The following is a 139,640-nucleotide window of genomic DNA, read 5'->3' as shown; positions in this document are numbered from 1 at the left end:
TACAGTAGTTGGCATTTTTTTCTTGCTCTGTGGGCTTAATTTAGGTCCTGTTTAAAGCTGGCGGTTGCTCTGCAGGCATCTGGCTTCACTGTTCTAAAATTGAACCATATTTTTTTAATGTTCAGTCTTTCTAGTAACTTTGTGTCAGCTCAGGCTTATAAATAGTCATTTGCAAGGTTGCCTGTGTCAAAAAGTCACCCAAAGGAGATTCTGAAGCATGGAAGTTGGTTTACAAAGGTCCCCACCCCTGTTTGGGGGGCTACAGATGGCTTCGTGTGTGCATGAGTCAATCTGGATTTCTTTCATAGAGATGGGACCATCAATCTGACAAACATTAGAGGTATGCTATTCAAACACTGAAGCCTGCAGTGAAGCTGCTTATTTCTAAGCCTAGTAGAAGAACACTAGGGTATGCGGGTGGCGCTGTGGGTTAAACCACTGAGCCTAGGGCTTGCTGATCAGAAGGTCGGCGGTTCGAATCCCTGTGACGGGATGAGCTCCCGTTGCTCGGTCCCAGCTCCTGCCAACCTAGCAGTTCAAAAGCACATCAAAGTGCAAGTAGATAAATAGGGACCACTACAGCGGGCAGGTAAACGGCGTTTCCATGTGCTGCTCTGGTTTGCCAGAAGCGGCTTTGTCATGCTGGCCACATGACCTGGAAGCTGTACGCCGGCTCCCTCGGCCAATAATGCAAGATGAGCGCGCAACCCCAGAGTCGGTCACGACTAGACCTAATGGTCAGGGGTCCCTTTACCTTTAGAAGAACACTATCTCTGTAGCAGTCATACATACAGTGGCAACTTTTCTGCAAGGTACACGGCTGGATTATCAAACATTACTCAGCTAAAAGTTTGTGCAGCTTGCCACTGTCTGCCTGCCAGTAGGTAAATCCAGGACACTTTCCTCCACCACCCCATACTTTGGTTCCTTCAGGCTTTGTGTGATGGCTCTTAAACAAGTCTTGACAGATTTGTTCATTCCCAGGTTGAGCAAAATTCAGAACAGGCTTACCCTATTCAGCAATGGCTGAGTTCCTACGCTTTCTAGTTTATTGATCTTGCACAATGAATAAGATGCATTTCTACTTCTGGGCAACGTTGGATCTTCAAAAATAAGGGCATGGTGCTTTTGGCAGTGTCGTGGCACACCTTTTAGCTTGCCAATAATTTAGGACACTTTGTTATTTTTAGTTGTGGTCCAGCTTCTATTTGAAAAGTAAATTGCTGAGGGGAGGGCAGATGACTTCAGTACCCTAGCTAGGAATACTATAAATAGCCTCCAGTGTGAAAATCCCCAAGTCATCATAACCTCCCTGAATAGAGCAGAGCATTTGTCTTCAAAGGCAAGATGTGACATTTAAAGTTATCCAAGAAAGCTCTATTGCACTACATGCTGAATAATGCTCTGAGTAGTGCTTATGTATTTGTGTGTTGATTGCAGCATTTGGTTTACCAATGTTGGAGAGAGCTCCTAAGAATCCTCTCTTCCCAGTCTGCTCCAACTGTCATGGGTTTAATTTGATTGGCAGGTGCCTGTTTAAAAGTGCAGGTGATGCTTTCGTGGAGCACTTCTGGGGTTCATTTGCCATGGGACATGCACATGGTCCTGGAACGTTTAGGGGTAGATATTAAGTTCCTATTTGCTTAACATGGTGCAAGTGCTCCTTGTTGGCAGCTGGTAAAACACACCAGATCTGTCACTTGACTACTAGCTTGCCATTCAAAAATTATTTCAGCTGGCCTGTGACACAGATCTCCTGCGTTGGCTGAACTACGTGGGGCTTCTGCGCATTACTACTCCTTGCTGGTATCCTGCTGGCTTTGTAGGTGCACATGATATGGAGCTGTATCTCTGCCTCTCTCTCTTTCTCTCTCTCTCTCTCTCTCACCAGCAATTTTGAGAGAGTCTGCCTGTGTGTATAAAAATCGTCCCAAGAGAGAATGTGATGAAATAGGATAGCTGTGCAGCCAAGAAGGAGCCATATCCATATCCTTAATGTCCAGAGCACCTGGCTGGAAAGAGCAGTTCTTTCAACAGCAGCAGTGCTCAGAGTTAACCAGCAGGCAAACTGAATATCTGTGGGAGTTTGTGCTACTAAATTAAAGATACAGTGGTGCCTCGCTTAACGAATGCCCTGCTTAACGAAATTTCCGCTTAACGAAAGGTTTTTTCTAGCGGTGGTTGCCTCGCTAGATGAATGCGTTTTACGAAAAATTCGTCTAGCGAATCGCGGTTTCCCATAGGAATGCATTGAAATTCAATTAATGCGTTCCTATGGGCAAAAAAAAATTCAATGCATTCCTATGGGATTCGCTAGACGAATTTTTCGTTATAAGAAAAGACCTGTGGAACGAATTAAATTCGTCTAGCGAGGCACCACTGTACTGTGTGGTTGGATGTGATACGTTTAAGGTCTTAAACTTAAGAAAGACGCTGTAGTCTTTTTTTCAACTTTGGGCATCCTGTATGGTCAAGGATGGATGTCTCCAAAATGCTCAAATCTGAATGTGCACTTCCCGGCTCAGTGGGCCAGTTCAGACAGTTTCCTAAGCCTAATGTGGTTTATTATCCTGGTTTGTTTGAGCTAACTTGGATTGGTTGGAGCAAACCGCAGTCCTTAAGAGTTGGCACTGCTTGGTGGGTGCTTTCACTTTCCTTGTATGCAAAGGAGGAAGAGTGGGAAGTGGGATTGCACAACCTGGGACTTTTTGCGACTCATACCCTGATCTTTCAGGAGTTTGGTCTGAATCAGACCAAAGTCTCAACAGCTGCAGCTCAACATCTGTCGGTATTCTTATTTTTCCTCTCTTGGTTTTCTTGCTCATATGACACTTTGTTCTGTAAGGGCCAGTGGTTTTTTCCAAGAAAAATAGGTAGGTGCTTGAACTTACGATGATGTTGATGTAGTAAATCGCTAGGTGACTCGGGGTAGCCCTGAACAGATGCCAGTTTGACAGCAACTGCGTTCACTGCCTGCAGAGGTGCTAAAAACTATGGCAATCTGTCTCCTTAGCTGATTTGGGGGGTCGTCCCTAGTTCTTGTGCAGGTCAAATGAATGCGCCCCCGCCTCCTTAGATTCAGACGGATGGCTAGGGCCTGGCACAAACACGCATGTGTGCAATAGTAGAGACCTGGCTGGAAAGCTTAAGGAAAAGTGTACACCCACACACACTTGCCAGCTTCCGTTTTTACTTGAAATGTCCATTTTGGGCATAAAGGCAAGAAATGGGCAAGGGGAGATGACGGCCCACCATGGCACCCGTCAGAGAGGAGCCAGAACTGCACTCTGGCTGAAAAAAAAGCCCCAATAAGGTCAGATTGGGAAATGTGTGATCGCAGGCATCCTTGCTACTGCCCTCCGTCTTGGATGGGTGCAGCTCTGTTTCATCCTGGTCCCGAATTGCTGCCAGCTCCAGCAATTCTGTGTGTGGTAGGAGGTAGAGGACACAGAATTTGCCACGAACACCCTTCTCACTGTTCCATTTTCCTTTGCACTCCCTGCTACTCCCTGGTTAGATGTGAAGCTCAGCAAGGCACCAGATCTGCTACAGCAGCCAGTAAGTGGGAAATGGTCCTGGTGACACCAGAGTGGTTCAAACTCCTTGCCAAAGTACCAAAAGGTTTGTTCAAACCTGCCCTTGTCCTCTATTCATTCTGTTCAAAACAACTCTTGACACTTTTCTCTGGCCTCCCAAAATAGCTGCTCATTTACAGGAAAAGGAATGATGATATTCAGAGATTGTGATTCCTTTAAAAATGTATAAATCACACTTTATATCAGGCAGGCAGTGACCCCTTGAAGTATTGTACACTATTTTGTTTTTTACAGTGAATTCATCTTTTTAACCGTCAATAAATACCAGCTGCCTTCTCTTCCATCTCAAATCCTTACAGGCATGGACAGTTGAGTTCCCTTTGGTGTCTTGAAAGGAAATTTCGGGACCAACCATCAAAATGGCTCAAAGAATGATAGGCCTTTGCAGCATACATTTTGTGAAATGTTGAAAGAGACTGTGAAAACCAAGAAATTGCTGTTAGCTCTTTTGGAGTGGAAGAATGGGAATACAAAAGGTAGAATTGTTGAAGAGGCCACAGTGAAACTTGCATTTCAGTGCTTGCATTTACTTATCTTATAAGATCTGATTAAACCCTCTTGTTAAATTTAATGGGCTATATGGTGTATTCTGAGTTTTGGGGGTATGTTAAATTATTCTCTGGATGACAAATTGCAGGATTTCTCATCCTCTGCTAGAATGCAGAATAAACCAGCATTTAAATTTGGTTTTTGGGTTCATCAATAGAGCCCCTTGAATATTTTTTATTAAGTGGCATAAAAATTATAAATATAAAACAACTGAAAGTTCTTGTCATGAAGAAAGTCACAGCATAAATCTAAATAAGATTTGTGTTGCTATATTTGACTGTCAGATACTATTTAGAAGTTACCTTGATATGTTTGAGCATTTTACCGTTCACTGCAAACTTGAACATTGATGTGGCAATATAGAAAACATGACCAAGTCCTTGGTTTCCCTTTCCAGATCTCTTAGTATTTAAGGGGGGAAGAGTTGTACGGTTTTGATGGAAACTAACCATTGAGAAAACAACCCACCAGAGTAGTGAGAGTCACAGCCAAGCCATTGCAGTAAACCTCTGGTCATCCTCGCACCCGAAACCCCCCACCAAGGTTTATTCTGTTTTATAGGAACGACCAGGGCTTAGTGGAAGGGCACATGCCTTGCATGTAAAAGGTCTCGGGTACAATCCCTGGCTGCTCCAGGTAGGCCTGGGAGAGACCCCTGCCTGAAGCCCTGGAGAGCCACTGCGAGTCAACATAGACAATACTGAGTTTTGTAGATCCCAGATCATAGAATAGTAGAGTTGAGGGTCATTTAGCCCAGCGTTTCCCAAACTTGGATCTCTGGCTCATTATGGGCTACAGTTTCCATGATCCCTGACCACTAGTCCTGCTAGCTAGGGATGATGGAAGTGGTAGTCCAAAAACAGCTGGAGACCCAAGTTTGGGAAACACTGATCTAGTCCAACCCCCCCCCCCCACAATGCAGGAATCTTTTGCCCAACGTGGGGCTCCAACCCATGGCCCTGAGATTTAAGAGTCTCATCATGCTCTACCGATTGATTGGTCATACCTGGGAGAGTTGGGTGGACTCTTTGTCCCCAGTGTAAATATCGAAGCTGAATTGTTGCTAGAGGCATAGAACAAGCCTTTAGTGACTGTGTTGGGAGAGGAAGGAGTCTGTTTTCCAGTTTTCATAATCTGAATTAATAGTGATTTTTACGAGATCCCTATCCATTTACTTGCAAAGTTAGATGTTGGCAAGGGTGCTACTTCATCGGCTGCTGCTGAGACCAATGCCAAGTGTGTTCAAGCTGTGATAGCATTGCAGTTTTTGTGGCAAACTGTTAACTTTTCTAGCTCTTCACGCTCCGGTGACCTTGGCGCCTTTTGCTTTGCTTGGATGTTCTCGGGCCCTCCCTCTCTTGACCATGGGAACTGATGCACAGTTGTCTGTGAGTGGTGTCCTTGGGCCCTGTGCAAAGCTTCTCCCTTTCTGGAACGGCTCGTTGCAACTGTGCTTTTTGTTAAGACCTCTGCAAAAAGTGGTATATTGCAGCAGTAGGTCACGATAAAAAAGTTTATCGAGGCATCACCTGCTTATGTGGGGGGGGGGGTTACATTCTGGCCCCTGCATGCTTAAGTGAAATCACACAAAGTGGAGAGCACCCTCTTAAAAGCCTCTAAATGCCTATGTGTCCCTGATCTCCAGGTTCCTGGGAGGGTCTCTTTGTGAGCCACGAAGGCTCTCCAACTCTCTCCTCCCATTTCCTGTTAGGATTTTATTTATTTATTTCCTGCCCATATATGCAGTTGTGCGCGAGTAGAATGCCTAGAAGTGGGGTGTGTGTGTGTGTGTGTCTGCATTTGCCACAGTAGAACAGTGAGGTGCTGAGGATCTGCAAAGTTTCAGGAAGAACTTGATGGGCTGTTCGGGACTACCAAATGCCTCAGTTGTTTGAGCATAAAAAATGTGAGAAATGTCTTTGCGGATAAAATCTAAGGGCCCTCTCGTCCAGCAGTCTGTTCCCAGCAGTGGTCACCTAAGAAAGAGACCCTGAGGAGGGGGAGACAGTGGCCTCCTGCTTGCCTCTGGTTATCAGGTGCTGGAGACAAACTGCTCCTGAAGATGGAAGCTCTACTCACAGATATTGGGGAAGTACCGTAACTGCGATCTTGAAAACTACCTCTGCCAGAGGTAACCTCACCCTTTGGATAATGAGTTCAGTAAGTAATGCATCACTTGTGAAGAACTAGGTGTTGTTTCTTCTAGAGTGTGGTGTTTAATCCCGCTGTGCCATAATCTTGATTTATTTCCATATTTTAAAAAAGTGGTGTACATCTTTCCCATTGTTGACGTTCATACAATTTTCAGAGTAGTTTTTACAGTTATATCAAAAATTTCTGATTTAGAATCATAGAATCATAGAGTTGGAAGAGACCACAAGGGCCATCCAGTCCAACCCCCTGCCGATGGAAACACCATCAAAGCATTCCTGACATATGCCCGTCAAGCCTCTGCTTAAAGATCTCCAAAGAAGGAGACTCCACCACACTCCTTGGGAGCAAATTGTTTATCCTCCATTTGGATTGACTCGCTAACGTTGAGGGTTCTGTTATGGAGTTCAAACTACAAGAAAGAAGATTCCACATAAGCATTAGGAAGAACTTCCTGACAGTAAGAGCTGTTCGGCAGTGGAATTTGCTGCCAAGGAGTGTGGTGGAGTCTCCTTCTCTGGAGGTCTTCAAGCAGAGGCTTGACAGCCATCTGTCAAGAATGCTTTGATGGTGTTTCCTGCTTGGCAGGGGGTTGGACTGGATGGCCCTTGTGGTCTCTTCCAACTCTATGATTCTTCTGGGACGACGTGGGGAAGTATCTTCCTCTTGGCATATTCTGTAAACGGACATAGATGGGAGAATTCCAGTTTGAATCAGTTCTTCAAGTTGGGTGTCATCTGAATCGGGCATTGAGGCAGCTTCTCCTTGAGGCAAATCTTGTTGCAGTTATTCTAGATGGGTGCTGTTTACTATGTTAGACCTGAAGTGAATTATAAGCGGGGCATTGTTTCAGCTGTGAATATTCTGTGTGGCTCGCAGTGTGTTTGGATTCATGTTGAGGTTTTGTTTTTTAGAGCTTGTTTCTGGAATGTTGTGATTATGGGTGGACTAGATGACCCTAGGAGTCCCTTCCAACTCTACAATTCCAATTTTATTTCCTTGATCCTTCCCCCCCCCCCCCCGCCGCCCCATTATTCACTGAAGTGGGTAGAATAAAGCTAGACCAGCTTCCCCACTCATCCAGCTTTTGTACATGAGTGTGTAAATTGCCCCTTTTAAATTAGCCAGATCAAAAGTTGTCAAAGGGTTTTAAATTATTTGGATACTTTTTAAAATCCCAAATGACTGTGGGCCCTGGAGAAAGGAGTTGGATCCAGGCTTTGGGTCAGCCACCCCTGCCTTAGGTTAGTAATTTTTGACCTTGGTGTGGAAGGCCATGCTTTGTCTATGATTCATTTTTCAGAATACTTCCTTTTTAATAGCACATATTTTTGTTTTGCTGACACCTATATGAGGGTGGGACCCAGGTGGCGCTGTGGTTAAACCACTGAGCCTAGGGCTTGCCAATCAGAAGGTCGGCGGTTCGAATCCCTGTGACGGGGTGAGCTTCCGTTGCTCCGTCCCAGCTCCTGCCAACCTAGCAGTTCGAAAGCACGTCAAAATACAAGTAGATAAATAGGTACCGCTCTGGCGGGAAGGTAAACGGCGTTTCCATGTGCTGCTCTGGTTTGCTAGAAGCGGCTTTGTCATGCTGGCCACATGACCTGGAAGCTATACGCTGGCTCCCTCGGCCAATAATGTGAGATGAGCGCGCAACCCCAGAGTCGGTCACGACTGGACCTAATGGTCAGCAAGAGTACAAGTCCCGTTAGGAGAACTGAAATGCTGAGCCCGAACGTAGCCAGTGGTCTCATGGCAGGACACATTCTGTCTCCTGCCACACTTGGCCTAAACTGCCTCTTCAACATAGTTTGGAGCAACTGCACAGAACATTGGCTGTATGTCCAAACACGAGAACGATTCTGTTCTGTTCAGAGTAAAGAATGAGTAAATGCCTTCCTGAGAAGACGTCCTTGCATCTGTTAGGCGTGGTTTGCAATGTTCAAATAAACTTGTGCATTGCCCCAGAGCAGTGCTATAATTTGTGCTGTTTCAGTGGTGCCATGGAACAGTTCTGAAGATGGCATCTCAGTGGAGCTGATCTGCGTCTCTCTCTTAGGTTAGAGCTGACCGGTTCTGCTCCTCCCCCCCCCCCCAGGCCAGAATGCTTGGATCAGGGCTGCCATCTGGCCTTCTTTGCAGTCCTGAGAGTCAGAGGCAGAAGAGGGAATTAAAACTATTGGTAGGAACAGCCAGTTCCCTCTTGAACCATGCTTGAGAAACTGAAGGTGGGAGAAGAGTTTTAGGTCTGCTAAATACTTGCCAGCTTTCATGCTACTGGTGTTGTAAGTATATTTTAGTTTCCACATTTCATCGGGCAGGAGAAACAATAGCTATTGGGTCAGTTGGACAGCACTGGAATCCCTTGTTGCCTTGCATCCAGCCCTGCAAATCTCTCTGCTATATCTTTCTTGTGAATGCATAGTGGCCCTGCTCTTTCTGCTAGGATCTTGGATCAGGCCAGTGCCCCATCTAGTCCAGCATCCTGTTCTCACAGTGGCCAGCCAGGTGCCTCTTCTGGGAAACCCCCAAGAGCACACCAGCAAGCACTGCCCACTGGCGATTCCCAGCCATTGGTTTTCAGTAGGGTTCAGCCAGCCTTCTGGGCTTGGGTGCGGTTCAGAACAGATATGCTAGGTGTGGCATATGCAACTAAATACACATTGGATGACTCCGATTAACTCATGCTGTACTTGTAGTAGACCTGTTGAAATCAACAAGTTTAACTTCCCAAATACATTGATTTTGTTGGGGTCTATTCTGAGTATCACTGATGTTGGATCACTCAATAACTTCCCTCGCTATAATGTGATGTTTTGACGCAACACATAATATGAGTGGTGTTTTATTGTTTATTGTTTATGTTTACTTGTTTAGTACACCGTTTGCTTAATTGTTCCATATCATTTGTTCAAAACCATTGGTTTTTCATGTAAATTATCAACATGTTTTATCTTAAATAAATAAATATTGCAGAAAATAATAGTATGCAACTATTATTTCTCTACATAAAATCTAAAATTTATGTTTATTAGTTCACAATTTAACATACTGAGAATGAGTCAAATTCCTATGTTTTCATCACTCGTAGTGAGGCAAAATTTCAATCTATAGGAGCAGGGTCTAAATATTAACCAATTTGTCCCAAATTTGAAATTTGACTATGTTTATACCATACGCCTGATATAATATCAAGGGAGGAAACATTTTCCAAAAAATGTTTTTTATGACCCACCCTAATGGGTACTCCCCAGCACAAAAAAAAATTCACCTCTGTGTTTGCTAGCAAAACTAGTGAAGGTCGGTTGTGGCACCGTTGCTGCTGTGTTTGTAGAAACCAAAAGAGAAACGAGGTTCACGTGAGGTGGTGCTCGAGGCCTTGGAGACATTCATTTAGGCTGGAACTGGAAGGAACTTATAGGCGTCCTTTATTCTATAGGTGTGCTTTGAGGAAGAGCAATAAGTTGTTGTTGTTCTACAGAGATTACTGGCAACTAAGGGGTGTCGCTCCTGTTCAGGGTTCCAGCAGCCAGAGGGTCCCTTTCAGGGAACTGCACCCCTTCCTTTAGTTTCCTTCCTGCCTTCTCTACCACCTCTCAGGCAGGCCGTCAGCAGGCTCTGAATATTTGTCTTTGTTGTGCTGTAAGCCTCAGGTCTCCTGGTGCCCCCCTCTTGTGCACAAGGATCAGCACTCATGTTGCGAGGCATCCTTACTTCCTAGCCTGGCTGCCTCATTGGCACACATGGTGTGCGCGTGAGCACTTCCTGCTCTCCTCACCACAGTGCAGAATCCCTCATATTTTGCATAAGCTGCTCCTGAACGTCCTGCAGTGATTCATATATTTTCTGAAACCCTGTAAGTTTGATTGACACTTGAGACAAAGTTGGTCTTGGTTTGGAGCGGGGGGGGGGAGGCGTGAGTGAGCGTATTGGAATGGCAGTTCAGCTTGTGACTGCTAGCTTGGGATTTCCATAGTGTAGCTCATAGAATCTTAGTTGGAAGGGACCCAGAGGGTCCTCTAGTCCAACCCCCTACAATCCAGGAATCTCAACTCAAGCATCCATGACAGGTGGCCATCCAACCTCCGTCCCAGTGATGCTGTTTCACTTCCAGTGTTCAGTTTGTTGCTTGCAGTAGAGGTGGAGGAACTCCCATCTTGCTCCAAGAAAGGAGAAAAACCCACCCCTGGTTCCTCCTTCCACCAGCAGTTGCTTGGCTGCAACAGCAGCTGCTTCATCAAGTTGTAGCAGAGGAAAGATGGGAAGCTCAACAACTTTCCACTCCTCCTCCTCCTCCTCTCCTTGAACTCTGCTCTGGTTATTGCAAGGACTCTGTAGACACAGGGCCCGAGCTGCCCTTTTCCTCCAGCCTTCCCAACCCCCTGTTCTTTTGCCATCATGCCCTTTAGGTTGCAAGGCTGAAGGCAGGGACTGTCTTATCTGATCTTTGTAAGCCACTTGGGGGAGCTTACACTTTCTCCCCATATGTAAAAGGTATCTTCACATGCTGGACTTCCCATATCGAGAAGGCCCTGGGCTTGTTTTCCATAGTTTGAAAGTTTGTTCGCCTTTACGCTGCCACTTGGTGTTAACTACTGCTGCTGCTCCAAGATCATGTTACAGCTCATTAAGATTTCACAATATTTTATCTATTCCCAGTAACCGCTATGCTCATATGCATGTAGCTTTGACATTTGCTCGTATTGCACTCAGATTCTGAGAAGGTTCAGGTTTTGGTTTGAGACCAATGTGGGCATTTTTCTAACAGGAAGCTTTTGCAAAATCTTGTGTTGGCTGTAATTCTGGATTGTAGGAAGGGTACTGTGGGAGAGCTGAAGCTGATAACAATAGTGCTCCTGATTTAGGTTCGTTTCTCATGATGCTACATGTTGAATGATGAATGCCAGGCCCTTAATCCTGGTACCTGACTATGATGTAGCCGCTGCATCCTGCACCCTTGTGAGCGGAACATATACATTCCTTTTGAACACATATAATTATTGACTGTTATCATTATTAAACTACCCTTTTATAGAAGTTCTCAAACAGCATATGCGCAAATATTTTTGTGGGTGCTTTGTGAGTCTACAGTATTTGGACAGCAGAGAGATTGTCAGTGCTTAAATGCATCTGTGCTTAAATGCAAATATGAATTGCATGAGAAATTGATGACTTCCTTTATTTATCATTTTAAAAAATTCACGTTGATGAAACTTTAAGATAATCCTGAAGAGGCAGAGGACCAGGATGAATGAGATTGACCTCAAATTGAAAATACTAAAATAGGACAAACTTTTTGTTTCCACTTCCCCTTTCCAACCTTTTGTTCTGAACCTGCAAAGCAGCTTCCAATAAATTAAACACACCCACCTATAATGAGCATAATAACCGAAGCAGAAACTGTGAAAACTTTCAGATTAACTCTCAGCAAATGATACAGAAGAAAGTCAGCATAATCAAAAAATTAGGAAAAGTCAGCCATGAATCAGAACCCCAAACACTCTAAAAAGAAGAGCATTTTGCTACCTCAAAAGGGCTACAGTTCAAGAGAGGCCGTGTGCATAGGCCTTAGCTCTGGACCCTCGTGTTACCTGGGCTGCCTGTGGCCCTGTTTTCACATGCTCAGAAACTCACGTGTTACAGAAGTATTCACAGAGAGAGACTCTGCCTTTATGTCCTGTATTAAATTTTTCTCCCGGCCCCAGGGTGGGTCCCATAATAAATCAAAAACGCATATGTAACTGTCAGGTCGCATAAACTAACATTCGCAACAGAGCACCTTAACTGTCTGTATGACAGCACAGCAAACAATAAAAATAAAAAATACAGACCACACCTCCTCATGTGCCTTATGAAAAGCCTGGGTGAAGAGACTTGACCTACTCTTTAACCTGGAAGTTGCTGTGTGCTATAGCTGTTATTGAACTGCACTTATGCACAGCTTAAGGACTTGGAGGAATCTGCAAAAAGACAACTCAATTTCAGTCTCAATTTCACTCAATCTGCAAAAAGACAACTCAAGTTGGAATAAACTATAGGCACTAGTCAAATGGCTTTGTAGCCTGAAGCACCAAATGCCATGTTAACAGGAATGGCCAGGAGATTGGCTAAAATGTAAGATTATTTGCAGGTTGTATGGACTGGTGATTTGTGGCAGGTATAGAAGCAAGGTGTCAAGATTTCCCATAGTTTGGGGGGGGGGTCTTTATGATGGATTTGCCATAATTGCACTTTTCAGTATAGCTTTTTTCTGGGCGTGACATGACTTCTGTTGTTTCTTTTAATTTTTTAGGGATAGATTTCAAGATCAAAACAGTTGAATTGCAAGGAAAGAAGATCAAACTGCAGATATGGTAAAGTGGCACTTCAGAATTTGGGGGGGGGGGTAATGATGATGCGAAAAGGGAGGGTGAGATGCTTTTCTTACTCTATCTGGCAATGTCAAGAAGTGCTCTGTGACTCTCATAGCTACAGTGAAAAGGGTTGATTAGCTAGACAGTATGCAACATAAATAACATTCAGTGTGTGCCCTGTGACTAAATTGAGGAAGACAAGGCAATGAGAAGAGATCAGCCACAGCAGGGAGAGAGAGATCTTGCAACTCAGGCATTTGCAGGCAGTTCTTCTGCAGCCCCAAAGTCTCCCTTTGACCTAAACAGACAAGCATTTGGTGCAGCTTGCTTGCACTCTGTTCTTCCTCCACGCCTGGCCTAAAAATGCCTTGGGTTGCTCTGGGAGAGCCGGCACAGGTGGGCACAGCTGACCTGCCGTTAGGAATTCCCATGGCTGTGCTTGCTAGGTTTCCTATGGGCGATGAGATTCTGCCGTGGTGAGGGGGGGGGGGGCTTTATTGTCATGCTGTCTGGTGAAGGCATCTATTGGGCAGAGGGTGGGGGGGGAAGTATCTTGTGGGGGCTCAAATGGTAATGAGGGCTAGAGCTGGTTTTCATTCTCACAATATATCACCAGCTAAACATTGCAATATACTGATATATGAACAGTGCCTGAAATAAAGGATGGAGCTATGTGGAGGCATGGGCCGGTTTCACAGTTTCCCCCACATTGTGATTTTTGCATAGCGCGTGTACACACACCATGATTTGTGGTACATTGCCAGGTCAAAAATCATGAAACCGGTATCATGAAACCAATATTGCTTCTCCAAAGGGGAGCCACCAGGTGTCTTCGAGGGCAGTAGAGCATTGAGTGCTGAAGGCCCTTTGCGGCCGCATTTCTGTGCTTCCCCCTTGAAGTTTGGCTGCTGCATAATAATAATAATAATAATAATAATAATAATAATAATAATATTTATACCCCGCCCATCTGGCTGGGTTTCCCCAGCCACTCTGGGCGGCTTCCAACAGAAAATTAAAACACAATAATCTATTAAACATTAAAAGCCTCCCTGAACAGGGCTGCCTTCAGATGTCTTCTAAAAGTCTGGTAGTTGTTTTCCTCTTTGACATCTGTTGGGAGGGCGTTCCACAGGGCAGGCGCCACCACCGAGAAGGCCCTCTGCCTAGTTCACTGCAACTTGGCATCTCACAACGAGGGAACCGCCAGAAGGCCCTCGGTGCTGGACCTCAGTGTCCGGGCAGAATGATGGAGGTGGAGACGCTCCTTCAGGTATACTGGACTGAGGCCATTTAGGGCTTTAAAGGTCAGCACCAACACTTTGAATTGTGCTCGGAAACGTACTGGGAGCCAATGTAGATCTTTCAAGACCGGTGTTATGTGGTCTCGGCGGCCGCTCCCAGTCACCAGTCTAGCTGCCGCATTCTGAATTAGTTGTAGTTTCCGAGTCACCTTCAAGGGTAGCCCCACGTAGAGCGCACTGCAGTAGTCCAAGCGGGAGATAACTAGAGCATGTACCACTCTGCCTAGGCAGTCCGCGTGCAGGTAGGGTCTCAGCCTGCGTACCAGATGGAGCTGATAAACAGCAGCCCTGGACACAGAATTGACCTGCATCTCCATGGACAACTTTTGAGTCCAAAATGACTCCCAGGCTGCGCACCTGGTCCTTCAGGGGCACAGTTACCCCGTTCAGAACCAGGGAATCCTCCACACCTGCCCGCCTCCTGTCCCCCACGAACAGTACTTCTGTCTTGTACTTCTGCAGTGCTAGAAGTTTCTCTGCTTCTCTCCACAGGGACACAGCAGGACAGGAACGGTTTCACACCATCACCACCTCCTACTACCGAGGTGCCATGGGAATCATGCTAGTGTATGACATCACCAATGCCAAAAGCTTTGAAAACATCAGCAAATGGCTCAGAAACATAGATGAGGTGAGTTGTGGGGGGTGGGGACCTTAATGCTGCCCATTTCGGGAGCTGTGTGTGTGTGTGTGTGTGTGTGTGGCAAAAAGTCCCCCTTGGGGGAGAGCAGGGCAGGGTAGGTTTGCCTCAACAGAAAGTGCTTATGTTAAGAACACAAGGAAAGCCTGCTGGAAGTGGAGCAGGGCCCTCCTGCCTAGTAGCCTCCGATAGCCACCTCCTCCATGAAATTGTCTAACCCTCCTTTGAAGTACCATGTAGCTCTCCCTCAAATCTACTGCAGCCCAGGCAGGGCTGGCTTGTTACCTGATACACAAAATCAGTCCAGTGAGGCACGATTTGGACCTAGTGGCTGATGCTTAGGTGCCTTCACTTGGCCCCGCTCTCTGGAAGCTTCCTCCCATTCAGAGCTGGGAGTTGGCACCTGGAGGCCTCCTTCCCCTTCATTGGATAACTGGGCACATCAGAGCCATACTTGCCTCCCTGCATGAACTTGGGAGGTGGGGCAGAGGGGGTCGTGGAAATGGACTAGCATTGTAACAAATAAACTCTTTTTTAATGCTGTTTTGATAAAGTGAACCACCTTGAGTAGACTGTCCTCAAAAAGGTAGCAGGGAAATTATTTTAGAGACAAAGCACTAAATGGAGCAAATTGACGTAAAATAGTTTTTTCTCTCCCTATTTTCAAGACATTGGCCTTCTTAAATAATACATTTATTCTTATTACTATTCATAATTATAAATGTATTGCCCACTCTCCATTATTGCTGCATTGCAGGGGGTTGGACTGCAGCTCTGCAGTTCTATTATTCTGTGTTAACCGTTTGAAACAGATTATGTTCACAGGAGAAGGGTGGGTCCCAGAAACACACCTCAGGGGTCAAGGGTCAGGGGGTAGAGGTGCATCTTCAGCATTCACCAAAAGCTCCCCTGGGAAGGTGCCAGAGGTGCCACCAAGAAGACACTTTGCCAAGCCACCAAACCCCCAGCTTCTGAGGGTTAGGTAACTGCTTAACCTTAACACCCAAGAGGGTCTATGGGAATGGATGCAGTCTCCCAGATATTTGGGGTGTCAGTATTTGGGGGCTTTGGACACTAATGGTAGCACCTTGAATTGGGCAAGCTGTTTTAGAACAGGCTATGAGTTCTAAAGGCGACCCCAGCCAGTACTCTGACCACTGCACTTTGGACCTGTTGAAGTTTCTGATCCGTCTTCAAGGGCAGCCCCACGTAGAGCGCACTGCAGTAATCTAATACGGAAGCCGAATCGCACAACAATCCACCATTTATGATTGCATGGTTCTCCCAGATGCTGTTCTATGTGACAGGCCACTCAGCCTTGCTTTCTGGAGGGAGTAGGAGCCATGCAGTGAGGAAGAACTTACTGTGCTCTTCTCTGGTTCCGCCCTCTAGCATGCCAACGAAGATGTGGAGAGGATGCTGCTAGGTAACAAGTGCGACATGGATGACAAGAGGGTGGTGCCCAAAGCAAAAGGCGAACAGGTGAGTGGCAGCTCTGCTGGACTCTGCAGGTGGGGAGACCCCTGGGCTTGGAGTCACCTGTGGGCACCTGTCACCAGGTGGTCTGCCTTCAGGTTGGAGGTCTGTGGCTAATCTGCATTTGACACAGATTCCCACAGGCCCAGGCCGCTGTCTTAACTCACGTTTCAAAACCTGTTAACATTTGTTACGCTGAGTTGTCCTTTCGTTCTGCCCAAACACATAGGCCAGTCTTTGAAAAGTTTTGTGAATGTTCCTGTCTGTCTCCTCTTCCCCACCCCTTCAAAGCAGAGTATCCCCGGCTTCCGGAGGGAGCTCAGGGTTACCCTAAGTGGTTATGAGTTGCCTGCGGAACCTCTCTTTTGTCACCTTAAGTAAGCTAGCCCAGTCTTATAAGAAGAGCCGGCTGGATCAGGCGAGAGCCTCATCTAGTTGAGCATCCTGTTCTCACAGGGGCCCCCTGAATGTCCTCTCTGCACATCCTCATGGTGGTTCAATATCGGCTCCTTTGCTGGATTAGTTTTGTGTCTTTCTCAATTTTAGCAAGCAAAATAACCCAAGCTGGAAAAGGCCTCTGCTCACCCCACTGCGCTCACTTGAGCATCTAGCAGACACGCCACATATATCAAATGTTTGATGTTCTTGCATGCAAACTTCTTTGGGAACATTTCTATACTGCCTTGTCATTTTCTGTTGCTGAGGTTGAAGGATCTCCTCTCGCTGCTGTGAGGTGTGTTTGGGCCGCAGGCAGAGGCAGCCGGCCATTTCTGATATGCAGCATTTGCCATCCTCACAGGTTTGTCTGTTTGTTTTCCCTTTTTCCCCTAGATCGCAAGGGAGCACGGTATTAGGTTTTTTGAAACTAGCGCAAAAGCAAATATTAACATTGAGAAGGCATTCCTCACGTTAGCAGAAGACATTCTTCGAAAGGTAACTGCGGGCTTGGTTGCTCGGGGGAAGGTGGGGCAGGAGCTGAACAGGACAATGGGAACTGGACTGAGAGCCATTGAGGCTCAGGAGCACAAATGGGCCCCCAGTGGGTGCTTCTCCTTCCCTCCCCCCCCCCGACTTTTGCCTGTAGATGCAATATCGGCCTCCTGAGCCTGGATAGCTCATTGGATTAAAATGTGGTGCTGAGAGTGCCAAGATTGCAAGTTCAGTCTCCGTAAGGGACAGCTGCATATTCCTGCATTGCAGGGGGAGGACTAGATGCTCCTCAGAGTCCCTTCCAATTCTATTATTCCTTTCCCCAAGTATAATAGCCTGCACGGTTGCTATAGAAATCAGTGTGTGGCTAAATACCATGGATGTTGGTGCAGGAAAGCAAGGAAGAACTGCTTTATTTCAAGTTAGGCTACTGGTCCATTGCGATCAGTACTGTCTGCCCTGACTGGCAGCAGTGGCTCTCCAGGGTTTCAGGTGTGGCCCGTGATAGGCTTAGCTGGAGATGCTGCTGGCTGCACCTGGGACCTTCTGCTCTGCCAGGCCCAGCATCCCCTGAGAAACAAGCTCTTTGCCCATTAAGTACTTTCCTTCAGGGTTTCCCTAAATTTGGGGTCCCCCTGCGGCTTTTGGACTACACTTCCCATCATCCCTGGAAGTTGTAGTCCAAAAATAGCTGGAGACCCAAGTTTGGGAAGCCCTGCATTTGAACCCCAGTCACGGTGGTGTTGATGTTCACTGACTGAAGGAGCATTGCAATGTTGACTTAACCCCTGTCTTGCTGCTTTGTTGCAGACCCCTGTAAAAGAGCCCAACAGTGAAAATGTAGATATCAGCAGTGGAGGTGGCGTGACGGGATGGAAGAGCAAGTGCTGCTGAACGTGCTCCCCTCCTCGCCAAGCGCCATCTTCTTCTTCCTCCTCCTCCTCCTCCTCCTCTTGCTGTGGAATAAACCACTTTGCCCATTTTTAACCTTATAAAAAAATTTTTTTTTTGTTTTTTTTTTTGTTCCTCATCTTAACATGGCTCCACTCTTCCTTTGTTCTTCTGTTTCGGGAGAACTCGCTGACGATAATTTTCTGGAAACTGTATTAAAATCATGTCTGACTCTTTTCTTTTAATGTACCAGCTCAACTTGGCGTCACATCCTGGTTGTATTATAGCCCAATCTTAACATTAAAACTTAGAGCAAATCATTTCAGCTCCAGTCTGCAAATTGTACAAGAATAAAACTTAGCATCAACTGTTTGTTTTGTACAGCAGAGGGGTTTTGTTAATGAATACTGTGCTTAAGTCACCATGTTTGCATTGGCAAAAAAAAAAATCCATTCGCCTTGAGTATGTAAATGGGGTTTTATTATTTTGTCCTGTGCCTTATGTGGAAAGGAACTTTGGTTCCCCCCCTCCCCTTTTTCTTCTTCTTCTTCCCCTCTTCCTGCTCTGATGGAAGCAGGACGGGAGAGTTGCCACCCACACTTGACTACGCCACATTTAAACTATCAAACTCTCCTGTGATGACTTTACTGTGATCGATGTAGTGAATTGAGGGCAAGGGGGGTTAGAGCAAGAGATTCCAGTCTGCTTGGTGCCTCCTTCCCTGGGGAGGGGAAGGGGGGGGGGGCTTTAAATGCTGACCAGTTCCTGCTGCCATTTTCTTTCTCTCTAGCAATTTCCTCCTTATTTCCTCCCTCTCTTTCTCTCTCTCTCTCTCGCTTGCATGCCGGTTTTATTTTATTTTTTTATTTTATGGTGTGATGTGTTAAGAGGTGGCAATACAGTACGTTTGCCAAATTTAATTCGAAGCACTGATCACGGATTCTAGCTTTCGGAGGTAAAACGTGAACTATCTACTAACCTTTGTCTAGCAAACGTCAGGCCCGCTACTATTCCCCCCCTCCCTCCCTCCCTCCTGCGTAGTTATTGGGGTTTATGGTAATAATGGAAGAATTAATTGCATGCACTAGTTTTCTATGGAGGATGATGATGATGATGTGGCTGTTGTTGACCTTTATGTATGACTGTGCCAGGCGGTTCACAAATCTACAGCCCTTGACACAGAATTGGTTCTCTTTGCTGCTGCTCCAGGCAGGTGACTCGGTAGCCTAGTACATATTTAAGACGGGTGGGGGTGGGGGTGGGGGAAAGAGGGCAGGTGAGTCGAATGGTCACACCCCTAGAATGCTCTCCTTCTGTGTTTTGAGTTCTTCACAATAAAAAACATCCCTTGTTTACAACCCTGGGCAATTGTAACTTCTTTCAACGGGTGCGGAAGAACGGCTGCGAGCAAACGCAGCACCTCGTCTTTTCCCTTTTCCTGTGGCACGAGCAAACGGGCACACGCTCTGCTCTTGGGGGGGCCCTTGGGGCCAGGACTTGCTTTTCCAGTTTGCTGCCTTGCCTCTCGCTCCGGCTCTGCTGCGACAGGGCAGCCGCCTGGAAAGCGCGGAGAGGAGGGGTGGCCTTTGCTTCGGACAGAGCCGGAGTCAGGACAAGAGCTGGTTTCTCTAGAGGCACGTGCTGAGCGGGGTGCCTTACTGGGACTGCCTTCTTCCCACCGCCAAGCCTGCCTGCAAACCCACCGCGGGAGGGGGCTCTTGCAGCACAGTCTCTCCTGCGGCCCCCTCCTCCGCCTCCTCTCCCCCCACCCCATGGGTGCTCCAGAGGTTGGCTTGAGGGTGAACTTTTTTGCCCTTGTTTTTAGGAAACTTCCTCTACTAATTAAATCAGCTGGTGATGCTGATTTTAATTTTAATTAAAACCACACACACACACACACACACACACACGAAAGTGTTTGGAACTCTTGCCTTGCTCTGGTGTCACCTGCGTAGTAACTGTCCTTTCTCCTTCTCTCTCTCGCTTTCTCTCCTGTGTTGAGCAGTCTGTTTCTTCCCGTGCTTGTTAACCTCTCCCAGCTGAGTGGCTGTTGAAGCAAAGGCAAAATAACTGGGTGACTTGAGGGGACAAAACAAAAAAACAGTGCAGTTTTTTGTTCCTTGCGTAATGGTGTTATTGATTAGTGTTGTAAATAGAAAATGGCTGGCTACCTTCTCAGAGCTGCACTTTCTGACGTTATCAAGAGAGAGAGAAAAGGGAATGCGGAGTCTGCGTCGAAATCCTTTTTGTATAACCTTTGTTTAAAAACGTGCGCTTTTTTTATTTGCTTCCTGGGCCTGGCCCTCCTGTATGAGTCTCTTTGAGATCCTTTGTAAAAGCTGTGTTCATTAAGCACCAAGCAGTTAAAAAACAAAACAGTCCACTCTCTGGTACTACTAGCTAAAAATTCATATTCTACTTAACAAGTTAAATAAACTGAAATATTTCTAGCTGGTCTATTTCTGTTCATAATGACAAATGTGATGTGTGGGTTTTGTATGTTTCAGAGTATTTCCTGCAACAGCAGAAGGCCTCCCTCCTAGCTGGGAGTGTGGAACCCCTCTTGGCTGCCCCTTTTGGCCAGGGCATCTCTCCGCCTCTCACTGCCCAGCCGTGCTTCGGAAGAGTGCAGCTTCTTCCCACGATCCAGTTGAAGCAGCCTTTCCCCAACCTTGCGCCCTCCAGCCCCCCCCCTCAGCCACAGCCAGCAGCTTGCTCTTAGGGTGGTGCTTTGCCGTGTCTTCTCCAAGCCAAGCACTCCCCTTAGTGATGGCAAGACCTGGTTGTACTTCAGCCATGGAGCCCCCTTCATTCCAGAAGCTGAATCCAGTCCACAGAGCCAGCCAAATCTGGGCTTTGCGGGGAGATCGCCCACCTTTCCTCAAAGTGGCACTGCAGAGTTCTCTTCCTCCCCATTTTATCCTCACAACAACCCTGTGGAGTAGGTTAGCCTGGCAGGCTGCCTGGCTCAAGGTCACCCAGCAAGCTTCATGGCTGAGCAGATCCTTGAACCCTGTCCTCTCAGGCCCCAGGCCAAGACTAACCACTACAGTGTACTGACCTCTTGGTTCTCTCTGCCTTGCAGCTGGTGGGTCATTTCCCCTTCCTCCTTTTGCTGGTGTAACTCTTGGGACTTGACCCTCGATGGGCAGGATCAGCAGGTCTACTGATGGAATATGGACCACAAGGCCTGGCTTGTGAGGCTCCATCAAGGCCATGCTAGCATCTTAACGCCCTCCTCCTGCTTCCTGGCATCTTGCTTGCCTTGCCTCCCTGGCTTATGGGAATCTCTCCCCCCGGCCCTCTCCTGTTTAGTCACTTTTACAGACCTGCCCCAGAGCCCCCAGTGCAGGACAAGAACAGGAGATGACAGCTGGCGCTCCTGCATCTGGCAAATAACAGGATCTCCCAGTAGGACCTCCCTCTGTTGTACCACAATCCCCTGCTTGGCTGGGGAACGCGGCTGCTGGCACTACTTTCTTTGATAAATGCACAAATAAGCTATGCGCTTGACCCTTCATACAAATGAAATGGGGGGGAAATCATACTGCTTACATCTGTGGTTTCCAAACTTTGGGCAGCTGCTCCTTTGCTTCCATAAACTCATCCCCAGTGCCCCCTGCAGTAACAACGGATTGCACATTTATTCAAAATTCAGTTAAAACTATTTAGTTGAATTCAGCCAAATGGACGGACTTGATCCAGTGATGGCAGCTTTTTTAAAATCCAAGAGTCACTGGCACCTCCAGCGCCCCCCTGCCCCCTGCTTTCCTCTTCGAGCCCCCTAGGTCATCCCTCTGCCCCCCAGGGAGCGCTGCCACCCACTTTTGAGAACCCCTGGCCTACACAGCAAAACTTTCTGACTTTTAAACTGGTCTCCATACACCACATGCTTCCTTGAAGCTTCCAAATAGGCTTTGGATAAATTCAATTGAGCAGTCTACTTTGTCACCCACTCTGTTTTAGAGGCTGATTTCCAATATCTCCCATTCACAGCAGGAAGGTATTTGTACCTGGGGGTGAGGTTTTCAATGTAAAATCAGTGACTGGTTCTAATTGAAGCAGCTGGAATGTTTCAGGGTTTTTGCAGCTTCTCTCCAGGTACAGTAGCAGCCCTGCGGGGAATGCCAGCAAGATAAAATCCATTTACCTTCCTGTTGTGCTTGATCCCATTTTCTCATCTCCAGCACGCACCTGTCCCCTTCCGTACAACAGCATTTGCAACATTGCTCATATCTGCACTACTGACATTTCCATGGAAAAGTTGGAAGAGGCACCTCCATGTGAGACTTCCAGTTGGCAAATGGTTTTTGACCTATTGAGGCATTCTGGATTAGTTGTAGTTTCCGAGTCACCTTCAAAGGTAGCCCCACGTAGAGCGCATTGCAGTAGTCCAAGCGGGAGATAACCAGAGCATGCACCACTGGTGAGACAGTCTGCAGGCAGGTAGGGTCTCAGCCTGCGTACCAGATGGAGCTGGTAGATGGCTGCCCTGGACACAGAATTGACCTGCACCTTCATGAACAGCTGTGAGTCCAAAATGACTCCCAGGCTGCGCACCTGGGTCCTTCAGGGGCAACAGTTACCCTGTTCAGGACCAGGGAGTCCTCCACACCTGGCCGCTCCTTGTCTCCCTAAAACAGTTCTGTCCTGTCAGGATTCAACCTCAATCCATTAACTGTCCTCTATCCTCCATCTCCAGACATTCACACAGGACGTTCACCACCCTCGCTGGTTCCGATTCAAACGAGAGGTTTAAACCACGAAGGTGCCTGTCTGATATCAATAGGCAGGGAGTTCCAAAGTGTAGGTGCTGCCGCAATAAACGACCGATCTTTCAAATGTGGGATGAGTATTACGTGGCGCCCGTAGTTGTGCCACTGATCAAAGCGGTTGAGTGGGCACATTTGGGGGTAAGGGGATCTCATAAGTAAACTGGTCCTAAGTTGTAAAGGGCTTTATATCCGAACAGCAACACCTTGAACCTGGCCTGGTTGCAAATCGGCTACCAGTGCAGGTGTTCTATCCTGACAAGGCCTCTCACAGCAATGCTGCTACATTCCGAACTAACTGCAGCTTCTGCATCTGCCTTGTGCCCCATGACTTCCAGCTTGGCTGTGCTGCTGGATTCCTTCCGCTACCTCTAATGGTCTAGCCCTTATAGGCTCTGGTCATTCCTGACGCCGCTGATTGACCACTGTCGACAGCAATTCAGGGGTGAAGAATTGTCCTTGCTTTCTGCAGAATCTCAGTCCCACAGTAGAGGGCGCTCCTCTGCCATTGATCACAAGGCAAATGTTTGCAAAGGTACCGGTACTTCGGCTTCACATGGCTCATGTTGGGCTTCTGCTGAAAAGTGAATGGCTTGCAGTTCTGTTGCCCAGCCACACACCAACTACCTGCTGGAAATGTCCCCAGCCCGCCACTCAGGTCTGCAGATTGGCTAATGCACAGCGTACATGCTCAGAGGCACCCTTGTGCTGCTCTAGGGTGACCCAGTTCTGTGGCAACATCTTTCTTTATAACCTGTTCCAGCCCTGTTCGGTGGCAATTTTGCTTTGAAGAATGCAATAATTCATCCTCCAACAGAGAATTGCTTTTCTTGACATAACGGAGGGGAGGGGCCACTGGGGGGGGGAACATGTCAAAATATAAACAGAAAGAAGACCTATCTAATGAAGAACAGCAGAGATAATAAATAATAATAATAATAATAATAATAATAATAATAATAATAATAATAATAATAATTTATTTATACCCCCGCCCATCTGGCTGGGTTTCCCCAGCCACTCTGGGCGGCTTACAACAGAAGAATAAAACACAGTAATCTATTAAACATTCAAAGCCTCCCTGAACAGGGCTGCCTTCAGATGTCTTCTAAAAGTCTGGTAGTCGTTTTCCTCTTTGACATCTGTTGGGAGGGCGTTCCACAGGGCAGGCGCCACCACCGAGAAGGCCCTCTGCCTAGTTCCCTGCAACTTAGCTTCTCGTAGCGAGGGAAGCGCCAGAAGGCCCTCGGCACTGGACCTCAGTGTCCGGGCAGAACGATGGAGGTGGAGACGCTCCTTCAGGTATACTGGACCAAGGCCATTTAGGGCTTTAAAGGTCAGCACCAACACTTTGAACTGTGCTCGGAAACGTACTGGGAGCCAATGTAGATCTTTCAAGACTGGTGTTATGTGGTCTCGGCGGCCGCTCCCAGTCACCAGTCTAGCTGACGCATTCTGGATTAGTTGTAGTTTCCGGGTTACCTTCAAAGGGAGCCCCACGTAGAGCGCATTGCAGTAGTCCAAGCAGGAGATAACCAGAGCATGCACCACTCTGGGGAGACAGTCTGCAGGCAGGTAGGGTCTCAGCCTGCGTACCAGATGGAGCTGATAGACAGCTGCCCTGGACACAGAATTGACCTGCGCCTCCATGGACAGCTGAGAGTCCAAAATGAATTGTGCTCGGAAACGTAATGTGACTTTTCTCCTGTGTAAGTTCCTGCCTCAGCCTTTCCTCTTTTGCTGGTTGACACAGGAGGCGTTCTGCAATGTGTAAAAAACTGAGGTTGGAAGGAGGAGCTCAAGGAGGTGGGGGGGATCCTCAGATGCTTCAGATTCTGCAAAGCTGCTCCTGCTGTCTTGCAAAATGTTTCCCTAGGGCTATGTCTAGAAGAAGGTGACTACCCCAGCTCCCCAAAATACCACAGCTGGAGCAGGGATACTATGGAAGGCTGTTTTATGAGAACAATAAACAGAGAAATACCCAAGGAGATAAAAAGATTCTGGCCTAAGGATCATATAATAAAGTTGGGGAAAATATTCATCAAATAAGACACTCTGTGGATTTTAAGATGGAGAAGCTGCAGGATTTAAGCTTCTGAAGGGCACAGAACTCTGCCTCCAAGGATAGGCACGTCAAAGTTCCTTGGCTCCTGACAGTAAGAGCTGTTCGGCAGTGAAATTTGCTACCAAGGAGTGTGGTGGAGTCTCCTTCTTTGGAGGTCTTTAAGCAGAGGATTGACAGGCATATGTCAAGACTGCTTTGATGGTGTTTCCTGCTTGGCAGGGGGTTGGACTGGATGGCCCTTGTGGTCTCTTCCAACTCTATGATTCTATGATTCTATGAATTAGTGGTCACTGACAGCCAGTGTAGCAATGAGAGTATCAGACATGACCTGGAAGAGACCAGGGTTTCAGGCCATCCTGAAGCTCCCTGGGTGGCCTCTCCGCCTCACAGGGTTGTTGTGGGGATTGAAAGAGGAGGGGGAGAGCCAGGCACACCACCTCAAGCTCCTTTGAGGAAAGGGTGGAAGACAAAGGCAAGAATAAATAACGGTCAGATCAGAAATTAGTTAAAGAACAGGAAGCAGAAATAAAGGGGAAATGCTCCTATATTAAATAAGAGTCATAGACCACCTTATGGCATAAAACAGACATGGAAACACCAACTCTGAGAAGAAGATCAATTCCACAAACTCCAAAAATCTCCATACAAATGCTGCAAACAAGCTAAATAATAATTATTTATTATTTATACCCCGCCCACCTGGCTGGGTTTCCCCAGCCACTCTGGGCGGCTTCCAACAGAAATATTAGAATACACTAATGTCTTAAAGATTAAAAGCTTCCCTAAACAGGACTGCCTTCAGATGTCTTCTAAAAATCTGGTAGCTGTTTTTCTCTTTGACATCTGGTGGGAGGGCGTTCCACAGGGCAGGCGCCACCACCGAGAAGGCCCTCTGCCTGATTCCCTGTAACCTGACTTCTCGCAGCGAGGGAACCGCCAGAAGGCCCTCGGTGCTGGACCCCAGTGTCTGGGCAGAACGATAGGGGAGGAGACACTCCTTCAGGTATAAAAACGTTCCTCTCTTGCCAGGCCCGTGGCCTTTAACTAAGGGTGGCCTTTTGAAAGTGGGTGGGATGTTTCTGATGTAGTTCCCACCCCCCACCCAGGCTTTGGCTTATTTTTATTATGATTAAATCTGAATAATGCCCTTCCTCTGTTGATCTTGTTATAAGAATTATGAGGTTATAATATATAACCTCAAAATGAAGCAGGGCAAAGGCTAATAGAGTTCTGTCAAGAGAACAAGCTGGTCATCACAAACACTCTCTTCCAACAACACAAGAGACGACTCTACACATGGATATCACCAAATGGGCAGCATCGAAATCAGATTGATTATATTCTCTGCAGCCAAAGATGGAGAAGCTCTATACAGTCAGCAAAAACAAGACCTGGAGCTGACTGTAACTCAGATCATCAGCTTCTTATAGCAAAATTCCAGCTTAAACTGAAGAAAGTAGGAAAAACCACTGGGCCAGTAAAATACAATCTAAATCAAATCCCTTATGAATACACAGTGGAAGTGAGGAACAGGTTTAAGGATTTAGATTTGGTGGACAGAGTGCCTGAAGAACTATGGATGGAGGCTCGTAACATTATACAGGAGGCAGCAACGAAAACCATCCCAAGGAAAAGGAAATGCAAGAAAGCAAAATGGCTGTCCAACGAGGCCTTACAAATAGCGGAGGAGAGGAGGCAAGCAAAATGCAAGGGAGATAGGGAACGATACAGGAAACTGAATGCAGATTTCCAAAAAACAGCAAGGAGAGACAAGAGGGTCTTCTTAAATGAGCAATGCAAAGAAATAGAGGAAAACAACAGAATGGGGAAAACCAGAGATCTGTTCAAGAAAATTGGAGATATGAAAGGAACATTTCGTACAAAGATTACCATAATCAAGGACAAAAGTGGTAAGGACCTAACAGAAGCAGAAGACATCAAGAAGAGGTGGCAAGAATACACAGAGGAATTATACCAGAAAGATATGGAGGTCTCGTACACCCCAAGTAGTGTGGTTGCTGACCTTGAGCCAGACATCTTGGAGAGTGAAGTCAAATGGGCCTTAGAAAGCATTGCTAATAACAAGGCCAGTGGAAGTGATGATATTCCAGCTGAACTATTTAAAATTTTAAAAGATGATACTGTTAAGGTGCTACACCCAATATGCCAGCAAGTTTGGAAAACTCAGCAATGGCCAGAGGATTGGAGAAGATCAGTCTACATCCCAATTCCAAAGAAGGGCAGTGCCAAAGAATGCTCCAACTACCGCACAATTGCGCTCATTTCACACGCTAGCAAGGTTATGCTTAAAATTCTACAAGGCAGGCTTAGGCAGTATGTGGACCGAGAACTCCCAGAAGTGCAAGCTGGATTTCGAAAGGGCAGAGGAACCAGAGACCAAATAGCAAACATGCGCTGGATTATGGAGAAAGCTAGAGAGTTCCAGAAAAACGTCTACTTCTGCTTCATTGACTATGCAAAAGCCTTTGACTGTGTCGACCACAGCAAACTATGGCAAGTTCTTAAAGAAATGGGAGTGCCTGATCACCTCATCTGTCTCCTGAGAAATCTCTATGTGGGACAAGAAGCTACAGTTAGAACTGGATATGGAACAACTGATTGGTTCAAAATTGGGAGAGGAGTACGACAAGGTTGTATATTGTCTCCCTGCTTATTTAACTTATATGCAGAATTCATCATGCGAAAGGCTGGACTAGATGAAACCCAAGCCGGAATTAAGATTGCCGGAAGAAATATCAACAACCTCAGATATGCAGATGACACAACCTTGATGGCAGAAAGCGAGGAGGAATTAAAGAACCTTTTAATGAGGGTGAAAGAGGAGAGCGCAAAATATGGTCTGAAGCTCAACATCAAAAAAACCAAGATCATGGCCACTGGTCCCATCACCTCCTGGCAAATAGAAGGGGAAGAAATGGAGGCAGTGAGAGATTTTACTTTCTTGGGCTCCTTGATCACTGCAGATGGTGACAGCAGTCACGAAATTAAAAGACGCCTGCTTCTTGGGAGAAAAGCGATGACAAACCTAGACAGCATCTTAAAAAGCAGAGACATCACCTTGCCGACAAAGGTCCGTATAGTTAAAGCTATGGTTTTCCCAGTAGTGATGTATGGAAGTGAGAGCTGGACCATAAAGAAGGCTGATCGCCGAAGAATTGATGCTTTTGAATTATGGTGCTGGAGGAGACTCTTGAGAGTCCCATGGACTGCAAGAAGATCAAACCTATCCATTCTTAAGGAAATCAGCCCTGAGTGCTCCCTGGAAGGACAGATCGTGAAGCTGAGGCTCCAATACTTTGGCCACCTCATGAGAAGAGAGGAATCTTTGGAAAAGACCCTGATGTTGGGAAAGATTGAGGGCACTAGGAGACGGGGACGACAGAGGAAAAGATGGTTGGACAGTGTTCTCGAAGCTACGAACATGAGTTTGACCAAACTGCGGGAGGCAGTGCAAGACAGGAGTGCCTGGTGTGCTATGGTCCATGGGGTCACGAAGAGTCGGACACGACTAAACGACTAAACAACAACATATATATATATATATATAATTGTTCATAAAACATGTACATGAATGTACAGGCACATGTCTGAAGCAGCACAGGAAGACAGGCCTTTCTGACACCATTTTGACTCTCTCTGACCAGGTGTTCCTCTGCAAGGAAGAAGTGGGGTGGGGGGAAACTTCTCATTGTCTCAGGAATTAAAGTGATAATCCCTGGCATCCTGATACCTGAGTGCCAGACAAAAGGGTGTGATTAACTTGGCTGGGAAACAGGGAAATGTAAATATCTCTCAATTTTGTTGATTAGGTTTTGGGGGCAGGGGGCAGGGTCCAGACTGCTCAGATTACTGCCACCAGACCTCCCCTTTCATGATGTACCTATGATGAATCTAGGGAGGGGGGTCTTGGGCTACACCCCTTCTGTGACATATGGATGATGCTTCTGGGGGGTGGGCTGAAACCAATTTCAAATTTCTTTTTAAGGGCAAGACACCTCTGTTTGGTGTTCCTTCCTTGTTCTCCTGCGTGAGAGGAAGGACCCTGTTGCAACAGTTTTTATTCTTTAATAAACTGTACTTTGCTTTTGACAGCCTTAGTTTGGTCTCTGTCATTCTACGGCCAGCGGCAACATCGTGCCTGCTTGCCTGGATCCTTGGGCTCTCCCTGGGTCAGGATCCATTTCTCTGGGTTCATAGGAACCAGCTTAAAATTTTACTTCAATCTCAGAGTGGTTCACAAGAGAAAAACACAAAACACATACCGGTAATAAAAAGAACGACCCCTTCTCACAAACCAAAAGCCCCCCTCCCTCTCTGTGGGGGAGGGGTGTTTGCAAGTCTCTTTGAGCTGCTTTGGGCAAAATAAAACGACTAGTAATTTGAATCAATTGATTGATTAATGATGATGTAAGCAACGCAGGCATGGCATCCAAAGAGAAACTTGCTACGGTAATCCTGCGGCCCCTGAGCGCCCCTCCAGGCTGGGGAAGGGGCTTGTCGTCCTTTGCAGCGCCCGCAGCCGGCGTGCGAGGTCTCCCCTGGAGTAAGGGGCAGGGGCGGCGCGCGCGGCCGCGGCGTGCAAGCGGCCCCTCCCGGGGGCGTGCCTGGCCCATCCCATCCCGAGGAGCAGCCAGCTCGGCGGCAGCGGCGTCCGGAGCGCGAAAGGAGCTCGCCTGCTGCTGCTTCCCCGACGGGGCGGACGAAGCGGCGGCTGCTCGGGCGCGTCTCCGGCGGAGGGAGGGCGATGCCTCGGCGGCGGAGGAGGTCAGCATGGAGCGACTGGCGGCGGCGCTGGGCCGCATGGCGTGGAGCTCCGGGCCGCCGCTGCCGCTCGACCTCATCGTGGCCAAGTGCCGCCTTCCGGCGCTTGTGCGCCCCGGGCCCGGTGCGTCTCCGCGGGCTGCGCGCGCTTGGCACGGGGGAGGGCTGCTGCCTCTTTGGCACTTCGACGGAGTTTCCCCTGCAGCTCAGGAGCATTGCGGGGACGGATCCAGGAGCCCCGAGGGACCTTCTCCTGCGTAGCCCCTCGGGGCCGCCCCCCACCCCGGTGCTCGGAGGCTCCTGCCTCGCTTTCCCTCACGGCGAGGCTGCTTCGTTACGCGCGGCCCCCGACCCGAAGCGAGGCGCACGTCAGACCTCGGGGCGCCTCCGACGGGCGCGAACCGACCAGCAGCGTAGCAACGCGCTCTCGGCGGCTTATGTATTGATTGTATTGCATTCGTATCTCGTCTTTATCTCCAAGGAGCTGGAGGGGGGATTAAGGGTGGTCCCCCTCCTCATTTAATCCCCGCAGCAACAACCCTTCGAGGTAGGTTAGGCGGAGAGGCAGCGGCCGGGTCCCTAAGGTCACCAACCCAGTGAGTTCTATGACCGAGTGGGGATTTGAACCTGGGTCTCCCCCCAGGTCCTCATCCTACCTGGAAGATCACCATCTTTCCTCTCCCTCGTCTCCCTTCTTGGTTTTGCGCCAGGCGCCAAAGAGTCCCGTCCCCGCGTATATTTTACTTTGGGACAAGGCGACCCGTCAGTTCCTTCTGCCGGGCTGTTGGAGGAAGCGTATTCTCGTCTTGGTGGGGGGCTTCTGTAATCTGCTTTTTTCATAAGCCGCCTGGGTTTGTCTTTTTTTTGGGGGGGGGCTGTGCCAATGTGAAACTTCGGCTTTGTAAACTGGTGCGTTTGTCTGTTGGGTGGGGTGAGAGGGGACGTATTAATGGTTTGATCGTGTCTCCTGCTAACTCTCTTTCTCTCCCCATGCCCTAGAGTCACCCGACTCCCTCCCGCTGCCCCACTTTCTCTCCCTGTGATTGCTGGGGAGGGTTTGCCCGCAGATGTCCGCCCTGCATAGGGAAAGGGGGGGGCGCTTTCCGTGGCAGGATGCCCGGCTGGCTTCGGGTTTTGTACACCGTGAGAAGAATGGGGAGTTGAGCCGTCGGTGGTGTCTTGCATACTAATGCGGTGGGGGGGGGGACCGGCTTGTCTCTTTTCTGCCCCCCCCCCTTGCTACTGAATGAATTTCAGAAGCGGGGAAAGGATGGGAAAACAACAGCAGACGATACAACCTCTCCCCCCCCCACACGCCTTTCTCTTTCCCAAGCTGTCTGATTGCTGAAAAAGGAGGCAGCAGGATGAGGCCCTGGGCACTGTCCCCCCTCCGCCCCCAAGATCAAGGGAGACAGACAGATGTCACTTTCTGTGCCTGTTTGCTTGGGGGGGGGGGAAGAGAGGCGAGGGACTCCTCTCTTCTCTGTGCCAGCCTGGTCAGCTGCTGTTGTGGTCCTCTTGCAACCGCAGAATTCCCAACCTCTTGTTTCTTCCCGGGCAAGCTGGCATGGTGGGTTTCTGCTGAGTTTATCAATTCCGTTGGCACACAGTTAAACTCTGGGACTCCCTCCCGCAGGAGGCAGTGATCACCACCAACCTAGATGGCTTTGAAAAAGGATCAGTTATTCACGGACAGCTTCTGATGCTTGAGACCTCGGCCAGAAGGGAGCTTCCCAGCAGGTATCCAAGGACCATAGAATTGGAGAGTTGGAGGGGACCCTCGAGGGTCATCCAGTCCAACCCACTGCAATGCAGGAATCTCCGCTAAAGCATCCCTGAAAGATGGCCATCCAACCTCTGCTTGACAACCTCCAAGCAAGGAGAGTCCACAACCTCCAGAGGGAGACCACTCCGCGGTCAAACCGCTCTCACTGTCGGAAAGTTATTCCTGATGTTCACTCGGAATTTCCTTGTCCTTTGAATCCACTGGATTGGGCCCTCCCAATGAGGAACGGCTTAGGGAGCTGGGTATGTTTAGCCTGGAGAAGAGAAGGTTAAGGGGTGATATGATAGCCATGTTCAAATATATCAAAGGATGTCATATAGAGGAGGGAGAAAGGTTGTTTTCTGCTGCTCCAGAGAAGCGGACACGGAGCAATGGATTCAAACTTCAAGAAAGAAGATTCCACCTAAACATTAGGAAGAACTTCCTGACAGTAAGAGCTGTTCGGCAGTGGAATTTGCTACCAAGGAGTGTGGTGGAGTCTCCTTCTTTGGAGGTCTTTAAGCAGAGGCTTGACAGGTATATGTCAAGAATGCTTTGATGGTGTTTCCTGCTTGGCAGGGGGTTGGACTGGATGGCCCTTGTGGTCTCTTCCAACTCTATGATTCTATGATTCTCCCCTCTGGAGCAGCAGAAAACAGGCTTGCTCCATCTTCCTTGTAACAGCTCCTCAGATATTTGATGCCCACGGCTGGAGCTTGTTCCCTTCCCAGCACAGGTGGTTTCCCCTTCCCTTGGGGAAAAGGTTTTAGGTGAGGAAGGCCACTGCTGGCAGGAGGAGGGTGGACTAGATGACCGCAGGCTTCCTCTCCATCTGTAGGATTGATAAGTGTCTCTTTCATGATATATGTGCAAAAGCTGTGGCGAAATGCACCCAGTGGATCCTGTGGTTAATATTTTGGGTTCAAAGGTTTGATGCTTAAGACTACTGGCGGAGGGGCCTTTCTAACATGCCCCCTGTTTTGTTTTTTGTTTTTAAATATATTTTAAAGACTTCCCAGGTTGGCAGGAGAGGAATTTCATTCCAGCTCCTTTCTTCCACCCAGCTGCCGGATTTCCAGTTTCCTTGTCACCGACTTGCTCCTATTTTTATATAAAGTTTTATTAACACTTTTCACAATACAATAAAATACAAGCTAATCTACACAGAGAATAATAAAAAGATTTTTGTTCTGTCCTCTTTCAAAGCCATTCGGCTTTGTAGCCACCACTGCCCCTTCCACACTGACCAAGTAAAAATACTTCTTCACATAGCACAGGGTTAACTGATGGAACTCATCACCCCATGATGTAGGGATGATCACTTACTTAGTCAACACCAGGCCTCTCGTCCTTAATTGGTTTCCCTTTCAAACCAATGACTGCTGAATTGAACCTCCAGGTTCCAAGACAGTCTACCCTTGAATGTGGATGTAGCCTATCTTGATTTCAGCAAGGCCTTTGACAAGGTGCCCCATGATATTCTTGTAAAGAAGCTGGTAAAATGCGGGCTAGACAATGCTACCATTCAGTAGATTTGTAACTGGCTGACTGACCGAACCCAAAGGGTGCTCATCAATGGCTCCGCTTCATCCTGGAGAGATGTGACTAGTGGGGTGCCACAGGGTTCTGTCCTGGGCCCAGTCTTATTCAACATCTTTATCAATGACTTAGATGATGGGCTTGAGGGCATCCTGAGCAAGTTTGCAGATGACACCAAATTGGGAGGGGTGGCTAATACCCCAGAGGACAGGATCACACTTCAAAATGACCTTAACAGATTAGGCAACTGGGCCAAAGCAAACAAGATGAATTTTAACAAGGAGAAATGTAAAGTACTACACCTCGGCAAAAATAAATAAAAAAGGCACAAATACAGGATGGGAGACACCTGGCTTGAGAGCAGTACATGTGAAAAGGATCTAGGAGTCTTGGTAGACCACAAACTTGACATGAGTCAACAGTGTGATGCAGCAGCTCAAAAAGCCAATGCAATTCTGGGCTGCATCAATAGGAGTATAGCATCTAATTCTAGATCAAGGGAAGTAATAGTACCACTGTATTCTGCTCTGGTCAGACCTCACCTGGAGTACTGTGTCCAGTTCTGGGCAGCACAGTTCAAGAAGGATACTGACAAGCTGGAACGTGTCCAGAGGAGGGCAACCAAAATGGTCAAAGGCCTGGAAACGATGCCTTATGAGGAACGGCTTAGGGAGCTGGGTATGTTTAGCCTGGAGAAGAGAAGGTTAAGGGGTGATATGATAGCCATGTTCAAATATATAAAAGGATGCCATATAGAGGAGGGAGAAAGGTTGTTTTCTGCTGCTCCAGAGAAGCGGACACAGAGCAATGGATTCAAACTTCAAGAAAGAAGATTCCACCTAAACATTAGGAAGAACTTCCTGACAGTAAGAGCTGTTCGACAGTGGAATTTGCTGCCAAGGAGTGTGGTGGAGTCTCCTTCTTTGGAGGTCTTTAAACGGAGGCTTGACAGCCATCTGTCAGGAATGATTTGATGGTGTTTCCTGCTTAGCAGGGGGTTGGACTGGATGGCCCTTGTGGTCTCTTCCAACTCTATGATTCTATGTTTCTATGATTCTATGAATGCCTTCATTCCCTGCTGGGGGAGGGACTTCCTGCTCGCATCTTGCTAGCCACTCTTGGATGGAAGCGTCCTGACTAGATGGGCCCTTCCCAGGTGCTCACCAGGAAGGGACCCCCAATGGTCCTCTAGTCCAACCCCCCGCAGTGCAGGAATCTCAGCTAAAGGTTAGCATGGCGGGATACTGGACCAGATTGGAATTGGGAAAGAGGTGTTGAGTGTGCAGGTCTCCTTGGTTGCTGGTGCCTCCGGGAATCTGCTTTCTTTGGTTTTGCTCAGCGAAGGGTTTTGCACTTCTGTTGTTCTGTCTGGCTGAATGTGGGGTGCGTTGGCTTTTTAAACTTTCAAAATAAGCAGTGTGTGTTTCCCTCTCTCCCCCCCCCCTTTGCACAGCCTCGTTCCACCCCTCTGCAACCCTACAAAGGGATCCTCTCCTCAGTGTGAGGCTGCCAAGGCTTTTGAGCGGAGCGGATTTCCCTGGTTACCGTGGCTGGCATGCAGGGGGGGGGGGTTCCATTTGGGGAAGCGCAGAGGCCACAGCTGGCCTCCCAGCACCCCTTGGCTCAGCCCCCACCCACCCCCGGAGACCAGCCGTCTTACTTCTCCCGCAGAGAAAGCCCTGGGATCATAGAATTGTTGGGTTGGAAGGGAGCCAAAGGGGTCATCCAGCCCAACCCGTAGGGGCTTAAGGGAGGTGGGGCGGAGATCCTTCCTGGGTGGGCCATTCTGTGGCTAAGGGAGCCAGCATCTGAAAGGCACAAGGAACATCCCCCCCCCCGCCAGCTGAAAGTGCCCATATGGTCACTGGTGGTGGTCTTTAGCAAACCATTCTCTGTCTCTCTCAAATCTTGTCTCCCCACTGCGATCCAGAGGTGACATTATTGGCCTGCCTTCAAGGGATGTTGTAAATGAAGTGTCTTGAATGTTCTAAAATCGTTTGTCGACTGGCGGTGGTGATGCCCAACTGAACGAAGGGCACGGTGCGCCCCTTGCAGTCCTTGAACTGGCCCATGAAATGGAAAACTAAAAGCAGGCATGCTTTAGCTGTGATTTCTGCTGCAGGGGGTTGGACTAGATGACCCTTGGGGGTCCCTTCCAACTCGGCAATTCTGTGGTTCTCAGCTGGACTTGAAGCTGGCCGTGGCTTTGCAGAGAGGCACAGGTTGTCTCCGAGGGTGGTGCCTCTGTTTCCTCAGGTGGGAGGGGCGTACCTCTGAAATGTTTGCCCACTCCTGCCTCCTCTCTCTCTCTGGGAGGCCTCCGTCCCGGATACGGTGTCAATAAGGCGGCTGTTGCAGCCGGGCCTTTGGGCTGGAGCTCTGGCCATTGAGCACGGACAAAGAGCAAAATGTTTCCAGGGCAACCTGCCTCTCTCTTGGCAGCCAGAGCCAGAGGCCTGCTCCCTTGGGCTTGGCTGGGGGAGGAGGTGGGGGATGAGCTGTCGGAAGAGCAATCCGGAGGGCTGGAGGGGAGGCCAGAGAGGCTGCTGGCTTGGCTACCTGTCCTGCCCTCCAAATTCTCCCTGGGAGGCTGGCCTCGGACATTGAGACGGATGGATTTTCATGTATGAGGGCTGTGGCATTTGGCGTTTTAATAGTGGACATTCCCTTGCAAATGCCCCCTTCAGCCAGCCATGCAGCTGTCCTGCAACCAGGCAGCCCCACAGACTTCGGGCTTGGAATAGATCTTTTGTGTGGCACCAATCTGCTTCCCTTAATGGTTTGGGGAGGAGCAGGGCTTGCAAAACTGGCTCGGTGGGGAAGCGCTAGTCTTTTTATCAGCTGGCTCTTTGTGGTATGAAAGTCCTTGTGTATTTTGTTGGATTCAGGGCAGAGGAAAGAAAAGACTTCTTCACGCAGTGCAGAGTTGAACTGTGGAACTCACTGCCACAGGAGACAGTCAAATTCATGGAGGAGGAGAGGGCTCTTGATGGCTTCTAGCCAGGATGGCTGTGATCTGCCTCCACAGATGGAGAAAGCAGTGCTTCTGAATGCCAGGAGGAGAGAGTTGTTCTTGTGCTCAGATCCTGCTCGTGGGTTTCTCATGAAGGGCATCTGGTTGGCCACTGTGAGAACAGGATGCTAGACTAGATGGACCATTGACTTGATCCTGCAGGCCCTTATTGCATCCTCAATGTGCTACTATTAATGGCTTTGGGGAGATGGGCTTGTAAAACTTGGTTGGTAAGGAACGTTAGACTATAAAGGTGCTTAGCGACTGGTGAAGTGAGCTGTGGTTCTCGAAATCGTGTGTCGTCATAAATGGCCTTCAAGGTGCTTTTCTGATCTTGCGCAGAGGGATTCTGTTGCATAGTGCTCGGTGTCCCAGAACAGGACCTGGGTTTGAATCCCCATCCAGCCATGAAGCTCCCCTGGGTGACGTTGGGCCAGTCACTGCCTCTCTGCCCAGCCTACCTCACAGGGCTGTTGTGATAAAATGAGAAGGAGAATACATAAGCCGCCTTCAGCTCCTTGGAAGAAAGGTGGGATATTGATGTCGTAATTTGATTTATTATATTAATTAATCACCGTTGTCGTAATACTGCACGGCGACTGGGGAGGGAAGTTGCTGCCTTCTTGAGAGGGTGGCTGTCCCTGTTTGTGGGGTGCAGGGTTCGTGGAAGTCCCCCTTTATTTTCACAGAGCCATAGAGTTGGAAGGGACCCCGAGGGTCACCGAGTCGAACCGCCTGCAATGTGGGAATCTCTGCTTTTGTGTAAACCAGACCTGCCACCGCTCAGGCAGCGAAAGCTGCTTCCAGAATCCCGAAAGGATTCTATTGTGGTTCCTGCATTGCAGGGGGTCAGACTAGATGGCCCCTGGTGGTCCCTTGCAGCTCCCCTTGGGGAGGGGACACATTGCTGGGACCCTGTGCTGATGTCTCTCTCTGTTCCTGCCACAGGAGAGTACGTGGAAGGGGTTAGTGACCAGGACGTTCTCCTCATCCACTCCTGCCGCCAGTGGACCACAGTGACAGCCCATAGCCTGGAGGAGGGACACTACGTCATTGGCCCCAAGATTGACATCCCTCTCCAGTATCCAGGTAACGGGGCAGGGGAGGGGGCACAGCTGGGGAAGGGGCCAGGAAGCCCCAGGGGCCCAGAACGTGGTGCAGGTCTCGTAAATAATAATAATAATAATAATAATAATAATAATAATAATAATAATGTCCCCAGCCATTCCTCCACGGATCCACCAGTCACAGTGTTGTAAGCCAAAAATGGCTTATCTTCTGAGTTAGCCAATAAAACTCAGAGACAAGAGGACGGTGATGCAGCAATAAAACTGCCAGCACATTTGCAAAGCTAAGCAGGGTCTGTTATGGTTTCAACTTGGATGGGAGACCGTGTGTTGAGATTTCCTGCATTGCAGGGGGTTGGACTAGATGACCCCCTGGGGTACCTTCCAACTTTGTCAGACCGAATAGCTCAATTGGTTAGACCACGGTGCTGATAACATCAAGGTTGCCACAGATCATTGAGTGTCCCAGTTATATATATATATTAGTTTGGTCTGGCTACATCTCCTCCGCAATCCATCATTTGAGTTACCTTTTAGTCAGCAGCCTCAGGAATCACGACGATAAGCCATTAAGTCCCCGCCAGCTGGGCTGATGGGATATCATAAAATGTTAGAATTGCTGAGTTGGAAGGGATCCCGGGGGTCATCTAGTCCAACCCCCTGCAATGCAGGAATCTCAGCTAAAGCATCCATGACTGATGGCCATCCAACATCTGCTTAAGAACCTCCAAGGAAGGAGAGTCCACAACCTCCAGAGGGAGTCCTTTCCACTGCCAAACAGCTCTTTCCATCAGAAAGTTCTTCCTGATGTTTAGTCTGAATCTCCCTTCTTGTAACTTGAAGCCATGGGTTCGAGTCCTGCTCCCCCAGAGCAGGAGAAAACAAGTTTGCTCCCTCTTCCATGTGACAGCCCTTGAGATATTTGAAGATGGCTCTCCTATCTCCTCTCAGTCTCCTCTTTTCCAGTCTAAACATACCCAGCTCCTTCAACTGCTCCTCATCAGGCTTAGTTTCCAGACCCTTGACCATCTTGGTCGCCCTCCAGCTTGCCCACATCCTTCCTAAATTGTGGTGTCCAGAACTGGACACAGTATTCCAGAATAGAGTGGGACTTTGATTTCTCCTGATCTGGACACTAGATCTCTGTTGATGCAGCCTAGAATTGTATTAGCAATTGAGTTGTGGCTCAAAACATCTGTGAATCCTGCCTTGCAGGGGGTTGGTCTAGAGCAGGCATCCCCAAACTTCGGCCCTCCAGATGTTTTGGACTACAATTCCCATCATCCCTGACCACTGGTCCTGTTAGCTAGGGATCATGGGAGTTGTAGGCGAAAACATCTGGAGGGCCGCAGTTTGGGGATGCCTGGTCTAGAGTCTAGACAACCCCTTTGGTCCATTCCAACTCTGCAATTCTATCTGGAGGGCACCCAGTTGGGTATGGGTGGCCCAAAATTGGGCCACAAAATATCCCAGGTCCTCCCCCACCTCTGTATTTTGTTGGAAGCCTCCCAGAGTGGCTGGGGTAACCCAGTCAGATGGGCCGGGTATAAGATAATGATAATGATAATGATAATGATAATGATAATGATAATAATAATAATAATAATAATAATAATAATAATAATAATAATAATAGGCACTGGCAGCATCACACGCATGGGGGCCTCTGGGTAGGTTGGCATTCAATGCTTCCTCCCTCTCCTCCTTGGTCCTGCAGGTGTAAAAATAATACTCACGGCCTCCCTTGCAGGGTTGAATGCAGAATTAAGGACATGCCCGGCCTAGTCCTGGGCTTGCAAGAGGTTGGGAAGAGGTGCCTGGTATGGAAGGTCAGCGGGGTGGGGGGTGGAAGTGTTGGCGCCGGTCTGGAAGGCCCCGAACTGAGGAGGAGGAGGAGGAGGAGGAGGAGGAGAGTGACCCAAGTGGGAGTTGGGAATTAACAGGGCTGAGATCATCCCCGGCCCTTAATGAGCCGGCTAAGTGCTTCCCATCTCTGGTAATGATGTGCAAGGATGAATAAATCATGGGAGCCCCAGCTAATCGCTGCTCCTTGGGGAGGGCAATGGGACAGGAGAGGAGGGGAGCCAAGCAGGGAAGCGTGTTAACCTGCTGGGCTGGCCCATTCATAAAATCGGAGCAGATGGTGCCAGGCAAGGGAGGGAAGAGAAGAGGCTTCTGGCTGCTCCCCCCCCCCTCTGAAACACACACACACACAGAGACACACGGCCAGTTTGGGCTCGGAGGTGTGTAAATGGCTGTCCCTCACTAGAACCTGTAGACATCCCATGAAGCTGAATGTGGGGAAGATTCAGGGCAGATCAAAGAAAGTCCTTCTTCATGCAGTGCGGACTGTGGAACTCACTGCCACAAGAGGCGGTGATGGCCCCAACTTGGATGGCTTCAAAAGAGGATGAGAGGGCAATGGGTAGCTCCTAGCCAGGATGGCTCAGCCACCCTCCTGGATGCTCCTTGCTGGATCCTGTGCTCGGATCCTGATCGGTGCCGGATTTACATATAAGCTAAACAAGCTCTCGCTTAGGGCCCCACTCTCTTGGGGGCCCCACAAAAATATAAAGGGGAAAAAACCTGGATGTACATTTTCAAAATATAAGATAAAAAACAAATAAAATAAAACCTATATACAGTTAGAGCTTAATAATTATTTCACTATTAATATACTCCTTAATTGTATTTCAGTTCAACAATTACTTAGATAAAATACATATTTTATTATGTGCAAATGGCTTTAAATACCTATTAGGTCCATAAATGACCACATAGCATATATTCAACACAAAAACCAGCGACCATTTATTGTTGACAAAGGATAGCTGGACATAGAAAGGGCCCCGTTACCTTCAGGAGCTTAGGGCCTCATCCAACCTTAATCCGGCCCTGATCCTGATTGCTGGCTTCCCACAGGGATCAGGTTGGCCCCTGTGAGAACAGGATGCTGGACCAGATGGGCCATGGCCTGATCCAGCAGGCTCTTATTTGTTCTTGCATTCATGTGGGATGACAATACCGGGCAAGATTTGTGGGACTGGAGTCATGCACCCCACAGTAATCTTGAGCCCCCCCCAAGCAGGCACCCACCTCTCCTTACTCTGGCAGAGCTGGGAGGTGTGTCTCCCCCCAGCCATGGGCCAATATGACCCAACCTGTGGCTAAATGCCTGAGGAACGCCAGCTCTGCCTTGCTCTAACTCCTTGGGAGTCTGGCTGGGACAAAGCGGGGCAAATGGGGACGGACTGGGTGGCAAGTCTCTCCCCCCCCAACCCCGCCTTTGCCCCTCTTCCAGCTGGTGCCACGATGCCCCCGCCTGCCTTGTCATTGCTCCAGCCTGTTCCCACATCTCTGCTTCCTTGGGGAGAAGACGGACACAGCTGTCTCCAGAATAGTGGGGGGGGGGGCCTTCTCCGCTTCATTGCTGCCTCCCCCCCCCCAATCCTCATAGCAGCTTTCCCCATCTGCGCATCCTGTCTTCGACCGTCCTCCTTGTTTGCTGGAGTCGGGGGGGGGGTGTTTTGCAGGAGGGGGTGGGCTCTGGAGACTGACATGTTTGCCTTTGCCTGGCCTAAGGCACAATCTTTTTTTGGGGGGGCAGTGAAAGTAAAGAAGGCTTTTGGCCCTGGGAAGTGGGTGTGAGATGCCTGGAATCGGGGAGTCGAGGCAACCTAGGACCTGGTGCGAGTGAGGGGAGGGGAGGGGGCTTCTCAACAAACATAGCCAGCCCCCCCCCCCAGTTTCCCTGCACGGCTGAGTAAACCGTAGCCAGTTCGCACATCCTTGAAGCAAAGAGCTTTGTTCCTAGGGAGTCCAAGTTTTAGGAATCCAGAGGAGGCAAGAATCTCATTGGGGTGTCTGTGTGTGTGTCACAATTCCCTCCTGATACAGCGTCCTGTTCTCGCCTCTTCTGGGAAACCCACAAGCAGGATCTGAGCACGAGAGCAACCCTCCCCTGGCTTCCAGCATCTCATATTCAAAAGCATTGCTGCCTCTAATTGCGAAGACAGAGGAAAGCCAGTGCAAGGATTTACGTATAAGCTAAACAAGCTATAGATTAGGGCCCCACTCTCTTGGGGGCCCCAAAATAATTTAACCGAAAACAACAACACTGGATGTACATTTCCCAAATATACGATAAAAAAACAAATAAAATAAAACCTACATAGAGCAGCAGTGTTTTGTGTTGTGCAGGCTCCTATAATGTAAGTCATGGGCCCCGCCTGCTAGCCTGCTCCCTCAAATATCCCTGGTTTGCTCTTTTCTAAATAATAATAATAATAATAATAATAATAATAATAATAATAATTTATTATTTATACCCTGCCCATCTGGCTGGGTTTCCCCAGCCACTCTGGGCGGCTTACAACAGAAAAATGAAATAAAACAATTAAACATTAAAAGCCTCCCTAAACAGGGCTACCTTCAGATGCCTTCTAAAAATCTGGTAGCTGTTTTTCTCTTTGACATCTGATGGGAGGCCCTCTGCCTGGTTCCCTGCAACTTGGCTTCTCGCAGCGAGGGAACCGCCAGAAGGCCCTCGGTGCTGGACCTCAGTGTCCGGGTAGAATGATGGAGGTGGAGACGCTCCTTCAGGTATACTGGACCGAGGCTGTTTAGGGCTTTAAAGGTCAACACCAACATTTGAATTGTGCTCGGAAACGTACTGGGAGCCAATGTAGATCTTTCAAGACTGGTGTTATGTGGTCTCGGCAGCCGCTCCCAGTCACCAGTCTAGCTGACGCATTCTGGATTAGTTGTAGTTTCCGGGTTACCTTCAAAGGTAGCCCCACGTAGAGCGCATTACAGTAGTCCAAACGGGAGATAACCAGAGCATGCACCACTCTGGAGAGACAGTCAGTGGGCAGGTAGGGTCTCAGCCTGCGTACCAGATGGAGCTGATAAACAGCTGCCCTGGACACAGAATTGACCTGCGCCTCCATGGACAGCTGTGAGTCCAAAATGACTCCCAGGCTGCGCACCTGGTCCTACAGGGGCACAGTTACCCCCATTCAGGACCAGGGAATCCTCCACACCTGCCCGGCTCCTGTCCCCCACGAACAGTACTTCTGTCTTGTCAGGATTCAACCTCAATCTCTTATCCGCCATCCATATATATAGGGTGCCCACATTCTGCATGGCAACATGGGCTAATGGCTTGAGATACCTATGAGGTCCATAAATTACCCTATAGCATATATTCAACAGACCATTTGTTGTTGACAAAGGACAGCTGGACATATAAAAGGGCCCCGTTACCTTCAGTAGCTTAGGGCCTCATCCAACCTCAATCCGGCCCTATTGTGGCTGGAAGCCATTGAGATCCCTCTCCTCCTCCTCCACAAATTTGTCTAATCCTCTTTAAATGCCATCCAAGTTGGTGGCCATCACTGCCTCCTGTGGCAGGGAGTCCCACAGTTTAACAATGTGCTGAGTGAAGTGGGACTTCCTTTGATTTGCCCTGAATCTACCAGCTGCATTGGATGCAGGCGCGGTGCTAGGGCTTTTTGCGCCCTAAGCAAAACACTTTCTGGCGCCCCCCGGGTGCATGCGTCATGACGCACACACGCCCCAGCACGCCTGCGGAGCTTTGCGTGGGGAGTGGGAGGCTGAGGCCGCCTCAACTGAACAGCTCACGCTCCCGGCGTGAAGTTCCGGAGGTGCGCGGGGATCGCTGGGAGCGCGAGCCTGGGGGCGGGGCTGCCTCCCCCAGCTCTCTGCTCCGCTGCAGCCTGCAAGACCCTGCTGATCATGCTGGCTGGCGGGCCCCGCTCGCCCTTCTGCCGCTGCCGCTTCTCTGCCGCTCCCCGCGCACATCCGGAACTTCTCGCCGGGAGCGTGAGCCTGGGGCCACCTCACCCGCCTTTTAGCTGTTCAGAGGAGGCGGCCCCAGGCCCGCGCTCCCCGCGCCCCTCCGTACAGCGGCCTGAGGCAGCACCGGCGGGCGGCGGTGGGCGGCCTGGTCAGCGCCCCCTCCATTTTGGCGCCCTAGGCCGTGACCTAGTTCGCCTTAATGGAAGCGCCGGGGCTGATTGGATGTCTGAGAGTTAAAGAATTTCCAAGCATGATGATTTCAAGGCCCACGAGACACACACACACACCCCGGGTAGTATGTCGGGGCTGCCCAGCGCTCCAGCTCTCGGAGGCCATTGGGGGGGACGGGACACAGCCCTGTGTCAGCAAGCTTAGCTGGCGGCTCCGGTTGATTGGAAAGCAATTGACCCATTGATCGGGACGTCTCTTGCTCGCTTCCTCTCTGTTCTGGGATGTCCGTGTCTCTCTCTCTCTCTCTGTCTTCAGGAATCCTTCTGGAGGCCGGGGGGGGGGGGACAGAAGGAAGCCCTTCCGATAAACGTAGCTGTGTCCGCCTCTGCTGCCGCTGGGGGAGGAGGGGGGGGCTGATTTAATTCATTATATTGACTCCCTGCAAAATAGGTGCAATGTGCTGGCCACGTTCCATGGGGATACCTCACAGAAGAGCATTGTCTTCAGCGCAAAGAGGGCTACAGAGCATGTGCAGAGGGACTCAGCCCCACTTTCAATGCACGTGAAATGACCGCCATCACTAGCCATCCTGTAGCCTTCTAAAATGTGGCTCTTTTCGGGGGGGGGGAGTGTTATTGGGTTGTTGTTTTTATTCTGATTATACGTTTTGATCTTTTGTGTGAACCGCCCCGAGACCTCCGGGTATAGAACGGTGTATAAATTCAATAAATATTAATATTAATAATAATAATCAGGGTTAGTAGCCAATGGTAGCCTTTCCCCGCCCTCAATCTGTCTAACCTACAAATTGCTGCTAACTATCAGGTGGCGCTGTGGTTAAACCACTGAGCCTAGGGCTTGCTGATCAGAAGGTCGGCGGTTCGAATCCCTGTGACGGGGTGAGCTCCCGTTGCTTGGTCCCAGCTCCTGCCAACCTAGCAGTTCGAAAGTACATCAAAATGCAAGTAGATAAATAGGTACCGCTACAGCAGGAAGGTAAACGGTGTTTCCATGTGCTGCTCTGGTTTGCCAGAAGCGGCTTTGTCATGCTGGCCACATGACCTGGAAGCTATACGCCGGCTCCCTCGGCCAATAATGCGAGATGAGCGCGCAACCCCAGAGTCGGTCACAACTGGACCTAATGGTCAGGGGTCCCTTTACCCTTTTTATCAGTACAGAACCAGATTAGTTGCGTGATACCCTTGCCCCACATGCGCCCACTTGGCCACATCCATCGGCAGCTCTGGCAGCGTTGCAGGGGCCCCACCTAAGACCCTCCCCACCCTTGCAGCACCTGCCCTTTGGAACTCCCTGCCTAGTGATATAAGCCCTTCGCTGTACTTCTTTCAGTGCCTGCAAAAAAACATTTTTGTTTAGAACAGCCTGCTCAGACATGTAGAATGTGGATGCATGCTGTTATCCGTTTTTAGTTTATAGCTGGTTTTATTCTTTGAATGTTTCAATGAATTATTTTTTTACTGGTACCTTGGTTTTCAAACGTCTCCGTTGATGAACATTTCGGTTTTCGAACGCCGTAAACCGGGAAGTAAATGCTTCAGTTTTCAAACGCGTTTGGGAAGTTGAACGTGCCTCGCAGCTTCCCTATTGAGTTTTCCATTCTGAGACTTCCGCATTGAGTTTTTGGTTTTCAAACGTTTCGGAACTCGAACGGTCTTCCGGAACGGATTACGTTCAGAAACCGAGGTACCACTGTAATGTTATTGTTTCGTTCTCTTTGTGTTTATTTTTAAAAAAAACACATTCAAGTTTGTGTATAAAAATGTATGAAAGAAATAAACAAGAAATAGATGGACCACAATGGCTGTTGGCTGTCCGCCCGGGTCAGAAGCATTAGGCCTCTGGAGAGCACTTGCCGGGGGCTAACACACTCCTGGCATTTTTTTGGGGGGTGGAACCAGCGCCGTCTTAAGCGCCCCTGTCGCCATGGTGCGCCGGATCTCTCCGGCGCCCTTCCGCCCCGTTTCCCAACGTGGTGAGCGGGTGGGCGTGGCGCTGCTGTGCGGCGGGCGGACGGGCAGACACAGCGTGATCTCTCCGGCGCCCTCCCGCCCCGTTTCCCAGCGCGGTGGGCGCCACACACAGCTGCGCAGCGGACCGACGGACCGGCTGGCCAGCGGGCGGGCGCAGCTCGCGGCGCCCTCCTGGCGGGCCGGCGCCATGGTGCCCTGCGCCACCGGGGGTCTACGATGAGCCGGCCCTGGGTGGAACCACTGTAGGAATCAGGAATGCTGAATAGAGCAATCTTTGGTCTGACCCAGCCGGGCTCCCCCTACATTTCCCCCCCAGAAGAATTGCAAGGAGTGCAAATGCAAGGAGGAGTTTTCCCTCAATGGTTATCAGCCATAAAAGTTTGAAGAGACAGCTGCATATTCCTGCATTGCAGGGGGTTGGAACCAGGGCCGTCTTAACCGTTGGCGCTAAGGGTGCACGGCACATCCTGTTGTGTTCCTTTGCTGGCTTTTCCGCTGTCGGTGCACAAATGACTTATGCTGAAGACAGCCCTGGTTGGAACTTCTACAATTCTATGAAGCTGAGCTTCCAAGTTCAAGGGCAGGATACTTCTCATCAACAAGGGGACCAAGTGCCCGTTATGTCAGGCTGTGGAGTCTCCTCCCTTGGGCACTGTCCACCGTTGGAGGCAGCGATCTGGGCTAGGCAAATCTGGGTTTGGCCGGGCCCAGCAAAGCATTGTTTCCTTTGGTGTTCCTCTTCTCTTCTCCTTTCCGTCTGCCAGCCTCATTCCTCGCCCTCGCCTGCTGCGGAGGAGGAGGAGATGCAGACCCCCTGAGCTGACCCCTGGAGCAGCAGGTCTCCCTTAACCGAGCTGGCGTGTGTTTCGCACCCTGCAGGGAAATTCAAGCTGCTCGACCAGGACAGGGATGTCCGGGAGCCTGTGCAGTACTTCAACAGCGTGGAAGAGGTGGCCAGTATATTCCCGGACAGGGTCTTCGTCATGGAGGCCATCACCTTCAGCGTCAAGGTCAGTGGCGCTTTCAGGGGACCGGGGGGGGGGGGGGAGATCTCGGTCCAGGGTGCAAGTGCAAAAGGGATGGAGGGGAAGCCCCTTCCGCTTTGAGAGGCAGTCCCTAAGTCAGGTCTCTCCATCTCTACTTGAAATCCCACCTCTTCGCCGCAGCAAAGAGCTGAGGCGTGTTGGGGATCCTTCCTGCCCCATAATAAGGTGGGGAAAGCGCCGCAAAACCTGAGCTGCTGGATTACAGAATTGTAAAATTGGAAGGGACCCCTGAGGGTCATCTAGTCCAGCCCCTTGCAATGCAGCAATTGCAGCTGCAGGATCCCTGACAGATGTCCACCCAACCTCTGCTTAAAAACCTCCAAGGCGGAGAGTTCACAACCTCTTGGGGGAGACCTTCAGGGCCAGATTTAGGCTGGATGAGGCCCTCAGCTCCTGAAGGGAATGGGGCCCTTTCTATGTCCAGCTGTCCTTTGTCAACAACAAATGGTCACTGTTTTTTTGTGTTGAATATATGCTATGTGGTAATTTATGGACCTCATAGGTATCTAAAGCCATTTCACATAATAAAATATGTATTTTATCAAAGTAATGTTGAACTGAAATACATTTAAGAAGTATATTAATAGTGAAATAATTATTACGCTCTAACTGTATGTACGGTAGGTTTTATTTTATTTGTTTTTTATCTTATATTTTGGAAATGTACATCCAGGTTTTTTTTCTTCAAATTTTTTTTTGGGGGGCCCCAAGAGAGTGGGGCCCTAAGCTAGAGCTTGTTTAGCTTATACGTAAATCCGGCACTGGCAGACCTTCCCACTGTCTAACAGCTCTTACTGTCAGAAAGTTCTTCCTGATGTTTAGTCAGAATCTCCTTTCTTGGAACTTGAAGCCATTGGATTGGGTCCCACCTTCTGGAGCAGCAGAAAAACAAGCTTGCTCCATCTTCCTTGGTTCAGCCCTTGAGATGGCTCTCCTATCTCAGTCTCCTCTCTTCCAGACTAAACATACCCAGCTCCTTCAACCATTCCTCATAAGGCTTGGTTTCCAGAGCCTTGATGATCTTCTAGCAGTCCATGGGACTCTCAAGAGTCTCCTCCAGCACCATAATTCAAAAGCATCAATTCTTCGGCGATCAGCCTTCTTTATGGTCCAGCTCTCACTTCCATACATCACTACTGGGAAAACCATAGCTTTAACTATATGGACCTTTGTCGGCAAGGTGATGTCTCTGCTTTTTAAGATGCTGTCTAGGTTTGTCATTGCTTTTCTCCCAAGAAGCAGGCGTCTTTTAATTTTGTGACTACTGTCACCATCTGCAGTGATCAAGGAGCCCAAGAAAGTAAAATCTCTCACTGCCTCCATTTCTTCCCCTTCTGTTTGCCAGGAGGTGATGGGACCACACATGTGCTACTGGCAAGCAAGGTTTTCCCCCATCCTAGAATCATAGAATCATAGTTGGAAGAGACCACAAGGGCCATCCAGTCCAACCGCCTGCCAAGCAGGAAACATCATCAAAGCATTCTTGACATATGCCTGTCAAGCCTCTGCTTAAAGACCTCCAAAGAAGGAGACTCTACCCACACCCCTTGGTAGCAAATTCCACTGCCGAACAGCTCTTACTGTCAGGAAGTTCTTCCTAATGTTTAGGTGGAATCTTCTTTCTTGAAGTTTGAATCCATTGCTCCGTGTCCGCTTCTCTGGAGCAGCAGAAAACAACCTTTCTCCTTCCTCTATATGACATCCTTTCATATATTTGAACATGGCTATCATATCACCCCTTATCCTATATTTGTGCTTCTTCTCCTGGCTGACCCTCTTTTTCTTTCCAGGTGGTGTCGGGGGAGTTCAGCGAGGACAGCGAGGTGTACAACTTTACACTGCACGCCGGGGACGAGCTGACGCTCATGGGCCAAGCCGAGATCCTGTGTGCGAAAGCCGCCAAGGAGAAGTCGCGCTTCAACACGTTGTTGCGGAAGCTGGGCAAGGCGGGCGTCGTTGGCAGCGGGAGTGGCGCTGGGGCCGGGGGCGGTGCCGGGGGCGGAGTCGGCGGGGGCAGCCGCCCGCTGAAGGGCAAGATGCCCTGCCTGATCTGCATGAACCACCGCACCAACGAGAGCCTCAGTTTGCCCTTCCAGTGCAAGGGGCGCTTCAGCACCCGCTCGCCGCTGGAGCTGCAGATGCAGGAGGGCGAGCACACCATCCGCAGCATCATCGAGAAGGTGCGGCTGCCCGTCAACGTGACGGTGCCCACGCGGCCCCCACGCAACCCCTATGACCTCCACGCCATCCGCGAGGGCCACTGCTACAAGCTGGTTAGCATCATCTCCAAGACGGTGGTCCTCTGCTGCATCCTGCGCAGGGAGGCCGTGGCCCCCTTCCACTTCCTCCTGCTGACGGACATGCCCCGCTTCCTCCTCCCCGAGGGGGCGCTGTGGGGCGGAGGGGACGCCCGCCTGGAGAAGCTCCTCCGCGAGAGCGCCGCCCTCTGCCAGGAGTGCTTCGACCCCAACGAGTACTCCAAGGCGGTGCGCGAGGCCAAGGCGGACCTGGCGGAGGAGTGCGCCAGCCCCCGGCGCGTCCGCCTCTGCCTGCAGGGCTATGCCCGCGACGAACTGGCACACTCCTTCCAGCGCCTCTCACTCTGCCTCTACAGCACCTCCGGGGGCGCCCGTCAGGACCCCGCCTCCGGGGAGAGGAGCCAGAGGACGCTCCTACCTTCCCGCCAGGAGCACCACGAGGCCCTCTTCCCCGACGCCCCGGACACTGAGCGGGAATACACGACGCCCGACTGGACTGAGCCAGCCTTCCGGGCTCCAGAACTGCCCTACGAGGAGCTGTGGACCAACAACCAGAACCGCGGGAGCTACGCGGAGCCCAGCGGGAAGCCAGTCGGCCTGGAGAGCGCCAACCCGGCAGGCCAGAGAGACCTCATCTCCTTCACTGGCCTCGCCTCGCCCCTGGGGTCCCCACCGTGCCAGCAGGGCCTGCTGGGGGAGGAGCCTGTGGGAGATGCCCCGCCCCCCGTCCCGCCCAAGTCTGATGCGGTAAGGGACGCCTTGGAAAGGGGGAGCAGGGATGTGGAGGAGCTCGAATGGATCGGTTTGGGGACACAGGCGCAGGGGGGGGCGTTCACGACCCACAGGGACATATCCGGAATACTGCATTCGGAAGGAGTGTCCAGGTGGAAATTGGGAAAATGTCTGGGGAAGTCCAGTCGTATGGCAACCCATGTCGGCAGTGTTGTTTTTGCTGATCTCTTTTAAAAATAGCTCAAAAACCTCAATATATCTTTATTATTATTATTATTTGTGATTTTTGTGTCTGGGTTTTCACTTTTGGGTTGGGGCAGCTCTGGAGTCTCTCTCCCCGCCCCACCAGCTGTCCTGCAGAGCTTTGCTTATGGCCTAGTATTGGGGTTTTTGGCTAGAGGAGGTTCCATACCTGGAGAGTCAAGTTTTAGGATGAAATGACAGATTGCACAGAATTTGGCTCCCTGCGGTGAAAATGGCCGAGCCCCATCCCCTGGCCAGCTGCTTCCCTGCCTCCCATCTCTGGCTGCTACCAGTCCAAGATCTTATCAGTTGTGCGGAAAACCCAAAGAGGGATTGCAGGTAAGATTGGGTTTTTGGCAAGGCAGAGATGCGGAATGACAAGAAATCCTCTTGGATTTGGGGGAATTAATCAGGACACAATATGATCGGGCGAAGGGGTGGGTGACCCCTGAGTTTCCCTCCCAAGGCAAATGCAGAGAGAGGGGCTTTTAGGGGTGAATTAAATTAAAGTTGCTCCCCCCCTTTGGGACTCTTCCTGTGCCCCCATTTTGAAGTGAGTGTTCTGCCTTTCTGATCGCTCTGGTCTTGGCGTCCAGCTGGCTGTCACCACTGCAGAAAGCGGATGAATCTCTCTCTCCCCCCCACTCCATCTTTTCCAGGTGAGAGAGGAGTGCCGCCTTCTCGTTGCACCCCCAGTGCCACCCCGGGGTGGCCATGTGCCAGCCGCTTCCAGCCCTCCGGTGCCTCTGCGTTTCCCGAAGCTCCAGGGAGCAGCTTCTTCTCCCAGCTCCAGCCTCTCCTACTATTCGCCTGGACTGCATGAAGGGTAAGTTGCTCCCCGGGAGAAGGGGGGGGGCTGAGGACCCTGGGCTTCTCCCCTCCCTCCCAGAGAGCTGGCTGGGGCTTCTCAGTTGAAGCCATGCAAGAGCTCCGTGCTCCCATTCTCAGTCTTCCTTTGTGTAAGTTTTAGGATAGGGGTCAGCAAACTTTTTCAGCAGGGGGCCGGTCTACTGTCCCTCAGACCTTGTGTGGGGCCGGACAATATTTTTATTTTTTGGGGGGGAGAATGAACAAATTCCTATGCCCCACAAATAACCCAGAGATGCATTTTAAATAAAAGCACACATTCTACTCATGCAAAAGCACGCTGATTCCCGGACCGTCCGTGGGCCAGATTTAGAAGGCGGTTGGGCTGGATCCAGCCCCCGGGCCTTAGTTTGCCTACCCATGTTTTTGGCACAAAGGAATGCCTGATTATGAACCCGGCAAGGCCTTGAACCAGCCACCTGCCAGAGGCTCTGGACTACAATGCCCATGAGCACCAGCTCATGGGATGCTGGGAGTTGTAGTCTTTTAAAAAAAAGCTAATGCTCTTTTCGGCTGAATCAACAGAAGTCTAGTGTCCAGATCAAGGGAAGGAATAATCTCACTTTATTCTGCCTTGGTCAGACCACACCTGGAATACTGTGTCCAATTCTGGGCACCACAATTTAAGGAAGAGGTTGGCAAGTTGGAAGGTGGGCAGAGGAGGGTGACCAAGGTGATCGAGGGTCTGGAAACCAAGCCGTATGAGGAACGGTTGATGGAACTGGGTTATGTTTAACCTGGAAAACAGGAGATATGAGAGCCATCTTCAAATACCGTACTTTTCCGTGTTTTTTTACTCTAAAATAAGGTTCAAAACCAGGACTCGTCTTATACATGGATAGTATCTCCCCCCCATTTTCTTAAATTAGAGTCCCCCAAAATAGAGGATGTCTTATACATGGGGGCCTCTTATAGACGGAAAAATACGGTATCCTTGGAAGAGAGAGCAAGCTTTTCTCCTTTTTCTCCTGCTCCAATTCAATGGCTTCAAGTTACAACGCAGGAGATTCTGAGTGAACACCTGGAACTTTCTACCGGGAAGAGCTTTTCAACATTCGGGAGGTGGTGGACTCTCCTTCCTTGGAGGTTCGTAAGCAGAGGTTGGCTGGCCACCTGTCAAACATTCTTCAGCTGTGGTTCCTGCATTGCAGGGGTTGGACTACATGACCCTCAGGGGTCCCTTCCAACTCTATGATTCTATGATGGGCAGCAGATTGGTGCCGGCTGCTTTAAATGAAGCACTGAGTCAGGTGTTGGGGCTTCATGGGGATGTGGGGAGAGCCACTTGGTCCTGGGTCGTGAGGCTGCCGTGGGCATGATCTAGGATTGGTGAAAGCGGCATTTCTGGCTGGTCCTCCTCTTGGCACAAAGGCCACAGACTTGGTCTCCTGAGATGTTGCTCTGCCGGAAAGTTGCCACTAAGTTTGCTTTTGGGGGTGCAAAAATCCAGGTGCTAAAAATATTGCTGCAGAGTTTGGCAAGACGCAAGGGCTTCTCCTGTCTGGGTGCTAGAAAATTGCGCCGGCTCTCAAGCTTTGCAAAAAGGGAAAACAGCAGCAGGTGACCTTGGAAGAATTCCTGAGACCTTTAGTCCTGGAAGCGAACCTGTCTACCCTGCTGGGCCTTTAAGACATGGTGTAGCCAGGATTTTTGTGGGAGCAGGACTTTTGTTAGCAGAACTGACATGATTGGTCAGTTAGTTAAGTCTTTCTGTTGTTTTATTTGATGAGGGAAGCATGCTTTAAGAGTCTCAGTTCTGAGTGCCTGTTACTTCATAGAATCATAGGTAAAGGTAAAGGGACCCCTGACCATTAGGTCCAGTCGTGACCGACTCTGGGGTTGCGGCGCTCATCTCGCATTATTGGCCGAGGGAGCCGGCGTACAGCTTCCAGGTCATGTGGCCAGCATGACAAAGGCGCTTCTGGCAAACCAGAGCAGCACATGGAACGCCGTTTACCTTCCCGCTGTAGCAGTTCCTATTCATCTACTTGCATTTTGACGTGCTTTCGAACTGCTAGGTTGGCAGGAGCTGGGACCAAGCAACGGGAGCTCACCCCGTCACCGGGATTCGAACCGCCGACCTTCTGATCAGCAAGCCCTAGGCTCAGTGGTTTAGCCCACAGCGCCACCTGGGTCCCTCATAGAATCATAGACTCATAGAATTGTACCATTGGAAGGGAGCCCCCAGGGGTCCTCTAGTCCAACCCCCTGCAATGCAGGAATCTCAGCTCAGGCATCCCTGACAGATGGCTATCCAAACTCTGCTTGAAAACCTCCAAGGAAGGAGAGTCCGCCACCTCCAGAGGGAGACAGCTCCACTACCCAACAGCTCTTACCATCGGAAAGTTCATTTGCTTCCAGGTTCCAAGTAATTATGGGGGAAAACAAAGTCTTGTGGCTTCCAGTGGCTTCTGCAAAGGGAACTCCTGCCTGGCTAACTTTTTGGAGTGAGGGGTAAAGGCGATCTAGAACCCTGGCATAGCGTGGGGCTTGCCAGGGAGGCTCTGGGTGCAGGATCGTGGGGGGGGGGGCAGACCAGGCACCCTCTGACCCCTGCAGAGATCCCCGTGCCCTGCCTGGCTCCAGCGCCGGAGGCTTGGTGTCTGTGAGCTTGCTCTGCCTCTGACTTCTGGTCTCCCTTCTCCTCTCCTCTCGCAGGTCGAGGCCGCAGAGTGGCAGCTGCTCCCCGTCTCCCGACTCCTACTCCCTGTACTGCTACCCCTGCACCTGGGGAGACTGCAAAGCAGGAGAGTCCTCCGGCCGCCCGCTGGCCAGCCCCCCGCCCCAGCCTCAAGCCCAGCCCGCCCAGGGGTCCTCATGGTCAGATCCGTGGCCCTACAGCGACCTGAGCGTGGCCACGGGGAGGCCCACCACCCCGCTGCTAGGGGGCAGTGACACCAGTGCCCTCAAGAGCTACCGCAGCTTCCCCCGCCTGAAGCCTCCCCAGGCGCCTCAGAAACGCTTTGCCCCCTTTGGGGCGCTCAACCCTTTCTCCAACCCGGCCTCCTCCGAGTGGCTGGAGCCCCTCGAGTGGCAGAAGACCTCTTCCCCCGAGACCTTTGACCCCTTCGAGGGCACCGCTTCCTCCTCCTCCTCCCCGGAGGGCGAGCCCCGCTACAGCCCCGTGCCCCCACCACGCCCTGCCAAGCAGGCCTTCGAGCCCCCTGAGCACGTCGCCCTCCGGATGCCCCTGGGCCCCCTGCCGCCCTCTGCCACCCGTGGCACGGAGTCGGGTGCCGCCCCCCGCCTCTACCTGGCCCCGGGGGTCATCGAGGTGCCCCCCGCCCGGCTCAGCGGCGACGGCTCGCCCTGGCAGCCTCCGCCCGACCTGTCCGCCCTCTCTCTGGAAGAGGTCTCTCGCTGCCTGCGCTTCATCGGGCTCTCGGAGGACGTGGTGAGCTTCTTTGCGCGCGAGCGCATCGACGGCAGCATCTTTGTGCAGCTGACCGAGGAGATCCTGTCCGAGGACTTCCGCCTCACCAAGCTCCAGGTCAAGAAGATCATGCAGTTCATCAAGGGATGGCGCCCCAAGATCTAGAACCGTGTGGGGTGGGAGGAGGAGCCTGGGACGCCGCAGGGGGTGGACCTGCAGGCGAAGGGGGGCGCTTTGCCTGGCAATGTGGGGAGAGGCCTCTGGATCTGTCGCAAGAGGGCAGTGGTGGTGGTGGGGGCACTTTGCGAACAGGTCTCCCCCACCCCAAAGAGCGCTGGTGGGCAGAGAGTAGCAAGGGCATGAATGGAGGGGTGGCTGGATCGGTGGGTGAGCATTAAGCATAAACCCAGTGGAAAAGGAAGGAAGGAGCCAGGAGGTTAAACTGTGGAACTCACTGCTACAGGAGGCAGGGGTGGCTTTCAAAGAGGATTGGACACATCCATGGAGGAGAAGGCAATCGATGTGAGGGCTCTGCCCTGCCCCCATATTTAAGAGGCAGCAATGCTTCTGAGTGCCAGTTGCTGGGAGGCGCAGGAGGGGAGAGGGCTCATGGTCAAATCCTGCTTGTGTGATTCCCATGGGAGGGGCATCTGGCTGGCCACTGGGAGAACCAGTTGCTGGACCGGCTGGGCCATTGGCCTGATCCGGCAGGCTTTTCTGTTCATGAGGGTCTGAAGGAGGCCCACGAGTGTTTTGGGGGACTCTGCCTGCCCTGGCCCAGCGCTAGCGCATTGGCCATTCCTGCATGTGGCGTCCGGTTGTCCAATGCGGAGGGGAAGAAAGCAGTCCAAAAGTGGGCTGGGAGGAGTGTCGTGATGTGACCCCCATTTCTCACCCAGAGCTCCACCTTCATTTGGACCAGTGGGAGCCCCTCTGAGCTGCACAGCTCCCATTTTTATTCCACCAAACGGGCCACTCTTAGATCGGTCTAGGAGCTTCTCTGATTGCTGTGGGGCCGCCAGTTTGAAAGATGAGGCACACGGGGGCCAGGGAGCTTTTCTGCGCATGGGAAACAGAGGCAGCCGCCGACTGTGGTGGTGGCCCCCCCTCCCTGGATGAGGGGAGTGTGGGAGGTAGTGCTTTAGGTCTACAGCATCAGGGGCCTGCCCCCCCAGCATCCGCTGCCCCATGGAGCCAGATCTTCTCGTCCCCAGCTAGTATAGCGGTGGGAGCTTCTTGTGGTGAGTCTGGGGGCCCTGTCATTATTATTTATTAAATTAGCACACCGCCCTTCAGCAAGAGACCACAGGGCAATATACAGCCTAGAACACTAATTACGTAACAATAGTTAAAAAAGGGGGGGGGAATACCTTCCCACAATCGAAAAGGCCGTAGATTTAACAGCCAAAGGCCTGGGAGAAGAGGGATGTTTTTGCCTGGCACCTAAAGATCTGTAGTGAAGGTGCCCTGGGGAGAGCAATCCACAGACGGGGAGCCACTGCAGAAAAGGCCCTGTTCTCGTGTTGCCACTCTCCGGACAGTTCTAGCGGAGGAACGCAAAGAAGGGAATCGGAGGATGATCGCTTTTTCCTACAGCTCCCCCCCCCCCCGAGTATTCCATTTTGGAATGCAGGCAAGGTGAGCAATTACCTGCCTGAATGCAATCTATGGGGAAATCTTGCTGCCTACGGAAGGGCAACGTGCTCAGAAAGTTCCTGTGCGTCTTGAAAGAGGTGCCTTTGCTTGACATTGGATGGGAGATTCAGCAAAAGCTGCCCTCGTGGATTTGGCTGCATTACACGGAACGCCGGAGCTGCTCCCCTCTTGCCTTCACCACAGACGCTGCCTCCCCCCCCCCCTTTTAAAACAGGTCTCCACTGCCGTGAAGTCTAGAACCTCAAAGAATGAGTGGCAAACTCTCAGCTACAAACTCTATGCTTGGGCTGTGCGATTGCAGATGAATTCCCCAGCAACTCCTTCATTTGTCCACGGAGAGGTTTGGGGGCATTTCCTGCCTGTGCCAATTTATTTGCTCCTGGCACGAGGCAGCCAGAGTCCAGCGTGCCCCTCCCTGGCAGGGGGGCAGCTAACGGCACTTTAGCACAACCTGTGGGCAGCTGGGTTGTTTTCACCCCAAGCCCCTCTTGTAAGCTGGTGTGTTTCACTAATCCGGCCTTGCGGTTCAGCTCTGCTTCCTCCTGGGAGACGCTCTTGGCATCGCTCCCCCAAGAACGCTGCGACTTATTCCCGTAACTTCTTAGCAGAGGGCGGCGACTTCGGGGTTCCAGCCTGGAGGCCTGCAAAATGCTCGTCTACGTTTCGACTGCCGTAGTCAAATAAATCATTTATTTAAAAAAACGAAGTCGTGCTCAGGATGTGATTGTTTAATAAGGTTGCTTTTAGAATACTGGGTGCGGCACCAACTATATTTGCGAGGGTGGGGGTGGGGGGTGAAGTAAGGAGAAATGGGACTGGCAGTGGGACAGCAGGAGACACCCAGCCCAGGTACAGTCCTTGCCAGGGGCATAGTGTGTGTGTGGGGTGTGTGTCAGGGGGGGGGGCTGTGGCCATGGGTGCACAGTTTTTGAGGGGGTGCAAACCAGCTGTCGTGGCAGCCCAGCCCGCTGCTCCTCTCCACCCACAAAGGGCCATGTTGGGCAGCCAGTATCCCCCGTGAAGTGGGCAGGCGGCTCAGCACAACCCCCTTTGCTCTGGTAGGGGTGGCATCACTCCGGCACCATTGGCGGTGGGGGCCGGGCTGGAGCCTCCCTGGTGCATCTGCTTGCCTGTCCTGGGGGGGGGGGCTGGCAATCAACGCTACACCACTGGTCCCCGCTGGCAGGATCTGCATTGGAGGGCGGGAGACCACCTGGCGAGCTGCTGCAAGGAGGAGCCCACAGTGGGAAGCTGGATAGAGCAGGGGGAGAGCGCTGATAAGAGGCAGGACCCATATCCTGATGGCATAGGCTTCCGAATTCACCCCTGGCCATCTAAGCCTTGGCAGCTGGAGATCTGCAGGAGCCCAGGGGTAGCTGGAGGCTGGCAGAAGTGGATGGGCCCCCATAGGGGTGGGGAAACAGGACGCAGCTGCCTGGCCAGCATGATGACCCTAGGTGGGGAGGAGCCCTATGAGCTGGGCAAGGAGCCACAGCAACAATCCTGCCATAGCCCCCTCCCCCAATTGCCATTATGATGTGTTGCAGCCAAGCAAGGGAGAGTCTAGGGAGAAAGGGGAGCCACCCCACACACCCACCCACCAGTGCACAGTGCAATTCGCACTCAGATAGGCTTTGTCTACCCCCGTGGTTCCCAAGTACAGTGGTGCCTCGCTTAATGAATGCCCTGCTTAACGAAATGATTTTTCGAGCGGAGGTTGCCTCGCTAGACGAATCCGTTTTACGAAAAATTCGTCTAGCGAATCGCGGTTTCCCATAGGAATGCATTGAAATTCAATTAATGCGTTCCTATGGGCAAAAAAAAAATTCAAAAAAAAATTCAATGCATTCCTATGGGATTCGCTAGACGAATTTTCCGTTATAAGAAAAGACCCGTGGAACAAATTAAATTCGTCTAGTGAGGCACCACTGTACCGCAGGCCTCCTGTTTTTCAAAAGCCAAGCCATGAACTCGTTTGTTTTTGGAAATTTTGATATATCTATGGCCGTTTTGGTTATGTGAATGGTGCCCTGGACCCCCTGGGAGGGTTATGCAGACCCCTTGGGGAAGCCCTGGCGCTCCCCACTGAAGACGGCATTCCTGCCTAGATGACACTCTGGGTCGTCCCCCCTCTAATTCCAGGGACGCTCACCAAATCCAAGCCCCCTGGGAACTGGACTATGCTGATGGGACTACTCTGCGCCTCCCCTTTAGAGGTGAAAATTCAGCCACAAATAAATGACCAGAGCTCATCCGCAGAACAAGACGCTGGGGCTTTATTGTTAGGGGTTCTTTGGGTGTGGCTTACGACCACAGGCCAGTCCTGGGCCAGAAACATCTGCCGTTGGCCCGAGACCCGAGGCCGGTGGTGGGCTTGGCAGGGCACCAGGCTGAGGCCGGACAGAGGAGACCCCGGATTAATCGGAGGCTGCCCTTCAGCCTGACGAGGGGGTCGGAGCCAGGGTTGGGGAGACAGTGCCGGAGCGGCTAAGGCACTTGCGAGGGTTAAGACCCACAACCCCCTGAGCTACAGGCGGGAGACTCTCCTGCAGGCCTCCTGCCTCCCCCCCCCGCCTTTCCCGGGGGTCGGACGGACGGTGGTGCTGGAGGCGCGTTCACTTGTGGAACTTCTTGCCGGAGTCCTTGGCGTGGTCCAGCAGCAACTGGCAAGGCGTGAACTGGCTCCCGTAGACGTCCTCGTACTTCCTCATGCGATCTACCAGCCGCTGGGCCCCGTAGAAGTCTGTGTACCGGAAGGGACCTGCGGTGACATATTGGGGGGGGGTTAAGCAAGGTCTCCTGTGCAAGTGGGGACCCCCACCACCCGCAGAGGGCTCTCCCCTGAACTGCAAATGTCCTTGCAGATCCAACGGCTGCAAGGTGCAAAACGACCTCTCCCATAGGGGAACTGGGGAAACAGGAGGGGGGAAAGAGGGACTGGAGGGCTCCCCATCTTGGTCACTGGGGTAACTAGACTGCCTGCCTGCCCCCCCCCTCCCCAGGGATCAAGGCATTTCCATATGGCTGCTTCAAAATCCTTCATGCCCGCACAAGGGACTTATCAGGCAGCTGCCCTTCTTGGGAGACCCATTTAGGGAAGTTTTTAATGTTTGATCTTTTATCGCGGTTTTAATATTCTGTTGGGAGCCGCACCCTGAGTGGCTGGGGAAACCCAGCCAGATGGGTGGGGTATAAATAATAAATTTATTATTATTATTTATTATTTATATTATTTATTATTAGGAGTGGGCAGAAGGCAACCTCTGCAGCTGACCCCAAGCTAGCAGCTGAGATAAGGCAACCCTGTTAGCGCCAAGGCTGCTGCTCTCAGGCCCAGGTCATTTTCGCAGCACAGAGTTAACCTGTGGAACTCCCTCCCCCAGGAGGCAGTGATGGCCACCAACCTGGGTGGCTTTAAAAGAGGACTGGATAAATTCAAGGAGGAAGAAAGGGCTATCGATGGCCACTAGCCAGGAAGGCTGTTTTGCCTGCATGGTCAGAGGCAGCGATGCTTCTTAATCCCACTTGCCCTCTTGGGCTCAAATCCTCCTTGCTGGCTTCCCCTGATGGGCATCTGGTCAGCCACGGTGAGAACAGGACGAGGGAGCCAAGGGGCTGTTGTCCTGATCCAGCAGGCTCTTCTTAAGCCAGCAAGTTTTCCTCTGAATGGTAGGCAGCCTAGCTGAGGACGAGCGAGCGGCGACTGGAGATACACAGTTAGCAGAAGCACGAACGTGTGCCTGGGCCTGCTTACCTCCCAGGCAGGGTGGGAAGCCCAGGCCGAACACAGCCCCGATGTCCCCTTCCACGGGGTTGCTGAGGATGCCCTCTTGCAGGGTCAGGACCGCCTCGTTCACAAACCTGGCCACCAGGCGCATCTGGATGTCTTCCTCAGAGGAGCTGGAGAGAGGGAGAGCAAAGTCGGCCATCAGCCAGGGGGCGGGGGTGGGGGGAGCCAGGCAGAAGGTCCCCGGAGGCAGCAACTCCAGCTCAGGGAGCAGGGGAGGAGAAAGGCCACTGGGGAAGTCGTGGAGCAGAGAGTGGCTGGATCAGCCAGGATTTCGAAGAGTTGGAGGGGACGCCAAGAGTCATCTAGTCCAACCCCCGGCAATGCAGGAATAAATTTCCAACATCTGGTGGTTTAAACAAGGACAACCAAAGAGCTCTCCTCTTCCACCCCCGAATTCATTTTCCAAAATGAAGAATGGGGACCAGGAATGGATATGGGTGTGAGAGGGCTGTCAGATGGTCCTGAAAACAAAGACCCTGGGCTGAGTCCTGAACCCTCATACTGAATCCTACCCACCCACCCAAACTCCACTTTTGCACCTGGGTCCAGTTAGCGAACTCCGGGGAGGTATCCTCATTTTAGTAGGGTGGGGTTTTAGGTTACATTCACACGCAATGCAGTCGCATCTCAGGCAGCGGTTCGGTCGCAAGGGTTTCGCACAGGCATGGAAAAAGCGCGTAACTGAATGCTCAGAACTGCCCCGTGGCTCGTGGGTGAGGTGGAGAGAGAGAGAGAGTCTGCCCAGCACTTCCGGATCTCAAGCCTTGAGAAATCCTTGCCCATTAAGTAAGGCAGGCAGCTTTAAAGCTTTTTCTTGCACCAGGTAACCTCAAGGGGACCTGGCACCAAGAAAGCTCTAAAGCTCTCAACCTTGCCTGGGTTTAACTTGCACAGTCTCAACCAGTCTGCCTTCAACTGTATGGCTGAAATCGCGCATGTCAAACACACATGAAGATGCGATTGCACCGTATTGCTTTCTTCTAAGAAAGAAGCCTCCAAGTGATTTAGCACCAGGTAAATATATATATATATATATATGTCTGGAAGACCTCCGACAGGACAGGGCGAGACTGGGAGAGGTCCTTCTCGACCTGACAGTTTGGAGAGCTGCTGCCAGCCAGAGTGGACAGAACGGGCCAAGATAGACCGATGCCCCAACTCAGAATAATCCAGCTGCACCTGTTGGTTTGGAGTTGGGGAATTAGGGCAGACCAGCATCCTGGACCTTCACCCCGGAGCTCTCGTCTTTGCCTCAGGAAGGCCTTCCTTTTTTGAACTTACACTTCCGGCTTGGCGGGCACTTTGAACCTCTCCAAGATTTCATCCATGCCGGTGTTGATCTGCCGTTTCTTTACGCCTTCCTGGTAAAGGTAGAAGCCCTTCCCGGCTTTGCGGCCTGCGAAAGAAGTTGCACAGAGGTGTAAAGGAGTGGGGAGAGGTGGGGGGGCCCTCTGCCCCTTAAGGGACAGAAGTGAAATGGCTCAGGACCGCAAGACCTCAAGGACTTCCTCTCTCCATATGAACCTACCCAGACCCTGAGATCACCTTCTGAGGCCCTCCATCGTGTGCCTCCTCGAGGTTCGGAGAGTGGCAACACGAAAGCAGGGCCTTCTCTGCAGTGGCTCCTCATCTGTAGAATGCTCTCCCCAGGGAAGTTCACCTGGCGCCTTCATTATACATCTTTGGGCGCCAGGAAAAACATTCCTTTTTAACCAGGCCTTTGCTAATCAACATCCTATACCCTTTAAAAGGCGGCTTTTGTGGTGGTGGTGGTTTATCGGATTATTTTTATTTTTGATGTTATATATTGTGGTTTTTATTGTGAATCAGCCCGAGACCTCCAGGTACAGGGCTGTATGTCAATTCAATAAATGAATGAATGAATGAATGAAGAAGTGTGTGGGCAGAGGAAGGAGGAGGCCTGGGAAATTCCTCCCACAGCCATTGATTCCAGGCTTGTTTGCAGAATTAAAGACTGAACCCAGAGACTGGGAGTCAGTTCAGAAGTGTTTGTATTGTGGGTTTGAAATGCATCCCTGTTTCTTTGCTGTAAGTCACCTTGAGCATGATTTTTTTTGGGGTGGAAAAGCGGCATAGAAAGAAAACAAATGAGAGAGGCAGTGACTAGCTCCCAAACTCACCCAGTGAGCTTCACGGCTGAGTGGAGATTTGAACCCAGGTCCCAGTCCGACACCCTAATGGCCCTTTGCCACTCAACGGTTGCCCAGTGTGGTGACTGGGTGGGGCCGATATGGTCCCGGCGCCCAGGCAGCGAGGATTTGCTCTGCCCTGTTCGCCCGGAAGAGGTTGGTTCCCCAAACAGAAGCCAGGAGGGTGTGGGGGTTCCTTGCCTGCTGTCGATACAGAAGTTCCCCCTGCGAGGAGCTCCAGAAAGTGGCCCTGGCTCAGACACTCACCTAGAAAGCCCTTGTCCACCATGGCCTTCATCAGCTCGATGTTGCCCCCTTTGAAGCGCTCGCCAAAGGCCTTGCCCAGGTCCTCTGCCACGTGCGTGGCCACGTCAACGCCCACCTCGTCGATCAGCGTGGCAGCTCCGACGGGGAAGCCAAAGCCCGTGGACAAGGCGTCCACTTTCTTGGTGTCGTTGCCTTCCTGCGCAGGAGAGAGGGGGGTCAGCAGCGGGTGGAAAGCAGGGGGCACTTGGGGAGCCGGGGGGAGGCATTGCTGCCAGTGATGTTGCAGAGGGGTGGGGGAACGACCGGGGAAGGGAGAGAGGGCAGAGGAAACCAAACGCAACAGCCGCTGTGCTGAGCCCACCTGCTTGCAAGTCTCCAAGTGCAGAGGCTTCTCCCCCCCCCCAAATCCACCACATCTCCCCCAAAGCACCATTAGGAAGATGCTTCAGAAACCCCACCCTTTGCAGCCGACACCCACCTGGAGGACTCGGATGATTTCGGCCAACATGGGCGCAAGACACCTGGTTGTGTAGAAGCCTGGGCCGTCCTGTGGGGGGGAAGCAGGAAGATGAAGCTAGGAAGGGTTGTAGCACAGGGGTGGGGGTGGGGGCCTGCCTTGCAAGAAGAAAGCGCCAGGATCATAGAATCATAGAATCCCAGAGTTGGAAGAGACCACAAGGGCCATCCAGTCCAACCCCCTGCCGAGCAGGAAACACCATCAAAGCATTCTTGACATATGCCTGTCAAGCCTCTGCTTAAAGACCTCCAAAGAAGGAGACTCCACCACACTCCTTGGCAGCAAATTCCACTGTTGAACAGCTCTTACTGTCAAGAAGTTCTTCCTAATGTTTAGGTGGAATCTTCTTTCTTGTAGCTTGAATTGCTCCGTGTCAATCCCCAGGTGCCCTGCCTGAAACCCCGGAGAGCTGCTGCCGGTCAGTGCAGCTAGATGGAGCAATGCTGACGGCATGGCAGCTCCCTACACTGCTAAGCCCAGTAGTCTGCCAGTAGAGACTCTGTCCACCCACAGGACACTATTCTTGGTAGATGCAGAACCATCTGCTCCCAACACACGGGGGGCAAGGGGCGGTCAGCTACTGACAGTGGCAACCAATACTAACAATAAAAGAATTATCTTTTAATACATTTGCTATTCAGCTTCTTCGGCTAGGCCGACCCTCTTTTTAAGTGGATGGGGTGAAACTAGACTTGGGCTGGAAATTCGAAGCAAGCGAGGCTTCTTCTGTTCTGGAAAGCCTAACAATGCACAAACACACCTGTAAGTAGGAGCAGGGGGGGTAGACCTTGCCTGAAGTTGCTAGGGGGTTGCTACATCAGGGCAGGAGGGTGAGAGGGCGCTTTCACACCACCCAGCAGAGCAGGCACACTTCGGCCTGGGCCTCTGCAGAAGCTCCTGCAGCTCCTTCCTTGCCCTTGAGCAGATCGAGCAGGGCTTCCTCTTGCCTCGCCAGGGAAGTCTGACCCACCCAGTGGTTCCCAATTATTTTCTTGGTTCCATAAGCTCATCCCCAGTTCCCCCCACCCTAGCCTACACAAAGCATTGTTCAGAATAGCAGTGTCACCCACTAAGGAATCATAGAATCGAGTTGGAAGAGACCACAAGGGCCACCCAGTCCAACCACCTGCCAAGCAGGAAACACCATCAAAGCATTCTTGACATATGCCTGTCAAGCCTCCGCTTAAAGACCTCCAAAGAAGGAGACTTCACCACACTCCTTGGTAGCAAATTCCACTGTCGAACAGCTCTTACTGTCAGGAAGTTCTTCCTAATGTTTAGGTGGAATCTTCTTTCTTGAAGTTTGAATCCATTGCTCCGTGTCCGCTTCTCTGGAGCAGCAGAGAATTTTCTTGGTTCCATAAGCTCATCCCCAGTTCCCCCCACCCTAGCCTACACAAAGCATTGTTCAGAATAGCAGTTTGTGCCACCCACTAAGGAAGGCTGTTGGCATCCGTCTGTCTCGAGAGACAATGGAGTGAGCCTCTGGGGGTGAAGTCAAACTGCCACGTTAGCAGCCCTGAGCTGTGTGTCTGGAGGTGCTGGGCTGCCCAGACAACAAGACCCGCCTCTCAGCCTCACTGATGTCGTCCAAAAGAAAGCAGAGCAAGACTTTTGACACCTGCTGGGCTGCAGGAGTTGCCGGAAGGAGGCGTACAAGGCGCCATCCAGCCCCCTTAGGGACTCCACTCTGGATTTGCATGGGGTTCATTCCTGAGCCGTTTCTTCTCGCAAAGATGTCCCGCAAGGAGGTTTAGGGTCAGACTCTTCCTTCTCCTAGATGGGCTGCCTTCCCAGGTAATTCCACAAAATGGATGAACGAGATCTGGCAATGCCAGCTGCACCTCAAGTGCCCCCTTGCCAACCCCCTGCCTCTTAGCGTCCCCCCTGGGTATTGGAATCGCTGGTCTGACCTCTGCCCTTCTTGATCCACCTGGAAACTGCTCCCTGAGAACCAGAAGAGAACCGTGGCTCACCTTCACGACGATGATGACCTTCCCTTGCTTGAGGCCCACGGCAACGGCAGCGGCTGCCGTGTCCGGGGACGTTTTGTCTGTGGTGATGATCTCAAGGAGTTGCATCTTGTCGACGGGGGAAAAATAGTGCATCCCAATCACCTGGAGGACCAAGACAGGCAAGGTCAGGGCAGGATGAGGTACTCACAGGTCATGGGAGGAAAGGCACCCTGCAGCAGATTCATCGCCCGCAAGGCAGTGTGGTGTAACGGTTGGAGTGCTGGGCTAGGAGCTGGGTTCAGGTCCTCCCACTCAGTCATGAAGCTCATTGGGCATGACCTTGGGACGATCACGCTCTCTCAGCCTAGCCTACCTCACAGGGTTGTGGTGAGAATAAAATGGGGAGGAGACGCACGTACACCACCTGGAGCTCCTTGGAGGAAAGGTGGGATAGAAATGCAATGAATGGATGGATGGATGGATGATGTATGGCATAGGTTGGCAAACTACGGCCTGCAGGCCAGATCAGGCCAAACTGCCTTCTAAATCCGGCCCATGGACGGTCTGGGAATCGCCACATGGATCGCCGGCGCACACATTCTTTCCCTCTCTCTCCCTCCTCCTGGCTTCCTGCCCTGCCTAGAGGGGGGGGTGGGCTTTGTTGGTGGCAGCCCCTCTTCAGAGCCCTTTCACGCGCCGCTCATCATCCCTTGCCCATTTTTATTTTTGCAAAATATAGTCCGGACCCCACAAGGTCTGAGGGACAGTGAACCAGCCCCCTGCTGAAAAGGTTTGAGGACCCCTGAGGTATGATGATGGATGGATGGATGGAGACAGAAGAAGGCAGCCATATCCAGGACTCACCTTTTCCGGCCTTTTGCTGGCGGAGGCGATCTGACCGATGGGGAGAGCCGACGTGTTGCTGGCGAAGATGCAGTGAGGGGGGACCAGCTGGGGGAGAGAACGCACAGGTTAGGTTCTGGGGAGGGAGGCATCCCGGGTTGGGAAGGGGGCAGGGGCAGGGGTTCCCCCTGCAGCCGCGGAGCACTTAAGGGCAGTCTCTGGAAGATGGCCCCGGCCTCTCATGCGAGTGGCCCCTCCGCCCAGCCTCCTACTCACCGCCTCCACTTCCTTCACCACTTTGTGCTTGATGCTGATGTCCTCGAAGACGGCCTCGATCACCATGTCCACCGTCCCAAAGTTCTTGTAATCCAGCTGCCCCGTCAGGCTGCTGAGGATCGTGTCCCTCTCGAACGTCGTCAGGCTCTTCTTCTTCACTTTGTCGTTCAAGCTGGGAAAGGAGAAGGGAGGCGGAAGGAGCCTTGAGCAAAGGCCTGGCTGGGGAAGGAGCCAGCCAAGTGCTGCGACCCCTCCGTCTTGCAGGGGGTTGGGCTAGATGACCCTTGGGGGTCTCCCTTCCAACTCCACAATTCTATAATTCTTATAATGAAGGAGGCTGGCCTGGTGCCCCCCTCCTTCTAGGTGTTCTCAACTCTAGGCAAAGACTTTTCCATTTCCCCAGGCTCTGATTTTGGGCTCCGCTCTGAGTTTTTCTGTTTGGGGTCAGTTTGTGGCTGTAACGCCACACACTCCTGTCCCCTCCAAGTGCGGGGAAGTGAGAAAGGATGGGGGGGGGAGAGAAGGGGGAACCAAGCCAAAGCAAGACCACACCTGAGAGAGGAACTCCTGGTGGTAAGTAAAAACAATATTGTGAGGGACAGGGGATATTGCGAAGTCCCTCCCCTCCTGAGTTCCAGCCCATCCCCGAGCGCAGGGGAAAGCAGGGAGAGCTCCGTCTCAAGTGGGGAAGCAGGAAGTGGGGTCCGAGGCTCAGACAGGGTAGCGGAGCCAGCGTCCCAGGTGAGACAGGAAGGGGGAAGCAAGGGGGGCAGACCTGTCCCCCCAACTCCGGAATTGCGCAGAAAACGTAGGGGGAAGAGGATGGGTCTCCCCAAGTTGTTATGTTGGAGAAAAACGCGCCAAACGCCATTCGGAGGTTCTGATTCAAGCGGATAAGATGTGTCTCTGTAAATAGCACTGCCTTTAGCACTGTAAATACGCAGCACCAATAAAAAGATAAAATGCAGAGCTGTGTAGAGTCGTTACTCTGAAGTAGCCCACTCCGGCCACTGTGACAAATATGCTAAGCAGCATCCTGATGCTCTCGCCTCTTAGTTCACTTTTTAGCTTTGCAGCTTCTGGGATATTTTGTCAGCGGGTGAACGACCTCTGTGAGGACACACACTGACCTCTGCGAGCTCAAGCCAGAATAGTGGACCCTCCACACATCGGAGTTAACCCACCATCCCCTTTGCAGGGGGCAAACAGCTCCAGCCCCTCTTTTGTGGGGAGGGAGGAGCTTTTAATGTTTAAGAGATTATTGTACAGTGGAACCTCGGTTTATGAACACCTCGGTTTAAGAATTTTCGGTTTACGAATGCCGCGGGCCCATCTGGAACAGATTAATTCACTTTCCATTACTTTGGAAATGGGAAAGTTCGCTTCAGTTTATGAACGCTTCAGTTTATGAACAGACTTCCGGAACCAATTACACCAGGCATCCCCAAACTTCGGCCCTCCAGATGTTTTGGACTACAATTCCCATCTTCACCGACCACTGGTCCTGTTAGCTAGGGATCATGGGAGTTGTAGGCCAAAACATCTGGAGGGCCGCAGTTTGGGGATGCCTGAATTACACCCATGCTTCGGGTTAAGTACGCTTCAGGTTGAGTACTCCGCGGACCCATCTGGAACGGATTAATCCACTTTCCATTACTTTCAATGGGAAAGTTCACTTCAGTTTATGAACGCTTCAGTTTATGAACAGATTTCCGGAACCAATTGTGTTCATAAACCGAGGTACCACTGTATTTTAATATTCTGTTGGAAGCCGCCCAGATGGGCGGGGTATAAATTATTATTATCATTACTACTACTACTACTACTACTACTACACAGGCCAAATTCTTAAAGCCCAAAGCAAGAAATGAGCAGCTTTGCCTAGCCTGGAACTCCCCTGCCCCTCCCCACAGCGATACATTTTAGACATGTAGAACCGCTGAACTGTCCTCAGCAACGAGGGAGGTGCGTTCTGCACATGCTCAGCTGCACCCCACCACTTCTAGGCCGCCAAGGAGCCTACCCTTTGTAGACCTGCTGCTGTCCTCTGCTCAAGCCCTCCAGGGCTGTGTCCTTCAGAATGATCTTCATCCCCTTATCCATGGAGACCTGGGCGATTCCGGCGCCCATCAGGCCTGCCCCCAGGACGGCAAGGTTCCTGCAGAGAAGAGGAAGGCTTTTTGTGTGGGTGGGTGGGGGGGATAAAAAGCGACTAACCACTGAACCTGAACCTCTCCCCCGCCCTGCAGAGGCAAATGGGGGCCACAGATCTACCCCACCTGTAGCTGGACTTACTGGACGGGCTGCTTTGGCTGCCCAAACTTGTTCTTCTTGCACTGCACCTGTCCGTGGTATAGTCCTATCAGCGCCTTGGACTCAGAAGTCATCCCGAGCTCCCCGAAATTCTGCAGGGGAAGGGAGAAGAGAAGGGCGCAGTCAGAGGGCCTGCCCACCTCTGCCTCATGCCCTGGGGAAAGCAACGAGGGGGAAACAGACAGGCCCACCGAGGCATCAGCGACAGCAGAGGCCAGAGGGCGACAATGGCTGAGAAAGTCAAGGACTCGGAGAAGGACCAGGGATGCAGCTCAATCCTGTCTCCAGTGGGATGTTGACATTCAAGACCCAGGGCAGGAGCTCAAAAGAAGAGGCCTCTCTGTATGTCCCCAAGCTATCTGGAAATCTGCAAACACAGATTTCCAGATATGTGAACACAGGCTTCATCGATACAGCAAATTCCGCAAGTGGACACAATGTGCAGTGTTTATAATGAGCTGCTTTCGCAGCCCCAGGTCCCCCACGAAAGGGAACTGAGCAGCCAAGGGGTACGAATAAAGAAAGGTGGCGTTCTGGATCCAACCCTGCATCTCCCAAAACAAACGAAACAGGGGGAAGTAAAGTGACAAGTGGGTGAACGGTGGGAAAGCCAGGAAGTGGCAAGGGGTGACGGCAAACCTCCCACACCAGCCACCCAGAACGAGAAAAACAGCAGAGGAAATGGAGAACTGACAAGTTGGATGGGGAGGGAGACTGGAAAAAGCAGGGGGTGCCTTTCCCCCACAACATTACCTTTCCGTATCTGGAGGCCGGCGGCTCAGGAGGAACGTCTGTCCAGCGTAATTTAAGTGGTCAAGAGAAGCCAGCCACAAATTAGGACGCCCAAAGAGAAGGAGGCTACAAAGCTTGTTTGTCTGGGGGGTCTGTGGAAGAGGGTGCCAGCCGGCCAGCCCAGCCCCATGTCTGCCCAGGGCAAACTGTACTTGGCCTGGCAAAGGTGGCCCCAATCCCCACTGTAATTATTCTTTTCAGTCCAGGAGCTTCTAAGCAGCGGTGAGAACAGCTCACTGAAGTTCAGGGTGAAGTGACCAGGGCCAACGGCTTCCGCGTTCAAGCCAAGGGGTCACCGAGGATGCCAGACACGATTTGCTACAGGGGCCAGACATTGGGGGAAAAGCTATTCCCCACCTCTTCCCTGGGACCGTTAAAAGGAGGAAGTGCCCTTTAAAAGACTGGTTCTGGCGTTCCCCTTAATGTTTTCGTGGGGAGTAATCTGCTGACCGAATATATGTGCAACAGCAGGAAATAATTAAACAATTCAATTCAAGCATGGAAATAGTGGGAGAGAGACCCTCTCATGAAGAGGTCCCCCCGGAGCCCAAAGAGGGTGTCAGTGAGAGCAGAGGAAACCTGGAAGAGACCTGACATGCAGAAGCCTTTGTTTCGGATGCTTGGCCTCCCTACCTAACAGCCAACGCAGGACCAGCTGCTTTCCCACACATCCTCCAGCCTCCGGCTTCAACTCTAGTTTCAGATATTTTGGGATACTGTATTTTTGGTATGGATAGAAGAGAGAATGGCAGAGAGGGCGTTTGAAGGGGGTTTAGAATAAGGTTACTAGACGTCCCCGTTTCCTGGGAACAGTCCGCAGATTTACAAATCAGCCCCCTGACAAAATCCATCTCTTTAGTAGGAAGTTGAAAAGTGTCCCCAGATTCACTGGGGAAAAAATCTGGTCACCTTAGTTTAGAAGGTGCCCCCCCAATTCACACGATTCTGCTTATGTGCGTGGGAGCCTGGAACGTAACCCCCGCATAAGTGGGGAGTCGCCTGGGCTTTTGTAGTATTAAGTTTTTGTTTGGTTTTTATGGTATTGAATTTCCATTGGTATGCTTGCATTTGTATTTGTGCTGCCTGGGGTGTCTTTTTCAGCTGAAAGGTGGCATATAAATAAACTGCAACGAAACAAAACAATTTTCTGCTCCCCTCCAGCAACAGCTGCTTCCCTTAAGTCACTCCAAATGGGAGCTTAAGTGAGCCATTTAGCTACCGCAGCCCTAGATGTTGCCATCATCTCCCCAAGCACTCCTGGGCTCCCTTTCTTTCCTTTTCCTACACACCCTGCCCCTCCTTGACCCATCACAGTGGCCTTGTATTCCCAGCCTGCTCTTGCCCTTCCGAGTCTTCCCAAGTCCCCCTCTTTGGTGTGGCATTTGGCACCGAGACAATGCTGTGGCTTAATGGGATGCCTAGGGACCCCCAGAAACCTCAACAGGCCCTCTGAGCACCCAGATCTTGTGATCAGACACCATGTAAAGAATGCAGGCCTTGCTGTGATTCGAACGGGATGCCTCTCGCTGAGAAGCTCTTGCAACCGTGAGGTGGGCATCCCCCTGGAGAAGTCCTAAGGGAAGGTTGCTAAGGGGGGAACCAAGTCTTCTTCTGAGCCTCCACCCCTTGCCATGAGAAAACCGGGCCAGCCGCAGATCAGGACTTCATGCAAAGGTGTTTTGTCGTTTGTGGTTTAAGTTGTTCGAGGCATTCAGAGGTGATATTTTATACAGCTTGCTGGCGAGGGTGGAGGGACCTGTTCTTACCTAACATTACATCTCTCAACGGAGTCCGTCTCCCTTTAAGCACAGACTACAAAGTTCAATGTTCAAAGTGACGGGCAATAAAAGGCTTACCTGGGATTCTGCAAGGTAGCCGGCTTCGTTGCCTTGCTCCAGGCCTGTCTTCACAACCTAAAGTGAAGAGGAACAACATCTTGGGTTATCTGAAACATTTCTATACTGCTCTTCGGTTTGAAACGTCTGGGGTGGTGGTTAACATTTATTTATTTCATACAATGTATGCGCCGCTTGATTGCAAAGCTGCCTACAAACACCCCCCCCCCCCCAAGCAACAAAATTATCAATAAGAAGAACAACTTAAAACTTTCAAAAAGATAAAATAACAACAGACTCAAAGCAGATTAAAAACTCACATCGGTTTTCTAAATATCTGGGTAGGCTTGTCTAAACAAGAATGTTTTTAGCAGGCACCGAAAAGAGTACTGATATCTGCCTGATATCAAGAGGCAGGGAGTTCCAAAGGGTAGGAGTGGCTTGAGTGGGTGTAAATGCGGTAAGGCAATCTTGAAATTTTACAAGTGAAGAATAAAAACAGCAGGAAAGGAACGGAAAAGGGCAGTGCAAGGTAGGTGGGGTGGCGAGTGGATGGGTAGGGGCAGGAATGCCCCAGAGACCCTTTCAGCCAGTGCCAGCAAGGCACCCACATACGCTGGCAGACCTCCCCCTTCAGCTGGTGCTGATGAAGACAGACCCCGCAGCCCAGCCCTCGCTCATCCCTTCCTGCCTGCACTTCAGGATGGTGGGAATCATGATAAAAAAATCACTATGGAAGCCGGCGGGAGGGCCGGCTGTCTAAATGGCCAGACTTCTTAAATGCCACAGGAATCAAATGGAAAAGTATTAGACCAATGGAAATTCTGAGTCTGGGGGGGGGCATAGCACTCTGCAATCACCAGCCGCTGGTATTCTGAAGCATTGCTGCCTCCTAGAATTGCTGAGTTGGAAGAGACCCCAAGGGGCATCTTAATCCCACCCCCTGCCAATTGGCTACTGGCCATCCAAGCTGGGCGGGTCCTAGGTCAACTCGTCCAACCCCACCTAAAGGCAGGCAGGACTAGAGATGCCAGTGTTGTGCCACACGCAGGGCAGAAACCGAGTGGGCTCACACCCTGGCACAGACACCCCTCTGCCCTCCCTCGTGTGCACAGATGGCCTCACCTTGATGATCTTCAGGGGAGCCGGGTAGAGGCCTTTCGTTTGCTTCTGCACTTTCCCCTCCACCGTTTTGTAGACTTGCTGCCGCACGAAGGCAATGCCCATGGCATAGTCCGTCAGCTCTGCAAGGCAACGCAAAGCAGGTTCACGGGAGGAAACAGCCCAGGGGCCAAAGCTGCCGCCCGACTCCAGGGAGGCCAAGGGTCAGGACAGCTTGAACCCGACACCAGGCCAGGCCAGGCCACTCACTCTGCATCAGCCCCTTGTTCCTTTTCTGAGAAATGGTCTTCTTGGCGAGGCCTCGGGCAAAGGTGAGGGCCACTTCCTCCAGGTACTCCAGCGTCCGCTCCTCGGGGCTCTTGATCCCTGGCCCTGCAAAGGCAGAGGCGCTGTTTTAGCAGGAAGCAAAGATGCATTCAAAGGAGACAGCCTTCCTAAGGGAGAATCCTCTTAGAATTTTGAAGTGTCAGGCATAGCTCTAGTCTAGTGGCTTTAGCCCAAACGTAGCAGAGTTTTCCTGCACAGCGCAGAAGCTAGTTGAGGTGGAAATGACTAGTCGGCTAGACGCAGAATAACTATTTACAGGATTTATTAAAAGAAAATAAAAGCAGCAGAGTTTCTGCATACAAAGCAAAGCAAAATAAATCCTTTCTGTCTCTCTCTCTCCAACCATACGCAGCACTCCTACTCCTAACACCCAACAAGAAACAACTGTGCTAGCATTCCTAGATGACAGAGTTCAGTGCTGGTCATTAACCAATCAGAGAGTAGTTTCCAGGCCAGGCAGACCTTGGCTTTCTGCCAAGAGTAAATTGACACTGCCTTGAGTTAATTGTGTGAAGCAAGAATCTGCAAGTTTCCCATGAGAACCAATGATCAGAAACCGAACAAATCCTGCATCCAGCTCTGTCACTGGAGCCTTTGGTCGACTGTTAAGGCCGCCACAGACATTCCTAGACTGCAACGGCTTGACCACATGGCTGAATTACTGCAATGGTTGGCCCACCAGCTGGGGCAGAATGTGGTGGCGAGATTGCTCGTGGTAGCGGCTGCAGGATATGTTGCCCCCCTCCCAGCCTCTGGGGCTTTTGCCCCTGCAGGTGTTGCTGCCCTACAAGTCCCGTCGGCATCCTGGCCGCTGGCTGTTTTTGCCGGGACCGATGGGAGTTGCAGCTCAGCAGTGGTTCCCCGTACCTGCCTTGGGTGAGTTGCCAGCACCGCCGGGGCCTGCAATGTCCCAGACCCCGCTGAGCCAGGTGCAAGGCCACGGGGCGGGGGGGGGGGTGCACCTAGAAACATCTCCAGCTAACCTAGAGGATCCACCAGCTGGTCCACCAGCCCCATCTTCTTCGCTCTGTCAGCGCGGATGTTTTTGCCGGTCAGCATCATGTCAAAGGCAGCAGGAAGCCCCACCTGAAATGCGGAAGGAAATGAGTTTCGCATGCCAGAAGAGCAGGGGTGCTGGAAAGGCAGCCTCCCTCCCTCCCTCCCACTATGGGGTGGGCTGGGGTGGGATGTTCACCCACTCACCATCTTGGGCAGCCTCTGGGTGCCTCCTGCCCCTGGCAGCAGCCCCAGGAGCACCTCTGGGGTTCCCAGGACAGTCCTCTTGTCCTTGGTTGCTATTCTGTACTGGCAAGCAATGGCAACCTGGAAAGGGAAGGCAGAGAGTTTCCTGAATGCACAGTCAGACGGTTGCATTCATCTGGCTTAGGATGGTCAAGGGCTCTCCAGAGGTTTGGACAGGACCAGGCATTCCCAGCCCTGCGTGGAGATGCTGGGGACGGAGACCAACCAGGGCCTTTTGCACGCAGAGCAGCGGCTCTGGAGGCGAGCCAAGATCCTTCCCTTATGGCAAATGCAGAGAACACACGTCACACGCACACACCATTCTCCCTTTCATTTGGAGAAGAGAGCACAGGCTTTCCCGGCTGCAGAACTGCTCCCTACCTCTAGTCCTCCCCCAAGGCAGGACCCGCTGATAGCAGCAACGATGGGCTTTGGCGAATTCTCAAGCTTCTCCATCATCTTCTGTCCTTCCTGAGAAAGTAGAGTTATTTCTTGGCTGGACTGGCAGGCCTCAATCATGCTACAGGCAGGACAAAGAGAGAGTTTCGTGGCTGTGAACGAGGGGCACCGCCGCCTACCTTACAAAGTCACCTATCCTCTACCTCTGCAGAGAAGCAATTGAAGCTGCCTGCCCAGTGACCCAGGGCTCCTCCTTCACCCAACTCTGGGTGACTGCTGCTAGGGAAGGAGGTGGGTGCTGCAACTGGGCGCAACCGTCTCCTCGCCTTATCAGACTCTCTGCTGCAACACAGATCTGCTGGCCCAAACCCTGGTGCATGTGAGGGAGTGTGTGGTGTGTGTGTGTGTGTGTGTGTGTGTGTGTGTGTGTGTGTGTGAGAGAGAGAGAGAGAGAGAGAGAGAGAGAGAGAGAGAGAGAGAGAGAACTGGCCCAACCTCTCAGGGGACTTCCTTTCTGCAGGCATTTCCTCAAGAGTCAGGTTTTGTTCCTACAGGGTCCTAACATCTCACTTGTGAAGAGATAGCTACCTGTCACCAGCTAGACGCAGGTGCTACTGCTTTCGGTCCCAAGTATACCTCTGTGTAACCAAGGCTCTGCAAAACAGGCACCCTTCACCAGCCAACTATGGCGAGGGCACCAGCTGCTCCAATATGAAGCAGTGGCAAGCGGGGATCCCATCTAGGCCATTGCTTTGATTATGTCCTGTTGCTCGTCTTGTCCTGTTTGCTGTTGGGGTCTGACTCTGAATCTGTGAGAATCAGGGGAAGAGGCTGTGGGTTAGGCCCAGCAGCGTCAACTAGCATGGTGACAGTGTTAGCAATAGACACTGCGTTACTTTGAACTGTATGGGAGAGGAGCTTTTCCCTTCACTGGGAACTCTGGAAGAAGGGCCTCCGCTTACTCTGCTGATGCATCACACAGGCGGAGGTGTGGTAAACTACTGACTTCCACAACTCAACACCTACAGGGTCCCCTCCACCCCACCACCAAAATGAGGCTTGAAAACCAGCAGGACAGGTTGCTGTGTGTGTGTGTGTGAATAATTTATTAAGGTCGGAGACCAGCTTTTAAAACACATTTAGGGGAACAATCCCAAAGGACAAAACATTCATATAAAACTTTATACAATGATAACTGTCACAGTGGCCGGAGTGGGCTACTTCAGAGTAACGACGCTACGCAGCTCTGCATTTTATTCTTTTATTGGTGCTGCGTATTTACAGTGCTGAAGTCATTGCTATTTACACGGAGTGATGTGGTCAGTCGGTTTCAGAACCTCCGAATGGCTTTTGGCGCGTCTTTCTCCAACACAAAAGCTTTGGCAGACCCATCCTCTTTCCCCTCCTCTTTCTGCGTAATTCCGGAGTTGGGGGGATGGGTCTCCCCCCCTTATTCGCCCCTTCCTGTCCCACCTGGGACCCTGGCTCCTCTACCTTGCCTGAGCCTCGGACCCGACTTCCTGCTTCCCCACTGGCATCGGAACTCTCTCTGCTTTCCCCTGTGCTCGGGGATGGGCTTGAACTCAGGAGGGGAGGGACTTCGCGATATCCCCTGTCCCTCACAATAACATTAATGTTCATAGTTACAGGTAGGTAGCCGTGTTGGTCTGAGTCGAAACAAAATAAAAAAATTCCTTCAGCAGCACCTTAAAGACCAACTAAGTTTTTATTTTGGTATGAGCTTTCGTGTGTATCTGACGAAGTGTGCATGCACACGAAAGCTCATACCAAAATAAAAACTTAGTTGGTCTTTAAGGTGCTACTGAAGAAATTTTTTTATTAATGTTTATAAATACGGTGAGCGTAAAGATACTTAAAACTTTAAGATAAGCTGCCGCAGAGAACTGGCCCTGGGTCGCTCGGGGAACCAGGTTTAGGGACTTTTAAACGAACTAGTTTGGCTCAGGGGAAGGTGTATGTCTGCAGATCTGAACACAGAATCTGGCGACCGTCCGGGTTGTCTTCTGATCTTTGCCTAACAGGAGCAGATTGTATATTTGCTTTTCTGTGGGGTCAGCTAGCCTCACCAGCGTTTTGTGTTGTGTGTTTTGTGTGTGTGTGTGGGGGGGGGGTGTCCATAACATCCAGTCCCATTGGCAAATGTGCCCACAGACCCGAAAAAATTGGGAAGCCATTCCCCAAAGCAGCCTTTGCCCGCCTGGTGCACCCCGATGTTCTGGACCGCAGCTCCCACTAGGGGAGGCTGTGGCTGATGGGAGCCCAGCACATCCGGAGGGCACCAAGCAGGCAAAGGCTGCCCCAAAGCACGTGACCGGTTTGCCCATTTCTCCACCCAACAGGACCCCTCTTCCCGCCCCGGTGGAGCTTACTTGATGTCTGCGCCAGCAATGAAGCAGCCGGGTTTCGACGAGATCAGGACGGCGCTACTGATGGCCTCGTTGGCCCATATTTCGTTCATGACGGCGGTGAAGTCCTCTTGCAGCTGCCTGGAGAGGGTGTTGACCTGGGGGAAATGAACAGGCAAGCTGAAGCCAAGGCAGGCAAAGGGCAAGCTCCCACTCTGGAAGGAGAACGGCCCTTGCTTGTCCCCGCCAACATGGAAGAGCGTCGGGAAGGCGGTGGCATGCCAAATGTCTTCTCGTAAGCAGCCGGCAGAACACCCTTCTATTTGGTCTTGCATACCATGTCCCTCCTTTCAATCTCCACGACTCCCAGGCACCCCTTTAAACCTCTCTGCACAGCTTAAACCGCTTGAGCCCACAGAGAAGCGACAGGAAAACCTACCTTGGAATTTGGAGAGTTGAAGCGCACCACAGCAACATCTCCTTTGATGTCATAGTTAACATGGCTTCTTGCTGGAGCGGGGGAAAAGAGAGATTTATAGGGACATTTCAATAGGGGCAAATGTCAGGTTCTGCACTTAGGCAGGAAGAACCAGATGTACAAATATAGGATGGGGGGGGGACACACCTGGCTTACTAGCAGGATCGAGGGGGCTTGGTGGACCACAAGCTGAGCATGAGTCAACAGAGTGATGCAGCAGCAAAAAAAGAGAAAAGCTAGCGCTATTCTAGGCTGCATCAACAGAAGTCTAGTGTCCAGGTCAAATGAAGGAATAAGGTAAAGGGACCCCTGACCATTAGGTCCAGTTGTGACCGACTCTGGGGTTGCGGCGCTCATCTCGCATTATTGGCCGAGGGAGCCGGCGTATAGCTTCCAGGTCATGTGGCCAGCATGACAAAGCCGCTTCTGGCAAACCAGAGCAGCACATGGAAACGCCGTTTACCTTCTCGCTATAGCGGTTCCCATTTATCTACTTGCATTTTGACATGCTTTGGAACTGCTAGGTTGGCAGGAGCTGGGACCAAGCAATGGGAGCTCACCCCGTCACAGGGATCCGAACCGCCGACCTTCTGATCAGCAAGCCCTAGGCTCAGTGGTTTAGCCCACAGCGCCACCTGGGTCTATTCTGCCTTGGTCGGACCAAACCTGGAGTCCTGTGTCCAATTCTGGACACCACAATTTAAGATGTCGACAAGCTGGAAGGTGGACAGAAGAGGGCAACCAAGGTGATCAAGGGTCTGGAAACTAAGCCTTATGAGGAGCACTTGAAGGAGCTGGGGATGTTTAGCCTGGGGAAAAAGGAGACTGAGAGCAGATATGAGAGCCATCTTCAAATACCTCAAGGGTTGTCACATGGAGGATGGGCCATGCTTGTTTTCCCCTTGAAACAATGGCTTCAAGTTGCAAGAAAGGAGATTCTGACTAAACATTCAGAAAAACTTTCTGACTGTAAAAGCTGTTCGGCAGTGGAACGGACTCCCTTGAGAGGCGGTGGACTCTCGCTTTAGTGGAGATTCCCCGCATTGTGGGGGGTTGGACTAGATGACCCTTGGGGTCCCTGTCTAAGATTCTACCGTATATTTATTAATTCTCCATGCAGGACTAGGGCAGGGGCCACCAACCATTTTAGGCTCATGGGCACATCTGGATGCCGTGGGTGCCAGCCTCTCTGGTTATCACCGCCTTTGGACCTCACTGCTGCTGCTACCACCCAGCTCCCCAGAGAGACAGAAGGAGCATCATGTGCCCCTGCTGGCACAAACCCACTTAATGGAGAAGCAGAGCCAAGCGCTGTTTGAAATAGGAGAGGGGGCGATTGCTTCAAAGGGTGCTTTGCAAGGCCAGGGAGGGGATTTAGAGAGGTGGGGGCTGCACCCACCTGTCAATCATGTGACTTAATGACAGCGTTGTGTGACGACATGTGGGGGGGGGGCCTATCCACCTATCAAATTGGGCCTGCAAGGTTGATCCTGGAGGCAAAAAGGTTCCTCACCCCCGCACTACACTGAAGTCACTACGGTCTCCTTGTTATTACTACAAGGGTGAAAAGGGCAACCTGAAACACCGTCCCCCAGCAAATTTGCCTTCTCTGCCATATTTCTTTCAACCAGGACAGAACCCTTGTCATCGCCACCAACCCCCACCAGACCCAAGAACTGACTTACACTTAACAGGGGAGGACGTGCTGAGGTTTCGGCAGGCGTAACCTGAGACAGAGAGAGAGATTTCCGGAGTTACATTGGACCAGCAAATGAATCAGAACATTTCCCATCCCTGCTGGTGCCTTCAGGCAAAGTCTCTTTCTGAGTGAGGAGGCTCAGTTGAAAGCAGGGTGGATTTGATTCAAATCCAATCGATTTAAATCATGTTCTAAATCACTAGGCAGTAAGACTTGATTTAAATCATATTTTTACAGAAAGACTCATTCTTCTTGCTGGTATCATCTTAATATTTACAACCAGATGAAGGTTTCATTTTTGGAATAATAAATTTTCAGAGTAGCTTTCACAGTTATATCAAAAATTACTGATTTGGTTATAATATTAGAAATACATCGACAGATAATTATGAAATTATTGTTTTATTTGGACAACTTTTCTGCTGTACTTTATTGGAAGGAGAAAAATAATCATTTCCTTAATAACAATTTATTTAACTAAAACAATAACATTATGGCATAATGTATCCATGTTTGTTAACTGATATGGTTAAAGGTTTTGTTTTTTTAAAAAAACTTAGACTGAGTTTTAGCACACATGAAAAACTTAAAAGAAATCCTTATTGCCTGATGAATAGCCTTAGGACTATAACGTAACTTAAATAGAAAATTATATTTAAAAATATTTTTCTTCCAAAAGCATTTTATTTTTTAAAAAATCTGGTTTAAATAAAAAAATAATCTGGTTTAAATAAAAAAAATCTGGTTTAAATAAAAAAAAACTGATTTAAATCAAAAAGGACTTGAAAACTCAACATCGCTTTGCACATGGTTACACAAGCCTGTATGGCATGTTTGCCATTTCGTGGTGTTTGCTATGTGCCTTTTCCAAGCATGGCTTCCCAACATACATCTGGAAGTTTAAGCATTGCTAATTAAGTGAAACTCTGAAATTTGATCTGATCTATCCATTGTGTTAATAAGACACAGCAGCCCGTTCCAGAGGGTCCCAAGTCCATCTGAGGGGAGGGGGAGGCACACATCAGAGGCCAAATATGCTGCGTTGCGCAAGCCGGTCATGTGACCCAGCCCCAAAGCTGGAGGTGCGCCATGTCCTTTGGCCCACATTTCCAGAGTAGAAAGGAAAGGACCTTTCACCTACATCCTGCCATGCCCATAAATACCGGCACTTTGGAGGTTGGACACGGCACCTGATGAAATTGCCAGCAAGTCTCTTCTGGGGAGGGCTGGAGGACTCCTGCTATCTTGAGCAGAGCCAGCTCAGAAAGATGCCAGTTATGTTTCACATATTCTGTGCAGACGAAAATGCACTGCTCACAAATGCTTATTGGGATGTGAAAGACCTGCCCCTTTTTTGTCCGGGCGCTCGAGCTGGCATCACAAAAACCAAGCTGCTTCACTACAAAGGTCTCACCCACACTTTTGCTCGACCCAAATTTTGATACTATTTAATCATATTTTGTGTACAGATTATTTTCCCCCGGGGTCCAAAAACTTTCCTCTTTGTTCTGTCCCTGGAGAAAACCCAGTCTTGCCCACTGAAGTGGATCTTATCGGATACACAGAAAATCCAAAGAGAGATTTTGTTTAACGGAACTTCAATTAAGCAAGCAATTTCGAATTTCCGTAAGGCAGAGCTGCAGAACAGTGAGAAAAGCTGTCGGGCCCTGGGGAACTTTTTGGGACACAATATGGTCAAAAGACGGGTCAAGCAACAGTGTGGATGAGCCTTTAGGCAGGCCAAATCAGACCTTTTCCGCAACACAATACAGAAGCACCAACATGGTGCCTTTTTGCTACAAAGCCTTATACTGTTTTTAGGGTTGCTAATGCTTACTGCTTCTCTGGCTGCTTATACACATGCGAGGTAGCAGGAAAGAGGATCATTCATCTCATACGAGCAAATATCATTAAGCTCAAGCCCAGAGCGGCTTATGAGCTTGCCACAACCTGACAATGAACTAAGAGGCTCCAGACTGTAGGCCATTTCATGGCAATCGCCAAATGTTATGTTGCAACACAGCGTTCGGTATGACTACATCAACCCTTCTCCCCACCTTGTTTTCCAGAAACTTCCCTTTCCCAGAAATACAAACCCTGGAGATCAAGGGCCTTTCCCACGAAGCACCAAATATTTCTTGTACAGTGGTACCTTGGAAGTTGGTCAGAATCTGTTCCGGAAGTCTGTTCGACTTCCAAAACAGTTCGGAAACCAAGGTGTGGCTTCCGATTGGCTGCAGGAAGCTCCTGCAGCCAATCGGAAGCCGGGACGGATGTTCGGGTTCCAAAGAACGTTTGCAAACCGGAACAGTCACTTCCGGGTTTGCGGCACTCGGGAGCCAAAACATTCAATTTAAAAGTGGTTCGAGATCCAAGGTACAACTGTACTGCCATTTAGAAGAAACTCTGCAGAAGTGTGGGGTTGTTTGTTTGTTTTTAAGTTGCACTTTAGGAGGAGATGGCTTTAAATGCAACTGTAACAAAAAAACATACAGGCCTGCCTGGGTACAGAGGAAACCTGGGAAGCTGCACACATTTAACAGGATTAGAAAATGTCCTTCAATTTGCAGTTAACCAAGGCCTGGAAGATGTCCAGCATGTTCAGATAACAAAAGGATGAAATTTAGAAAGGAAGCAACCTGACTCTGCCCATACAATTAAGACCACTTTTGAAGGACACATGGAGGTGTCACAGTGATGAAATGATCTCCCCAGGTAGCCTAGACAGGCACCCACGATGCTTTTTTTCTGATGCAAGGCAAACACTGTCCATCTCATTTTTCCAGAACAAGCAATCCTAAGACATGCACTTTTGGGGATCAAGCCAAAAGCTCCCTCTGGTCCAAGCACACTATGCACCCCCCTTAAGTGCCATGGGGGTGTCACAAGCAGGGTGCGAAGGAAACAGTTCACCCCGTGTGTCTCACACACACACCCCAAAAAAATTCCTCACAACTTGATACTCCAAAGAACACACAAAGCTACACTAGTCCTCAACTTCTTTCCTTGTGAACTTTGGTTGTGTGTGTTTTTTAGCAGAGAGCTGTGAGGACTATCTGTCAGGGAAACACTCTGCTGTAACTGAATTTAATCTTTTTTGTTGAGAGAAAGTGCAGTTCCAAGTATCAGTTACTCAACCTGCAGAGAAGGAAGGTGTTTGTTGTCTTCATGCTCTCTCTGTGCATTTCTCCAGTAGAATCTGGCTGATCACAGCTGGGTACGGAAAGCTGGATTATATACCTGCTTTGTCTGACCCAGCTACACGACTCCTCTTACTGCCGGTCCCAGAATAGGAGAGTATCTTGAATGGCTTTAAAAGGGGAGTACTGTACATGAATCCATTGGTAAAAGACCTACCAACAGCTATTAGCTGTGACAGCTGAGCAGGAACACCAGGTAAACCTTCCAGATTATGGGGATATTCAGCCAGGAAGATCTGCAGCCTTCAAACCCTGCTTGTGGGCTTCCCAAAAGTATCTGGTTGGCTGTTATGAGAAACAGGATGCTGGACCAGAATGCACTCTAATCTGATACAACAGTGAGGCACTTCTACATGTCCCATAATCCTGCAGCGCTAGCATGAATTCAGTTCCATCTGGGCAGAGCCCCCAAATTCTTTAGAATAGGAGAAGCTAAGGATTTTGATCCACTGGACATACTTAAGAGTTGGCCAATCATCCAAAGGCCAAATGTGCCTCTCATGCACATATACAAGGCCTGGCAAAGTCAGTCACCACATCACGGTGCTGAGCTGAAAGATTTCAATCTCTCAGCTCAGCTCAGCACCACATTTGGGTGCCCAGTTTTGCCCAAAACAGCTGACAGGCTCAGCACCTCTGCTTTTGGAACAGTCACTCTTACGAAGCACCAGTCAAGGAAGAACACCGTAGGAAGGGAAGAGGGGGGAAGGGAAGAGGAGGGGGAAGGGCTAGAGTGGCAGATGACCTTCAGGGGACCCCCTGCCTTTCAGCAGCAGCAGGGGGCAGAGAACAAGGTCTGGAGGGTGCGGCGGGGGAGCGGGGCCCGGGGGGCCCTTCCCCGTCCCCTCCTCCCCGGGAGACGAGGCGTGGGCGCCCCCTCCCCTCCCCCGACCGCCTCCCTCTCCGCCTCACCTGAGCGGCAGCACCGGGCCCGGCAGTACTTGACGGCGGCCGTGAAGCGCGTGAGGCTCCCGATGGCCCGGACAGCAGCCGCCATCTTGGCCGAGCGCGGAGGTCGAGCGAGAGGGAGCGAGGCAGGCGGACGCGAGGACGGAGGGCGGGAGGCGGCCCTGGCCGAGGGGACGGGACGGGGCCTTCTGCGAAGCCCCGGCGCTTCTTCACCACTACAGGGGTGCCCTTGGCGGTGCCTGCTCGAAAACTCCCCCCACCCGGCCACCCCCGGCCCTCCTCCCCATGCGATTATTTGCTTCCCACGAAGGCGCGCTTCGCCCTTTCTTCCCGGGATTTTTCCTCCGCAGAATGCGCTGGGGGAAGCGTCGCGTGCCGTCAGGCGGCGCCGTGGGCAACCCCAGGGAGCGGCCGTGGAGGCCGGAGGGGGCTTTCCTGGCTGAGGCGCACTCGGAGGGGGCGTGGCCACGCCTGAGGGAGAGAGTCGGAGGGGCGAAGGAGCTGCCGGGCGCGTCAGGTGAGGAGGAGAAGGGCCGCCGGTTGTCTCCTTTGCTCTCCGAGCTCCGTGGGGCGCCGGGTTCGAGTCCTGACGGGGGAGTGGGTTCGGTGGGCGGGGCTTGGGGTGGGGTGGGCGGCGGCTGTGTGACCCGTTGGTTAGAGCCATGGATTGAGGGCCTTGGGAGGGGGGAGGGGGGCCAGGCCTCGAGTCCGCTCGCTGGGTGGTGACATTGAGCCGCCCTCTGCACCTCTTAGCTTCAGCCCCGTGCATTGCACCGCAGGGGGTTGGACTAGATGACCCCTGGGTCCCCCTTCCGACTCTACAGCTCCAGGATCCCTCACAGGGCAGTTGTGAAGGTGAAACTTGGGCGGGGGAGAAGAGCCGTGTTCGGAGCCTGGAGCTCCTTTGGAAGGAAAGGCGGGATGAGATAAAGTGGATCGGGGAGGATTTATGGCTCCCGATGGATTACCAGGGGCGACAGGAACACGACTGACGCCACCACCCCGTATTGTTGGGCTGAAGAAAGTGGGGTGGGGAATTTCGTGGGGGAAGGGAAGTGAGCTCAGTCAGCGCAGTTCTGGTACAGTACAAAAACTCCTGTCGTCAGAATTAAGGCCCTAAGAGAGATATAGGCAAACACGGCCCTCCAGATGTTTTGGGGCTACAACTCCCATCATCCCCAGCTAACAGGACCAGTGGTATGGGATGATGGGAATTGTAGTCCCAAAACATCTGGAGGGCCGAGTTTGCCTATGCCTTCCCTAAGAAGAGCCCCTGCAGCTGGATCAGGCCAAACCCCGGGGCCCATCTTGGCCAGCCTCTTGTTCTTGCAGTGGCCAGCCAGGTTCCCTAATGGGAAGCCCACAAGCAGGGCCTGGGGGCAGCCTTGATAGCCTTTATCCTCCATTTTTGTTAGTGTTTATATTCTGGTTGACAAAAGCCTGCCCTGGCACCTTAAAAGCTTCCAATACACTGGTCCGGAAAGACCTGCATTGGCTCACAGTACATTTCCGAGCACAATTCAAAGTGTTGGTGTTGATCTTGAAAGCCAACGGCCTCGGCTCAGTATACCTGAAGGAGCGTCTCCACGCCCATCGTCCAGCCCGGACACTGAGGTCCAGCTCCAAGGGCCTTCTGGTGGTTCCCTCCCTGCAATAAGTGAGGTTACAGGGAACCAGGCAGAGGGCCTTCTCAGCAGTGGCACCCGCCCTGTGGAAAGCTCTCCCACCAGATGTCAAGGAGATACATAACTTTCCAAGCGCTTCTGAAGGCAGCCCTGTATCAGTTATTTTTTAATGTATGATCCTTTGTTATGTTTTTTTATGTGCTGGAATCCACCCAGAGTGGCTGAGAAAAGTGGAACCCCAGCCAGATGGGAAGGGTATAAATAATTAGATTATTATTATTATTACAAACTTTGACAATGAGGAAAGGACATTCTACAATACAGAATGCTTCATGGCCTCTTTAGAACATTCAAAGTGCTTAATGTTCACAGTCCTATTGTCATACCGTGTTTCTCCGAAAATAAGACACCGTCTTATATTTATTTTTCCTCAAAAAACACACACTATGGCTTATTTTCAGGGGATGTCTTATTAAACACAAAGGAAATTCAAATGCAATGGCAAGGGTTTTTTTTGGGGGGGGGGAGTAATTTAGTCCCAATCCCAATAGTTTAACCTACAAGGATAGGGTCCTGCTGGAGCCTGGTGAACAGCCTAGCAAGTCCCCTGTCCAAAGTGTTGTGTCAAAGTGGTGAAAGAATATACAATACAGAAATTAAAAACCGTTTAGCCATGGGGGGGGGGAGATACCCACTTCACTACTGGGACTGATAATAGGTGAAGAAACCAGCTGCTGCTGCTGGGTCCTGCTGGCTCACCGTGGCGCTGCTGGGCGCTTTGTCGGCTCTGCAGCAGCAGTCGGTTCCGGGCCAGGAGCCGGCAGGACTCCTCCTCTTCCTCCTGCCGCAGCCGGCGTTGCTGCTGCGCCTATCACTATGTCTTATTTTCAGGGTATGGCTTATATTCCTTGAATGCTTAAAAATCCTGCTACGGCTTATTTTATGGCTACGTCTTATTTTTGGAGAAACAGGGTACTTACAACAGCCCTGTGGGGTAGGCAATTGTTGTTTTCCCCATGTTACACTCTTGGGAGAGGGAGTGGCTTACTTAACTACGGCCTCATGGCGGACATGAAATTCAGACCAGGGATTTTGTAATTTGTAGTCCAGTCTCCTGAACCGCCGCACAGCTCCAGCCTCACATGTTATGAAACTACCTGGGCTAGTAGTGTGGTGTGTGTGATTATTTTTATTTGGTTGTAGCTTAATTTTATTTGGTTGCCTATTTTCTTTATGGATAGTATATTTGCCAGTTTTGAAACTTGATGGATACTATGGCTCTTATGGAGAGCAAGGGAGGGCTTTGTGCTGATGGCAGATGCTGGAGGCCAAGAAGAAGCTGTTCATTTTGTTAATATTATGCTGGCACACAGGAAGCTGCCTTATGCTGAGGAAGATAGCTGGATCATCTAGTTCTCTGTTGACTGATAGTGTCTCTCCAGAGTCTCAAGTCTTTTCCAGTTCTACCTATAAATGTTGCAGATTCAGCCTGGGACCTTACACATGCAAAGAATATCATAGAATCATAGAGTTGGAAGAGACCACAAGGCCCATCCAGTCCAACCCCCTGCCAAGCAGGAAACACCATCAAAGCATTCTTGACATATGCCTGTCAAGCCTCTGCTTAAAGACCTCTAAAGAAGGAGACTCCAGCACACTCCTTGGTAGCAAATTCCACTGCCGAACAGCTCTTACTGTCAGGAAGTTCTTCCTAATGTTTAGGTGGAATCTTCTTTCTTGTAGTTTGAATCCATTGCTCCGTGTCCGCTTCTCTGGAGCAGCAGAAAACAACCTTTCTCCCTCCTGTATACGGCATCCTCTAATATATTTGAACATGGCTATCATATCACCCCTTAACCTTCTCTTCTCCAGGCTAAACATACCCAGCTCCCTAAGCCGTTCCTCATAAGGCATCGTTTCCAGGCCTTTGACCATTTTGGTTGCCCTCTTCTGGACACGTTCCAGCTTGTCAGTATCCTTCTTGAACTGTGGTGCCCAGAACTGGACACAGTACTCCAGGTGAGGTCTGACCAGAGCAGAATACAGTGGTACTATTACTTCCCTAGATCTAGATGCTATACTCCTATTGATGCAGCCCAGAATTGCATTGGCTTTTTTAGCTGCTGCATCACACTGCTGACTCACGTCAAGTCTGGTTCCTGGAATGAAAGAAGATTAGGGAAATGGACGGGTTGAGCAACATGGTTATGAGCCGAACACTTATGGGGTTTTTTGTTGATGCATTTGACTTTTAATAAAGCTGAATTTCTTGTCTTGGAATGGTTTGAGCACAGTGTTAAACAACATAGGCTCTTTACAGTCTTAACCTGATGTGCAAAGCTATCATTTGTCATTTCTTAAACATGCTAAATGCCTGTTCAGGCAGAGATTTAAAACAAATAAAAACAAAGAGACAACTGTAGCAAACTCTGTTTACTGGGATTTACCAAAGACGTTGGGCTACTTTGCCCTTTGGGCAACATTGCTGCAAAATGCTGGCGGAAATCTGCAGTCATTTAATCTGTTTTGCATCTTTGCACTGTAGAGAAAGAGCCACATCATTGTATCTCAGGTTGTGGTTTCTGCTTGTCCAGTGATCTGTCCGAAGAATTGGCAGTGGCTTTGGAAAACAGGTGGGGGGGGACTGATGACCTTGACTTTCCTGGACCGAGCATGTGAGCTGAATTGGCTGACCAACATGAATGTTGCTAACAAGCCAAGCAAGATAAATCACTGGCTGTCTAAACCCCACCCCCACCCCCATTTCAGATTCCAAAATGACATCCATGCTGACCTGCTCTGCCAGAACCCTTCCTGCTATCTCATCATGGGCTGCCCGACTAGGTAAGTTCAGCTGCTTCTGGTTAGGCACCAAATTTGTACAAATACAGTGGTACCGCTGGTTAAGAACTTAATTCATTCCGGAGGTCCATTCTTAACCTGAAACTGTTCTTAACCTGAAGCACCACTTTAGCTAATGGGGCTGCCGCGCCGCCGGAGCACGATTTCTGTTCTTTTTTCCCCTTTTTTTTACAAACCTGAAGCGTTTGTAACCCGAGGTACCAATGTATTAAAAGATTAGTCATAGTGGGTTGTAGCTAACTGTAACATTGACAGTATGAATCATTTATCTTATTTGAAGCTTTTGCAGCGTCTTGTAATTGTGTCTACATCTGTCGTTCTGTTTTTATACTTCATGTTTATTTCAAGCTGTCATAGAAAACTTGCACTATAACTAAACTAGGATGCCAATTGCCCTGCCTAAATTATTCCTTTTGTTTTAATGCCTCATCATCTGAACATCTCTGCCAGATTGCTTTATCTGTAAACCAGGACAATCAATTGCACAATAGGCCAGTTGCACATTTGGAAGTGATCTGAACTCGAAAGCACTGTAATCCAAATTGACTCCCGAGAAAAGCTGCGGCGTGATATTCCTGCCGCTGTTCCTTAGAGTCTCTTTGAGCTTTGGTAATTGAGATAATCTCTGGTGCTGTTGCTTTGTTCTTACACTTGAATTTTGTTCTGCTTTTCTTCCAGCTGTAAGATCCCTCAGCTGTTCGCCCCAGTTACAGACAGCAGGTAAACTAATAACATCACCAGTAGAGCAATCCTAAGGTGGAGGTGGGGTGGAGAACATGCTCTGTTGGAGAAATTGTCCTTCGTAAGCCCTGCCAGCTCATGCTGGCCAGAGCAGAAGGTGGGAAGAAGTGACATTTTCTTTTTTTCCTGCTGTGGTCTGGGGGGTTTGTTTTTTAATTCCCACCCACAGATGGCAAGCAGTGGCTGGGGAATAAACTACATCAACTCCAGGGCTCGTGTAGTCTTGCAACTACAGTAGCTTGGGAGTGTGTTGGAGGCTTAGGATCATACAGATCCCCGGTCAAACTTGGAAATAAATCCCACTGGTTGATTTCAAGTAAGTGTGTTAAGCATTGCAGCTCTCAGTTTATTCTGATTTGTCTTCTAAAAACAACAGCAACAAACTGAGAGCAGAGAAATCCTTTCTAGATCCAGCAATAGTCTTGTTTTGCCTTTTACATTCTTACAAAACTGTTAGGAATCTAGTTGCAACTCTCTGTGTGCTATTTGTCATTAATAATGAGTTTCTAGACAAATTTCAAGATTGCCCTAATATCTAATAGGCCATTTATTGTTAAGTTAGCAAACGTGTCCATAAAAGTTCTTTCTTTCTTTATACTGAGGTCCTTCAACTTTTTAACATTTGGGAGTAGGTATTAGCACTTTTCGGCGTTCATGAAGCTTTGTGTGTGTTGTTTCAGGAGTATGTTTTGCCAATAGATTGGGCATAGCTGAACACAAACCCTTGAATGCTTCTCAGACCGAATGGTGACTGTGATGGGGAATTAAACTCAGGTTTTATTTGAACCAGGGATGGAGAACTAGGGGCCCTCCAGGTCTTCCATCAGCCCCAGCTGGCACGGCCAATGGTCAGGGATGATGGGAACTAGACGCCAGCAGTATCCGAAGTGCCCAGAGTTCCCCCTTCTGGCTTAAACTCAAAAAGGGCTCTCGCTCAAAGATCCATGCATTCTTGCTTGCCTTTTAATAACAGAAACGTTGCTCTTGATCTGCACTGTCTCTATCAGTAGCCATTTATCGTTCTCTTTCCGCAGCTCAGCCCAAGACTAAAAAAACCTTGGCTAAAAATGGGGTGAAGAATATTGTGGTGGTGGATGGGGTTCGTATTCCATTTCTGCTGGCAGGAACCTCGTAAGTATTAAATGCTTCCTTGTAAAGTCTGGGGGAACCTGGTGTTGATGGAGAAAATGCCTGTGCAACTTACTGTTAATCAAAATCAACTTAAAGTTAACTGCAGATGATGCTCTCACTATCCTGGCATGTAAATAAGTGACTCGAGGAGACAGCTGCCATTGTCCTGTGCCCATCTGTAGAGCAGTGAGTGGCTGAAAAGTTATGGGGCGTTGCCAAGATTTACCAGGCAATGTCCACTTTTGCAGTGGACTTTTCTTCCATTAAGTAATTCAGTATATTTTCTTTCTTTTTCTTTTTTTCTTTTTAATTTTTTAAAATTTTTTAAAATTTTTAAAATTTAATTTTTTAATTTTTTAAAATTTTTTAAAATTATCTTTATTTCTTATTAAAAAATGACAAATCCGCACAGATCAACACAACACAACAAAGCATAACATAATCAAATCAATACAAATTCCGCCAATTATATACAAAAAGGGGAAAAAAAGAAAAAAGAAAAGTGGAGAAAGAAAGAAAGAAAGAAAGAAAGAAAGAAAGAAAGAAAGAAAGAAAGAAAGAAAGAAAGAAAGAAAGAAAGAAGGGGGGGGAGAACAACAACAAAAATACAGATTAAAAAATTAACTTCCAAACATTTTAACATCAGTTCCCTTCTCACATGAAATTTCTACCAGGCTTCTCCCTTATCAATTGAATCCTATACCATATCTTATTTTCCTTATATTAATTAATTAATTACTCTATCAACTTGTGCATTTTAATCAAAACAAATCACCCACTTCGAACTTATACCTTCATTATAAAAGTATTCCTCCACATAACTCCACTCTGCTTTAATTTTTTGTTTGGGGACTCTCCCCGGCCAGATGGGCGGGGTATAAATAATAAATTATTATTATTATTATTATTACTAATTATTGCCGTCACCTTTGCTAAATTCATATATTCCGCCAATTTAATATACCATTCCTGTATAGATGGAACTTTATCTCCTTTTCAATTCTGGGCTACCAACATTCTGGCCGCTGCACACTCATATAAGAGGATGTTCCTTCTATCACTCGGCATGCTTTCCAGAATTAAACTTAATAATAAAATTTCTGGTTTTTCCCCAAATGTACATTTTAACATCTTTTTCATTTTATCATATACCTCTGTCCAAAATATACTAATCTTCTTGCAAGTCCACCAGCAATGAAAATAGTCCCCTACTTTCTCTCTACATTTCCAACATTTACAGTGGAACCTCAATTTATGAACACCTCGGTTTACAAATTTTCGGTTTACGAACGCCGCAGACCCATCTGGAACGGATTCATTCACTTTCCATTACTTTCAATGGGAAAGTTTGCTTCAGTTTATTAACAGACTTCCGGAACCAATTGTGTTCATAAACCGAGTTACCACTGTATCCTGATCATTTTTATATATTTTTGCTAATTTTGCTGGCGTTAGATGCCACCTATATACCAATTTCCACATATTTTCTCTTATACCCATACAGGCCGTAAAATTTATATCCTCCCTCCATAATTTCTCCCATTGGTTGCTGTATATTACCCTTCCAATATCCTGTGCCCATTTTATCATTGCATGTTTAACTTCCTCATCCTTCATTTCCCACTCCAGTAAAAATTTATAAATTTTAGCCAATGGTTTCGTGGAATTCTCAATTAGCAATTCTTGCAATTTAGTCTTCTTTTCCAATAATCCTATCATCTTATGTTTTTTGAAAATACTCTGTACTTGGAGATAATGCAGCCAACTTTGACAATATTGTTCAATCTGTTGATATGATTTCAATACATATTGATCATTAATTCTCACAGTCAACTCTTTATATGTTAACCATCTCCCTCCCTTAGGTTCATTATTCATTGCTGTCATTTCTAAAGGTGAAATCCACCATGGCACTTTGGGTTCTAATAATTTTTTTAATTCTTCCCATGTGATATACAATGACTTTTTAAATATATGATCCAAAAATGAATTATACTCCCCTTTTTTTTCTTTTAGCAGGTAAGCGTACCAGCCTTCTACATTCCTGAAGCCTTCCAATCTGAGCAGCTCCAGGTCATCCAACAGGAACCACTCCTTCATCCATCATAGACGTGCTGTGGCATGATATAGTTTCAGATTAGGGACCCCGCATCCTCCCCTTTCCTTTATATCAGTTAATATTCTGAATTGCACTCTCTCTTTCCCCCCCTGCCAAATATTTCTATGAAATTGCTGAGATCTTTCCTCCATATCTCGAATGTTTAATCATTATTTTAGTTTTTTTATTATGAATTTTAAATCCCGCTACCTCTCCATAGATTGCTAATTTCTTTTTCAACTTAATTAATGTCTCCATTGGATCCTCCATCATTATTATAATATCGTCGGCAAAGGCCCTTAATTTATAATTGCTCTTACCCACCGCGATACCTTTAAACCATATTTAATGTCCCTTATCAGAAACTCTAACGACCATATAAACAACAATGGAGATAGCGGACACCCCTGTCGCGTTCCTTTAGATATTTCGAATTCTTCTGTTATTCTTCCATTAATGATCAATCTTGCTAATTGTTTACTATAGATTGCATTAACTCCTTCCATAAATCTGCCTGCTATCCCTAATTTCTTTAATGCTCCTTTCATGAATCCCCAAGCTAGGTTATCGAAAGCCTTTTCGGCATCCAGGAAGATGAATGCTATTTTCTTACTGGGGTTCCAATCTGCATATTCAAATAGGTTCAATAGGGTTCTTATACATCTTCCTTTTCGGTAGGAAGCCTTGTTGTTCCTGACTTATAACTCTGTTTAACACCTCTTTAATTCTGTTAGCCAATATTCCAGCAAATAATTTATAATCGATATTCAATAGTGAAATTGGCCTATAATTCCCAACCTCTCCTGTACTTCCTTTTTCTTTCGGTATCAGGGTTATATATGTATTTTGCCACTTCCTGGGTATTACCCCTCTTTCTAAAATATCATTTACTAGTTTTTCATAAACCTCTGTCAATTCATTCTTAAATATTTTATAACGTTTCCCAGAAAGGCCATCTGTTCCAGGTGATTCCCCCAATTTAAGTTTGCCTATAGCATCTTCTATTTCTTGCCTCGAAACTGATTTATTTAATATTTCACTCTCTTCGGGATTAATGGAAATTCCCTTAAAATTGTTCAGATACTCTTCCAATTTATTTTTATTAATATCTTCCCCTTTATACAACTTCCTATAATATTTAACAAAACACTTCTGTATTTCATCTGGGTTGGTCCATCTCCTTTCCCCTTCCTTTATTGACGTGATTAACCTTTCACTTTGTTTTTTCCTCAGCTGCCATGCCAATAGCTTCCCTGATCTGCTTCCAAGCTTGAATGTCCTTTGTTTAGCCCACTTAATCCTATTTTCTATTTCTTCATCCACTAATTGTTTCAAATTATTCTGTAATATTTTTATTTGTGTTATTAAATTTGGATCTTTTGGATCTATCTCTTTTAATTCTATCTCTTTTTTTATTTTCTCTCATTTTTCTGCCTTTTCTTTTTTTATATTTGCTCTTTTGTTGTATATACAATCCTCTAATGAAGGCCTTGCTGGCATCCCAAACTGTTGTTAATTCCACCTCATGTGATACATTAATTTGGAAAAATTCCTTTACTAGCTCTCCCATTTTGTTTACAAACAAATTATCATCTAATATCCTATCATCCACACGCCATCGCTTGGCATTTTTGTCATTCTCTTTAAGCCTTATCATAGTTGGGTTGTGATCTGTTAAGGATTTTGCCATTATCTCGCATTTTTTAATATATGTTACTAGACCCGTCGATAACCATATTATATCTGTTCTTGAGGCCGATTTCTTTGCTCCTGAATAATAACAATATTTTCTTTCCATCGGGTTTCTAAGTCTCCATATATCTTTCAGTTCATAATTTTTGACTATCTGAATTATTATTATTTTTTTGCAATTTCCCTCCTCCCTTCTTTACTTCATTTGTCCTATCCATCTTTGGCAATACCACTCCATTAAAATCCCCCGCTAATTCAGTATATTTTCATGGACCAGCCTTATGATCCAAAGCAGCACTCGTAGCAATGTAGAATTGCTTATAATTAGTTATTGGTTGGTTATATTATTTTGTCGATTAAAATTCAACGTTAAGAGGTTGCTGGTCACCTCATTTTTCTCTGTCCACAAACTAGATTTAATGAACACCCATATTAGAGTGCTTTGTAAATTGATAGTCATAGCCTTTTATATACTAACCTTTTATGCTCTTCCACATCTGTTTAATGTTCCTAACCCTTCTTTTAGAATCTTTAAGCTTCTTTTAGATTCTTATAGTCTTTTATATATGCCTTCTGTTTTAATAACTTTAGCTTTCCAGAATGGTTTTGCAGATTTTAAATGATTGTACCCCACCCTACTTATGCTGGTCTGTGACCGTAATAAAGATTTGATTGATCTGTTCATCCTGCACCGAGCTAAAAACAAAATCCTTGCATTGCTCAGGCCGTAATGTTTTCCTTTCCTCTCTAATCGTCAGGTATGCAGACTTGATGCCACATGACTTGGCCAGAGCTACACTGAAGTAAGTAGCGAGTTAATGGGTAAAACAACAACAACAATTGGATAGTTCCCCCCCCCCTGAATGTAGGAGTTACTCTAGATTTACTTGGAGTGACAAAGCAAATATGTTAGTGGGCTAACATGGCTGCTATGAAAGCTGTGGATCTGGGTGTACACAGCACCTGGATCTCTGCTGCTGTGTTGTTGCTGAGCAAACAGGGTTGCCCTATTACAAACAGTGCAAAGTTGTTGAGCTTTTTCGGCAAAATCGCAAAATAAAATTGCCCCTTTTGAGATATTTTTTAATGGAAAACGGCACTGCCAACATGGGCAGCCGTATGTCCAGATTTCCCCAGACATTTGACCGATTTCCGCCCAGATGCCGGATAGGTCCAGAAAATTTGGGCGTATGGCAACCCTAAAGCAGGTTCATCTTCTAAACCCAGCTGCAACCCGACTCATGTGAAATGAGAAGGTGAAGGGGTGATACGATAGCCATGTTCAAATATATAAAAGGATGTCATATGGAGGAGGGAGAAAGGTTGTTTTCTGCTGCTCCAGAGAAGCGGACATGGAGCAATGGATTCAAGCTACAAGAAAGAAGATTCCACCTAAACATTAGGAAGAACTTCCTGACAGTAAGAGCTGTTCGACAGTGGAACTTGCTGCCAAGGAGTGTGGTGGAGTCTCCTTCTTTGGAGGTCTATAAGCGGAGGCTTGACAGCCATCTGTCAAGAATGCTTTGATGGTGTTTCCTGCTTGGCAGGGGGTTGGACTGGATGGCCCTTGTGGTCTCTTCCAACTCTTTTGATTCTATGATTCCATGATTCTAAGCAAAGCAAGATTTGAAACCCTGCATCGCAGGGGGTTGTACTAGATGACCCTTGGGGGTCCCAACTCTACGATTCTATGATTCTATGAAATAACCACCAAGAGGGTAATGCTCTTGGCTTGGCCTGCCTACCACTGATTTTTCCCCCTCTGACTTCTTCCCGCAGAGGCTTGCTGAACCGGACTGATGTGCCCAAGGAAGTTGTGGACTACATTGTGTTTGGCACCGTTGTCCAGGAGGTGAAAACCAGCAATGTAGCTAGAGAGGTATGTTAGATTATTGAAAGAAGCACTAGGCAAGCTACACAGCAGAACATCTCTCTGCGGCCGCTTGAATACCAGTTGTGTGTTTTATGAACGGGCGGATCATGGTGGGTGTCAACCTGTTCATTCCCTTTGTTAGGAACCCAGGAAGCTGCCTAGTAACAAGTCCTTGGTCCATCTGCCTCAGTATTGTCTACACTGACAGGCAGCAGTGGCTCTCCCCACCTTACCTGGAGAGGCTGGGACCTTCTGCTTGCAAGGCAGACCCTCTGCCACGGAGCCACGACCCCTCCCCTAAAAGAGAGCCCATATCAGCAGACTTTGAACTTGCCAGCTGGGATCCCCCTTTCGTTTTACAAAATATTCGATGTTGCCAGCGCGCCTGTCTGCGTACGTGTAGATTGTGAACTTTGGAGATCGTCAGTATTGATCAGCAACCCTTGACAATCCTCCACCAGTGACCTTTTGTTTTGCGCGCAAATGATCCCCGGTTTCTGACCGAGGCCAGAACGTCTTGCAATATCTGCACCTGCTCTCTAAGGCCAAGCAACCGCTTGTGCGGCTGTCTGGCAAGGAAGGCCCAATGCCATCGGACGCTGTGTAGAGCTGCCTGCTCCAGCCTGGCAGTGCTGCTCCAGGATCCTGCTTCATTTGCCGCAGCCTGCTGGCTCCCATCTCACGGGCTGCTCAGCCCAGCCCTTGTTTTTAATTTTAACTTCCAGCTCTGTCCTGAACTTTCACCCACTTGGCTGTATCTCAGGAGCAGCATTCGGTGGCAATGTGTATCCAAGCCTCCATGACTCAGGTGTTTTCCTGCTGTGTCATGGGGCTGCCTTATCCCGTAGCATCACGGAATTGTAGTGTTGGAAGGGAGCCAAAGGGTCATCCAGTCCAGCCCCCTGGAAATCCTCAGCCAGGCCAGTGGCTCACCTAGCCTAGGTCTGCTCTGCGGACTCTGGCTAGCAACAGTTTCCCACTACACCAGCCAGTGTGGTGTAGTGGTTAAGAGTGGTGGACTCATAATCTGGTGAACCGGGTTCGATTCCCCGCTCCTCCACATGCAGCTGCTGGGTGAGCTTGGGCTAGTCACACTTCACTGAAGTCTCTTAACCTCACTCACCTCACAGAGTGTTTGTTGTGGGGGAGGAATGGAAAGGAGAATGTTAGCCGCTTTGAGACTCCTTAAGGCAGGCATCCCCAAACTGCAGCCCTCCAGATATTTTGGGCTACAATTCCCATCTTCCCCGACCACTGGTCCTGTTAGCTAGGGATCATGGGAGTTGTAGGCCAAAACATCTGGAGGGCCGCAGTTTGGGGGTGCCTGCCTTAAGGGGAGCCTGGTCATAATTGTCATTAGGCTGAGCGCCATGACCTATTAACCATTTATGCAACTTCTTTTTCAAGATAAATGCAAGCATTGGTGGTGCAATCTTTTTTTATTTTTGTAAATTTGTTTATTTGGTTTTCAAATCAGAGTTTTACACTCACATATCCAACATGCAACATAAAAACAAGATTCCAAGGAATCTCTTGGACTTCGCTCCTCCCCTTTGTGGGTCCTATTATTAATCATTTCCTCTGCATCTTGTATAATAATTCAAATCTATTACCTCTCCATTATGTCCAAAATTCACCATTAAACTACAAGTGTTATTCCAGTCCTAACAGCTTTAACTCTTTACAATTGTTTTTAAGATAAATTATAATTTTTCCCCATTCCTTATTAAAGTTTTGGTCTTCCTGATTTCTGATTCTTCCGGTCATTTTTGCCATTTTTGGCATTGTCCATCAACTTGATGCAGTCAATCTTAATATTTTCCTCCTGACAAATGTAGAGTTTCCCCTTCTGTCAGCTTGATTTTAAATGTATGGAGTAAAAATAGGATTTATTTATTTGCTTCATACCAGGCATCCCCAAACTGCGGCCCTCCAGATTTTTGGCCTACAACCCCCATGACCCCATAGCTAACAGGACCAGTGGTCAGGGAGGATGGGAATTGTAGTCCAAAACATCTGGAGGGCCGAAGTTTGGGGATGCCTGCTTTATACCCCGCCCTTCCTCTCGAAGGAGCTAGAGTGGCAATTACATGTTATTTTATTCATTTTATTGCATTTATACCCTGCCTTGTTCTCCATGGAGCTCAAAGCGGCATACATGGTTCTCTCCCTCCTCATTCAATCCCCACAACAACCCTGTGAGGTAGGTTAGGCTGGGAGGCAGTGTCTGGCTCCAAAGGGTCACCCAGTGTCCAAGCAAGGATTTCAATCCTGGTCTCCCAGGCCCTAGTCCTGCACCACTGGCTCTCAATGTATATAACTTGTCACATTTTACGGATATTTTGTCTTCACCCTCAGACCAATAGTAGTCTCTTCTGAAATGCTTAAATCTTAAAGCGCAATTAGGTGAGTGCTCCCAGTGAACAAGCAGAGGCTCCAGAATGTGTGCTATGGGGCCAAATGGTTTCATCGGCCACTGCACTGCTTTTGAATAGCAACACAATAATAATTTCTGCAGGCTTCTTGTGCTAGCAAGTGGTTGTCTGTACGGACCCAAAGAGCAGATTCGCCTCCCTGCTCAGCCACATAATATGTCAAGTGGCCTTTGGCAAGACCCAGCTGCCCCTCACAAGATTTAATAATAATAATAATAATAATAAATAAATAATAATAATAAGTAATGATTTATTATTTGTACCCCACCCATCCGGCTGGGCCTCCCCAGCCACTCTGGGCGGCTTTCAACCAAGATTAAAATACATTAAAATGTCATACATTAAAAACTTCCCTAAAGAGGGCTGCCTTCAGATGTCTTCTAAAAGTCAGATACTGTAGTTGTTTATCTCTTTGACATCTGATGGGAGGGCGTTCCACAGGGCGGGTGCCACTACCAAGAAGGCCCTCTGCCTGGTTCCCTGTAACTTGGCTTCTTGCAATGAGGGAACCGCCAGAAAGCCCTTGGCGCTGGACTTCAGTATCTGGGCAGAACGATGGAGGTGGAGATGCTCCCTCAGGGATACTGGACCAAGGCCGTTTAGGGCTTTAAAGGTCAGCACCAACACTTTGAATTGTCCTCGGAAACGTACTGGGAGCCAATGTAGGTCTTTCAGGACCATTGTTATATGCTCTCGGCGGCCGCTCCCAGTCCCCAGTCTAGCTGCAAAGTCAACTGATACACAAGTCACAGCCTGCTTCCCACGGCAGGAAGTGTTGTAAAGACAAGCTCTTTCTCAGCACTCTGTTTGCTAAGCTTTCTGCATTGTGTTCCTCTCTGTAGGCTGCCCTGGGAGCTGGCTTCTCTGACAAAACACCTTCCCACACGGTCACCATGGCATGCATCTCTTCAAACCAGGCGCTAACAACAGGTACCAATGTTGCCGGGGGGGGGGGCATGGTTAAAGAAGAAAGGGGCATGCAGCAATTGGCTTTAGAGTTGCAAAGGACCTGTAGGATGCTTCTCCAGCAGGAAGCAAGGCCTTGCCCTGGATCTCCTAAGTGGGAGTTCATTGCTCTCCGCTCTGTACTGAAACAACAGCCTCCTCTTTCAAAAAGCACCTGTTTTTCTTTATTTATTTATTTTTTAAAAACTGTTAATGTTTGAACACATTTTGGCAAAAGCCAAAAATGCTGCTCTCTGGTAAGCAGCACTGTTTCTTCTTGTGGATTGATGACTGGACATGTGCCTGGTCAGTGGTTCCCAGGTGGGTGGTACCACCTCCTGGGGGTCAGTGGGATTACCTAGGGGAAGGCTAAGAGGCAAGCGGGGGGCAGGGGGGCACTGGAGTGGGCCCCTCTTAGCGCCTTGATCTCTTATTTACAACTGACCAGGCTGGAGCCCAGAGCGGAACAGCTTCCTTGCTTTGTTTTACTCTTCTTATCGCTTTCAATTTGATTTCCCTTTGGTCACTTTTGTATTTACAATTCTGATTCATCACAAGATGGCCAGCTGTTGGTAATGGCGGGTTTCACTGGATCAAGGTCTTCCATTTTGTTGAATCAATTAAACTACATAGTTTTCATTGGATTTTGAGTAATTGTGCAATGGATTGTTAATGTTATGAATTTTATTGTGTTCTCATCTTCATCAGCAGGTTGTGCAGAGCGGAGTTCTGAATCATGCTTTTCATAGGGTAGGGTAGGGAGCACTGGGGTGAGTTTGTGGAACCAAGGGGGCAGCAGTCCGACAATGTTTGGGGACCACTGTGCCTGGTCCTATGGCAGGTTCTTGCCGCTGTGCCACTTAAGACATCAAATGGGTGGGATGTAACCGAGACAAAGCAGGAAGTAGACCAAGGAGGGTGAGCATGGAAGGAAGAAGGTTCGAAACAGCCCATAGAAACACCCCCCCCCTCCACTTACAATGGGAGCAACTAGGGGAAGAAATTTTCGCAGTTGCATTAGACACTGCGCTCAGTAAAAAGGGATGGAAATGGTAGGTGCTGAGCAAAGATTTCAAGTAAGAATTGGCAAATTGGTGTTCTGAATCTGGAAGACTGATAACTGTTCTGTAAATAAACGCTCTAGACGGACTGGGCTGGAGTCTGCGTAAAGAGGCCCTGAGGCCATTTCCCCCAGACCACGGCCACCTGCTGCCCTGCTGATATCGCACAGGGCAGGTAAAGATGTGGGTGCAAAGGACCCTCGGGAGCTTAAAGGGAGTGCCTGGCCATTCCTTGGCAAGTGGGAGCTCCCCCTGGGCAGGAACATAAGGGCAGGGGCAGGAGGGCATTTCTCACGCAGGAGGCGATGCTGCCTTTTCTCTTCTGCGAAGTGTGACTCCTCGGTGACGCCTCCTTCCTCCCAATCTCTGCAGGAATCGGTCTCATTGCATCTGGCCAGATGGATGTGGTGGTGGCTGGTGGCGTTGAGCTGATGTCCGACATCCCCATCAGACACAGCCGGAAAATGAGGAAGACGTTGTTTGGATTCTCGAGGGCAAAAAGCTTGGGCCAGAGGCTGTCCCTGATCGCCAGGATCCGTCCCGATTACTTTGCTCCAGAGGTAAACACAATGAACAAGGCTAACCCCCTTTCTCTCTCCTCCTGCTTGTTCGGTGAGGACAAAAAGAGGACAAACCAAGTGACATCAGGCCGGCTGGTGGCTCGTGGGGTGGGACAGTTGAGTGTCTGTGTCCTCTGTTCTTCACGTCTTCAGCTCCTAAAACAACCGTTAGTCTGGTGTTCAGTTCCCAGCACTCAAGGAAACCAAGAAGCTGAATGTTGGAAAATTCAGGACAGACCAAGTCCTCCTTCCCAGGAGTGCATATAGTTGAACCATGGAACTCACTTCCACAGGGGGCAGTGATGGCCACCAACTTGCCTTTAAAAGAGGGTTATACATTCATAGAGGAGAGGGCTTTCATAGAATCATAGAATCATAGAGTTGGAAGAGACCACAAGGGCCATCCAGTCCAACCCCCTGCCAAGCCGGAAACACCATCAAAGCATTCTTGACATATGCCTATCAAGCCTCTGCTTAAAGACCTCCAAAGAAGGAGACTCCACCACACTCCTTGGGAGCAAATTCCACTGCCGAACAGCTCTTACTGTCAGGAAGTTCTTCCTAATGTTTAGGTGGAATCTTCTTTCTTGAAGTGATGCTTCTGAATACCAGTTCCTGGAAACCACAGGAGAGGAGAGTTACGAACCTTCCTTAACAGGGCTGCCTTCAGATGTCTTCTAAAAGTCAAATAGTTGTTTATTTCCTTGACATTTGATGGGAGGGCGTTCCACAAGGCGGGCACCACCACCAAGAAGGCCCTCTGTCTGGTTCCCTGTGGCTTCGCTTCTTGGAGGGAGGGAACCGCCAGAAGTTCCTCGGAGCTGGGCCTCCGTGTCTGGGCAGAACGATGGGGGTCGAGACGCTCTAGGTATACTGGGTCGAGGCTGTTTAGGGCCACTGGCCTGGTTGGCCACTGTGAGAACAGGATGCTGGACTAGATGGGCCATTGGCCTGATCCAGCAGGCTCTTCATAGGTTCTTTTCTTAGGGGTTGAAGAAGTTCCCCTTGCCCGTCCCCAAACACCATGAGAACTGCTGTTGGGGAGGGCGCAGAATCTTGGGCTGTAGGGAAAGAAGCAGCTGCCAGTGAGCAGAGAGCTGTGCTTGGGGAAAGGGGAGGAGGAGAGACAAGACCAAGGCTGTCCATTTGTGGGTGGCAGAAAACACTGCAGTGTGTTGTGTTGGTGAAGGAAGCAAAAGGATGAGCTCATGTAGGGTCCAGAAGGAGAGATTGCCAGAGCTGGAGAAGCTGGCTGGAAGTGCTAGGAATGTTAAAACTGCAGGTGTTTGTGGGAAAAGGAGATGATGATAATAATTAATAATAATAATAATAATAATAATAATAATAATAATAATAAATTTATTATTTATAACCCGCCCATCTGGCTGGGTTTCCCCAGCCACTCTGGGCGGCTTCCAACAGAAAAATAAAACACAATAATCTATTAAACATTAAAAGCCTCCCTGAACAGGGCTGCCTTCAGATGTCTTCTAAAAGTCTGGTAGTTGTTTTTCTCTTTGACATCTGATGGGAGGGCGTTCCACAGGACAGGCGCCACTACCGAGAAGGCCCTCTGCCTGGTTCCCTGCAACTTGGCTTCTCGCAACGAGGGAACCGTCAGAAGGCCCTCGGTGCTGGACCTCAGTGTCCGGGCAGAACGATGGGGGTGGAGACGCTCCTTCAGGTATACTGGACCGAGGCCATTTAGGGGCAGTTAGACAACAGGGCTGGGGGGAAATATGGAAGAAACGTACATTGAAAATGTTGTCTATAAGAATAAAAGAGAATTATTATAAATTAGTTTGGAGACAGTATTTAACACCAGTCAGGTTAAATCAAATAAACAAGGAATATTTGGTGTTATGTTGGAGGGGATCCCAGGAAATGGAATTATCTATACATGTGGTGGGGGTGTGAATATGTTAACAAATAAATAAATGGCAAAGGGTGTTTAAGGAGATAACATAAATCACTGGGTTAAAGCTGACCAAAAGTCCAGAGGTGGCATTATTATCAATTTCCGATGGGGTGGAAGGTTCACAGGCTAGGAAGGACTTGCTTGCAAATTTATTGACAGCTGCATGAATTATTATAGCTAGGAAGTGGAAGGGGCAAGCAGAATATAAAATGGAAGAATGGTATAAAGAGGTGTGGGGTATAGCTATTAACGATAAATGAACATGTGCCATTAAGGTAAGATGGGGAATATGTGGGAGAAATGATTTTGAGAAGATATGGAAGATGTTTGTAGAATTTGCACTGTTACAATGGAAAGGGGTCAAACCATTGCAAGAGGTGTTGAAATTTTGGAAGGTTGCCTAGTTACAATGGAATGGTCTCGGTGGTGGGGTGCACATTATTATTCTTATTTATTTATGATTATTTGTGTTGGCGCAGTCTGCATGTAGCTCAGGGGTAGAGCATCTGCTTTGCAAGCAAAAGGTCCCAAAAGGTCAGTCCCCGGTGGCATCTCCAGGTGGGGCTGGGAGAGACCCCCGTTCCAAACCCTGGAGAGCCACTGCTGCCAGTCAGTGGACACAATACGGAGCAAGGTACCGGGCGCCTTGATTTGGTACCGGGCGCCTTCCTAGGACCAATTTTCAGCAAGCCCTCTCTGGCTCCCCCCAGCTCCCCGCCGTGGCCGAGTTCTCCACCAGCGAGACGATGGGCCACTCGGCAGACCGCCTGGCAGCCGCCTTTGCCATCTCACGCGTGGAGCAGGATGAGTATGCCGTGCGCTCCCACAGCCTGGCCAAGAAGGCCCAGGACGAAGGGCTCCTCATTGACGTTGTGTCCTTCAAAGTGCCAGGTACCATGGTGGGGGGGGGGTCCTGTTGGGAGGAACCCGTCCGTGGGCAATGCATGGGGTGTTGCTTGGGAACTTGCAGACGGGGAGGGGGGGGAAGAGTATCTCCTGCAGGAGGGAGAAACCCAGTTCCCTTCCACCCACACCCAGTCGCTAGAGCAGTGTTTCCCAAACTTTGGGGGGGGCACTGCCCCCTTGGTTCCATAGACTCATCCCCGGTGCCCCCTACCCTATAAAAACCATTAGTAAGAATTGTGGTTTGCATGGCCCACGAAGGAAGATAACACAGTAAAATTCAAAACAATAACAATGAATTGCATAATTTATTTGAAACCCAATTAACACTATTTAGTTTGATTAATTCAACAAAATTGATGGACTTGATCTAGTGATACCAGCCTTTCAGAGCCTGAGAGTCATTTGCACCTTCAGCGCCCCCTGCCAACCCCTTGACTCTTGGTGTCCCTTAGGAAACCCCCCCCCCCCCCCGGTGCGTGTGTGACACCACCCACCATGGGAGCCACTGTGCTGGAGACTTCCCTCCCTTCCTCTTCACCCTTCTTTGGTTCTCTAGGTTCTCTTAAGACCTGAATCTTAAATATCCCTCCCTTGCACAGCTGCACCCAAATGGGAAGAAGAAGCACTTTTGCCATTCTCTTCCCCCCCCCCCCAGGCAGGGGTGTTTAAGAACCACAGCAAGAGCAGCCCCCCCCCCCCGGGCAAACCTGCTCAAAGAGCCACGGACGTTTTGACGTGGTGGGTGTTGTGATGCAGCGAAGCATTACATTTATTTATTGCATGTGCACCCCACCTTTTTCTCCAAGGAGCTCAAGGTGGCATGCAAAGTTCTCTTCCCTATTTCATCCCCACAGCAACCCTGCGAGGTAGGTTAGGCAGAGAGGCAAGGACCGGCTTCCAAGGCCATCCAGGGAGCTTCATGAGATTTGAACCCTGTTCTCCCTTGCCCTGGGCTGACACTAACCACTAGGCCACACTGGCTGTCACCAGAGTACATCCAATTCTCTGATGTGAATCAATGGGCAGCTTTCATTCATCTCCTTGTGAGTCGCTGCAACATAAAATCGCAGTCTTGAAGTCGATACAGCTGAATCTCAAGCAGCACACCAATGTCTAGCATTAACTTGTTCAAAAGCTACCATCACATGGGTAGCTTGAGTCCCCATTTTTTTTTCCGTTTAAAAGTTCTTTTTAAATTTTGTGTTTTAACCTGATGAGGTCATATAAGCAAAACCACAGGATGTTTTCTCCTGGAAAGGTTGCAGCAAGTCAGTTCAGCAGACCACAAACTAGCTAGCAGCCTTTGGTGAAAGCTTTTGGGCGCCAGCTTGTTTCTCAGTGTCACAAGCCAAATACCCTCGTCCCCGGACAGAAGCTTCCCTTTTCCCCCTCCCTTCCTGCTACCTTCTTAAAGAAATTTGGGTTTATTTGCTTTAAATCAAAGTGTTACCCTTTGCAGTGGCATCTGGGCTACATAGAGCAACGAGCCAAGAGGTTTTCAGTGATGGGGTTGACATCTCTGGCAGTGATTGGCTAGGGTGCTTGGTTGTCACAGAAGGGGGGGCTTCTATCATTTGGCCGACTTTGATCCTGAATCTGGGTGTACCCCTTTGGCTGCTGTGACCCCAGGCAGCGGCAGAAAGTCCTAGCGAAAGGAAGGGCTTCTAGGAGCAAAAGGGGTGGGGGGGGTAGGGTGGGGATAGGGAAGAGAGGGCCTGTAGGTATGGGAGAGGTTGGTGAGGAGAGGGTATCCTTGGGCACCACAGAAATGAGGAAGACTGAAGTTTATATACAGGTTTGAAAATAGCTAGCCAAATCTCGGGACGCTGCAGGGCTCTAAAAATCCTTGGTTCTGCTTTGTCAGGCAGGGAAACGGTTGTGCGGGACAACGGAGTCCGCCCGTCAACGATGGAGCAGATGGGGAGGCTGAATGCTGCGTTTGTCAAGCCTTACGGGACGGTCACAGCCGCCAACTCGTCTTTCCTGGTAAGGCACCACACGCAGCGACATTAGAACAAGGGATTTCCAGCTGTGCTAGAATCGCGGGAATCATCGGCCCGAGTTGGAGGCAGCAATGCTTCTGAATACCCAGAAACCTCAGGAGGCAAGAGCAGCTGTCTTGTGTTCGAATCCTGCCTGCAGGTTTCCCCCAGGCATCTGGTCAGCTCCTCTGTGAACAGGATGCTGGACAGGATGGGGCCCCATGGGCCTGATCCAGCTAAAGGCTCTTCTTGCATCCTTGGAGCGCTCTGTGGCCCAATATTTAGCTGATCTGTATTAATATGTATATGATTTAAAATAGATAGATAGATTGGGCTAAAAGAGGTAAAAGAATTTGACTTTGGAGAGAGAGAGAGAGCGCTGGCTTCTGGTTTGCCAGCAAACTACAACTGGCTCTGTGCAGACATACAGCGTCTCTCTTTTGGCCTGTCCCCAGGGGGGCAGGGGGATGGGAGGAGAGGCTGCCAGTGCCTGGCACTCACTTGCCTGCTGCCAGCCTGTTGCTTGGCATTGAACGTGAATGGAGCATAATCTCTAATCAGGCCCGGCCGGGATGGCCTACGTCATTGGGGATGGGAGTTATGGCCCAACAACAGCAGGAAGACCACCTCGGCTTTCTCTCCCCCCCCAACCCTTCCTGCATTAGGCCCTATGTATCAATGCCCCCCACCAAATAAATAAACAGCTGTCTCTCCCCTTCCTTGGCACCACAAGCCAGAGGGCTACAGATGCAGGCTGACTGGCTGCCTCTTTGAGAAGGAAGCTTTGATCTCGGCATGTCATAGAATGACAGTGAGTTTTAAGCCCCCCTTTTGAATTCCCGAGATTGAAACTCACTAAAAAGCAACACCCTTCTCCCGATTGTGATTGCTGCATTGCAGGGGGTTGGGTTGGGTGACCCTTAGGGGTCGCTTCCAACTCTACAATTCATTTGTAGTGCAGCTGAATAGAGACACAGGCAGATTGTGGGGGGTTGGGGTGGGGTACCTGCTCTCGGCTGACGGAATATTCTTGGCTCCTTTTCCCAGACCGACGGGGCCTCGGCGGTGCTGGTGATGTCCGAAGAGAAGGCTTTAGCACTGGGGTACAAACCAAAGGCCTACCTCAGGTACGCGGGCACCCACCTTCTGCTTTTCCACGCCATCCCTTTTGAAATTGTGGCAGGCCTTTCCCTCTGCTGTCTCCTCCCTCCAAGAACCCCCAACTTACTTGCTTTTCTCCCTCAGGGATTTTGTGTACGTCTCCCAGGACCCAAAGGACCAGCTCCTGCTTGGGTACGTTGCAAATGGTTGTTCCTCTCAGTTCTGCCCTCTCCCAAAGCCTCCTGGCTACATCCTTTCCTGGTTTGCATGGTTCTCCCCTTCCTCATTTAATGCACCACAACAACCCTGTGAGGCAGGTTAGGCTGAGAGAAGGCAGCGACTGGACCCAGGTCACCCTGTGAGCTTCATGGCTGAGTGCGGATTTGAACCCCGGCCTCCCAGCTCCTAGTCCAGCACTCTAACCACTAGGCCACACTGGCCCTCAGTGGGCAGTTCCGATATTCCTGGGGCGATTGGGGCTGGGCAGTTTGCAGGCCCTGCAAGTAGCAGGGGACACTCATCTCTTGGACTCTTGGGCATGCATGGTGAGCCCCTTCTGCTCTCTGCGTGGGGTAGGACCCGTGGGGTTGACATCAGCCCCATCCCAGAGTCATTCAGGGGAGGCGGCCAAGTTAGAACAGGTAAATGCTGATGTGTGGCAAGAAATACCAGTTTGCCAACAACACCCGCGCCCCAGTTTGGGTGGCTGGATTTTGGATCTGAGCCTTGCAGAGGCCTTGAGGGAGGGGGGCAAGCCTGAGTCCTGGCAGCTCAGAGGAACTGCATAAAACCTTATTGCACTTAGGTGTGGTTCTGGTTGGGGTGTCACGATTCCTCCTGCCCACCCACCCCCATCTCAGTATTGCAAACCTAGTGCCTTGTAGGCCTTAAACAACTAAAAATAGCCCTGAGCATCTTAGCAGAGAATGGGGTGCAAATTCAACACGGAGGGGCTTCCTGGGGGCTAGCAAGACGGGCAGCTGCCCCCAGAGCCAGCCCCTGCAACCCTCCTCCCCAGGCGGGCAGCTCTCTCTGCACACACAGCCCATTCTGAATGCCAATCTCTGTTTTGCTCTCCTCCCAGGCCAACCTATGCGACGCCCAAAGTCCTGGAAAGGGCCGGCTTAACAATGGCAGACATTGATGTGTTTGAATTCCACGAGGCCTTTGCAGTGAGTATTTCTGGAGAGGGGAGGCAGAGAGGCGATAGGACAGCCGTCTTCAAACATCTGAAGGGCTGCCGCATACAGGGTGGATCAAGCTTGTGGTCTCCTGATTCAAAGGGTGGGACCTGAACCAGTGGTCTCCAATGGTGGACCCTCCTTCCTTTGAGGCTTTTAAAGAGGTTGCGTGACAGGGATTCCTGCCTTGCAGGGGGTTGGACTAGATGGCCCTTGGGGGATTCTTTCCGAGCCTATATTTCTAGGACTCTTATCTGTTTTTGCTGTTTGCTGCCCCAGAGCATCATCCTTCCTCTCCCTTTTCCCTCCTAGGGGCAGATTCTAGCTAATTTGAAAGCGATGGATTCGGATTGGTTTGCCCAGAACTACATGGGCAGGAAGTCTAAGGTAAGGGGCCGATGTTGGCAGTTTCGCTGTGAGTGTGTGTGTGTCCCCTCCTCCTTTATAGCCTGCAAGCAGGATTCGAGCACAAGAAGAACTCTCCCCTTCTGTAGTTTCCAGCAACTGGGATTCACACACATTGCTGCCTCCATGAACACATCTAAATCTCTTGAGGACGACTTCCGGCTGTTGTAGCAACTGTAATGCACTGTGCTTGAAGCTGTGTGATTTTTAATGTAGTTTTATTGCTTCTTTTATTTATTTCATTGTATTTTATTGTATTACACAGTGAATTCTATGGAACTCAAATTGAACATGTGCTTACCGGCACCCCATGCACCAGCTGAATGAAGCTGGGAGGCCACTGGTGGCCTGAGGACCACAGTTTGGGAACCCCTGAACTCAATACCCAGTTTTCAAGGCCAGGGCTTTCCCTTCCCACTGCCCACGGCTTGCCAGATCTGGGAGCGTTTGCTCCTTTGGAGGTCCTGATGTGGCCGACCTGGAAGGACCCTGCCCCCTTGATCTTCCGCCAGGAGCTGATCCTTCCCCCGCGTTGGTGGTGGGTTTGGTAACTCGCACTCAGGGCCCTACTTTCTCTCGCCTTCTCCTTGCAGGTCGGCACTCCCCCTCTGGAGAAGTTCAACAACTGGGGCGGGTCCCTGTCCCTGGGACACCCCTTTGGGGCCACTGGCTGCCGCTTGGTCATGGCTGCTGTCAACAGGTTGAAGAAGGAAGGAGGACAGTATGGCCTAGTGGCCGCATGTGCCGCTGGAGGACAGGTAAGCTGAAGGAGCACCACCACGCCCTCCCAGTGGGACTGCCGCCTGCCTGCCTTTCCGTCGGCACAATCTCAGCCCTTGCCGGGTCTTGCTAAATAGCAGCCTTTGCTGTCCTCCTTTCCCAGAAATCCCAACCCCTTCCTCCTTCCTGCCTCTCTGTGGGAAGGGAGAGGTTTGTTCCTCTTAATGAATAAACCCTTTCCTGTTCCTCTTCTGCCTGCAGGGCCACGCTATGATTGTGGAGCGTTACCCACAGTAGCCCCATCCAGGACTGCTGCTAAGGCGGAGAGCTCTTCCTCTCGCCCTTCCCGCCACATCCGTCCCACTTCAATGCGCTGATGCAAGAGTCCCTCCCTGGTCCTTCCTCGAAAGGACACCCAACGGCCTTTGTACATATTTTCTAGCAGCAGGTGGACCCTCGGAAGTCCTGCCTCCTCCGTAGAGGGGCTTCTGCAGTTTATCTTCTGAAATGCAAGACACTTTCCCCTTTGATTCTTGCATGAGAACGGTAAAGATTTGGAGTGATCTGACTCCGAAAGCAAGAGGAAGTCCAGCGATGAATGGTTCAATTTTAAAAGTTAAGTCTGTTGCCGTTTTTTTAATAGGGTTTTCGATCTGAACTGCAGTCAACAAGGATATTTAATTTTCCCCAAGGGGGGGGGGGCTCATCACAAAGAAGTGGACTGTTAACAAAGATGGAGTGCTTGTGTCTCCACACCTGTGCCTTAATAAATGAGAGATACAAGGTGCGGATGGCGAGTGTGGGTCTATTCTCTCCAGTGATTTCCACAGTCCTTGAGGGGGCAGGCAGCCTGCAGCAGACCCCCCCCCCCACTACCAATATTACAATGGGGATTCATCAATACTCAGGTTTCTTGGCTCCTACAGGGATGATATTGCTGGGCAAAATACGCACCAACCGAGTGGCAACAGCGGCAGGGTCGACAAAATAACAAAGTCATCTTCAGTATCTTTGCTTGCTTTTATTTACAATTATATACACCACACTCCTCTACTCCATTCCTCTCATTTCACAATACATCACCACCACCACCACCCATGAACCATTTGGGTAGCTTAAATACGGAATTCAAAATAGTCAATTACCCAATCACATGACAGTAAGCAAACTCTACCTTCAATTATTCAAATTAGCAAAAGCTCACAGGTGTGTTAATATTCAGATCAAGGTTACAAACACACATCTCTGTGTAGCACCATTGACCACATCAGTCTTAAAGGAAAAACCTAACAGATATTGGCTCATTGGGGGGGGAAATCTGTTTGCTTCAGCCATTATTATACCCAACCATTCCATCCATAGGGGTTCAGCTATTCTTCTACCATCATTTAATTCTTGCAAGCGCTTACAGTGTTATTCATTCATTTATTCATTCATTACATTTCTATCCCCATTTTTTCTTCAAGGAGCTGAAGGTGGCACACATGGCAGGTTCCCCCCTCCTAATTTAATCCCCACAACAACCCTGCGAGGTAGGCAGTGACCAGCCCAAGGTCACCCCGTGAGCTTCACAGCCGAGTGGGGATTTGAGCCCTGGCCTCCCAGGCCCAAGCCCCACATGCTAACCACTATAAAGCAGCTGTTTTAACACCAGCTTGCTCTTTATAAAGTTGTTAAATTTATATACTGCCTTCATCCATAGATATCAGGTCGACACCATAAAAATGCAAGATAAAAACACAAAATATATAAGGGGGAAAAAACTTGATAACTGCCCCTCCATGCACAAAACACATTTCAAAGGATATAGGAGGATAGTCAGCCAAAGGCCTGGTTGAAAGGGAACATTTTCACCTGGCACATGAAGGTGCCAGGTGGGCCTCCCAGGGCAGAGCATTCCACAAACTGCAGAAAAGGCCGGTTCTTGTGTTGTCCTTCTGAAGTCCCACTGCTGGGCTTGGTGCTCCTGGTTTCCCACATTTCATAAAAGGAACTTTTGCTCCTGGTTTCCCAAAGCTGCAATATGTTTTTGACGGGGGGGGGGAGTGGCAAGCCGAGAGCCATTTTCTACTGCCAAAAGCTGTGGGGCTGGAAGAATGGCAAGAATTTGTTTTTTACTTTAAAAAAACACACAATACACAGCCCTCTTCTGTCTTCAAAGCCAGCTTTGCTCTCTTAACTTCCAACCCTACACCCAAAGCCAGGCATCTTGTTTACAATCCAAAAAGGGGGGGCTTTGTACTGGGCCCCCAGACTTGAGGGACGACTCAATAGATTTGAGATTTGCAAGGGAGATGTGTAGGAGAGTCACTGCTTTGATATCCCTTTCTTTTCCTCCAAGGAACTGAAGATGGCATACACAACGACCCTGTGAGGTGGGTCTCCCAAGCCCTAGTCTGCCTCTCTATCCACAACACCACCCTGGCTCTCAGTGTCTAATGATGGTTGCCAACCCCAGGTGGTCATAGAAAGGAGAGGAGCACCCTCTGCTTCTCAGGGTGTGATCATCTCTGCGTTGAGAGAGCTTAGCCCTCTTCCTTTGCCCAGCTGACTTCCAGGCAGAGCAGAATCGCTCTGCACCTTTTACCAGTCAAGCGCCTTGAGGGGAGTTGAGCTCTGTCGCTGCACCCCTTTATAATAATATATTATTTTCTACCCCTCCCATCTGGCTGGGTTTCCAACAGGAGGTTAAAAGTACATTAAAACATCAAGTCATTAAAAAACTTCCCTAAACAGGGCTGCCCTCAGATGTCTTCTAAATGTCATAGAGTTGTTTATTTCTTTGACATCTGGTGGGAGGGCGTTCCACAGGGCCGGCGCCACCACCGAGAAGGCCCTCTGCCTGGTTCCCTGTCACTTGGCATCTTGCAAGGAGGGAACCGTCAGAAGGCCCTTGGAGGTGGTCCCTGGTGTCCGGGCTGAACAATGGGGGTGGAGACGCTCCTTCCGGTATACTGGACCGAGGCCGTTTAGGGCTTTCAAAGTCAGCATCAACACTTTGAATTGTGCTGTGAAACATTCTTGGCTGCTGTGAGCTTCAAAGAAGGGTAGGGTTCTCAAACTGGGCTGGCTCTGCAGGCCTTGCCTGCCCACATACCCCCCTGAAAAGTTGTTCCTAATGACATGGAATCGGCTACTCTTAACAATTCGGTTGGCCGGAGGAGACCCCCACCCCCCTGCTTGCTCACCTGTGCAACTTCCAGCCTCTCAGTTGCTGAGTTTGGAGTCCAGCGTTTCGCTCTTGGTCTGTGGACCCAATGGGGAGAGACAGGAGGGTGAGTAAACCAGCCCTACCATTTTACTGTTGTCCCTGGATTCCACCTGGCAGCACCCCAGGAAGCAGTGGGGAGCCCCTGCCTTGGCTCCACTGTCTTCCCCTGCCCCCCAAAGCCCAGGGGTGAGAGAAGGTGCTTCGCCCAGCAGCAAGGAGGACAGCCGAAGAACCTGATGGCTCGGGCCATCTAGTCGAGCATCCTCTTCTCACAGTGGCCAAATACTCGTAAGAAACTAAGACGGACTTGGAGGTTCTGTAAGAGCATAGGAAGAGTCTGCTACATCTTATTCAACATCTTTATCAATGACTTGGACGATGGGCTTGAGGGCATCCTGAGCAAGTTTGCTGACGACACCAAATTGGGAGGGGTGGCTAATACCCCAGAGGACAGGATCACACTTCAAAATGACCTTAACAGATTAGACAACTGGGCCAAAGCAAACAATATGATTTTTAACAAGGAGAAATACTTGGGCAAAAAAAAAATGAAAGGCACAAATACAGGATGGGAGACACCTGACTTGAGAGCAGTACATGTGAAAAGGATCTAGGAGTCCTGGTAGACCACAAACTTGACATGAGTCAGCAGTGTGATGCAGCAGCTAAAAAAGCCAATGCAATTCTGGGCTGCATCAATAGGAGTATACAAGGGAAGTAATAGTACCACTGTATTCTGCTCTGGTCAGACCTCACCTGGAATACTGTGTCCAGTTCTGGGCACCACAGTTCAAGAAGGATACTGACAAGCTGGAATGTGTCCAGAAGAGGGCAACCAAAATGGTCAAAGGCCTGGAAACGATGCCTTATGAGGAACGGCTTAGGGAGCTGGGTATGTTTAGTCTGGAGAAGAGAAGGTTAAGGGGTGATATGATGGCCATGTTCAAATATATGAAAGGATGTCATATGGAGGAGGGAGAAAGGTTGTTTTCTGCTGCTCCAGAGAAGCGGACACGGAGCAATGGATTCAAACTGCAAGAAAGAAGATTCCACCTAAACATTAGGAAGAACTTCCTGACAGTAAGAGCTGTTCGACAGTGGAATTTGCTGCCAAGGAGTGTGGTGGAGTCTCCTTCTTTGGAGGTCTTTAAGCAGAGGCTTGAGAGGCATATGTCAAGAATGCTTTGATGGTGTTTCCTGCTTGGCAGGGGGTTGGACTGGATGGCCCTTGTGGTCTCTTCCAACTCTATAATTCTATGATCCGGCCAATGGCCCATCTAGTCCAGCATCCTGTTGGCTGGCCATATGCCCGTGGGAAGCCTGCAAGCAGGATCCGAGCACAAGAGCATCACTCTCCCTTTCTGTGGCTTCCAGCACCTGGGATTCAGAAGCATCGCTGCCTCTGATTGTGGAGGCAGAGCAGAGCCATCCTGGCTAGTAGCCATCGATAGCCCTCTCCTCCTCCTCCACGGATTTGTCGCATCCCCTTTTCAAGCCATCCAAGGTGGTGGCCGTCCCTGTCTCCTGCAGGATGGAGTCCCACAGTTTATGAACTGCGTGAAGAAGCGTGCTGGCAAGGTTTTTGATGGAGCTGAGCCTCTGGAAAAGCTGTAGAAAAGGGTTGTGGTGAGAAGAAGCCCTCGAGGCTTCTCCAGAGGGAGAGGTGGCTGCAAGTGGCAGGTGAGCGGATCCTGTATAAACAGGAGGCTGAAGAGCAGGGCACCAGCAAAAGATCCACAGCCTCCAAGCCTGGACACCAGGCAAAAGGGGAGGTGGCAGTTCATTCCCAGCGAAGGCAGGGAAGTGGAGGCCAGCTGGGACCTTGCTTACCTGAGCTGCAGGTGACTTGCGCAGACGCTTGCAAAGCGCTCCCCTCACCTGCAAGGAAGAGGCAATGACTCCTGAAGCCATCGGAGGAACACGCATTGGACAGTCCTGGCCACAAACACCCACCCACCCTCTGTTAGGGAGTTTTTGCAGTATGAACCAGCATACCTTTCACCTCTCCATTTACATGTCCTGTTCTGGGAGTCATTGGCCCAAAGCGGCAGTTTCCATCACCTATTTTGTGATTGTAAGTTGCATGGGCGTACCCAGTGAGGGGTGGAGGGGCAGCTGCCCCCCCCCAGAAGCACAAAAAAGTACCGTATTTTACGGACCATAACCCCCACTTTTCCCCTCCAAAAACTGAAGGGGGAAAGTAGCTGCGGGTTATGGAAATCGGGCTGTTTCCACCCCCTCCGTGGCTGCAGCCAGTGACAGGAATGTGGGGGGGGGAGGAGCAGCCTGAGCTGGGGGGGGGGCGGGCGGATGGGAGCTCCTTCCTTCCTTCCTTCCTTCCTTCCTTCCTTCCTTCCTTCCTTCCTTCCTTCCTTCCTTCCTTCCTTCCTTCCTTCCTTCCTTCCTTCCTTCCTTCCTTCCATCCTTCCTTCCATCCTTCCTTCCCCCCTCCCTCCCTCCCTCCCTCCCTCCCTTCCTTCCTTCTCCCTCTCTCTCCCACCGCTTCCTTCCTTCCTTCCTTCCTTCCCTCCCTCCCTCCCTCCCCTCTCTCTTCCCCTCTCTTGCCCCCCCCTCTAGTTTTGATCCTGGGTACGCCCCTGGTAAGTTGTCTTAAACTGTTTTCAAAGTTCTCACCTGCCCTGGGGAGTGAATGATCACCCACAGCGTGTTTTTTAAAAAGGAGCAAAATCAATCGGGTGGTGCTCAAAGGCAGCAAGCGGCCTGAAGAGACCACTTGTGGGTCACAGCCCCTGCCCCAAAGATGTAGAAGAAGCTTCCCCCCCCCTAAGTGCATCTCCCACCCCCATTGTGGGTCTCGGTGACTGGCGCTTGGACTGGCAAATATCCTTCTCTCCTGTAGGCGATGCAGTCAGAAGCCCCTCAAACTTTGTGCTTGGAACAGCCTCCACACCACACACCCCTCCAGGTCTCTGAGACCCTCCTGGTTGGAAAATAAACCCACTGCCAATTGGGGGAGGGGGGTGCTACTTACTTTCTTGTCCATGAGGCAGCCAAAAATCAGAATGAAGACCCCCTGTAACAGAGAAGAATGTTGCTTAGTGAAGACCCTTCAGCGGTCTTAAAGTACTTCAGAGTCTGCCCTCTGGAGAAGCAGAAAACAGGATTGTTCCCCCTTCCATGTGGCATCATTTGGGATATTTGAAGATGGCTCTCCTATCTCCTCTCACTCACCTCTTTTCCGGGCTAAACATCCCCAGCTCCTTCAACTGTTCCTCATCAGGCTTGGTTTCCAGACCCTTGATCATCTTGGCCACCCTCCAATGCCCACCTTCCAGCTTGTCAATAGCCTTCTTAAATGGTGGCACCCAGAACTGGACACAGGACTCTAGGTGGGTGTCTGACCAAGGCAGAATAGACTGGGACTATGACTTTTCTTGATTTGGACACTAGACTTGATGTAGCCTAGAATAGCATTCGCCTTTTTTGCTGCTGCATCACATGGTTGGCTCATGTTCAGCTTGTGTTCTGCTAAGACCCCAAGATTCTTTTCACATGTGCTGTTGTCAAGCCAGGTGTTCCCCCGTCCTATATTTGTGCATCTGGTTCTTCCTGCTTAAGTGCAGACCCTTGCATTTGTCCCTATTGAAATTAATTCTGTTAGTTTGGGCCCAGTTCTCTAATCTGTTAAGATCATTTTGAATTCTGATTCTGTCTTCTGTGACATTCGCTCCCCTCCCAATTTCATGTCATCTGCAGATTTGATGACCATCTCTCAGTTCCTACATCCAAGTAATTTAAAAAGATGTTGAACAACAACAACGGGCCCAGAACAGAACCCTGCGGCACCCCACCTGTCACTTTTTTCAAGGATAACGAGGAGTCATTAATGAGCACTCTTGGGGTTTGGTCCGCCAACCAGCTACAAATCCACCTAACAGTTACCTCGTCCAATGCACATTTTACCAGCTTCTCCGCAGGAATATGATGGGGGAATGTGTTGAAAGTCGTACCAAAATCAAGATACACTACACCCACAGCATTCCCCTGATCCACCAAGCTGATAACTCTTATCAAAGAAAGAAATGAGATTCATCTTGCAGAACTTAGAATCATAGAATCATAGAGTTGGAAGAGACCACAAGGGCCATCCAGTCCAACCCCCTGCCAAGCAGGAAACACCATCAAAGCATTCTTGACATATGGCTGTCAAGCCTCTGCTTAAAGACCTCCAAAGAAGGAGACTACCACACTTCTTGGCAGCAAATTCCACTGTTGAACAGCTCTTACTGTTAGGAAGTTCTTCCTAATGTTTAGGTGGAATCTTCTTGTAGTTTGAATCCATTGCTCAGTGTCCGCTTCTCTGGAGCAGCAGAAAACAACCTTTCACCCTCCTCTATATGACATCCTTTTATATATTTGAACATGGCTATCATATCACCCCTTAACCTTCTCTTCTCCAGGCTAAACATACCCAGCTCCCTAAGCCGTTCCTCATAAGGCATCGTTTCCAGGCCTTCGACCATTTTGGTTGCCCTCCTCTGGACACGTTCCAGCTTGTCAGTATCCTTCTTGAACTGTGGTGCCCAGAACTGGACACAGTACTCCAGGTGAGGTCTGACCAGAGCAGAATACAGTGGTACTATTACTTCCCTAGATCTAGACGCTATACTCCTATTGATGCAGCCCAGAATTGCATTGGCTAACTTGTTTTTGAGAAACCCACCTACCAGTTACCTTGCTTCCGAGCCAACCTGTGTGGCAGCACTCTGACACAAACGCGCGCACACAATTACCTTGGCCCCTCCACACCCACCTGGAGCGAATTGAGGATGGTAAACATGTAATGCGTGAATTGCGAGGCGTCCGTGGTCATTGTGATGACACCCAGTCCCCACGTCAACCCGAAGGCGGGCGTGAGGATGAGCAGGGCCTTGAAGATGCTGACCAGAGCCTTCCACTCCTCCCCCTGGGGCCCCTCGGACACCGAGGGCCTCATGAGTTTCAGCAGCACCACAAAGAGGATGAGCGCGTTGGCCGACACGACGGCCAGGATGGGCACGGAGAAGGCGTAGATGGCTTTGCTGCGAGAGGAGAGCCAGCAGACGGCCTCCTGGAGGTAGCCCCCCTGGGGGAGGAAGGCGGCCACGGTGGCTGCGGCGATGGTGAAGGGGCACAGGTAGCCCAGTGAGACCATGGCGGGCAGGGCGGAGCGGGTGCTCAGCTGGTGGAAGACGAAGACCAGCTGGTGGAAGAGCATCAGGGCCTGGACCAGCATCCAGAAGAAGGTGGCCAGGTAGCAGAAGTGGGTGAAGAAGGCGGCCGCCACGCACAGCTTGCTCTCGGGGTCAGCCGCCAGCTGAGAGGCGCCCAGGAACCAGAAGCTGCCCATCAGCAGAGACAGGGCGATGTTGACCAGCGTGGTGTAGCGGAAGTAAGCCACCTGGGGAACGGGAGAAGGCTGGTCAGGACGAGAGGGGGCCAGGCGGGCCTCAGGGGGCCATGGAATCGCAGATTTGTAAAGTTGGGAGGGACCCCCAAAGGTCATGTAGCCCAACCCCGCAACGCAGGAATCACACCGCTGAAGAATCCCTGATAGGTGGCCATCCAACCTCTGCTTAAAAACCTCCAGTGAAGGAGACTTTAATAGTGCTGTGCTGTTTTTTTTAATTGTCTGCATTTTAATAGGTGTGCTTTTTATATTGTTTAAATTCTATTGGAGTTTAATTACTTTTTAATGATTATCTTTGATATGTTTTTAGCTTTTTGTACTTTAGCTGTGCTGTTTAACTTTGCACTAGTCTCCTTGAATCCCAGACTGTGAAAAAGATGGGATATTATTATTATTATTATTATTATTATTATTATTATTATTATTGATTGTAATGCATTGCAGAAGCTTGGAGTAGATGACCCTTGTGGCCCCTTCCAACTCTACGATTCTTTGATAATAAGTGGCTTGGCTCACTTGTTTGAGTCACCCAGAACAGCTGTGCTGCACCTCCCTCTAAAAGGTGCCCTTGCTGTCCATTTGGACCTGGATTTTGCCATTTGAGAGGTGAGGTGGGAGCAGGGAGTTCAATAGATTAAGTCTGCACTGCATGGAGAAGGACGGTCTTTTATTCATCCTGAATAATCCAGCTTTTCTCCATCCACCGTCTCCCTGCCATGCACGACTTTAAAAAAACCTTCTACCATGCCTTTCCCCAATGCCAGATTGACGTATAAGCTGAACAAGCTATAGCTTAGGGCCCCACTCTCTTGGGGGCCCCCAAAAAAATTTAAGGGGAAAAAACCAGGATGTATATTTCCAAAATATAAGATTAAAAACAAATAAAATAAAACCTACATACAGCAACAGTGTTTTGTGTTACAGGTAGGTAGCCGTGTTGGTCTGAGTCGAAGCAAAATAAAAAAATTCCTTCAGTAGCACCTTAAAGACCAACTAAGTTTTTATTTTGGTATGAGCTTTCGTGTGCATGCACACTTCTTTGAAAGCTCATACCAAAATAAAAACTTAGTTGGTCTTTAAGGTGCTACTGAAGGAGTGTTTGGTGTTGTGTAGGCTCCTATGATGTAAGTCCTGGGCCCTGCCTGCTAGCCTGGTCCCTAAAATATCCCTGGTTTGCTCCTTTCTATATATAGGGTGCCTACTTTCTGCATGTGCAAATGGCTTGAGATACCTATGAGGTCCATAAATGACCATATAGCATATATTCAACACAAAAAACAGTGACCGTTTTTTGTTGACAAAGGACAGCTGGACATAGAAAGGGCCCCATTCCCTTCAGGAGCTGAGGGCCTCATCCAGCCTAAATCCGGCCCTACCTTTCCCCCCCTAACTCAAAATCCCCGAACGGTGCAGCCTGTTTGCCTCTCACCTTATTCTTCACCACCGAAGTCCAGACGAGGTAGTAGATGGCGAGGGTGGCGACGAGAGCCAGGATTGAGGCGCAGACCCCAAACGTGCCCAGGAAGGTGAGGGCGAAGCTGTCGGGCACAGGATGGGCCGACATGAGAATGGAGAAGGAGGTCAGGTGGCGGCAGCTGCACTTGGTGGTGGTTTCGTTGCCGGAGGCCTGGCACCCCTCGGTTGACCAGCCGCCGACCCTGTCATGTAGGCTGTGGTCCCAGAACACACACTGCGCCACCCTCTCCTCCTCGTCCTCCTCCTCTTGCCCTCCGCTGGTGCCATTCCAGTGGCCAAAGGTCATCTCCACCTCCACCTGCGAGACGCTCCCGTTGGAAGCCGTCACAGAGTTGGACATCACTAAGCTGCCCAGCCTGGCCTTGGGGCCACAGCAGCCTGGCAGGATTCTGCCCAGCTTCTTCAGCACCAGGCTGGTGACGGTGACGTTCTGCCCGCAGCGAAGCAAATCCTCCTCCCCGATGTGGACGCGGAGAGGGGGGTCCGTGTCAAAGCCCCTGTTGAAGTCCTCGAACTCAGGGCCCATCTGGGAGCTTTGGAGCTCAATGTTGGGGAGCGTCAAGTTGTACGGGCTCCCCGAGGGTGGCAGGAGGAGGCTGGCGAGGTTCTCGATGGATTGCAGGAGCTTGGAAGCGGCTGACGGGCTCAGGGCTTCCACCGCAGACCACTCCGGCCCCGGGGCTACGTCGAGCATCGTGTTGGCAGCAGCCAGCAAATTCTGAAAGCAGAAGGAGGCATTTCCTCATCAACCTTGGTCACGCTTAGAATTAAGGAAGAGTTGGACGGGACCCCTAAGGGTCATCTAGCCCAACCCCCTGCAATGCAGGCATCGCAGTTAAACAATCCCTGGCTGATGGCCAAGTCTTGCAGTGAGAGGTGGTCAAGGAATCAGTGAGGGAACTTTCCCTGGGGTGAGGCTGGGTGCTCAGCGAGAGCCTCCCTCCCTCCCTATTCCAGGGTGCCCCACTGAGACGACTGGCTCCTTATGTATGTATTTAGTTCACAAAATGTATTTAGTTCACAGCATGATTGCTATCCTCCTCCAAAGCAACTACTCTATTCCGAACTTAAAAATGGAAAGCGTAATGCTGGTGGTCAACAAAAGAGGTTCAAAGACTCTCTCAAGGCAAATATTTAAAAAAGTATAAACCCTGACAACTGGGAAGCACTGGCCTGTGAGCGCGCCAGTTGGAGAACAGCCTTTATCAAAGGTGTCATAGGCTTTGAAGACGCTCGAACTCAGGACACAAGGGAGAAACATGCTAAGAGGAAGGGACGCTTGGCAAATCCACACCGTGATCAACTCCCGCCCGGAAACCAATGTCCCCACTGTGGAAGGACGTGTGGATCCAGAATTGGCCTCCACAGTCACTTACGGACCCGTGTTTATGGAAGACAATCTTACTCGGCTACGAGGGATCGCCAAAGAAGAAGAAGAAAACAAACAAACAAAAATGAAAGCATTTTAAAAGCAAGATAAAACAATAATGTTATCAGCAAGATAAATTAACGAACAATAATTTAAAACTTTCAAAAAGTTAAGGAAATGACAGACGCAATACAGATTAAAACGCACTCCAGCTTCCTAAACATCTGGGTAGGCTAAACGAGAATGTTCTTAGAATATCAAGAGGCAGGGAGTTCCAAAGATTAGGTGCTGCCACACTAAATGTTATTACGAATGCATAATAATAATAATAATAATAATAATGATAATTTTATATGCCCCCCCTCTCAGTGTTGCACCTGTAATTGTGCCAATTCCACATTTTAACACTGTAGATGTCTAGTATGTAGGGAAAGGTTATCTCTTGGGTAAACTGGTCCCAAGTTAAGGGCTTTATATGCCAACAGTAACATATTGAACTTGGCCCAGTAGCCAATCAGCAGTCAGTGCCGATCCCTGAGGACAGGCGTTGCTGTGCTGACAAGGCCTCCCACCTGCCAGCAATTGTATTGCAGCATCCTGCACTAATTGCAGCTTCCGGATCAAGCCCGAGGATAAGCCCCACGTCGAGTGCTTTGCAGGAATCCCGCCTGGAAGTCCTTCCCTCCCTGGGTGCTGCTACTCACAGACACAGCGCTGGGCTCCAGGCGCATCTGGGCTCCCAGAGCCACCTCCGAGATGATGTCCATTGTGTCGAGCACAGCCAGGAGGTCCCGGGGGTTTCTGCCCTGGATGTTCCCGGACTCCGTCTCCACCTTCAGCCAGTCTATCATCCAAGGGACCTCGGTTTGGGGGCTGCCCAACCCTGCCTGGAGCAGCTGCACACAAGCAGAGCAGTGAGAGCATTAGACCGAGGGCGGCTTCCTATGGAACTCATTGCCACTGGATGCCACAATACCCACTGGCTGTTAAAAAAATATACAAGCTGGAACATGTGCAGAGATGGGCGGTCGAGAACACAAAGGTTCTGCAAACCGAGCCTTATTGAAGGAGTTGTGGATGTTTTGCCTGAAGAAGAGGAGGCTGAAAGGAGATATGAGAGCCATCCTCAAATATCTGAAGGGCTGTTGCATGGAAATCGCTTGGAGGTGTTTTTTCGTTTTATTACAAGCTCTGCTGAAAAATGTAAAAATCATTACCAACCACAAACTGTTGGCAAACAGGACAAATGCATATTCAGATGTTTAAAGCCTTGTATGCAGTAGTAGTAGAAGTAATAATAATAATATTTCCATCCCACCCATCTGGCTGGGTTTCCCCAGCCACTCTGAGCAGTTTACAGCTGTTGTGACTGAGAAGGAGAGGAGATTATGGTTAATGAACGACATAGATCAAGACCACACAGAGTGAAACCTCTCTTGCCAACTTTGCTGCCACACACACCCGGACAAAACTATTACTGGCCCCAACAACATCCAACATACCATCTCAGGACTATTTAATTGCTCATCTTCTAACATTGTGTATGCCATCAAATGCCAACAGTGCCCTTCAGCTCTCTATATTGGACAAACAGGCCAAACCCTACGCCAAAGGATAAATGGACATAAATCTGACATTAGGAACCACAAGACAGAGAAACCAGGAGGAGAACACTTCAATCTCCCAGGACATTCTATACAAGATCTCAAAGCAGCAGTTTTATTACACATACTTTTTATTAATTTTACAAAATACAAAAAAAAACACGGTACATACATAAACACCTTTTCCACCTCCTTCCTACCCACCCACATGGGTCCTCCCCTGCCACAGAAGTATCCCATGTATGTGAACAGTCAGAGATGGTCCATTTTATGCTTGGATTTCTGTCCTCCCCCTCCCCTGACCCCAAAGCCCCCCCCTGCCACCAGGGAGCTCCAGCAAACCAGGGCAGTACGCAGGAGGCCATCCATCCAACCATCTATTGTCATACCAAAAAAAGAGAAAAAGAGAAATAGGAAAAAAGAGAAAAAAGAAAGGGCAAAAAAAGAGAAAAAAACAATACAAAACAGAAAAAAATTTCTTACATTCATAATTGTTAAACCATATTTTGTGGGCTTCCCCTCCCCCCCCTTCCCCGGTTTTCATCCCTTTTTTATCATCTGCAACAGTTTCTTACTTTATAAAAATACACCTTTGTATCTTATACAACTTATAAATCAATTGTTAACATTTTCATCTAATATTCAACTCACTGAAAAATCAAACTCCCATTTTATCTTCCCGTGCCTAATTTTTTCTCCCTCTATAAGCCTCCATATTTTCGCATTTTTCCAAAATCCATTCACTTTTAAAACTATAACTATTCTCAATTTAACCTTACATCCCCGATTACCGGCTCCACCCCCCCAATCCAGCAAATTCCATAATCAGCAGACCAGTTATAAACCTGTTAATCCATCCTTATAATCACAACATCACTTTCCCTTCACCCCACCCCCTGTTTACAGTCTTTTGCCATCCAGGCCACCATACAGGACCCCTGAATTTCTTCTCTTCTCTGCATATTTTTTCCTTCTTCCCTGTGGGCGTTCTGGAGTTCCAATAATACCAATCGTGCCCCCCTCAAAAGCAGGGCACTCCATCCAACTTTTTGTAGAGTAAAGTCATCATTTTTTTCGTGGTGTGCTTCATTTTGTGTTGAATCATCACAGTCCTCATCTTCATCTTTTCCTTCCAAATCACAGTCACCATCATTGTCATTCTCACATTCATCTTTTTCAGTGTCAAAAGCTTCATCTTCTAAAAAATCATATTCTGCCATCACCATCTGAAATTTTTGCTGTAACTCTTGCCGTCGTGTCTCCTCTTGACATAGCTCTATTCTTGTTTCCCACATTAAGGTCAAAACAGACCGCTGGAACTCAGGGGAACACTTTTTTGTTGACATAGTTCAATCCTGCCAAGGTCAAAACTTGTCACGTGGGGTGGAATATGATCACAGTTTATTTTCTCAACTCCATTTTAACAAGCTGGCTGCATTCTTCAAGTCTTATTAACAATAAAGTTCGAACTCACATTTCACAAACATTTAAACCAAAAAAGAAATTATTACAGAAAAATTTCAGGAACAGACTGGAAAGAGAAGTTCCTGAATTGGAACTCATTACCAAGCTTAAAACCATGGAGCCACCTGGGATGAATAAAGACATTGGATTCTTATCTCATTATGCATGATCAAGCTTTCTTTAGCACCTCAGCCCTTGCTCCCCCCCCCAGGACCAATTGCAGTCATCAGCAGCTATTAACAGCCATCTACAGGTTTACTACTCCCATCAGCCCATCACCCATTCCCACCCCACCCCCACCACCCTCTGTATATACATAAGGGTCTGACTCTTCTGTTTCAGTGTATCTGAAGAAGTGTGCATGCACACGAAAGCTCATACCAAAATAAAAACTTAGTTGGTCTTTAAGGTGCTACTGAAGGAATTTTTTAATTTTACTTTCTTTGTTATTCATGAGTTAAGCATTGTAAGTGCTAGATGCCACATATCTTGGGTCCAAGTTCCCACAGTGGGGGTGGGGTGCTTCCACCCCGATTGGAAGCAACTATTTGTCTCACAGCTGCCATAAGAAGTAAGACCAACCTTTTGGCTCAGCATTGGGACTGATATTGTTTCCCATTGATAGCAGAGCTAACCTGGGAACAGGTACAACAGGTTGGCCTCTAATGATGGCAGAGAACAAAGGCAGACCATAGAATCATAGAGTTGGAAGAGACCACAAGGGCCATCCAGTCCAACCCCCTGCCAAGCAGGAAACACCATCAAAGCCTTCTTGACATATGCCTGTCAAACCTCCGCTTAAAGACCTCCAAAGAAGGAGACTCCACCACACTCCTTGGCAGCAAATTCCACTGTCGAACAGCTCTTACTGTCAGGAAGTTCTTCCTAATGTTTAGGTGGAATCTTCTTTCTTGTAAAATAAAAAAATTCCTTCAGTAGCACCTTAAAGACCAACTAAGTTTTTATTTTGGTATGAGCTTTCGTGTGCATGCACACTTCTTCAGATACCCTTTCTTGTAGTTTGAATCCATTGCTCAATGTCCGCTTCTCTGGAGCAGCAGAAAACAACCTTTCTCCCGCCTCTGTATGACATCCTTTTATATATTTGAACATGGCTATCATATCACCCCTTAACCTTCTCTTCTCCAGGCTAAACATACCCAGCTCCCTAAGCCGTTCCTCATAAATACTGTAAATAATACGCTGTACAGGGCTTGGTATAACACAAGAGCGTTTAACCTGGCCTGGTAGCACATGGGTGCTCTCTGCCCATCTCAGTTAAAGAGAAGCCCAGAAGAATTCGACAAGAACATTGGCAGGATCATTGTAATAACCTGCAGTTTCATAAGAGTGTATATTGTAAGAAGATGAATAAAAGAGCAAGTTAGGTTAATTTGGATATGCAGAAGATATTAAAAATAAATGTAAGGAACCGCAGAAAGAAGGGAAAGGAAGTCATGTTTTGAAATGTCAAAATGATTGTAAAATCAGTGAAATTTATAAATCTGAAAAGTATATATATATATAGGGGGGGGGGAGCCCAGAAGAATCCACCCCTTACCTGGGCCTCGTACAACCCAGACAGCAGTCGGTGATTTGTGCAGCTGTCTTGGACATATTCCCAGGTGCCTCCAGGTGAGCAAGACCGGAGCATCTTTCCATCGGTCCCCTCGGGACACAGGAGCTCAGCCACCTGCCCTGCCTTCGTGGAATCCCACCTGCCTGTCGAGTTCTCGCTGGGGCAGAAGCGATCTCCGGCTGTGGCACAAGAAACATACATGCACAGGCAGGAACAGCCTTCGTGGAACACGTCTAGCTCTCAAAGGAGCGGCAGAAATGCATAGACTCTCTGGCTGCCAGTTCCCCCACCTCCCCGTCTCCCCTGTTACCTTGAATCGGGCCCACCGTCACTGTAGTCTGCACAGATCCGAGGTGGTCACTTTCAAATGTGCACTGATAGGCGGTGTCACCGCTGGGGCAGGAATTCAGGGTGAGGAAGTAGCAGAGCGGGTCTCCGTTGCCCCCCAGGCGAACTGCGGAGAGAGAGGGGGCCAGATGCTCAGGGTAGGGAGGGAGGGAAGGAAGGAAAAGATCTGGCAATGGTACAGCTTTTTGGGAATTCCATTCCACCCTTGCTGCAGGTATGTGGGATTGTTACATGTTACATGTCTGTTTACAGTCCCGTGAGCGGAACATCCACTCTGTATTGCTTTTGTTTTCTCTCTCCGAGAAGAACGACAAGGAGAGGCCATGTTTTTATTTGTCCTGATTTATGTGTAATAACTGATTGGTTCAAAATTGGGAAAGGAGTACGACAAGGTTGTATATTGTCTCCCTGCTTATTTAACTTATATGTAGAATTCATCATGCGAAAGGCTGGACTAGATGAATCCCAAGCCGGAATTAAGATTGCCGGAAGAAATATCAACAACCTCAGATATGCAGATGACACAACCTTGATGGCAGAAAGTGAGGAGGAATTAAAGAACCTTTTAATGAGGGTGAAAGAGGAGAGCGGAAAATATGGTCTGAAGCTCAACATCAAAAAAACCAAGATCATGGCCACTGGTCCCATCACCTCCTGGCAAATAGAAGGGGAAGAAATGGAGGCAGTGAGAGATTTTACTTTCTTGGGCTCCTTGATCACTGCAGATGGTGACAGCAGTCACGAAATTAAAAGACGCCTGCTTCTTGACAAACCTAGACAGCATCTTAAAAAGCAGAGACATCACCTTGCCAACAAAGGTCCGTATAGTTAAAGCTATGGTTTTCCCAGTAGTGATGTATGGAAGTGAGAGCTGGACCATAAAGAAGGCTGATCGCCAAAGAATTTATGCTTTTGAATTATGGTGCTGGAGGAGACTCTTGAGAGTCCCATGGACTGCAAGAAGATCAAACCTATCCATTCTTAAGGAAATCAGCCCTGAGTGCTCACTGGAAGGACAGATCCTGAAGCTGAGGCTCCAATACTTTGGCCACCTCATGAGAAGAGAAGAATCCTTGGAAAAGACCTTGATGTTGGGAAAGATGGAGGGCACAAGGAGAAGGGGATGACAGAGGACGAGATGGTTGGACAGTGTTCTCGAAGCTACGAACATGAGTTTGACCAAACTGCGGGAGGCAGTGGAAGACAGGAGTGCCTGGCGTGCTATGGTCCATGGGGTCACGAAGAGTCGGACACGACTAAACGACTAAACAACAACATGTGTAATAAATGTGTAGTTTAGTATAGTATCCACGCCTGGAGCCTGATCTCTTGTGTGTTTGCTCTGCTGAGAAATATGTACTCTTGCATGCATATCAGCTGGAGTCGCAGGCGCACGTCGGAGGAGGATGACTGATGGATCTCCGCAGTGGCAAGGCTGAGAAGGGAGACACTCCGGCTGGGGCCAAGAAAGGTGGCTTTCCATCCCACAGTTCCGACACAGCTATCACGGTGAAGGGGACTTCTAGCCATATTCTGCCTCCACATCGCTGAGCATCAGTTTCTGGAAACCGCAGGAGGGGAGAGTCCCGTTGTCCCACTATGGTCCAGTTTGTGGGTTTCCCATAATGGGCACTTGGTCAGCCCCTATGAGGACAGGATGTGGGCCTGACCCTGCAGGCTCCCCTTATGTTCTTTGGGGTTGCGATCCAGGAGGCAAAGTCACACGGGAACAGGGGCGGATTTAGGTTGGATGAGGCCCTAAGCTACTGAGGGTAACGGGGCCCTTTATATGTCCAGCTGTCCTTTGTCAACAACAAATGGTCACTGTTTTTTGTGTTGAATAGATGCTAGATGGTAATTTTTTATATGGTATCTAAAGCCATCTGCACATCACAAAATATGTATTTTATTAAATTAATTGTTGAACTGAAATACAATTGGAAATGTACATCCAGGTTTTTTCTTCCTTTAATTTTTTGGGGGGGACCCAAGAGAGTGGGGCCCTAAGCTATAGCTTGTTTCGTTTAGACGTAGATCCGGCACTGCAAGGGAACCTCATGGTCAGCCAAGCAGCCTATGTTCATACCCTCCAACACTCCTCAGATGAAATTGACCCTCTTCGTCTCCCCATCTTTTGTCTGCCCCCCATGCCTCCCCCAATGTAATCCAATGGAGCAGTCAAGTGCAATATTACATGTTTGGCTAGAGTGGACATGCAGGGGATGTTGGTCCAGCCAGTTTGAACTTCCTGTTACACCTGGTCTGGAGCATCCTTCCTTTGCAGGTGACCAGTAGGTGGGCGTGACCGTATCGGACCTGGTAAAAGGCCAAGTCACATAGCCACCCTCCCTTCTTTTTCATCCTGCCTGCTTCCTGCTTCACCTGGACTCTACCTGGGTTAACTCCCATATGGGGTAAACCTGTTTATACCTACATGTATTTGTAACTTTAAGCCTAAAGCCTGCCTTCAGGGATCACACTGTACTCTGATTGTAAGTAGACTTATTTTCGTTACTTATGAATAAGACTGTTGCATCTTTACTCATTTAGGAGGGATTCAAAAGGGGTCTTGCCGGGAATAATAGAACATATCTCAATCTGGGCAAGCCAGATGGAATTGCTTATTGTCTTAAGAAACTCACACGAGTCTGCAGCCCGCTTCCTGATGTGCGATAGGGGAATGCACTCTTGCTATATCAAGAAACTTGCTAGCGCAAGTTAGGAAGGATAATATTAATCAACATATCCTCTCCTGCTACCCACAACATTCCCACGAGCATTTCCTCCACCACAGCACCAATGGGACACAACACATACACCCTCCACATTTTTAGAAAATCAAGGCTCAAAAATCATGGATTCAAACTACAAGAAAGAAGATTCCACCTAAACATCAGGAAGAACTTCCTGACAGTAAGAGCTGTTCGGCAGTGGAACTTGCTACCAAGGAGTGTGGTGGAGTCTCCTTCTTTGGAGGTCTTTAAGCAGAGGCTCGACAGGCATATGTCAAGAATGCTTTGATGGTGTTTCCTGCTTGGCAGGGGGTTGGACTGGATGGCCCTTGTGGTCTCTTCCAACTCTACGATTCTATGATTCTATTCTATGATTCTAAGGCTCCTTGCGCCCTGCTCTGCTCTGTGCTGGGTGGCAGTGGGAGAAAAGGGGTCCTTCCGGGATCAGATCAGAAGCTGTGATGGCTTTGATCATTCCGGAACTCTCCCTGGGAAAAAGGGACACTTGGAGGGCATGCTCAGTGCCTGGAGGGTATCCGTGGCCACTGGCCACAATGGCTTTGTTTCCCCATGGCTGTTGGAGGCAATAAATGCCGCCTCTAAATGCTGGCAAACCCAAGTGGGGAAAGTTTCTGCTGCGCTCAGGTCCTGCTTGCTGGGCACCCGGTTGGCAACTCTGGGGAGGGAGTTCCACAATTTGGGGGCCGCCACCGAGAAGGCCCTTATCTGGGCCACACACATGCACGAACTTCCGAGGGGGGAAGGACTAGCATGAGTTCCCCCTCTGCTATCTTAACACCCTTCTTGCGAGGTTGCATCACCCCCCCATGCACCCACAAGACCCCTGCAACCAGCAGAACTGGCCTTACTTCCAGTGCCACATTAGAACTGTTTCCCACTTGCAAGAACTTGGTTGTTGAGCGTGGCAGCACCTACACTTTGGAACTCCCTGCCTATTGAGATCAAGCAGGTGTCTGAAAACATCTTTGTTTCAACTGTTTCCCAGATGCTGAGAAAGTTGAGAATCTTAATCTGTTTTAGTCTTTTAATTTTTGTACGTTTAAAAGCATTGCATCCCCCCCCCCCCGTTTTATCCTTTTGTAAACCACTTTGAGTTTTGCTCGCTGTTGTTTTTTGTTTACCGTCAAGCCGTGCATTAATTTTATGAAATAAACAAAACAGCTGCGCGGAATGCCCATCCCAGGCTGACAGGCCTCACCAGCCGCTCCCTCTCCCCCCCCTCACCCACCTGGGTCTGGGGCACCTGGATTCCAGGATGCTCTGAGCTCTCCTCCTCTGTTCCGGATGCAGCATTGCAGAGTCAGGCCCTCGGGGGAGCTGCAGTTCATGGAGAGCTGCGACCGTGTCCGGACGAGGTCTGCCGCGACGAGGGGAACGATCACCTCCTTGGTTATCTCGTGCATGGCGTTTTCGTACAAGTAGCGGCAGATGTATTTTCCTGTAGGAGACACGTGTCAGAATTGGGAGCCAGAATCCTAGAACTGCAGCATTGGAAGGGGTTCCCCAAGGGGCATCTTGCCCAACCCCTTGCATGTCAGGCATCACAGCTCTTGGAAGTTCTCTCCTGGTGTGGAACTGGGAATCACGGGCCACCCCTGCGTATGGGCGGTGTCCTCGGCTCCAGGTAAGATCCTGCACATATTTAGGAACGCCAACGCCCCTTAGCAGATGTCAAAGAGAACAACTACTACCAGACTTTTAGAAGACATCTGAAGGCAGCCCTGTTTAGCAAAGCTTTTAATGTTTGATAAACTACAGTACTATGTTTTAATCTTTTGTTGGAAGCCGCCCAGAGTGGCTGGGGAAACCCAGCCAGATGGGCGGGGTAGAAATATTATTATTATTATTATTATTATTATTATTATTATTATTATTATTATTTTATTACAGTGGGACCTCAGTTTATGAACACCTCGGTTTACGAATTTTCGGTTTACGAACGCCGCGGACCCATCTGGAACGGATTAATTCACTTTCCATTACTTTCAATGGGAAAGTTCGCTTCAGTTTATGAACACTTCAGTTTATGAACAGACTTCCGGAACCAATTACACCCATGCTTCGGGTTAAGTACGCTTCAGGTTGAGTACTCCGCGGACCCGTCTGGAATGGATTAATCCACTTTCCATTACTTTCAATGGGAAAGTTCGCTTCAGTTTATGAACGCTTCAGTTTATGAACAGACTTCCGGAACCAATTGTGTTCATAAACCGAGGTACCACTGTATTATTATTATTATATTACCACTGTATTGATTTTTGTTGATTATTGGGGGGGGAGCTGCCCCCTCCCTCCCTCCCCCCGGCTACGCCCATGCACAGACACATATTTTGACGGAAATCATTCCTTCCCTAGAGAAAGGGAAGAGCAATACAGCACCAGCCCAGTCTGGGGAGACGGAGGAGAGCCTCAGCTCCACTTCGGAGCCATTCTGCAGCAGAGTCACTTGAGTCCCGTTGAAGATTTCCTTGGCTCCCTTGGAGCCGAGCAGGTAGAACTTCACCTCCGTGGCTCCTTCCTCCAGGCTGAAGGAGAGGGTCAGGTCTTCGTCCGCCTCACCAGAGGCCACTTCAGGAGGCAGCTGTTGGCTGTCTGCAACTGGAAGAGACGGGGTGTCAGTGTGACACAGCTGTTGGACTGAGTGTCGGACTAGGAGAGGCCCGGGTTCAAATCCTCCCACTCGGCCAGGGAGCTTCCGTTGGGCGACACTGGGCTAGTCCCTGCCTCTCTCAGCCTAGCCCACCTCGCAGGGCTGTCGGGGGGATTAAGTTAGGAGGGGAAAGAAGCATTCTATTCCTCTCCCCCTCCCCTTTAATTACCATTATTACTAATTATTCGTTTTATTTGTGTGTGTGTCCCGCAACAACTCAAAGCCGCTTACAAATAAACACAAAACATAACATTAAAACCAGCCTTAACAATTAAAGCAAAGGGGGGGGGGAATCCAACCACTTATTTAGTTATTTATAAAGAGGTTTATGTACTGATGTATCACAAAAATATATCACGGTGGTTTACAACAATAAAAAAAGCAGGCAGTGGAATCATAAAAAGTCAAAAACAAGTTAAAACATCAATTAAGCATTGTGGTCTCTTCCAACTCGGCAGCTTGGAGTGCAGCGACTGAGGAAGGAGCAGAAGGGCTGCTGCCTCTTGGATTTGGGTGACTGTCCAGGCTTGTGTGGGTGTTTGTTTCTGGCTGTGACCTTGTTTGTTTCTGGCTGTGACCTTTCACCTAGAAGTGTGAGTCAGGAAGTTCAGGTGATTAGCTGTGGGCGGAGCTAGTCAGAGCTTGGAGTGCAGCGACTGAGGAAGGAGCAGAAGGTGAGCTGAGCTTGGGAGACACTCTGTAGGTTTTGTGGTTTTGTCTTTTGGGGCTGTGTGTGAGTAAGTTTGTGTGCTTATTTGTTTTCTTACTTGTTTGTGTGCTTGTGCTGGTTTTCTAGGGCTGCTGCCTCTTGGATTTGGGTGACTGTCCAGGCTTGTGTGGGTGTTTGTTTCTGGCTGTGACCTTGTTTGTTTCTGGCTGTGACCTTTCACCTAGAAGTGTGAGTCAGGAAGTTCAGGTGATTAGCTGTGGGCGGAGCTAGTCAGAGCTTGGAGTGCAGCGGCGCGCGCCTAGCGGCGCGCGCAGTTTGACCCATCTTTTTAACCTAGGGCGGCAAGTCTCATACGTTTGCTAGGGGGGACCTAGGCCTCTTCCTCTTTCCCCCTTGACCTCAAGGTTTTCAAGATGGAGGTGGAGGGAACAACCATTGTCACCTGCAATTCCTGTGCAATGTTTGTTTTCTTGCCAAAGGATGTGGGTAGCTACACCTGCAACAATTGCAAGTTGGTTGCCCTACTAGAAAACAAGGTTGCCCTTCTGGAAGAGAAGGTGCAGCAGCTTCAGGGGCGTGTATCTACGCTCCAGAGAATTAAAGAGCTGGAGCTTTTCTTGGATGCAGCAGAGCACACTGTCTGCACCAAGGAGGAGACAGGGGATCTCCCTGAGGAGGAGGTCAGTTCCCCAACACAGCAGCCAGATGTATGGAGGAACGTGACTCATAGAAGTAGAAGGCCCAGGGATCGCTCTGAGTGCTTAGAATTACACAACCGTTTTGAAGTGCTCATGGAAGACGAGGAACAGACTCCACCTGAGGATCTCTCCCTCATCACAGTTGATGAGGAATATGAAGACGAGCAACCAAGTCAGTCCTCTGGAAATATGCAGGTAACCTTGGAAGGGACAGCACATAGAAGAATCCCAACCAAGCCTATGAAGAGGCGTGTAGTGGTGATTGGGGATTCCCTACTGAGGGGTACAGAAGCAGTGATCTGTGGGCCTGACAAGATGTCTCGAGAGGTGTGCTGTCTACCTGGGGCCAAGATCAAAGATGTAACAGAACGGCTGCAAGGAATCATAAAACCCACCGACAAATACCCCTTCCTTTTGGTGCATGTGGGAACCAATGACACTGCAAGCCATAGCTTACAGAAGATCAAAAATGATTATGAGGCTCTGGGCAGGAAGTTGAAGCAATTAGATGCACAAATTGTCATCTCTTCTGTCCTCCCAGTTGAACGACATGGCCCAGGGAGAGAGGGAAAAATAGGGGAAGTGAACAACTGGCTTCGCAAATGGTGCAAACAGGAACGGTTTGGATTCCTAGATCACGGTCCGCAGTTTCTTGAAGATGGACTTCTGGCAAGTGATGGACTGCACCTCACAAAAGTTGGGAGGAATGTTTTTGCCACAAAACTCAAAAACCTCATCAGGAGGGCTTTAAACTGACTTATGTGGGGGAGGGAGACAGTGGTCCTGAAGGTAGGAGTCTATCAAATGCTGAAGATGATCATCCAAATGTCAAGGACCAAATGGAGCAAGCAGCATGCAGACCTAGTGGTGGGACGAAAATATCCTTAAATAAGAGACATGGGGGAATGATCAACGGTCTTCAATGTCTGTATACTAATGCACAGAGCATGGGAAATAAACAAGATGAACTTGAGCTCTTGGTACAGCAAACTAAATATGACATAATAGGCATCACTGAAACCTGGTGGGATGAGTCTCATGACTGGAATGTAGTAATAGAGGGATACAATCTATTTAAGAGAAATAGACCAAACAGGAAAGGAGGAGGAGTAGCTTTATATGTTAGGGATATGTATACCTGTGAAGAGATCCAGGATTTAAAACTTCAAAGCCAAATTGAGAGTATCTGGGTCAAAATTAAGGGAGAGAAAAACAACAGTGACCTCATTGTGGGAGTTTACTATAGATCCCCAAGCCAAACTGAGGACACAGATGATGCCTTCCTGGAACAGATGGCCAAGCATTCCAAAGGAAGTGAGATAGTAGTAATGGGGGATTTCAACTATCCTGATATTTGTTGGATGTCAAACTCAGCCAAGAGCATAAGGTCAAACAGATTCCTCACTGGCCTTGCAGACAACTTCATTGTCCAGAAAGTGGGAGAAGCAACAAGAGGATCAGCCATTTTAGATCTGGTCCTAACCAATAGTGATGACTTGGTTAGTGGGGTAGAAGTGGCAGGATCATTAGGTGGGAGTGACCATGCTCTTCTGGAGTTTATTATCCAGCGGAAAGGAGCAACCAAGCATACTAAGGTCCAAATTCTAGACTTTAAGAAAGCCGACTTCAGAAAACTTAGGGAAACGCTGGGTGAAATCCCATGGACAGTAATACTAAAAGGGAAGGGAGTTCATGATGGTTGGGAGTTTGTTAAAAGGGAGATATTAAAAGCACAACTTCAGGCAATACCAATGAGACGGAAACATGGAAGGTGCCTAAAGAAGCCAGGCTGGCTATCTAAAGAACTTTTGACTGAGTTAAGATTTAAAAGGGATATGTACAAAAAATGGAAAAGGGGGGAAATCTCCAGAGAGGAATTCAAACATATAGCCAGCACGTGTAGAGACAAAGTCAGAAAAGCTAAAGCACAGAATGAACTCAGGCTCGCCAGAGAGGTTAAAAGCAACAAAAAGGGCTTTTATGGGTATGTCCGTAGCAAAAGGAAAAACAAGGAAACAGTGGGGTCACTCAGAGGAGAAGATGGTGAAATGCAAACAGGGGACAGAGAAAGGGCAGAACTCCTCAATGCCTTCTTTGCCTCAGTCTTCTCCAAGAAAGAAAACAACGCCCGACCTGAAGAATATGGAGCAGATGATTCAGCAGGGGAAACACAGCCCAGAATAAGTAAGGAGGTAGTACAAGAATACTTGGCTAGTTTAGATGTATTCAAGTCTCCAGGGCCAGATGAACTACATCCAAGAGTATTAAAAGAACTGGCAGAGGTGATTTCAGAACCACTGGCAATAATCTTTGAAAATTCCTGGAGAACAGGCGAAGTTCCAGCAGACTGGAGGAGGGCAAATGTTGTCCCTATTTTCAAAAAGGGGAAAAGAGAGGACCCAAACAATTACCGCCCAGTCAGCCTGACATCAATACCAGGAAAGATTCTAGAGCAGATCATTAAGCAAACAGTCTGTGAGCACCTAGAAAGAAACTCTGTGATCACTAAAAGTCAGCATGGGTTCCTGAAAAATAAGTCATGTCAGACTAATCTGATCTCATTTTTTGACAGAATTACAAGCCTGGTAGATGAAGGGAACGCTGTGGATGTAGCCTATCTTGATTTCAGCAAGGCCTTTGACAAGGTGCCCCATGATATTCTTGTAAAGAAGCTGGTAAAATGTGGGCTAGACAATGCTACCATTCAGTGGATTTGTAGCTGGCTTACTGACCGAACCCAAAGGGTGCTCATCAATGGCTCCTCCTCATCCTGGAGAGTAGTGACTAGTGGGGTGCCACAGGGTTCTGTCTTGGGCCCAGTCTTGTTCAACATCTTTATCAATGACTTGGATGATGGGCTTGAGGGAATCCTGAGCAAGTTTGCAGATGACACCAAGTTGGGAGGGGTGGCTAACACCGCAGAGGACAGGATCACACTTCAGAATGACCTTAACAGATTAGACAACTGGGCCAAAGCAAACAAGATGAATTTTAACAAGGAGAAATGTAAAGTACTACACTTGGGCAAAAAAAATGAAAGGCACAAATACAGGATGGGAGACACCTGGCTTGAGAGCAGTACATGTGAAAAGGATCTAGGAGTTTTGGTTGACCACAAACTTGACATGAGTCAGCAGTGTGATGCAGCAGCTAAAAAAGCCAATGCAATTCTGGGCTGCATCAATAGGAGTATAGCATCTAGATCAAGGGAAGTAATAGTACCACTGTATTCTGCTCTGGTCAGACCTCACCTGGAGTATTGTGTCCAGTTCTGGGCACCACAGTTCAAGAAGGATACTGATAAGCTGGAACGTGTCCAGAAGAGGGCAACCAAAATGGTCAAAGGCCTGGAAACGATGCCTTATGAGGAACGGCTTAGGGAGCTGGGTATGTTTAGCCTGGAGAAGAGAAGGTTAAGGGGTGATATGATAACCATGTTCAAATATATAAAAGGATGTCATATAAAGGAGGGAGAAAGGTTGTTTTCTGCTGCTCCAGAGAAGCGGACACGGAGCAACGGATTCAAACTACAAGAAAGAAAATTCCACCTAAACATTAGGAAGAACTTCCTGACAGTAAGAGCTGTTCGGCAGTGGAATTTGCTGCCAAGGAGTGTGGTGGAGTCTCCTTCTTTGGAGGTCTTTAAGCAGAGGCTTGACAGCCATCTGTCAGGAATGCTTTGATGGTGTTTCCTGCTTGGCAGGGGGTTGGACTGGATGGCCCTTGTGGTCTCTTCCAACTCTATGATTCTATGATTCTATGATTCTATGAACTCTATGATTCTATGGCCTGCCTTTGTTCTCTGCCATCATTAGAGGCCAACCTGTTGTACCTGTTCCCAGGTTAGCTCTGCTATCAATGGGAAACAATATCAGTCCCAATGCTGAGCCTAAAGGGTTGGTCTTACTTCTTATGGCAGCCGTGAGACATTGTGGAAGGAGGCCTGGTGGAATAGAAAGGTTCTCAGCAGGCACTTAAAAGCTGGCACAGAAGGTGCCTGCTGAATTCCCAGTGGCAGAGAGTTCCACCGGACCAGGCCATTGACACCAAAGGTTCTATTTCATGAACCTGGCTGGGTAGTAAGTGGGCAGCTGGTGCCGCTGCTTTCACAATGGGGTCCTATGTTCCCGGACAGAAGTCCCGCAGCACTCTGCCCCAGGTGGAGCTTCTAAGCGAGACCCAAGGGCTGCCCCACCCAGAGCGCATTGCAGTGTACTGACGCCGCCACACCAGGAGGAGGGGGCCTGGTGGGGTTTTGCTTACCTGTGGCCGCCTCCAGCAGCGGCAGGCAGTAGCCAGGGTCTTCGGAAGTCCAGCGGAGGCAATCGCAAGGGGGAGAGAAGACCAGGGAGGCCGCAGCCTGGAAGAGGCCCCCACAGCCCTGGAAGCGAGAGCAGTTGCTGTCGCTGTACTGGTAGCCAGGGAGACAGCGGCAATTCCGGCTGTAGCCAAACACCATCATCTCCCACTGCCGGGGGTCACACTCTGGGGGGGAAAAAGAAGGAGAAGGAGAAGGAGAAAGGTGGGCTCTCCTTCCTTGGAGGGCTTTAAGCCAGGGACGCTTTAGCCGAGATTCCTCCATTGTAGGGGGTTGGACTAGAGGACCCTTGGGGGTCCCTTCAAACTCAACACTTCTATGATTCTGTGCTTTGAAAGCAATGAAAGTCTGAACAGAGACCTGCCAAGGTCACGGCACTGGAGGCAACGCTGTGAAGGGTCGTTTTGCATACATTTAAGCTCTAAACTGAATTGTTACAGGCATACTTGCCACGTTCCATTGCTGTTTAATTCCAACATTTGCATTTCCCCCTTCAAACTCATGTGCATATATACAGGTGAAACTTGTAAAATTAGAATATCGTCGAAAAGTGCATTTATTCCAGTAATGCAACTTACTATTTTTTCTTTTTCTTTTAATTTTTACAAATGCTTTCTTTTGGAAATTCCACAGTAATAAAACAAATAGTTACAATAATACAAAAATAAACAAAAATAAACATTGCTATTACATTTCATTAATTACATCCCATTTATAATTGACCCACCTAACAACAAATAATTGCAATTACAACAAATAAAGGCTTGACATAGCTTGCTTTGCATGTCATGCATCTATCTCATATATTGGTTTCACCTTTAAAGTTGCGTTACTGAAATAAATGCACTTTTTGACGATATTCTAATTTTCCGAGTTTCACCTGTATCTGACAACTGAGGATTCACACCCAAACCCTAACCCTGCCCACAACTAGCATTAATGGGAGTTATAAACAGATAGTAGAATAAGATGAGTAATCTATGGTGTCTGCAAAATGTGGATGAACAAAATGTGGATGGAAACACCATCAAAGCATTCTTGACATATGCCTGTCAAGCCTCTGCTTAAAGACCTCCAAAGAAGGAGACTCCACCACACTCCTTGGCAGCAAATTCCACTGCCGAACAGCTCTTACTGTCAGGAAGTTCTTTCTAATGTTTTAGGTGGAATCTTCTTTCTTGTAGTTTGAATCCATTGCTCCGTGTCCGCTTCTCTGGAGCAGCAGAAAGCAACCTTTCTCCCTCCTCTATATGACATCCTTTCATATATTTGAACATGGCTCTCATATCACCCCTTAACCTTCTCTTCTCCAGGCTAAACATACCCAGCTCCCTAAGCCGTTCCTCATAAGGCATCGTTTCCAGGCCTTTGACCATTTTGGTTGCCCTCCGCTGGACACGTTCCAGCTTGTCAGTATCCTTCTTGAACTGTGGTGCCCAGAACTGGACACAATACTCCAGGTGAGGTCTGACCAGAGCAGAATACAGTGGTACTTTTACTTCCCTAGATCTAGATGCTATACTCCTATTGATGCAGCCCAGAATTGCATTGGCTTTTTAAGCTGCTGCATCACACTGCTGACTCATGTTATTATTATTAATTGAATTTATATACTGCCCTATACCCAGAGGTCTCAGGGCGGTTCACAGAAAAGATCAACATAAAAACCACAATATATATAATCAGAATAAAAACAACAACCCAATAACAAACCCACCCCCCAAAAAGAGCCAAATTTTGAAAGGGTATAGGATGTCCATACCCATGCGAAAGGCTGGACTAGATGAATCCCAAGCCGGAATTAAGATTGCCGGAAGAAATATCAACAACCTCAGATATGCAGATGACACAACCTTGATGGCAGAAAGTGAGGAGGAATTAAAGAACCTTTTAATGAGGGTGAAAGAGGAGAGCGCAAAATATGGTCTGAAGCTCAACATCAAAAAAACCAAGATCATGGCCACTGGTCCCATCACCTCCTGGCAAATAGAAGGGGAAGAAATGGAGGCAGTGAGAGATTTTACTTTCTTGGGCTCCTTGATCACTGCAGATGGTGACAGCAGTCACGAAATTAAAAGACGCCTGCTTCTTGGGAGAAAAGCAATGACAAACCTAGACAGCATCTTAAAAAGCAGAGACATCACCTTGCCTACAAAGGTCCGTATAGGTAAGGCTATGGTTTTCCCAGTAGTGATGTATGGAAGTGAGAGCTGGACCATAAAGAAGGCTGATCGCCGAAGAATGGATGCTTTTGAATTATGGTGCTGGAGGAGACGCTTGAGAGTCCCATGGACTGCAAGAAGATCAAACCTATCCATTCTTAAGGAAATCAGACCTGAGTGCTCCCTGGAAGGACAGATCGTGAAGCTGAGGCTCCAATACTTTGGCCACCTCATGAGAAGAGAAGAATCCTTGGAAAAGGCCCTGATGTTGGGGAAGATGGAGGGCACTAGGAGAAGGGGGCGACAGAGGACAAGATGGTTGGACAGTGTTCTCGAAGCTACGAACATGAGTTTGACCAAACTGCGGGAGGCAGTGCAAGACAGGAGTGCCTGGCGTGCTATGGTCCATGGGGTCACGAAGAGTCGGACACGACTAAACGACTAAACAACAACAGGATGTCCATCAGACCAACTGAAGGCCTGGTTAAAAAGGAATGTTTTTGCCTGGTACCTAAAGGTGTGTGATGAAGGTACCAGGCGAACTTCCCTGGGGAGAGCATCCCACAGAATGGGAGCCACTGCAGAGAAGGCCCTGTTATCGTGTTGCCACCCTCCGGACCTCTCATGAAGGAGGCACACAAAAAAGGGCCTCAGAAGTTGATCTTACCAGATAAGGCAAGCCTGGAGATATAGAGTCAAGATACAATAATCCCAACCCCTTGAGGACTAGAAGCTTGAAGCAGATAGAGAGCAAGATGGTTTGTGAAGGTGACTCTGGAACAGCCCCAGGAGGCTCTTTCCTTTACTCACTGGTAGTGATGTCCAGGCTGGCGATGCTGCTTGATGTGCCAGCTACCTCCCGGGGGACGCTCACGGTCTGGAGGAACTGCTGCACCTCCACAGAGTCCAAGGGCGCGGAGGACCCTGGGGAGAGCTTGAGGTAGGCAGCGCCACGGATCAGGCCTGGAGGAGAAAGCAGACAAGCGTGGACAAGGCAGAACAACGCCTCTGCCCCATGAGAGCAGAGCCAGTGAGTTGTAGGGGGGGGTCCTGCCTCAGCATCCCCCACCCCGGGTGGCCCCTGGGCTTCCTCTGTAGACACATGTCAACCCCCTCACTTGGGGGGTAACAGATCTGTGCGCTTAATGAGGCGTCAAAAAGCGCCGGGCTCCTTTTTGCGGAGAGGGGGAATTGTTACACCTTTTCCTTGACGTCAGCAAAAGGCATTATAAAGGGGGGGCGCCGGTAGAGTTCCCACAAGCCACGATCGCCCCTCGTGCGCTGTAGCAGCGACCCTAAGGAGCAGAGATGTTGCAGCAGCAGCAGCAGCACCATTCCACCGTCCCTTCCCGGCTCTCGTGCGCTCTTCGCCTCCTTTCTTCGCTCGCTTTCCCCGGGAAAGAGCCTGGGGCTGCCTCCTCCGCGCCTGTCACTCAACAGCTGTTGAGCGGCTTCAGGCCGCTCTCCAGAGGCACACGCGCACCTCAGGATAGCGGCCTGAAGCCGCTCAACAGGTGACGGGCACAGTGGAGGCGGCCCCGGGGGGCAGCAGGCAGGCTGGCCAGCGCCCCCTCCATTTGGGTGCCCTAGGCAGCTGCCTAGTTTGCCTAAATGGACGCGCCGGCCCTGCCGTGGGTAAGTCAGCGCAACACTTCTTATTGCAACAGGCTTTGGGGGACAGATTGCTTTTTAAGAAATGGCTGGTGGGGCTTCGATGTTTTTCTTGTAATGAATGACCTGCATGCTTTAATACATTGTGCGTGTGCATGCGCATATATTCGACACTTGGGCACAGAGCTGGATGTAGGTTTGATGAGGCCCTAAGCCATGGGTAGGCAAACTACGGCCCGGGGGCCAGATCCGGCCCAATTGCCTTCTAAATCCAGCCCATGGACAGTCCTGGAATCAGCGTGTTTTTACATGAGTAGAATGTGTGATTTTATTTAAAATGCATCTCTGGGTTATTTGTGGGGCATAGAAATTTGTTCATTTTTTTCTCTCCAAAATATAGTCCAGCCCCCCCACAAGGTCTGAGGGACAGTGGACCGGCCCCCTGCTGAAAAAGTTTGCTGACCCTTGCCCTAAGCTCCTGAAGGGAATGGGGCCCTTTCTATGTCCAGCTGTCCTTTGCCAACAACAAATTGTTGCTGGTTTTTTGTGTTGAATATATGCTATATGGCACTTTTTATGGCATCGAATGCCATTTGCACATAACAAAATAGTATTTTATCAAAGTGATTGTTGAACTGAAATACAATTAAGAAGAAGTATGTTTTTTGGGGGGGCCAAGAGAGTGGGGCCCTAAGCTTCTTTAGCTTATGCGTAAATCTGGCACTTCTTGGGCAGGAAGAACCAGGTGCACAAATATAAGATGGGGGACACCTGGCTCGCCATGTGAAAAAGATCTAGGGGTCTTAGCAAGCAGACCACAACCTTCATATGAGTCAACCGTGTGATGTAGCAGCAAAAAAAGCTGAAATTTGAGACGCCAAGTTCTGCCTGCATTGCAGGGGGCTGGACTGGATGGCCCCCGGGGTCCCTTCCTTTTCTAGGATTGTGTGAGACCTTATGCAATGTGGGTGTTTTGATTGGGGGCGCATGACTGGGCAGAGGGAAGCAAGGAGGTCGGAGGTGCTTCTCTGGTCTTCAGCAATGTGCCTTGGACTCAACCTTTGACTCGAAGGGCAGCGGTTGGGGGGGGGGCTCTGTTTGGCCAGCCAGGGGCAGGATCCAGCCGCCTCCACTGCCCCAGCTCAACCCACACGGAGTCCAGCCCTGCCTCTGAGGGTCCCTTTTTACTCACCAGCTTCTCTCTTGACTCGGGGCCCACAAGAATCGACACCCTTCGTGAGGCACTAGGAGGAAAGAGAGGCAACACCTTAAGGTCGTGCCAGAAAGTGGCCTTTTGTGAACTGGAGCCCAGTTTCACAGATGCACAAAGCATTGGGGCCACATATACTGTACATTTAAAAGGGGACACAGGTGGCGCTGTGGTCTAAACCACAGAGCCTGGGGCTTGCCGATCGGAAGGTCGGCGGTTCGAATCCCCACGACGGGGTGAGCTCCCGTTGCTCTGTCCCAGCTCCTGCCAACCTAGCAGTTCGAAAGCACATCAAAGTGCAAGTAGATAAATAGGAACCGCTGTGGCGGGAAGGTAAATGG

General features: G+C 49.4%; 5 protein-coding genes across 12 annotated transcripts in view; 3 read left to right on the top strand and 2 right to left on the bottom strand.

Annotated features, from left to right (window-relative positions):
* The window catches only part of RAB10 (RAB10, member RAS oncogene family), a 24,098-nt gene extending 3,758 nt beyond the window's left edge, over positions 1 to 20,340 (top strand). Inside the window, exons 2-6 of the mRNA XM_035110745.3 lie at positions 12,589 to 12,649; positions 14,446 to 14,584; positions 15,986 to 16,075; positions 16,901 to 17,002; positions 17,810 to 20,340. Coding sequence (XP_034966636.1) covers positions 12,589 to 12,649; positions 14,446 to 14,584; positions 15,986 to 16,075; positions 16,901 to 17,002; positions 17,810 to 17,893 — 476 coding nt within the window. The 3' untranslated portion in view covers positions 17,894 to 20,340. The remainder of the gene's footprint in view (positions 1 to 12,588; positions 12,650 to 14,445; positions 14,585 to 15,985; positions 16,076 to 16,900; positions 17,003 to 17,809) is intronic.
* Positions 20,341 to 29,346: 9,006 nt separating this feature from the next.
* GAREM2 (GRB2 associated regulator of MAPK1 subtype 2) lies at positions 29,347 to 55,739 on the top strand. 2 transcript variants are annotated; one of them, XM_035110744.3, is made up of 6 exons: positions 29,347 to 29,633; positions 36,775 to 36,915; positions 45,755 to 45,885; positions 47,712 to 48,926; positions 49,814 to 49,980; positions 52,680 to 55,739. In XM_035110744.3, the coding sequence occupies exons 1-6, from the start codon at positions 29,519 to 29,521 to the stop codon at positions 53,557 to 53,559; spliced, it is 2,649 nt and encodes an 882-aa protein (XP_034966635.3). In that variant the 5' UTR covers positions 29,347 to 29,518; the 3' UTR covers positions 53,560 to 55,739. The 2 variants fall into 2 exon arrangements, with proteins under 2 accessions (XP_034966635.3, XP_088523130.1); XM_088667004.1 differs by lacking the exon at positions 29,347 to 29,633 and adding an exon at positions 36,174 to 36,355.
* A 1,567-nt stretch (positions 55,740 to 57,306) lies between these two features.
* HADHA (hydroxyacyl-CoA dehydrogenase trifunctional multienzyme complex subunit alpha) lies at positions 57,307 to 81,675 on the bottom strand. Its single transcript, XM_035110742.3, has 20 exons — positions 81,534 to 81,675; positions 77,408 to 77,449; positions 75,684 to 75,754; positions 75,269 to 75,402; positions 72,861 to 72,999; positions 72,441 to 72,560; positions 72,221 to 72,323; positions 71,160 to 71,282; positions 70,914 to 71,032; positions 69,810 to 69,866; positions 67,144 to 67,253; positions 66,872 to 67,006; positions 64,849 to 65,020; positions 64,594 to 64,680; positions 63,751 to 63,891; positions 61,736 to 61,804; positions 61,258 to 61,453; positions 60,122 to 60,236; positions 58,805 to 58,950; positions 57,307 to 57,811 (listed from the first exon to the last, which is right to left on the bottom strand). The coding sequence occupies exons 1-20, from the start codon at positions 81,616 to 81,618 to the stop codon at positions 57,666 to 57,668; spliced, it is 2,310 nt and encodes a 769-aa protein (XP_034966633.2). The 5' UTR covers positions 81,619 to 81,675; the 3' UTR covers positions 57,307 to 57,665.
* A 328-nt stretch (positions 81,676 to 82,003) lies between these two features.
* HADHB (hydroxyacyl-CoA dehydrogenase trifunctional multienzyme complex subunit beta) lies at positions 82,004 to 107,553 on the top strand. 7 transcript variants are annotated; one of them, XM_035110741.3, is made up of 16 exons: positions 82,004 to 82,047; positions 85,925 to 85,999; positions 86,696 to 86,737; positions 87,793 to 87,889; positions 92,438 to 92,482; positions 93,459 to 93,558; positions 96,830 to 96,917; positions 98,366 to 98,553; positions 101,182 to 101,362; positions 103,242 to 103,363; positions 104,407 to 104,486; positions 104,605 to 104,652; positions 105,545 to 105,632; positions 105,954 to 106,028; positions 106,640 to 106,804; positions 107,028 to 107,553. In XM_035110741.3, the coding sequence occupies exons 2-16, from the start codon at positions 85,933 to 85,935 to the stop codon at positions 107,061 to 107,063; spliced, it is 1,422 nt and encodes a 473-aa protein (XP_034966632.3). In that variant the 5' UTR covers positions 82,004 to 82,047; positions 85,925 to 85,932; the 3' UTR covers positions 107,064 to 107,553. The 7 variants fall into 7 exon arrangements, with proteins under 7 accessions (XP_034966632.3, XP_060129199.2, XP_088523135.1 ...); XM_060273216.2 differs by having other exon boundaries at positions 92,435 to 92,482; XM_088667009.1 differs by having other exon boundaries at positions 82,004 to 82,385.
* A 214-nt stretch (positions 107,554 to 107,767) lies between these two features.
* On the bottom strand, positions 107,768 to 139,322 carry ADGRF3 (adhesion G protein-coupled receptor F3). Its single transcript, XM_060273215.2, has 14 exons — positions 139,282 to 139,322; positions 137,289 to 137,441; positions 134,262 to 134,483; positions 128,360 to 128,578; positions 127,209 to 127,418; positions 123,190 to 123,333; positions 122,862 to 123,058; positions 118,937 to 119,128; positions 116,817 to 117,581; positions 114,752 to 115,378; positions 112,970 to 113,011; positions 111,808 to 111,855; positions 109,955 to 110,012; positions 107,768 to 108,854 (listed from the first exon to the last, which is right to left on the bottom strand). Exons 3-13 carry the CDS (start codon positions 134,458 to 134,460, stop codon positions 109,974 to 109,976), a joined length of 2,682 nt encoding a protein of 893 aa, XP_060129198.2. The 5' UTR covers positions 134,461 to 134,483; positions 137,289 to 137,441; positions 139,282 to 139,322; the 3' UTR covers positions 107,768 to 108,854; positions 109,955 to 109,973.
* Positions 139,323 to 139,640: the final 318 nt, after the last annotated feature.

Source organism: Zootoca vivipara, chromosome 3 (assembly GCF_965207765.1).
Source record: "Zootoca vivipara chromosome 3, rZooViv2.hap1.1, whole genome shotgun sequence".
NCBI classification, from domain to species: domain Eukaryota; kingdom Metazoa; phylum Chordata; class Lepidosauria; order Squamata; family Lacertidae; genus Zootoca; species Zootoca vivipara.
The sequence above is the reverse complement of the archived record's forward strand: the minus strand, read 5'-3'. Positions and strand labels throughout refer to the sequence as shown.

Excerpts from the sequence above, each read along its gene's own strand:
- HADHB (XM_088667006.1), top strand. The coding sequence starts at position 83,329 with ATGATCCTTTGTTATGTTTTTTTATGTGCTGGAATCCACCCAGAGTGG. Across the intron at positions 86,738-87,792 it reads GCCCCAGTTACAGACAGCAG|CTCAGCCCAAGACTAAAAAA; the intron begins GTAAACTAATAA and ends CTCTTTCCGCAG. Across the intron at positions 104,487-104,604 it reads AAACCAAAGGCCTACCTCAG|GGATTTTGTGTACGTCTCCC; the intron begins GTACGCGGGCAC and ends TTTCTCCCTCAG.
- HADHA (XM_035110742.3), bottom strand. The coding sequence starts at position 81,618 with ATGGCGGCTGCTGTCCGGGCCATCGGGAGCCTCACGCGCTTCACGGCC. Across the intron at positions 64,681-64,848 it reads TGGTGAAGGAAGTGGAGGCG|CTGGTCCCCCCTCACTGCAT; the intron begins GTGAGTAGGAGG and ends TCTCTCCCCCAG. Across the intron at positions 63,892-64,593 it reads CCAGCAAAAGGCCGGAAAAG|GTGATTGGGATGCACTATTT; the intron begins GTGAGTCCTGGA and ends TTGGTCCTCCAG.
- ADGRF3 (XM_060273215.2), bottom strand. The coding sequence starts at position 134,460 with ATGATGGTGTTTGGCTACAGCCGGAATTGCCGCTGTCTCCCTGGCTAC. Across the intron at positions 123,059-123,189 it reads GACGGTGGGCCCGATTCAAG|CCGGAGATCGCTTCTGCCCC; the intron begins GTAACAGGGGAG and ends CTTGTGCCACAG. Across the intron at positions 113,012-114,751 it reads CCATCCTCAATTCGCTCCAG|GGGGTCTTCATTCTGATTTT; the intron begins GTGGGTGTGGAG and ends TCTCTGTTACAG.
- GAREM2 (XM_035110744.3), top strand. The coding sequence starts at position 29,519 with ATGGAGCGACTGGCGGCGGCGCTGGGCCGCATGGCGTGGAGCTCCGGG. Across the intron at positions 36,916-45,754 it reads CATCCCTCTCCAGTATCCAG|GGAAATTCAAGCTGCTCGAC; the intron begins GTAACGGGGCAG and ends CGCACCCTGCAG. Across the intron at positions 45,886-47,711 it reads CCATCACCTTCAGCGTCAAG|GTGGTGTCGGGGGAGTTCAG; the intron begins GTCAGTGGCGCT and ends TTTTCTTTCCAG.